The sequence below is a fragment of the Castanea sativa genome, chromosome 7 (assembly GCF_040712315.1).
Source record: "Castanea sativa cultivar Marrone di Chiusa Pesio chromosome 7, ASM4071231v1".
Lineage (NCBI taxonomy): Eukaryota > Viridiplantae > Streptophyta > Magnoliopsida > Fagales > Fagaceae > Castanea > Castanea sativa.
Genome location: NC_134019.1, coordinates 15,415,711 through 15,559,889, shown reverse-complemented (window position 1 = coordinate 15,559,889; position 144,179 = coordinate 15,415,711). Strand labels below are relative to the sequence as shown.

The 144,179-nt window shown below is 34.4% G+C and overlaps 6 protein-coding genes and 2 pseudogenes across 15 annotated transcripts; 6 read left to right on the top strand and 2 right to left on the bottom strand.

The window, feature by feature from the left end:
- Positions 1-1,719, top strand: part of LOC142642766 (COP9 signalosome complex subunit 8-like) — a 6,857-nt pseudogene extending 5,138 nt beyond the window's left edge.
- Positions 1,720-27,194: 25,475 nt separating this feature from the next.
- Positions 27,195-53,802, top strand: LOC142642050 (putative helicase MAGATAMA 3). Its single transcript, XM_075816404.1, has 19 exons — positions 27,195-27,572; positions 27,858-27,994; positions 28,598-28,807; positions 33,377-33,568; positions 33,781-33,816; positions 35,446-35,531; positions 35,709-35,759; positions 37,783-37,894; positions 37,976-38,081; positions 39,215-39,312; positions 41,844-41,948; positions 42,018-42,110; positions 47,661-47,714; positions 47,881-47,939; positions 48,045-48,129; positions 48,375-48,743; positions 49,628-49,750; positions 49,852-49,938; positions 53,045-53,802. Exons 1-19 carry the CDS (start codon positions 27,314-27,316, stop codon positions 53,237-53,239), a joined length of 2,457 nt encoding a protein of 818 aa, XP_075672519.1. The 5' UTR covers positions 27,195-27,313; the 3' UTR covers positions 53,240-53,802.
- Positions 53,803-55,494: 1,692 nt separating this feature from the next.
- Positions 55,495-56,857, bottom strand: LOC142644672 (fasciclin-like arabinogalactan protein 19). The gene has a single exon (XM_075819246.1). The coding sequence runs from the start codon at positions 56,728-56,730 to the stop codon at positions 55,846-55,848; it is 885 nt and encodes a 294-aa protein (XP_075675361.1). The 5' UTR covers positions 56,731-56,857; the 3' UTR covers positions 55,495-55,845.
- Positions 56,858-82,461: 25,604 nt separating this feature from the next.
- On the top strand, positions 82,462-90,320 carry LOC142642938 (bZIP transcription factor 12-like). The gene is made up of 4 exons (XM_075817390.1): positions 82,462-83,466; positions 84,312-84,383; positions 85,529-85,558; positions 89,780-90,320. The coding sequence occupies exons 1-4, from the start codon at positions 82,756-82,758 to the stop codon at positions 89,858-89,860; spliced, it is 894 nt and encodes a 297-aa protein (XP_075673505.1). The 5' UTR covers positions 82,462-82,755; the 3' UTR covers positions 89,861-90,320.
- A 4,574-nt stretch (positions 90,321-94,894) lies between these two features.
- Positions 94,895-109,325, top strand: LOC142642042 (uncharacterized). 5 transcript variants are annotated; one of them, XM_075816393.1, is made up of 16 exons: positions 94,895-95,448; positions 95,538-95,623; positions 98,958-99,118; positions 99,948-100,012; positions 100,218-100,412; positions 100,525-100,579; positions 102,415-102,666; positions 102,771-102,904; positions 103,232-103,430; positions 103,585-103,644; positions 103,731-103,985; positions 106,322-106,580; positions 106,662-106,867; positions 107,851-107,901; positions 108,618-108,868; positions 109,016-109,325. In XM_075816393.1, the coding sequence occupies exons 1-16, from the start codon at positions 95,249-95,251 to the stop codon at positions 109,017-109,019; spliced, it is 2,433 nt and encodes an 810-aa protein (XP_075672508.1). In that variant the 5' UTR covers positions 94,895-95,248; the 3' UTR covers positions 109,020-109,325. The 5 variants fall into 5 exon arrangements, with proteins under 5 accessions (XP_075672508.1, XP_075672506.1, XP_075672509.1 ...); XM_075816391.1 differs by having other exon boundaries at positions 108,618-109,325; XM_075816392.1 differs by having other exon boundaries at positions 94,907-95,448; positions 95,547-95,623; positions 108,618-109,325.
- Positions 109,326-123,240: 13,915 nt separating this feature from the next.
- LOC142642957 (tubby-like F-box protein 8) lies at positions 123,241-129,274 on the top strand. 4 transcript variants are annotated; one of them, XM_075817424.1, is made up of 6 exons: positions 123,241-123,558; positions 123,767-123,830; positions 124,609-125,044; positions 125,246-125,333; positions 126,578-126,710; positions 128,266-129,274. In XM_075817424.1, the coding sequence occupies exons 3-6, from the start codon at positions 124,697-124,699 to the stop codon at positions 128,972-128,974; spliced, it is 1,278 nt and encodes a 425-aa protein (XP_075673539.1). In that variant the 5' UTR covers positions 123,241-123,558; positions 123,767-123,830; positions 124,609-124,696; the 3' UTR covers positions 128,975-129,274. The 4 variants fall into 4 exon arrangements, with proteins under 4 accessions (XP_075673539.1, XP_075673541.1, XP_075673540.1 ...); XM_075817425.1 differs by having other exon boundaries at positions 123,324-123,342; XM_075817426.1 differs by lacking the exon at positions 124,609-125,044 and having other exon boundaries at positions 123,274-123,558.
- A 2,882-nt stretch (positions 129,275-132,156) lies between these two features.
- On the top strand, positions 132,157-134,447 carry LOC142643547 (protein BYPASS1-LIKE-like). 3 transcript variants are annotated; one of them, XM_075818215.1, is made up of 2 exons: positions 132,157-132,317; positions 132,913-134,447. In XM_075818215.1, the coding sequence occupies exon 2, from the start codon at positions 132,986-132,988 to the stop codon at positions 134,159-134,161; it is 1,176 nt and encodes a 391-aa protein (XP_075674330.1). In that variant the 5' UTR covers positions 132,157-132,317; positions 132,913-132,985; the 3' UTR covers positions 134,162-134,447. The 3 variants fall into 3 exon arrangements, with proteins under 3 accessions (XP_075674330.1, XP_075674331.1, XP_075674332.1); XM_075818216.1 differs by having other exon boundaries at positions 132,193-132,458; XM_075818217.1 differs by lacking the exon at positions 132,157-132,317 and adding an exon at positions 132,342-132,450.
- Positions 134,448-139,685: 5,238 nt separating this feature from the next.
- Positions 139,686-144,179, bottom strand: part of LOC142644035 (WAT1-related protein At1g25270-like) — a 9,211-nt pseudogene continuing 4,717 nt past the window's right edge.

Below are 144,179 nucleotides of genomic sequence, written 5' to 3'. Positions count from 1 at the left end.
TATTTTTTTGCACAATTATTTTCATTTCTTGGTATAAAAAACTTGGGGTCTTAAACCCATGACCTCACCCCCACCTGACTGACTGTTACAAGGGGAATATACAATTTTAGATACAACTCTTTGGCCTGTACAATTATTTCTACAGTTGAATAACCAATAGGCATGAAGATGGGCATGGATTATATAATAAGAGGCATTCTTGAAGAATTCACTGTTTGCTTTGTTTGTTATATGTATTAAATTTTCTTGAGGGTACTTGTCATTTCTTATTGATGAATAGTTATATTCCATGTTTTTTGACCATTACCTTCTTCGAGTTGATTGGCACCATGACACTCAGCTCACCAACTTATTAGTAACTTTCTTCTGAACCTTTTGCAGAGCTTTACACAAAGAGGATGTTTCAACTGCTGCTTTCTGCTTATTTGACAATAAGCATCCAAGACACTGCTCTCTTTCTGGGAATGAATGAGGATGATGCCACTAATTGTAAATATCTTATTTTCCATGTTTGACTTAAACAGATGTAGCTGCCTTCTTAAATCAATGTATAAATGTCTTTCTTATTATAATCCTTTCTGATTTAAGCATGTCTATCTTCCAGATAGTAATCTTGTTGTGCTGCGCAATTAGAAAATACAAAGATAAGTAACTATCCAAAGGGGACGTATTCAACCAGAACCTCAAATATATAGATGACTTCATACACTCGTAATGGACGGTCCCCCTCTATTTTAAATTTTGTTAGGTTCATGTGTTGCATAATTCCACACGAAATCTTTATAAAGCCTTTTGTGAAAGGTCTCACATTGTGTTTCTGAGCCTCATTGCATGTTGGCTGATAATGTGTATGTTTTGTTGATTGTAGTTTAGGTCCCATCTTTGTTGTTGCTCAGTGGAAAAAAAAACTGTGAGCAATGCCTGATTAGCCAATTCTAATTCCTGAGAACTTATGCTGGATCATTCAGGTAGAGGAACTAAGGAAGCCCTTATAGAAAAATAAAGTTCCATGATTGTTCAAAGATACTAATAGTTGATGTATAAATCCCATCATGGTTCTGCAGAAGAAAAATTTTTAATTTAAAATCTTGTATTAGAAAAATAGTTAGTGACCTAGATGTAGTGCCATCGATTGTGCAATGCTTAATTTCAGTTGTTCCTTTGCAACCATTGTTAAATTGTTGTCGGCTACAACTGCTGATGCAGGCACATTGCTTGCAGTTCCGTAGGCTTGTTGACAAGATAGAATTGGCTGTCATCTAGAAGTAATGCATGTTAGATATATTGTCAGATCCTTGATTTTCCCATTGCTAAAGGGCCCTTGGTTGGCATATGCAGATGTCCTACAGCAAGGTTGGGTTGTGGGCCCTGCTTCTCGAATGCTTACTGTGAAGAAGCAGACTATTGTGACAGAGCAAAAACTGGATGCAACTAAATTGCAGCGGTTGACAGAATATGTCTTCCACCTTGAGCATTAATCAAGTTTTGGAGAAAGTATGAGCTATGAATGCCTTTGGCTGAAACTTGATGCTTTTTGGTTCAGAATTGTCTCGTATATACTATATACTATCACATACCTGAAAGCTGTAACTGTTCTAGTAATATATATCTCAGTGAAATTATTGGAGGTACAGGCATGTTTCATTGGATTTAATGTCGTTACTTGAGTATGATGAATATTGACAAATTTTTTTATGACCTATAAAATTTACTTTTCCAGTTTTGTTGCCAAAGAAATGCAAGAATTGTTCAGATTTCAAGTGTCAACCATTTAATTCTTTACTAGTGTGGGGAGAAAACTGTTTTAGAAAATAATATGTAAATTTTCTCTTCAAAATTTTTCTTTTCATTGCGCAGAATTGAAAAAATCTCTACCAAAGACAGAGAGCACAGCTTATTCATGTTTGATGCATGAAAGTTAAATAGAAAAGAGGAACAATTTTTACTTTGAACTTTCTTTATTTTTGGGTCAGATGATACAAACATCAACACCAACACCAACGCATGAATCAAAACAAGAAACAATAACAACAGAACCCTAGTCCCAAATTTTTTGAGGTCGGCTTTATATTGGCAACAAGATTATGGATCCTCAACAAGATTATGATAAAGCTAACCTATTATCTATCACTACGATAATTAAAATAGACATTTCGAGTTCTTGAACGATGGGTTGAAACCTAGCTAATATCGTGATTGGAAGTAAACTTTGTCAACTCGTTGCAGCAATCAGGTGGTAAGTAGATTTATAAATAAGCCAAAGAACTAGAATTGTTAAGTTTGAATTAAACTAATTAACATAATACAGTTTTACTTAATAAATCAAATATTTTCCTTTCTTGGTGAATATAATGACCAAATTCTACACTTATGAATTTACTGCTTAATTCATTTACTTTATAATATTATTTTTGTTAAACAAGAAATATTAATGCCTTTTTGAACTAGAGTTTGGTTGTTTTAGTTGATGAAATGAGCTCAATTATTATCTTAACGATTAAGGCTTGAGTTGCTCACAACTCTCCCAAGCAGCTTGGTTCATTTTATCATCCTAACATTATGCAAGAACGTCATGGTTTCCTTGCTTGATTCCATTGAAGGCCATCAAGAACTATCAACTAGCTTATAGGTCACGAATTGAAATTGACCCATAAAAGATTGGAATACATACATACAAATATATATATATATATATATATATATATATATATATATATATATATATATATATATATATATATATATATATATAATACTCTATTCTAACAAATTTGTTAAAATTGAAATAATTTTGCCAAAAAACAATCTTATTTAAATAAAAATGAGCTATTCTCCATAGCCACGAGAGTGCAATGTTCAATTTTCTGGTAGAGCTGTCTGTATGCATAATCCAAAAGTAACATATTTGTGCTACTTCCATTGATTATATTCTCTTTTCCATTTTCTTGCAACACTTTTAGCATGTTAAACTGAAAAGGCTAATAATAAATCATCGCTTTGTCCGACAAATTTTACAATTTCTTATATTGAACATGATCTCGCTGTCAAGCTTAAAAATATATTGATATAAAATACCATTTTACAATTTTAAACTTTTAAAATTTCTGACCAAAAAAAAAAAAAACTTTTAAAATTAAGTAATTCAGAAATTTATATTCTTTTTTCTTTTTTCAACATTATTACTGCTACTGCTGGTGTCCTATTGGAGCAAATCGATTGGAATAAAACACAGCTGAAAACCCTGAAATCAATAAAACACTGCTAAAATTGTCAAATACTCTTTGTTTTTTTGGAAAATTAATTATCAAATGTTCTAGAATGGTTATCCTCTAGTTTTGTGTAAGCCATTACGAAGATTAAGATCATTTAAATCTGGGTTTGTCAATATTGTTTGGGACACTGGAAGAAGGGGGAACAAGAATAATAAGTCTTTTCAATTGTGTAGAATACAATTAGTGGGAATTTAATCTTTTATAAAGCTGAACAACACAAACTGATGCATTCAACTTCTAGTTCAAAGCTGCCATTAAAGAGAAACATACTACGTATAAAAACCAGCACCAAATAAATAAATAAAATACACAGTTTTACATTGATGCATAAATAAATAACACAAATCCAGGTTAATTTACAATTAGGCTTAGAAGAAGTTAAAAAAAAAAAAGGAAAAAAGAAAAAAAGATTGATCTTACTTTACAATATAAGGTGTAACCTTCCTCCTCTTGGCTTTAACAAGAGTGATAGGGTTGGTGGAGTTGTACAAATCATATATACATCGAAACCTCCTTTGCCTTTGCCATAAAATCATCTGATCATCTTCTTCTTCCTTCAAGCTAGTATTGTTGGGAAAGAATAATTCTCCAATATTGGTAGAAGATACATCGACTGCATCGTATTTGTGGCCTTGTTCTGCTGCTTTCACATCTTCTTTATTTTCTTCTTCCACGCTATTGTTGCTGTTGGTATGGTCTTGGTCACCGCTTGAGTCTCCGCTCAATTGTATTAGCTGCTCAGCCACGTCCATCTCCGACTCTGAAAATTCCATGCCATCCTGATTCTGATTCTGCTTCTGGGTTCTTCTCTTTTTGCACGTTGATGTCGATTTCGCCATCTCTTTCCCGTTGGTAAATAAAGACTTTTGAGAGACAATATTGATGCTTATTGCTGCTATATATATAGAAAGATAAACTAGGTCGGTTGCCTTATTTTATTAATAAAATCTTCTTTTTCTTTTTTCTTTTTCTTTTTCATAAATATTATTTTGGGTTGGCCAGTGAAAATTCCCTTTTTCCCTTGTTCGGTAAGTTAACCAAATTTTGAGCTGTACAAGTTTTCCATGTATTATTGTTATTATTTCTGTTTTGTTTGTACATAAATGGAAAATCATAGATGATTGATTATAGCATAGACATTGACTTGTGGTCAACGACAACAAGAAGAAGATATTCTTTTGGGCCCCAGTTAATCAAGGCCCATATTATTTCTACTACGTTTTTGTTATGAACAGGTAGTTAGTAATGTCTTATTTGTTGGTGTGAATATTTAGGATAAAATTTGGTTATAAATTTAATTGTAATTAACTGTTACAATTTTACTTAATATTTTTTTATTATATATAAATTTTAATAAATTATATTACATTTTTTTTTCATAAATTTTTTATGTTTGCAAAATTAGATATTATTGGATGTGAATTTTAACAAATCCATCATTAGATTATATTTTCTTCTTGTATTCTGCCGCCTTAAAAAATTTCTAAAAGGTTAAAGATTAATAGTCGTGTTATCAATTAAATATTTAAATGTCAAATAATATAAGTTTTAGCTTTTTAAAAATAGACTAATTTTTAACTTTTTATCTCATATTATACAAATAAGTTAAAATAAGCAGTCTATCTTCGTTATAATGATCAAATATATATACTTTACATCCAAAAGGTTTTCACAAGTTCTTGTAATATGATATGATCATATGATATAATCTAATAAAACAGTGAATTAAATTTTTTTTTTTTTTAAACTGTTTATATATAGGCAATAGTTGTCGACGTGCTATCAATAGCAACAGGCAGTAGTAAGTAATGATATGGGCCGCGGTTAAAAAACTTTGTTTAAAAAAAACCCACAGGATGTGGAAAAACTTAGACCGAAAAGAATATCTTTTTTTTTTTTTTGGGGAGAAAGGACCGAAAAGAATATCTTGTTGTTGTCAACCAGGTCATAAATATCTATAATATAATATATCTAATGTCACAGTATCACCTACTGAGTTGTAGAGCCCAAATTTGGGTTAACTTGCCAAACAAGAAAAGGGTATGTATATTGAATATGCTTAATAATTAAATAAGAGCGAATTTTCATTGGTCAATAATAATATTTATGAAAAAGAAAGAAGAAGATTTTAATAATAATAATAAAATAATGCAACCGGCCAAGTTTATCTTTTCTCTACATCTATATATAACGCGTGATTGTGTCCCTCAAGTCTCTATTTTTCAACTGGCAAGTAGATGGCGAAATCAGCATCAACATTAAAAAAGAGAAGAACCCTGAACCCAGAAGCAGAATCAGAATGAGAATGGCATGGATTTTTCAGAGTCGGAGATGGACGTGGCTGAGCAGCTAATATTATTGAGCGGAGACTCAAGCGATGACCAAGACGCAGAGTCGGAGATGGACGTGGCTGTGCAGCTAATACAATTGAGCGGAGACTCAAGCGGTGACCAAGACGATACCAACAACAATAGCGTGGATGAAGAAGAAGAAGAAGAAGAAGAAGAAGGGAAAGCAGCAGAACAAGGCAACAAATGCGATACAGTTGATGTATCTTGTACCAATGGAGAATTAGTCTTTCTCAACGATAAAAGCGTGGCAGACGAAGAAGAAGATGATCAGATTTTATGGCAAAGGCAAAGGAGGTTTCGATGTATATATGATTTGTACAACTCCACCAACCCTATCACTCTTGGCGAGGAAGTTTACACGTTATAATGAAAAGTAATAATATCTTCTTCTTTTTCTTTTTCTTTTTTTCTTTTTTTGACTCCTCCCAACTCCTAGTGCTCACTCTTGGATTACTTGTAAATTAACCAGGATTTGTGTTATTTATGCATCAATGTAAAACTATATAGTTTTATATATACCTACTGGTCACTGTTTCTCTTTGTTTTTAATAGCTTTGAACTAGAAGTTGAATGAATTTAGTTTGTTTTGTTCTACTTTTCAAAAAGATTAAATTCCCACTAATTGTAATTGTATTCGACACAAATAAAAGAGTTATTATTCTTGTCCCTCTTCTTCCAGTGTAATGACAAACCCAGATTTAAATTAATATAAGTTCCAAGTTATTCTTCTTAACAACATTGGCCTACACAAATACTGGAGGATACCACTCCTCAGCATTGATAAATTTAGCAATGTTTATTCCAATCGCTTGGCTCCAATACGACCTAACAATAATAATGTTGTTAAAAGGAAAAATGAAAGTCTTGAGTTAATTTTTAAAGGGTATTTTTTATAAAAATATTGTTAATCTTGGAAGTCAGAGTATAATATTAGAAACCTAAAAATTTTAGAACAAAATGATGATTTATTAGTCTTTCAGTTTAACATAGCATGACGAGAAAATTCTGGTGGAAGTCTTTAAAGGATTCAAACATACTACACTCCTTTAGCTTGGTATCTCACTTCATTTGCAAGCCTACAAACCTTGGGGCCCTTGGTTTTAGGCACTTTTCTAATTTTAATATGGCTCCCCTCTCTAAACTCTAAAGTAGCCTAGTAGATTTTGATGATGCATACAATCAGTAGACTGAAATACTTCGGGCTATGACAATGGCTGTAAGTCCTGAAAAGAAAGAAGGAAGCGTCAAAGGTGACTGGTATGACTCAGCCAAGGACCCTCCAACGGTTATGTCAATTTTCTCTCTAGGACACAAGGAAAGAAAAATAGTAGATGGTTAGAACTTAATTACCTTTGGTAGATGAGACTTGCTCCTTTTATAAAGAGTTTGACGTGGGTCTACTTGTTTGGAATCCATCACCATCGTGGGTGATGTTGGTGGTTAATGAAGAAAATGGGGTATGTGGAACGAAGTGTGTGGAATTCCTTCCACGTACCAAGCAACGTTCCATATTTTGCTTATGTAGAACCTTTGGAGAATCTCTTGTAGAATTTACTAAGTACAATTTGATCGTCCATGGGTATGGTCGTCTATAAAATGGTCATTTATGGACGAGTTCTTTTTGGTGGATCACATTATTCTTAATGAAGGGTCTTGTTCATGCATTTTGTCATTCTATTGTGGTTTTCCTTGGATATGCTCAAGTCGTGGATGACAACCAAGAACAGGTTATACTTAGTTGATCCCCATCAAATTTTAAGTAAGCCTCATAGGCCTACTATGCATGCCCTAATTGCTATATATAAGGTTGGTAGAAATTGGCTCAAGGAGATCCTTAAAAAAGAGCCTCTTGGTCTTAAAAAAGTATATATGGAATCTTCAAAGTATATTCTTTTGGCTGGAGCTTGCAAACAAGTTAGCAACGGTGAGAGCATTCTCACGTGGGAAGATCCTTGACGATGATGCCAAAAATCGTCAATTGGGTCACTCGTCCAAATCTAGAGCATGAGACGATTTTGTAGGACTTGCGAATAAAAATAGTTGATCGAAGAGACCACCGGGTTATACCTGGAGGGGGAGCCTCCGATGCTTAAGTTAGTATCAACCCATATCTTTTGTATATAGACAGTATTTTGTAGTCTTTTGTAGTAGTTCTTGACATACCTTAGTAAATGGACAGATTGTCCCTTTTATAGGTAGCTGCTGTGCTCATAAATGTCTTCATGTACATAATTGCAGGTAATTATTTCCCTGTACGTAATGGTCTCTACCTTAATGGGAGTTTAAGGTTGTTAAGTAACGGTTGTCATTAACTAGGCTTTATTGCTCTTGTAACATATCAGATGATTGGGTTTATCATCTTTAATGATCAGCGGTTATAGAACCTGTTGAAGTGTTCTTTCATCACATTAGTGTTAATGCTCATTTACTGTTGTTTGGACAATACATTATCTGGTTCATCAGTTGCCCCCTTATTCCGAAATTATTCGTCTAGAGCAGGACAATTTTTTAGGAATAAACTGTGTTTGTCCATGTCGCTTTGGATTCCGTTCTTATCGCGTTTATGGGACACGACTTTTTTGGTCAATTTTTGCCATGTGTCATGTTATGATTGGTTGTTCGTGCATTAGGACTCTACGATCTTCCCACATTCTGATTTTTCATCTACCCCTTCTTTAAACTTCTATATGTTTCTCTTTCCTTTTTCATTTTGTTTGATCTTTAACTCCAAGCACTCTACTCCTTGATTTCCAGGTGAGTTTCTTCTTCTCAATTCTTAATGGTTGATTACTCTCTTGTTTGGCTTGATTCTCCTTCAATTTCCTTTTTCTTTACTCGATTGTGTTTCTTTCTTCAAACCTCTGATAGAGAAAGTCCTCAAGTAGGTGTGTGTGTTACTAGAGAAACTCCTTTGGGGGAGGTTCTATTGTTGTTGTCCCCCTTAGTTCATTTTTAAGTGGGTTTTGCTCAATCGTTGGAAAGAAGAGTGATGTCTGGGGATAGAGTGAGATCTAGTGATTTAGAAACTAGTTTACCCTCTAGTGAGAAAACTGTTGCTCAAGAAATGGACACTACTTCATCTCATCTCTTAACATTTCAGGCTTGGAAAGAGAAGTGTGGCTATCCAAAAAAGGATTATGAAAAAACGAGAGATAGGATTGTCAACAAGTATCAGTTTCCTCCTTCGGTTCTACGTAGGTTTCTAGGGCTAGACGAAAGGGCTTGTACCTTTCTTCCTGAGGAGGTATGCTTTTACGAAGCATACTTCCAGTGTGGGTTGCGTTTTCCCGTCCATCCATTATGTAGGGAGGTTCTTTCTCGTTTAAAAATTGCTCCAAGAAAACTCGTTCCAAATGCTTGGAGGACAATGATGCGTTGTATGGTGATTTGGTCTATGGTGAATGACAGGGATTTCATTAAGGTGGATGAATTTTTTTCATTTGTATCGTTTGATGGAGTCGAAGCTCAAGGGTTATTTGGAGTTTAGATTTTGGGATAGGAAGCTAAAAAAAAAATTGGATTCTCCTTCCTCCCATCGTGATTGGAAACAATGTTTTTTCTTCGTCTCCGATGAAGGTTGGGAATTTCTTCCAAACGAAAAATTGGACGAGGCTCCTACGTTTCTTTGTTAGTGGGGGACTCGAGTGTCTTATGTGTTTTTTTTATGCTTCCTTCCTTTGTTTCTTTCGTATTGTGCTTGTAACAAATTGGTTATATGCTTTCTTTTAGTAAAAGCTCACCCTCACTTGAAAAGCCGCTATAAAGATCGTTTAAAGAGGGTTTTGACGATTTAATTAGTCCCAATGGTTTATCTCTTCACTTCCTTAGTTTAGAACCTACTGGTGCTGTTTTGCAGCATCTCAAGACGAACAAAAGGAGTTAGTCCATTTCCTTCTTTTTATTCTGCCTTTTGTCTTTGAGTACATATGTGATGTTTGTTTTTTGCTATCTTTTGTCATGTAGGGATGACTACAAAATTTAACAAAGCTAGGTATGCGAAGCTTAAGCAAAAAGAAGGTGAGGAAGCCCAATCTGGAGGTGTCCTTAAGATGCGTCGTTTGAAGAAGGGTGGTGACCTAGAGAAATCTTTGGCTTCCCCCGTTGTTCCAAAGGTCTCTGAAACTCTTTCGCCTTCCCTAACTATTTCTATTGAAGAACCCACTCCTCCCCCTCATCCTTCTAAGGACAAGGATAAAGGGAAGTTTGTTTCTGATTTTTGGGACGATCCAGGGATGACAATGGCTAAGGCTTATGATGTAATTTTGATGGATGAAGTGAAGCATCTGTCGTCTATAGATCTCATGACTTAGTCACCCAGCATCTCCACAAAAGTGTCCAGGTGTGTTAGAGATGATTTTCCTCCTTGTTTGTGTCGTCCTAATCTTTTCTTCTTCTTTTTTGAAGAATTTCCTTCTTCTAGCTTTTGGCGGAGTCTATGTATATGACGGCTAAATATCTGTACATAGAGGAAAGATTGGCTTCGGCACAAGCTCGAGTTAAGAACCTTACTACTGAGAATACTTCTTTGAAACAGAGCATGAAAAAGGTGACTGTAGAAGGTGTCGAAATGAGGAAGCAGTTGAAGACGATTCAAGCTTACCTGGTAATAGTGAAAACTACGAGCGCCCAGAAGGACAATCAACTAGAGTAGAAGAAGAAAGAAGTTGAAGAAACTGTAAAGAATTTTAAGACGTCTGAAGAATACTCAGACAAGCTGATGGTTGAGTAGGTCGATGGTTTCAAGCTTCTTCAGAAGTATCTTGTCAAACATCACCCCAATTTTAGGCATAAGATAATATTGCTATTCTGAACTCCTTTATGACTTTATTTTGTCATTGGTAGCTTTCCTTTGAACTATTGTGTATGAGAGAGAACAATTTCTTACTTGAACTTCTGTGAGTTTGTCGTGATGACAGTCAATGTGTTGATTTCGTCTATGCTTGCTGCATGTCGCTAAGCAATGATTATTGCACATCGCTAGACGATTAATATGTCTATTTTGTTTTGTGATTGTTGCGTGTTGCTGGACGATTGATGCACCCCCCCCCCTTTATTTTATGACATGATCATTGCGTGTCGCAGGATGATCAAAACATCTTTTTTGTTTTGCAATTGCTGTGTATAGCAGGGAAATTCGTTTTTAGATGGCATGATCGTTGCGCGTCATTGGATGATCTATACATCTTTTGAGAGAGGAATCATAGGATCACTTCATTTTTTGAAAGAGAAATCTCATGATCTTGTATTCAGGATCTTTTACCCGAGGGAGACCTTTATTCTGTAATAAAATACAAAAAAGGATGATAAGAAACATAAAAGTGGGAAGAACAGGAAAACACTTACGGGTAGTATTTTCTTAAATGCTCAACATTCCATGAATGAGGTAAATTCATCCAATCCATGGTTGTTAGGTGAAAACTTCCTTTTCGTGTGTAGCTTTTGACTTTGTAGCATTAAGGACTCCTTAATGTCTTATTGTATTGGACCTTCCTGAGGCCATGTTTCTATCTTGAGGCCCAAGAATGGGGTTGCATCATTGCTATATTTTGTTTCTGCTATTTGAAGATGTAAATATATCCAGAGTGTTTTCCCCCATTCGATCATGAAAGTTACATTTGTCGTTGGACGATGACCAAAAGAATGGCCTGTCATTGGTTATACCTGTTGTGCTTTGCTCTTTCTTTCTACGTTGAGTATTAACTTCTTTGTAGTCCACATATTTTTTACCATATGGAACGATGTGTGTTTTGGACCTTTACAAGAGCTTCTTGTTAATTGTCCCTAAAAGATGAACTTAATGTGAATACCGTCTGAGGGGCATTAACAGGATCCACAATTTTTTATGATGTCTGAAATCTTCAGTTTGTTATTTGTCCAACAAAGCCAACACCTTCTTCCAATGCTTAAAATAAAGAAGAGAGAGATTTGTGTTGAGAAAACACCAGTGGGGTGTTTTCTTTCCTTGATTGGTGCAATTCCCTTTTATAAGGGTTGGATCACATGAGAGACTGTCATTATGTCATTAATTAGGCTTTTATTGCCTTTTGTAACGTATCAGCCATTTGGATTGAGTATCTTTAATAATCAATATTTATATGATTTGTGTAACGTTCTTCCGTTTCTAATGTATGTACATCTGCTTTAATGCTCTTTCATCAATTTTCATTATGAAACTAAATAATAGAAAAATACATTTATTTTCTTCGTTGAAGAGCTTTTCCAAGGCAATAAAGTTTGACTTCATTCTTTCCTATCTTAGCAAGAAGCTTTTGGGAAAGAAAATTAGTGATATAAAAAGCCATAACGCATGAATATTAATCAAACCATATATAATATGTTCCTTGAATAGTTGAAATCCTCATATAGACGAGCGCATCTCTCGTACAGACAAACGCATCTCTCATACATGAGATAGTGCATTCTTTATTTTTCTAACTAGATATATGCCTGACTATTTTAGTTTCTGAGTAGCTTCAAATTTTAGCTTAGCAAAGCAATGTTGTTTAAGTGAATGAATGAGGGGCATGAATTACTTTCCAATACTTTTGTCTCAATGTGCTTCGGTCACAGGCTTACTCTTTGGTTGCCAAATTTGTTAAATTTTATTTTTTAAATGAACTCGTGATCAAGAATGCCATGGGTTCCTTGATTGATATCACTGCAAGCTTTAAGAGTGCGGACACCCTCTTCATCATTCCCTTACTATTATATGCCCACTTGGAGATTTTTTATCATGGCATTTTCATTGATACTCAGCTCCATGGGTCTACTTGATGTGTGGTTATGTTTTTTCTTACTTGGGATGGGCGTAGCACTTCAGTATCCATAGTTTTGGATTGAACTAACCCTTTGTCACAGGAAGAGGTTAATGGCTACTCTTTTCCCCACATACGGTGCCAAACTGATGATGCCAAAAATCTTAAGTTGGGTCACTCGTCCAAATCTAGAGCATTAGACGATCCTATAGGACTTGTAAGATAAAAATAGTTGATTGAAGAGACCATCGGGTTGTACCTGGTGGGGGAGTCTCCAATGCTTAAGTTAGTATCAACTCATATCTTTTGTATATAAACAGTGTTTTGTAGTAGTTTTTGATGTACCTTAGTAAATGGACAAAGTTTTCCCTTTTATAGGTAGCTTAGGTAGTTGTTGTGCTCATAAATGTCTTCATGTACATAATTGCAGGTAATTATTTCCTTGTGCATAACGGTCTATGCCTTAATGGGAGTTTAAGGTCGTTAAATAATGGTCGTCATTAACTAGGCTTTATTGCCCTTGTAACGTATCAGATGATTGGGTTCATCATCTTTCATGATTAGCGGTGTAAGGACATGGGGTCAGTGACGGGTATTGGCCCGCTCCCATTGGGATAAGCCTAGCCTAGTATCCACAATATACAGACATAGGATCAATATTTGGGGATGGCTTGGTGTTATTGGACTGGGTTTGGCCCAATGTCAACAAATAGGTCGGGGACAACCAAAGACACAACAATCAATATTCAGATCGATCCTCGAACGCTGTTAGTGCCTTGGGCGAATTCGCTATCTAACATTGTTTGGCTTCTAGTGCAAGTTTCAGGAGAATCCTCAAAATGGACTAATTTACAAGGGATTCTAGACAAAAGTAGGGGACACATGGGAAAAGATGGAGACTACAAAAAGGAAAGGAGGAAGAGTGGAAAGGAGGTTAGCAAACATAGAGGGGTGTGAGATAACAAGAGAGAAAGAGGGAGAGAGGAGGAATTAGGGATGGGTAAGGACTAGGCTTGTGAGGAAAAAGGATTAAAGGGTTGGGCTGTCAAAGCAGCGTTTGAAGCTATACTTAGTAGGAGTACAATGAAACCCACCAATAAATAAATGGGGAGCCCCAATTCCCCCTCCCTAGAGGAAGTACCACTGGGATTGGGTACCACAAGCGGTTACAGAACCTGTTGAAGTGTTCTTCTGTCACATTAGTATTAATGCTCATTTACTGTTTTGGACAGTACATTTTATGGTTCATCGCTTGAGTCCCAAACCTTCCCAACTTTAAAATGGTGCCTTTGTCACCTGAAAAACAATCCATTTGTCTAGTTGTATCACAGTTGCTAACTCCAGATAAAATGAGGTGGGACGATCAAAAACTCAGTGAACTATTTACAGAGGTCACTGCTAAAGCAATCAAGAGAATTCTAGTCAAATTAGACAACAAAGGGACAAATGGTTTTGGGTTAATGGGAAGCACTCAGTGAAGTTAACTTACAGGGTGAGTCTAGCTTTATCTGAACAAATAACAGTTAACACTGGATCAAGTGAAATCTAAAATCTAGAAGTCAAAGATCCATAATAGGAATAAGATGTCCTTAAGGAGAATTGCTTCAAACATTTTTCCTATTAAGGACAAAGTGATAAGATCCTTCCCATCCTTGGTTCCAAGCTGCCACTTTGTGGTTCATCTCTTGAATCTTCCTTACATATTTTTGTTTTCTACCAAGTGACCATATCTCTTTGGACATGAAGTCCTTGTGGGTTTTGACCAGATGGAATGCACTTTATTAGCTCAAACCAGTTCATAGCTTTCTTTTATCCCCACTAGCAAATATTTGGGGTTCCATTGTCAAGGAAGAGCTCCTTTTATTTGGGGCATTGGTTATGGAGCAGCTCTGGTTTGGCTGAAACCAAGTTATACATGATGGGAAAGAATTCTGCCCAATCAAATCTCTCTAGTTGATTAAGAATAAATTTCAAGAATATCTTTTTGCATTTTCCTTTGTGTCCTCAGTAAATCCCAAGAGAGTTGATGTTATTTGGGTTAGGCCAGATCATGGATCCAACAAGATAAACTGTGACACAGTTGTGGGGTTAGACCATTCTTTCATTTTTTGAGTAGTGAGGGATTGGAGAATGGATTTGGTTTACAAAACTAGTAGAAACCAACTTCCCTCTCCAAATAGAGGTTGAGACAATTAATTGGGAGGCTCAAGTGGTGGCTAGCCATGGTTGCGATGATTATTATAGAAAGTGATGTCAAAGCTTGTATAGAAGCTCTTCTATTCCCTGCTAATGAAGTGCTTTGGAGAATTTCAATTGTATTTGCTGATAATCTCAGTTGGGCTTCACATAGTCTATTCCATGGTTTTAGATGGATCCCTAGAAAAGGAAACAAAGCAGTTCACATTTTAGCCTCCTATTGTTTTAGGAATAATTTTTCTATTTATTTTGTTGTATGCTCTACTCCAAGCCCTTTTATGGATATTATCTTATTGGAGCAAATTCATTTTTTTTCTTCTTAATTGTATCTGATTTATGTTTTAGTTTTCAATAAAAGCTTCAGTTGGTCATCAGAAAAAAAGTTTTTCAATTTAGAGTAATGCTACAATCACAAACTATTTTACAACAATTTTACAAACTATTGATGTAGCCAACTTTTTATTGGTTTTCATCTAGCCCCCCATTAAAATCACTTTTTCATTTACTAATAATCACTTACCACATCAACATTTTGCAAAAATTTTTGTAAAAAAGTTTGTATCTCTAACATTACTCTTCAATTTAACATGCTAGTTAAAAAGAGCTTCAAGAAAATGGAAAAGTGAATAATTAATGGAAATAATACCAAAATTTCACTCTTGTATTCTTCCTTATCAACACTATTATATCTTAGATGGCAACAATACTATTACCAGAAAATAAGATTGGGCATTGTACTCGTGGCTATGGGGAATAGTTCATTTCTTTTCAAATTTTCTTGGCAAAATATTTCAAGTTTTAAGAATTTATTAAAATAAAGCATTACATATTCCGAACTTATGGTGTGGGAGTCAATTTCAACTCTTGACCAATACACAAAACCAAAATATGAATTGATGAGGTTGTTCATGAGGTTTTTTAGTAAGTTGAAGGAGTGACGAGAATTTTTTATACAAGACTTGATGTGAGGTTTTATAGCTGGTTTGGGATGTCCTTATGGTTTTTTTTTTTTTTTTAGGATAAGGATGTCCTTATGGTTTGATTTGAATAATGGTTGAGGCTATTGACTACCATGTCAAACAAAGGGTAAACTTTAGTTTTGTTTTGACTTAGGTAAAGAAACTAAGAAAGTATTCTAGTTTAGTCATGGTTAAGGAAATTTATTGACTAAACTGTATTGGCTGCATTTTTTGAGTTAAAACAGCACCTAGGGAAGCTGCTAGATGTGATAAACCTCTTTAGAAGTCAATAAATGAAGAATCAAGCTTTTTATGGGCTAAGGCCTAAGAGAGTTCAATCGTGCATTACTTCTTTTTTTTTTTTTTGGTAAACTGTAATAACAATAAACTAAACAAAAGGATCAACCGAGGCTATACAAAACCTTGGGTGATAAGTTCCCAACATATCAAACTCCAAAAGAGAAAAAAGCATGGGAAGGGGGGTTACAAAGGAGATCTCCACATTATAATTAGTAGAACCCATACGAGCAAGGGCATCGGCACAATAATTAGCCTCCCTGAAGCAGTGCAAGATCTGAACCTGAGGCAGTTGTAGCAGCAGATCCCTACAATCATCCATAAGAATAGAGAAGTCTCCATTAGTGCTAGCATTGTTTGAAATCAAAGACACTACTGCAATGACATCAAGCTCTACTACCATGGCTTGGGCTTGCATCTCATTATAGAGAAATAAATCTTCCCTCAAGGCCCATAGTTCTGCTGCCAAGCTTGAAAGTGACTGCATAAGCTTTCGCAAAACCACCAATGCACTGACACCTTGAGTCTCAGATAATCCCCCCACCTCCAGCCAACCCAGAAGAGGCTAAGAAAAAAACCATTAGTATTGAGCTTCCACCAGCCATTAGGGGGTTTAAGCCATTTAACCAATCTTGGGATTTTTGTCTTCCCTTTCCTCAGGTCAGCAATACAATAAAGGAATTCCCTGGTTTGCATCTCCACCAATTGCACCATATTAGAATTTGTGCAATGCTGTCCAAAAATCTTCCTATTTCTCTGCAACCATAAGTTCCATATACCAAACAAGAAGAAAATACACCACGGGTAGTCCTTGTCACTGGCCATTAACTTGCTATTAGAGTTTGTGTGTATCCATGCGAGGTAGTCACCTAAGAAAGACTACCACAAAGGAAAGGGGCAGTTTGCTTGTCTCCAAAAGCATTGGGCCTTAGGATAGTCTCTCAAAACATGAGCAATGGTTTCATTAGGGTCCAAGCAGCTTCTACAACCCCCAAGGCCTTCAATCCCTCTATGTTCAAGTATTGCATTAATTGGCAGACTATGGTGATAGCATTTCCAAAGAAAGAATTTGATCTTAGGCAATGTACAAAGTTTCCAAAGCCACTTACCTGTAAAATTCTGAATGCTTAAATCTTCATTGATGGCTAATAGATAAGCACTCTTAGTTTCAAACTCCCCATTGGCACTTAAAACCCAGCAACGTTGATCATCTCTCTTGGCTGTTCTACGGATTGGAGTGACCTTTATGGCCTTCAGCACATCAACAGGCAACTCAAAGGAGATGTTGTCAATAGACCAGGTGCCATTGTGCATCATATCAGTCACTTTAACCTCTTCTTCCCCTCTATTCAGGGGACCCTCAACCAATGATTGGATTGTCCCCTCATTAAGCCTTCTATCATGCCAAAAACTAAGCATGATGTTATTCCCAATGAGCCATTTGGATCCCTTATCAAACAGAGGTTTACCCTTTTTTATGGCTAACCAAACACACAAATGTTTCCCTTTCTGTTGTGAGTCCTTAATCTGTACTTCTTCTTCAGTACCCCAGCCCACCTTGCATTCTCAGATGTCTCCATTCTCCAACACAGATTCGCAGCCAATGTAAGGTTCCTCCCCTTGGCACTTTGAATGCCTAATCCCCCTCTATTCTTGGGTTTAGTAAATTTCTCCCAACTGATCATATGCATTTTCTTCTTCTCCTCTGATGATCCCTTGATAGAGTTTCAATTCAATCTATCAAGGCAGTTTAGTACTCTTGAAGGCAAAAAATAACCTTGCATCAAGTACGAAGAGATGACTGAAGTTACTAATTGGGTAAGAATTACCCTCCCAGCCATGGAAAGAAGACTTGCTTTCCATCCCTAAAGCTTAGTATGGACTCTCTCAATAACAAAGTCAAAGTCATGAGACGTTAACCCAGGGTACTTAAGGGGAAACCCAAATATTTGCCTAGATTGGGAGTAGATCTCATACCTAGCACATCACACATCTCTTCATGCTGCTCATGCCTAATATTCAGGGGGAAATAAACCTTTGACTTAGCCAAGCTTACCTTCTACCCAGAGAGCTTGCAGAAGGTGTCAAGATTTTCCCTCACATTGCAACAATTTTTCATATCAACCTTAGCAAAAAGAACCAGATCCTCGGCAAAAAATAAGTGGGAGAAGGCCGAGCCATTTCTGAAGGCTTTGACAGGATCCCAAAGATTTTCTTCACACTTCAAATCAATCAAGAACCCCAGCATCTCCAGGCATATGATAAATAAATACGGGGACAATGGGTCACCCTATCTGATACCCCAAGAAGGCAAAAAGGATTCCAACTTTCCACCCTTAAGCAAAACAGAGATAGAAGAGGTGGATACACAGCTAAGAATCATCTTGGTGAGGAATTCAAAAAACTTGTAAAGATGAAGCATGTCTCTTACAAAGTGCCACTCTAATCTATCATAAGCTTTCTCAAGGTCTATTTTGATAGCCATCTAACCCGTTTGCCCTCTCTTCCCACTAATGGTGTGAATGATTTCTTGGGCAATAATCATGTTATCCAATCCCAATCTGCCAAGCACAAAAGTCATTTTGAAAGGAGAAATAATGTTGGGTAGCAAGGTTCACATCCTCTTCACTATGATCTTTGTCACAATTTTATACAGTGTTACAGAGACTGGTGGGCATAAAGGCTGCCAAGCAATCAGCCCCAGGTCTCTTGGGAATTAAGGAGATCAAAGTTTCATTAAGGTGGCATGGCATGACAGAGCTAGCAAAAATTTCTTTAACTTCCTTAATAACAGTATTCCCCACTACATTCCAGTAGGCTTGGAAAAAGCCAGCATGCAATCCGTTAGGCCCTGGGGCTTTTAGGGGCCTTAAACTCCATAACCCTTCCTTAATTTCTCTGCTGGTAGGTTCGGCTACCACCTCAGTTGCTTCTTACTAGTTAAGGGCTTTCGGCCAACGGGAGGATTTCCCAAGACTTCCAAGGAACACTAACACTATCTGAAGAGAAAAGATTAACAAAACCAGACCTAACAAGCTCGGCAATCTCCTGTTCATCACGGACCCAATTACCTTGGTTATCTTAAAAGGAGAAATTCTATTCCTCTTCCTTCTGATCAGAGTAAAGATGTGAAAGAACCTAGTGTTTCTATCCCCTTGGATTAGCCAATTGTATCTGGATTTCACCAACCAAAATTCTTCCTCTTGTTTAAGGATATCCAAATACTCTTTTTGCAACTGATTCTCAAGTCTAAACAAAGCCTTACTAGGTTTATCTACAATGCTGACCTAAACCCCATGAAGCCTGGCTTCTACCCTGTTCTTCTTATGAAAGATATTGCCAAAAACATCTTTATTCCAGGATGTAACATCCCTAATAAACTTCTCTACATTGGATTTGAGGCTCAATTCCTCAACCCAAGTTGCTGAGACAAATTCAGGAATGGCTGGGTGTGATAACCACATGGGCTAAAAACGAAAAGGTCTAATTAATCTTGTACCATTGAGGGCTTCCAAACTGAGCAAAATAGGGTAGTGATCAGAATGGGTTCGGGCCAGATGATTAACTAAGGCTTCAGGGTACAACCCCTCCCATCACAGTTTGCAAAAGCCTATCCAACCTTTCTTGAATGAACTGGCCCGTCTCTCTTTTATTGACCCACGTAAACTTAGGCCCATGGAAGCCCAAATTCACCATCCCACAGGCATCTAAGCAATTTTTAAAAAGCTGAACTTTCCTAGGATTCAACAGATTTCCCCCTTGTTTATCATTACAAGATAGGAGCTCATTAAAATCCCCAACCATGAGCTAGGGAAGTTGGTGTAGACTAGCAATAGAGGTTAAATTATTCCACAACAATTTACGTTTAGCTAATTTAGGGCTTGCATAAATGGAAGATAAAACCTAGGTAAGGTTAAAGTCAAGTACCTTAATTGTGACATGTATCTCCTGTTCTGTCTTAGCAAGCTGCATAATTTCCACAACATCTGAATTCCACAACAACCAGATGCCTCTAGAGTAGCCAATGGTATCAGCATGAATCGCTCCATCGAAAGGGAGCCTATCCGTGATGGCTTTTGCCCTTTCTCCACCTACTTTTGTTTCCGTAACAATCACAATTGCAGGGGAATGTCTATTCAGTAAATACAATAAAACACTATGAAAATGGGGATTCAAGGCCCCCTTACAATTCTAGAAGACGATATTCTTTGGGAAATTTGAAAGTACCGCGGATTCTGCCTCATGTTGATTCAGGGCCTCCGACCTGATTAGACACTTTCATACCATCTCCCTCAACTGTTTCCTGGGCAATTTCACCCCTTTCACCACAACCATCATGTGCTCTAGAATCCCCATTGGTTGCTCCTGAGAGCTGACCAGTAGATTGAAGAAGTGAGGAAAAACCCTGACCACTGCCTTGGAAATCTCGTTTCCCTAGCACCTCACTACCCCTGCCTCTGCAATCTAAGTTTTCCTTTCCTTTATATCTTCCACCTGACTTGATTCATTCAAGCTTCACTCCAGAGATAGCAGTGATAGAGCTCTCCAACCGAAAATCCTTGCCTCTACTTTCATTGGTTTGTCTAATGGGAATATCCATCAGGGGTGGTCCCACTCTATCCACGCCGGATCTGTCAAGGGAAGGGAGCCCTCTTGAAGGCTTACTGGTGTCACCGAAAAGATATACTTCCAAGCCTCCATCTCGTCCTTATCGTTCCAACCCCATATCATAGTCGAACTAACTTTTATTTGCGCTAGCATCTTTGGCGACAAAACCATCACTTTCCCTTGCCAGAGAATCCCCCACTAGCACTTTTGCCTTGATTCCATGATGACTGCCACTGAGCTTAGCCTCTGCCGAAGCAAAAATTCTACTTTTAGCCTTAGTTCCTTTCCCCACTAAACACACTTTCCCATCCGATTTTGTTCTTCGTGGAGAGCCTCCACTACCTAACTCAAAGGAAGGCCACGGGGAGTCATTGACAACACAGTTTGACTAGTGGGATTGCTGAGAAGACCAAGCGAACCTGCTAGTCGATGGGACAACTCCCTGCCTGTTGCCTACAATACCATCATCGCCCCTTCCTTTTCTCCTCAAGCTACCCATTGCTCCTTGAGCCACACTATGCTCTAACCTATTGGGCGAAGCCTTTGAGGAGTGTGCATAGGCCCCTGATGTTATAATTGGGCTTGTTGTTGGGCTTAGGCCCGAGGAATGGTCACCAACACGACCTCCCTTACTATTGGGCCCAACTTTGCGTCTTCTAACAAGCATCCAAGGCCCAAAATCACTCTTTCCCTCCTCTTCAACCTTTCCTGCCTCTTGCGAACCTTGGTTGCCTTCGCATGTGTTCCCATTCTCCCTATTCATGGACTTCGCCGCCCCATAGGCCTCCAATGTCTGTGCTTTAATCGTGTAAGGACACCCTTCCCTGCGATGTCCTACTCTTCCACACAAGAAACACAAAGAATGAAATCCTTCATATTGGATTTCCTGAACCAAACCCTCCAAAAGAATCTAGTTTATCAACAGCTTGCTTAGGTTAATCTGGACATAAATTCTAGCGTACTGACCTCTCGCCTTAGACGTTGTGTTTAAGTCAATCCTTAAAACTGGATCGATGGCATTTCCAATCTCCTTAAGGACTTCAAGCTCATAATGCTCAAAGGGAAGCTCGAGGAGTCTGATCTAGACAGCCACTAAACTATACGATGCATTAGTCGGTTTAAAGTTCGGTTCCCATCTTTGTATAGATAGGAAGTGCTCCCCGATAAACCAGGGTCCACCATTTAGAACATTGTTGTAATCTTCCACAAGTCCAGACCTCATAAGGAAGTAGTCCTCGCCCAGGTCTACACAATCTAGCCTACCCACTGGTTTCCAAAGGCTCATAACTCTATTACGAAGGAAATGAAAGCCCACAGCTCGTCCAATGACTTTGACTATGAGGGCATGTGCCCACTTCAATCTGATCTGCTTCCTCATTTCAGGGGAAAGCCTCACTGCTAATAACCCATTATTTAGATCCTCGACATCCATCCTTGGCTCCTTAAAATATGCCTCCTTAGAGCAGAGGTTAAAGGTCTGAGCAAAAGCTTTAAGCATCTCCCCTACAAGTTTATCCTTGTAGGAGACGTTTGCCCCAAACACAGGGGCCACGGTCGCCTCCTTAACTTTCTTTGTGTTGCGTTGAAGCTCAGCATCCTCCTCTAAAGACCTTTCGTGTGCAGAGAACTCACACTCCATCTATTTTGGATTTACTAACTACAAAAGGATTAAATGGTTCATCACCATAGAGTAGAGCATAAATAGTTCCATTTATATGAAAGTGGCCAACATGTGACTTCCTTAATGGATCCTCAAATTTTGTAAGTGGATCCAACCTACTTAGCAAAATCCTTTTTTTTTTTTTTTTTTTTTGAGGAACTGCAAAATCCATACTTTGGGTTTATGGAAATGCCCAAATAGGTCAATCTCACCCTTCAAACCACATTCTCTTAAATCCCCCATTAAAGTTGCATGAGTTTTAGCCATACATAAAAGAATAAAATATTACGAAATATGTGTGATGGGACCAACAAAATTGGGCTTTGCTTGCATTGGCTTGTAGATTTTTTTCTCCCTTCAAAATATGGCCAAAAAATACACTATTAAAGTTTCAAATGATGCACTAATTATTTAGATAATTTTGCTAATATTTGTAAAACATTTTTTTCTTTAACATAAATTTTTAATTAATCTATGCCTGACACTAGTATAAACTCTATTACCTAAGTTTATCTTATTACCAAAAATTCAAGAAAATATAAAATAAGATTTAATATTTATTCTCTCTACCAAAAGTGGATAGTGGATACACTCTCATTTATTATTAAAATAGTTTATATCTTATTAATTGTCAATATAAATTACTTTAGGTAAAACCAAATACCTAAGTTTTAGGTAAAACCAAATACCTAAGTTTCAAAAAATAAGAATAAAAAAAAGTGTTAGGAACCCACATTTGGGTATAGGATGCATTTAGTTAGTTAGTTGGTTGGTTACAATCTCAAGCATGTTAATAATATTTAAAACATGTTGGAATTATTAATGCATATGGGGAATAATATGACCATTAGGATAAGACCATGTGGTCAATAAAATATTTTTATGGTTCTATAAATACGACTAAACCAATTGTTTAGTGCATTAGTGCATCTTTCTCTCTTAATTTCTTTCTTTCTCTATGGAAGGTAACTATTTCGAAGTAAGTCAATTTCCCTACAAATCATATTCATCTCCATTAGGAACCATCGGGTTCCTAACAAAAAGTTAAATTTAATTATACTCCAACTAAATTTTATTACCAAAAATCAAGAAATCTAAAATAAAATTTAATTTTGATTTTGATTATCCATCATAATTTGTATTACAATATAGTTAAAAAAAAAAACTTCATATTGTTCTTTTCCTATATATAAAAAATAAAAATAAAAACTTCATACCATTCTTTGCAATTTGGTTCAATATATGTATATATTAATTTGGTTTAGATAAAGCTCTATTAAAGTTTCAAGCGACTCACTAATTATTTAAATTATTTTAATAATATTTAAATTTTTAGTTAATTCATGCAGTCAAAATACTAACGAGCTAGTTGTGAGGCATGTGAAGTAAAATAGAGTTTATAATTCATAGTATAAAATTAAGAAGTTGTTAGGATATGTACCCTTAAATCCTATGGAAAGATGCTATGTATGACTTAATGTTGTGATTAATAAAGCTGTTTTATTATTATCTAAAAATAATGGTAACATGAATATTGAGACATTATCATATAGTCCATGAGATGCATAGTATGTGATCTATGTGATTTAGTCACAGAAGGTATAGATCACAAGTTCTTTGTAAACTCATAATTTTAGTTTGTAGTCGGTGATGAAATTGGGTATTTCATCTACGAAGATTATAACATATCAACTAAGATGATTTGTCTTGATCATGGAAATGGAGATTTCTAGTTGATATGTTAAAATATTTTAAGAGTTAAGACATATTGAATTGGACCGCTGTGAAATTTATTATGCTCTTAATAACTGTCAAATGAATAATAAATCTCACGACTTATATTTACATGAACTCTTAATCCTAAGAGAATAATGGACCTGATCATGAGGTGTAGGTTACTTTGATATATCAGAAGTGAGATATAAATTTAATGATCAAAACCTCAGTATGTTGGGCAGTCACATTTAGTGTTGATGAAACATATATTCTTAAGATGAAATTCATAATCTCTTAACGGAAATATAAAATATTCCCTTGAGATAAGTTTAATGGGTTTGGTTATTCAGAAAGTTAGGTCTAACCACTTTAGTAAGGAGTTACTAAAGTGTATATTTATGAAATTGAATTTTCATAAATATATGATGAAAAATATTAAAGGATTAAATCGGGTATTCAAGGAATTAAGATGTAGTAATCTACAAAGTAACAGTCTATATTCATGACTTTGTATTACTATGAATATTTTATGAAGGGGTTGCATGTACAATAAAGTATTGGGATGTAATTTATAAATAAGGCCTAGAGTGTAACTATATTTATATAGTGGTATTAAATATAGTTAATGGTAACTTTGGACTTGTCAAGAGTTGACAGAAAAGTCCAAGGCCCATTGGAGTTAGTGTCTTATTGGTCCCTTTTGGTCTCACTCCAAGCCACACACTTAAGCCCAATTGGGAAGGCCGAAAAGGCTAACTCAATTAGATAATCAGTTAGATATTAAGGGAGAAACATACATAATTTTAAATAATATGAGACATCATTGTGTAATGTATGTATATGTGAGAGAAAGTCACTCTCTAGTACTCCCTTGGAAACTAATTGAGAGACCACACTTCTTGGGCGTTAGTGGAATTAGAGTGACAATTAAAAGTGTTTTCAAGTTCTTCTAATATTTGTTTTGAAATTCACAGCTTCAAGGTACGCTCTCTTGTTCTTAAATTCTAAAATTTACGTGGTGCATGTTATCAATTGCGAATGAAGTAGATCCGTTAATTTTCCGCTGCATATGTTTTGTATGAGATACAAACATGTATTTTTCCAACAGAAGTGCCCTTGAAATTTAAACACTTAGATGATATAATTATTGATATCAAATAATCTTGAAAAATTGTAAGTATAAAATCTATAAGAGGAAAATGTAATCGAATAGTAAATTTGTTAAAATTTACATCCGACAAAAAAATATTGAATCCTGTAACTTGAATTATTATGTGTATCATGAATGTTATATATATAAAAGGCATGATTAGGTATAGTACTTTAGGTGCAGTATATTATGCTCCTCTGCATTTAATTTTATTATCTTTAAGGAAGACAACAATATTTGTACTTTATTTGTCAATGCAACCTAATGTTGTACATTTGTTACTTAAATTAAGTCTTGGTTCTCTTATTATTGAATAAGATATTTGAATTTCGAACCCTACCTACACCAAAAATTAATTGGTGTATCATGAATGTTATATATATAAAGACATGATTTATGTATAGTACTTTAAGTGTAGTTGTACGTGCACAATTTATACCCGGTCCAATCACTAGATAGACCCAAGGTCCAAAGAGTCTTATACAATAAAATTTGTAGAGTATGAGTTTGAAATCTAGGTTAGGGATATTGGAGATTTGATAAACAGGCTAGAATGCCGCAATCTATGCAAATAATAGATGAATATGACAAAAAACTTTCCTCGGACGTAAGCCGAGGACCACGTGTATTGCTTTTCTCTCTTTAAGCAAAAGATTACAATTCGTCTTCAAGTTTTTCGTCCCCCCTCCCCTCTTCATGCCTCTCCTGTTCTCTTATATCCATCTTCTTCTTTTCTTTCTCTCTCACGTGTAGCATAGATTTTCCTCATAGATACTTGTCTCATCCACCACCTTCTTGAAGTCTTCAAATAATAGCTGGAAGGCTGAATATTACTGTTCAAATGTCATCTCTCCATTAATGCGGTCAGGGAGGTAGATGCATGGCCTTTAATGCGGTGGTAGCAGCTTTTTTCCTCAGATATTTCTCGCACGTTCCTCCTTCTAATGAGTGCTTGGATCACGCCTTTACCCAACAGATCTTCCAGAATTCTGTCTCTAAATCCTTTAGCACGTCCCATGGCCTTTACTAGACCCGTCGGAGGAGATACTCCTCATCGGACAACTCCTCTGCCCCTTGTAGCGCGAACTGGCCTATGGGCCTCGAAGACTCTGATTGAACAGACTTATACCAACAAACCAGGCCCAAGGCCTAAATGTGCATTTAAGCAATTTTGCCTCCCACAGCAGTATATTATGTTCCTCTGCATTTAATTTTATTATCCTTAAAGAAGACAACAATATTTGTATTTTATTTGTCAATGCAACCTAATGTTGTACATTTGTTACTTAAATTAAGTCTTGGTTCTCTTATTATTGAATAAGAGATCTGAATTTCGAACCCTACCCACATCAAAAATTAATTGGTGTTTTAGTCTAATAATAAAGAGCAATCATTATAGAGCAGAATCCATAGATTATCTTAATTAAGTACACAATATGTTCCTTAATGTGCCAACCAAACTAGTTTGGAGCTATTTCTTCCAATCTATTACATGATAATTTATAAAACTATCCATATATATTATTTAAACAAGTCACATAATTTACTAAAAGATATTTCATTTTGTTTTAAGCATACAATGGTAAGTAGTAGTGGGTTTTAATTTTCACATTTTATTTAGTTAGTAGGTGATGTAACATTTTTTTTTAGTAAGATGTGACAGTTTCTCATTAAAATAAAATAAGATTCCAATTAAAAAAAATACTAGAGGTAAGTCACACTCTATTAAAAAAATGCATATAATTAAAACTACATATGAATGATTTCTTTAATTACCAAATAATGGGCTGGAAGAAGATAGTTTTAAAAGTGTTTGGAGCCAAATTTTTTCCAATGGAATAAATATTCCTCCAAACTAGTTTGGATGAATATTCCTCCAACTCATTTCATAATAATTTATAAGACTACTCATGTGTATTATTTAAACAAGTTATATGACATATTATAATTAAAAAAATTATGTGAGTAAAAAGCATATGTGAATGGTCTCTTCAAGGGCTATATATTGGGTTGGAGGAAAATTACTCCGGACTAATTTGGAGATAAATTTTTTTCTTTTTTCAATTATTAATACTAGGTCAAGATTTTTTTTTTTTTTTGAAAAGGTCAAGAAAGTTTATAATATAACTTAATTAATGTAATATGATATTTTTCTCAAAAAAATATTTTATGATATTTACAACCTCACCACAATTACATTTTTTTTTAAAAAACTTTCCAATCAGAGAGAGAGAGTACATTGGCCTTCAAAGTTCAAACCCGGCCGTCTAAACTCTTCAACCACATAAACCCTTTGTTTTTGGCAGAACAAAACCCGCGCTTTTGTTTTTCTCTCAATTGAAGGCAGCCATGGCTGTGGACAGAGACAAGCTTGAAGATGAATCACCAATGCTCCGTTTCTACAGGATTGTTCTGGGCTGGGACTACTTCCGCCTCCTAAAGGAATCCTGCAAGAAAAAAGACAAGGAAAAGGCAGCGGATGGAGCTATTGGGCTCAAGGAAGTTAAGGACACTTACAAGGACATGGACGATTATATCTCTACTTTTGAGCCACTTATTTTCGAGGAAATCAAAGCTCAGATTACTCAGAGGACAAATGAAGATGAGGGTATTTTTCTATCTTCTTGTTTCCTTTGAATTTATCAATCAAATGGGTATCTGTCAAATTTTTCTCTCTTTTTTTGGTTGGTTGGTTTTGAATATGACCCAGAAAGCTCTTAACTTTTCCTTTTTCTTAAATTTTAGTATCCCTCAGTTTTCTCTACAGAATGGTCAATAAAAATTGTTGCTTTTGCTTTTTTTGATAAATTTTTGAAGTATGGAATGTGACACTGATAGCAATTCATACACACACAAATGCACACTCTTAAACTTTGTATTTTGGGCATTGCAGTGTCAGAATGGGAGAGGAGGCTGGTGGTGGAATGCAATGAGGTTGATGGGTTTCACTTACCGGCAGTTACTTATGCAGCTGACAATGCTAAAGAGTCCATATCACATAATGATCTTTTGCTTCTTTCAAAAGAAAAGGTAAAATGAAATCTGATCGTTTTTGCTTTCAACTTCTATATCTCCATGCATTTTAACATACAGTTCTTGAGCATTTTCTTTTTGTCTGGTGGTTTTGCATTGTGCTTGTCTCATTGTGTTAGTGCCCGTTTGCTATGGCTTATTTTACAGCTTTTTGAAAATGGGGTTGTTTGAAAAAGTTGTAAGTGTTTTTTTTTTTAAACTGTACTTGCTTTTCGATTTTGGATTTCTTTTTTTTTGTGGGGGGAGGGGGGGGGGGGGGGGGGGGCGCACAGTTGGGAAACAATGTATTTGGGTGTATATTATGCCATGTTTTTTTTCTTAGAAAATTTTTGAAAAGGAAAATTAATCTTGGGGCACTGCAAGGTTGATTTTCTGCAAAAAAATCAACTAGTTAGCTTTGGTTGATTCCAAGACAGTTAGCTTTGGTTGATTGCAAGATATAATTCAAGATAATCAGATAAACTGAAATATTGGTTCGAATTTAGTGTTTTTCCTCTTCTCCTCTTGAACTCTGGTAACCAAAAGGTAGCCTTATATATGGTAACTGAAATTAATTTATAATGCTTGGGCTCTCATTGATTGGAGTGTTGCTTATTGCAGTTTCAAGATGGTACAAGACTCCCAACAACATATGCATTTGCATTGGTGGAGAACTGCCAGAATGATCGTTTTAGACTTAGAATGTATCTGGCTGGAGAAATACAGCATTATAATACAGATGTAGTTAAATCTTGTCAAAGGCTGTTAAATATGCGGTCTTTGATTACTTCTCCTACTAGCGAAGTGGAGAAACTCTTTTACAGTCTAAAGGTAATTTTTTTCTCATTAAGTTAGAGAATATTTTAAGATCAGCCACTAATATGCAGTCCTTTATTCTGAAGAGATTCTTTTTTATTTATATATTATTGCTTTAAATTTTGAATCCAGATAATTCTAAGGAAATTTCTGTTTATTTTTCCTGTCTTTACACAATTGTTATCAAAAGTCCAGAAAAAAATGACAAAAGATAACAAGTAAAAAATTTGACAAAAGATTTTTTTTAATAGAAAAATATTAGCTCAAGTTGGTTATAAATTTTTATATGAAAATGATTGTGATTGTTCTCTCTTTGAAATTGTAATCTTCATCATCTTGTCCATTTGATTGACATGCCCTCACAAAGAGATGTTCGAGAGTTGTTGACAAGCATTTGAAATTAAATTTTTTATTTTTATTTTTATTTTAATCACCGTGTTTTCACTGAAAGGTGTCAAATTTGCAAGTGGATATGAAACCTTTGTAATTGTGGATGGTGTTTGTGTGCCCTAACCTTAGAAGTAAAACCTTAAAGCAAAGAAGGGTGAGGAGGGCAAGTGCCATGGAATATATATACGGATTAAAATTGATGCTGGACAAAAGCTTGAATGAACTCTGATACCAATTTTGATGTAGGATCTCTAGGGATTCAGCACTAAATTAGAATTTGTGATCAGATCTTGAAGTCCTGAATAGGGTTTCATGTTATGTAGGTTTAGGTAATTAAAAAGATTGGCTCTTTTTTGAATATGTTTGATGGCTGTTTGGTATTAAAGCAGTGAATTGAACAGGAAGAGGCAGATTAATACTAGGCAATCACATCTAGGTTTTGCTAAGGCAATCACACCCTCAAAGGCTTAAAAGAAGCGCCTGGAGTCTTATTAAAATCAGTCTCACTGTCTTTCCTTTATTGAATATACAAGACTCTTTTATAGGTTGTTGTCAATACTACTCCTAGGATTCCTAATAACAAAGAAAACCAATATAAAAGGAGAGGAATGCAAGGACTTTTAAAGGCTTGGAACAATCTGTGATGTATGTGAAACTCCAATTTTTTTATACTTTGTTCAGTTGGATGGGTTCATTTATGCGGACATTCAGTTTCTAATATTTTGGATTTCACTATTCTCGCACCTTCTCTTGAACCTTATTGTGGCTACAGTAAATATCCCATATGCTGTCTGGTGCATTTTTTTATAAGTAATTTTTATTTGAATAAAAATTACTTATATATATATATATATTAAAAAAAACTAATTAAGAACTTCTAAACCAAACAGAAAAAGGACTCAAAAAATAAAATAAGACTCATTGGCCTTTAGTACCGCCTTATTCCCTGAAACTTATTAAACTGAACCAGCAACTATTGAACCTAAAGAAACTTTATACCAAGACTAAATAATAAATAAAGTAGCCTATGAAAGGTGCCAAGAAGGCCCCACATTGAAACTCGACCACAATTCTTGAATATTTTGGTATTTAATCTTGTTTTTCCTCAAAACTCTTTCTTGCCTGCATAAAAATGAGGCTGCACTGCATGGTAAGGTATTAATATTTGATGTTCTTTGTGTTGTAAACACGTGATTCTTATTTCAACAAATTCTGTCATTTGGTTGGTAAGTCATATAGACTCTATTATCTCCAGTCAATTTCTATGTTATGAACGTACTACAAGGTCAGTACAACATTCACATGCCAACCTTTTCACAGAGATTTGATAGCAATTTGTGATATTATAAGCCTTTTGAGAAGGACTAGGAAGGAAAAATATGTTGCGGTCCTCATTTTGAAGATTTTGTGATTTACTTAGGTGTAAGTATTTTGAATTGGTATACTCAGCACGGAATTAAGTAGGTATGAAGGATAAGGTGCATTGGTTGCTGCTACTGCAGCAGGGCAGTTTTCGGGCTTCACAGTGGGGAATGCAGCTGGTTCCTTGATGACGGTGTCTCATCTTTTGTTTGCGGATGATACACTTGTTTTCTGTGATGCTGATTGCAATCATATAACAGCTTTGCGTGGGATTCTCTCTAGATTTGAGGAGATGTCAAGGCTAAACATTAACTTAGGAAAGTCTAAATTGGTTCCAGTTGGGGATGTGCCTAATCTTCATGAGCTAGTGGAGATTTTGGGCTGTAGGGAGTCTACTCTTTCGCTGAAATATTTAGGTCTTCCGTTGGGTGCTTCTTTTAAAGATAAGATGATTTGGAATCCTACTTTTGAGAAGATGGAGCAAAGGCTAGTTGGTTGGAAGATGTTGTATTTATCCAAGGGGGGTAAGGTTACTCTCATCAAGAGTACTCTCTTTAGCTTACCTACGTATTTCCTTTCTCTCTTCCCTATTCCAGTCAAGGTGGCTAAGAGGATGGAGAAATTACAAAGGGATTTCCTTTGGACTGGTATTAGGGACGATCATAAAATTCATTTGGTTAATTGGTTCAAGATATGTAGGCCAGTGAAGAAGGGAGGGATAGGCATTAGGTGTTTGAGAAGGTTTAATTCTGCCTTATTAGCCAAATGGTTGTGGCGCTATGGTGTGGAGAATGATGCCCTTTGGAGAAGGGTCATTGGGGCAAAGTATGGGAATGAGTGGGGTGGTTGGTGCACAAAATCTGTGTCTGGGCCATATGGTGTCTGTTTATGGAAGTTCCTTCGGAGCAGCTGGTGGAATTTTTCCAAGTTCATTCGGTTTGAAGTGGGTGATGGATCTCGTGTGAAGTTTTGGGATGATGTGTGGTGTTGGGATCGTCCTCTTAAGGAGGCGTTTTCAGATCTATATAATATTAGTAGGAGAAGGGATGCTTCAGTCTCTGAGTTTATGCGTTTTGCAAATGGGAGAGTTACTTGGGACATTCAGTTTCATCATTTAGCGAATGATCAAGAGTCTCAATCTTTGGATTCGTTTATGGCTTTGATCTATTCCACAAAGGTGCGGGGTGTTGGTTCTGACGTTCTTTGTTGGAAGCCAGCCAGCAACCGAGGCTTTAAGGTGAGTGGGTATTATCATTCTATGTCCCCTTCTTTTGGCATTTCCTTCCCTTGGAAAATGGTGTGGCAATCGAAGGTTCCTACTCGGGTAGCTTTTTTCTCTTGGACTGCGGCTATAGGCCAGATTCTTACTATAGATAACCTTCGGAAGAGGCATTTTGTTATCCTTGAGTGGTGTTTTATGTGCAAAAGGTGTGGGGAATTTGTAAATCATCTCCTCCTTCACTGTCCTATAGGTTATGAAATATGGAATATGATCTTTTGCCTGTTTGGTATTTGTTGGGTGATGCCTTAAAGGGAGTGGATTTGTTGGATTGTTGGACATGCAATTTTAGACGTCATTGTAATATAGTTATTCGGAGGTTTGTGCCGCACTGCTTGATGTCATGTATCTGGCAAGAGCGGAATTCTAGAAGTTTTGACGGTTGTGAACGGTCCATCATTGAAATTAAGTCTTTATTCTTTTTTACTCTTCTCGAATGGTGTCTTGTTTTACCATCTTTTTCTTGTATTTCCCTTCTTGCGTTGCTAGATCATTGTAATTTGGTTTTTTGATGTTTTTGCCTCTTTGTACATTTCCTATGTACTGTGCTATGTGTTTTTAATAAAATCTTTATGTTACTTATCAAAAAAAAAAAAAGGTGCATTGGAGACTTAATAAGTGTTTCAATGTTAGATATTTTATGTGGTGTTGCTTACTCTGATTTTCCTTTGAAGGCAGTCTGGAAAGTAAGAATTCCTATGAAGGTAGCTTTCTTTGTATGCATCACGGCCCAGGGAAAATTCTAACTATGGATAATCTTATCAAAAGTGGTATGGTGATGGGAAACAGGTGTATTTTGTGTAAAAGAAGTGGTGAAAATGTGGACCATTTGCTATTGCATTGTGCAGTAGCTATTTGTAGCTTTTGTAGTGAAGTGAGCGATGCTGAAGAAGATAAAAAGATTGTTTTATTGTTGACGAAGAAGCTCCAAGACTTCAGGAATAAAGCTAGGAATGTTGCCCCTTCTGGTTTATATATGGCATGTGAGGAGGGAAAGGGATAGGAGGACGTTTGTTTGACAGGAACTATCTATAGAGAGATTCAAAGCTCAGTTCCTTGGGTCTCTTTTTTACTTGTTGTTCTTGAACGAGAACCTCCAACATATAAGATTTTATGAATTAATTGTCTTTGTAATTTAACTTTGCAAACCGTTCCTCAACCAAAGAATAAAATCTACAGATTTAATAGTGAATGGGAACTGTAGTAATTAAACCCAAACATAATTGTTGCTTTGTTAATTTTATATGGAATTTGATTGATAAGGTTGACCATTAGTGGTGTTTTGCTTTACTGATTTTTAGTTTAGACTAATATAATGCTTGTAGTGATCTTTCTATTTGTTGTTGATACAGCTCAGCTTCTTGCTTACAGTACCCTAAGATTTTAAGCAGTTTTGTTTGATCTTGTCCATCAGGCTGGCAAGATCTTTTTTCTCCTTGTACATTGCCAATCAAAATATTCATTAAACCATACTTTATCCTATATGAAGTTTGTTATCATCCTTGCTGGTGAACTGGTCGTTTATCAAGTAATGAATGGAATACATCTTGCAGATCTGCAGTTTATCAACTATTGCTCGTGAATATTTGGCTATGTGGTCAATTGGCTCTCTCCCTTTTAAGGATCTAATATTATCAGCTACTGAAAAAAGTCTTGGTTCTGACAACCAGGGTTGGAAAATTTCTAAGTTCCTAGAGGAATATATAAAAGACAATCATAATGAAACCCAACAAGAAGCCATACAGGTAACACACTACTCAAATGATTAAATATGATTATCAATTGCTTGCATTTTTAATATGATTGCTACTACCCTAACTTGGTGTTGCTTACATGTTGCAACAACCCATGACAGTTTTTAAACTCTCTTTCTGTCCCCATCTTTTTTCATTATCTTTTTATTTAATATTTAAGGATTATGCTAATCTGTTGCTTTGAGTGTTATTGTCTGTTGCAGGCTGGTCTAGCACGTAAAGCTTTTGTTCTGATTCAGGTTCGTATTATGTTTTCTTGAGTTTCTTCTAGATTTATTTATGACATGCTTTTCCTTTTTTTATCTTCTACTCGGTCTTTCGTGTTCAAGTGGTACATGAGTGGGGTTTAGAACGTTGTGAGACAGTTCGGTTCTTATCTACTGTTGGTGTTACAGGGAGAACTGTGAGGAGCCACACAGACAACCACACTGATAGCCATAGTTGTTAATCCAAACTTCTAATTATAGATTGGTGATGTCAGATTGCTACTAGCACTTTCTAGTTAGTGCATGTTACCAAAGCTATCAATGTAGCCATGGGAACAGGATCTAGAATCTGTTTTCTATGTTTTTTTATGCTTCAGTATTTGAGGTTTTTTAATGTGTTAGACCCACTTCAGACATTGATTGAGAAGATTCCTGCATGGTTTTCGAGGTCCCTGGTCACCTCACAAAGCACCGAGGGTTATGTTGGTTTCAAGTTTATAAGTTGGTTTATGAGTCATGGATCTGTTTACCTGTAGTGGTTGATTGTAATATTATTGGAAAACCTGTGAAGATTTTTATTTTTGATATTTTTATGGATATTTTTGTGATTTATCTGAATTTAAATAACTCTAGTTCCTAGAGTTTTAACGAAGTATATGATGTGCATATTAGGAATTCCATGTGGTTGACTGTTTTAATCCTATTAGAAGCAGGGAAAGTTTTTGAGTCTATGAAGATGACTTGTTGTACCCAAACATAGTTTGATTTATGGAAGTGATTTGATTTTGTTGAAGACATGGATGCTAGCGTCTATCTCTCCCCTCTCTTCCCTTATCTTTGTTTTCATCATTTTCTTCCTCAGCAGCCCCTTACAGCTTTATATTGTATCAGATTTTCACTTATGTCCAGCCATCCCACTATCTTTGTAATTTGTTCACTGAAACCCCTAAGCGGGAAATTCTTATGGCTGTCCCATGTCACCTCTCTCTGTGCATGTTCCATTATCAACGACTTTTAGAAAGAAAAAAAAAAAAATCGCCTATTTTTTTTTTTTTTTTGGGTGTGTAAAATTGCCTAATCTTTTAGTTATTCAAACCATAATGGAGGCACTAAAGAAATATTTTGTAGTTATAATTGTAAATTGAATTAAAAAATTGTTTCCCAAAAGCACCAGGAAGTGTTCAGAGTGGCTACTTAAATTAGTTACGAATTAGCATTTAATGTCTCAAGATCAATTTTCAATTTAATATCCTTAAAATAAATGCAAAAGGTGGCCACTCGGTTACATACATAAGTAGGAAAGATTGTTTTTCTAGTCTTTTCTGTCTATCTCCATCTCATATTATTAATGTTGTAACTGTTGTAAGTGCTAGCCAATGAGATCTAAGCTCAAACAGCACCCCCTCTCCTTGTAAGATCAAGGTCGAAGGTGAGGTCATGGATTTACGACCCAACAGATACTTGAGTAATTTACCAATAATAAAAATTATGAACATTGAGATTACAAATTATTAAGAAAGAGCATCCTGTCATTCTTTACTCAGAAAATAGTGTTTTGTTTTATGTAACAAGAACTATTTTTTACTTTGCACATTCTGGTTTGGTTAAATTATGTATTTAGGTACTGTAAAACGTGGATACTGACCATAAGCTTCCTTTTAGGGCCCCCCAGGAACAGGAAAAACAAAGACTATCCTTGGACTTCTAAGTGCCATTTTGCATGCGACTCCAGCAAGAGTGCTCTCCAAGTAAAAATATCCCCCCCTCCCCTCTCTTTCCCTCCATTAGTATTTGGCATAAGCATTATATCATTCCTGGGTTATGGTGTCTGTTGTAATTATGAGGAGTGCAGAATGGGATATATCATACAGTTCATTCTATGGCTCATTTATTCATATATGTTTCCTGCTTTCTTTTTCATGTAGGGGTGAATTCCTTGAAATGAAGCGTGGGCCACAATTACCTATTCAGGAGAAGTATGTGTTGTTACTAACTCTTTTCTTCTTTTTGAAGACATTCATATTTTTTTCATATTTGACTTGAATATTATACATGTCTATCTATCTATATGTTTTTACATGTTGACCATTCCAATTATTGCTTTATATTATCTGGAGAAGTATGATCATTCTCATTTGGGATTGTTCTTTTTTTTTTAATAAGTAAAATTTCATAATTAACTGAAAAGAGTGCCAACCATGTACACAACAACTGGTACACAAAAATTAAACATGGAAAGTATAATGATCAAGCAAATCAGGCAAAGAAGCAAAAGAAAAATAAACTTGAAGCATTTACCCACTCAAACAAATTCTTGAGAAATAAAAGCTTTATGTCATGAACTGTTTTTTCACACCCCTCAAAAGTCCAAGCATTCCTCTCCTACCAAATACCTACATGAGGCAATGAGGAATCATGCTCCATGTCACATATCACAGCATTACTGCACAAAGTAAACTTGCCCAACTAACTAGCTAAGAGCTCTGCAACACCTCGGCATAACCCAATCAACACCAAACAGTAAAAAATCCATATTCCACAACTCCCTAGCAAGAGTGCGAAGTAAATGATCAGGAATTTTTCCATCCCATTGACGCATCAATCCATCACAACTAATTGCCACCTTCACAGGTTATTAGCAGTTAAGATTTCCCCCAATGCTAATGTCCAATGGAAAAAACTGGCCTTTATTAGCACCTTAGGTTTCCATAGGCTCGTCCAAGGAAAAGATGATTAAGCAAAAATTACCTAAGTGATACTTAGAACCTTTCTAAACTACAAAATTTTCTTAAGCGAATCTTGGATAATATTTTTGAACCAAAAATGTTTACAAAATGACTTAAAAAACCCTGCCAAATAAACAATTGAAGATACCATCATTTTGTGAGTTTTTTGCACTAAAATACTGTTTAGTGTTTACGTGACAGGTTTTTTACTGTCCAGATAAGTTTCAAGTGCAGTTTTAAAATAAACATATGATTCAAAAAGTTTAGAGGCTGTATGGTTGCCTGTTTTAAAAGAAAAAGGTAGTGTCCACACTAAAAAATTCTTGTTTAGCCAACTAATTTCAAAAACACAATTAAAGATTTTGTTCTCAAAACCATTGTGCAAACACCAAAATTTGAAACTTCTTTTAGGCATCTGCTAGCCTGTAGTGCTGAACCACTCAAAAGTGTTCAAATGGGTTCGACCAAGTGCATATATTAATGATTTTCCAACTGATTACAAAAATAGCTCCAGCTTTAACAATGAGGATTTGGTTACATATAAAAGCTAATAAGTTAATCAGCCTCCCCATGATCTCAGTACAAACCCTATGACTCATCCAACACCATCAAACATTTTGCCAGCATGTAAAGAAAATAATTTCGATGCTATTTTTCTACTGGGGATGGATGAGTTTAGTGTCAACCTTATTCATTAGCGATTAGAGTCAAACCATACCTGGATCACTTGAGAAGTGTGGCAGCAACTAGGCCCTGATCTGTTTAAGTACTACCCAAACCTACTTATAAAAATAAAAGTACTACCCAAAGCTATTCTTGACGAGCTTGAGTCCCTCCCACCCTGGGAAAAGTGGTGCAAATTATAAGATGCACCAGGATTAGTGCTCAAAATTAGTGCTATTATTTATTTATTAATTTATTTATCCTAACTGAAGATTATGTGGGATTATGTTTTGTTTTAGAATGATTTTCCTTATTGATGTAGTCCTTGAAAACCCACTTAAAAAAGGCTCTAATAAACAAAAAAAGAAAAAAGAGATTATTGTGAATGAAGTTTTTTTTTTTTTTTTTGATAAGTTATGTGAATGAAGTTTTATATTGTAATTTTTGTGACTCTAAGTGTTGATCTCTAGTAACTTTGGTGTTGATTCCAACTAAAACCTAAGTGCTGATTTTTGGGGCATATCATTTCCTTTACATTTAATGTTTTCTTAAATTCCTATATTATCTTACCTTCTTATTCCTTTTTGATCTCTCCTGCATCGTTTTGCAGATACAATCACTGGGTGAGTGCATCTCCATGGTTAATTGGTGGTAATCCTAGGGATAGCATAATGCCCATTGATGGTGATGATGGTTTTTTCCCTACCTCAGGAAATGATTTGGTAAGTTTTGATCCATAACTATTACCATTGTGAATTTGTGATCTTGAAGAATAATGTTTGCTAACTTTGAATATATTGCAGAAACCAGAATTAGTCAATTCTTGTCGTAAATATCGTGTTCGTGTGTTAGTATGTGCCCCATCAAACTCCGCACTTGATGAGATTGTCTTGCGTGTTTTAAACACTGGTACAAGTTTTTTCTTTCTAAATTTTCAAAATGAAATTCTGTGTGATTTCATTCCAGTAGAATACCAAAATTAATTTTTTTTGATAAAAGAATACCAAAATTATTATTGCCAGATTCATGTTTTATATTGACACACCTATTCCATGAAATCATTTAATCCATGATATGCATCAGTACATGTAATGGTGTTTGTATGACATGGGAATTGAGTATTAGAACTGGGAATTTTTAATATGTGCTATGAATTGGGTTGCCCATACGCCCAGTGGGTACTTACCTTCCAGTCTTCCACCTATTCTTATTGTAGAAGTAAGTGTCATTTGAGCTATACAATGTCGTAGAAAAGGCTTTATGTGGTCTACTTATGTGGTCTAGTGTATCATGTTATTCACTGAGTAATCTATCAAATTAAGGGCAGTCATTATATAGGAGAGTTCATTAAACCTACCAACCTGATGAAACCAACCCAATCCAACCCAATGCCCTGGGTTGGTGGGTTGGGTTTATTTTGAGCCTTAGGTCGGGTTGGCTTGATAGTTAACCCATCTAACCCAACCCAAACCACCATGTATATAAGTTTATTTATTACACTTAAAATTTTCTAGATTGATTGATTGATTATGGTATTTTGAGAATTAGTTTTGATGAATTTGAAAATTTTGAATATAATATAAGCATATTATATGAATTGTAATAATTTTTATTGGAATTTTTTAATATAATTGATAAAAGCCCAATTTTATAGAAGGCATAAATACATGATGTATGCACAACCAACCGACCCAACCCAACCCAACCCACAACCCTACATATGTGGGTTGGGTAGGGTTAGTTTCTGCACATGATGGATTAGGAATTTCTCAACCCCACAAGGTCGGGTTGGGTTGAAAAAAACCCCCTAACCTGAACCAACCGAAGACCCATGCACTCTCCTAGTTAGAGCACATTCTTTGGCAGAACCCATTTTTTCATTTTTTTTATTTGGTCCCATAGTTACAGAGTTTGCCTAAGTACTTGAAGGTAGTTTATGAGCTCTTATTGTTTTATATTTACTTTTCTTTAGTGGACATTTAGTGCCACATGGCCATTCCTTGATGTAATATTTTCTTCAAATGTATTCGAGTTATTTTCAGGTGTTCGTGATGAAAATGACCATGCATATAATCCTAAAATTGTGCGTATTGGTCTTAAGGAGCATCATTCTGTTCGGGCAGTCTCCATGGATTACCTTGTATGTATTCAGCAATCGTAAAACAATATTGAACTTCACTTTATTAATTTTGTCTTCTTCTTTTTGTCCAAACTGTTAATTTTACTAATTTTAAAATCAGTCTCTGTTTATGGTAAATCAAAAGAATATGAATAATGATAAAGTTCTATAAACTGCTGACCAGAAGAACACAAAGCTTTTGAAATCTACAAAGGCAGATCTAAAATGTCTAAACCATGTAATAAATACAAGAAGAGGCATACAATGAAGCAATTATTTTTTCGATAAGTAATAAATACAATGAAGCAAATTTGATCACTAATGAACTTAGCTTTGATTTGGCAAACAAGACCTTACGAATGGGTTGCTCCTCCACTTTCACTCTTTTTGCTGGAGAATTTGCCTAAAGTTTGTCAATTTCAGGACACAAACTTCAAATTTGGTATCAGGGCAGTGACATTTCCAAACACATTGAAATACTTCTATATTCTAATTCTCAGGTACTGGCAATTTCTTTAATGGAAAAAAGATCCATAACCTTTGAAGGATCAATCAAATTCTCGTTGAGTAACTTCCTTCGAATCTCATCAAGACTCCCTTAGGCCTCGTTTGGGAGGAGGGAATGGAATGGAATGGAAATGAATTAAAAGAATAATTTTAGAATATTCTTTCCTTTCTCTTGTTTGGGAGTTTTAATGGAAGGAATGGAAAACCCATTCCCTTGATTGGGAGTTTAAGTGGGAGGAAATGAAATGGGTAGGAGAGAACACTCATTCCTCTCTATTCCCTTAAAACCTTAAATTTTCATTCCCCTCAAAATTGAGATTGGGAGGAATGAGAGTGAATGAAATTAGATTTAATGATTTTTTAACTAAAACTCCCAAAATACCCTTATATATTTAACTCTTTATTTTAAAATAGGGGTCTAATAGTAATATTGTTATAAAATGATTCCATTTCATTCCCTCCATGTTGCTCCCAAACAAGATTACTTATATTCCATTCATTTTCATTCCTTTTCATTCTTTTATTTTAAAACATCCAATTAAGGTTACTTAATTTCATTCTATTCCGTTCTTTTCCCTTACTTAAATACATTCAGCTCCGTTTGGGAGTTCATAAGAGAAGGGAATGGAATGGAATGATCATAAGAGAATGGAAAGGAATGGAATGTATTTAAGTAAGGAAAATGAACGGAAAAGAATGGAATGGAATGAAATTAAGTAACCTTGATTGGATGTTTTAAAATAAAGGAATGAAAATGAATGGAATGTAAGTAATCTTGTTTGGGAATAACATGGAGGGAATGGAATGGAATTATTTTATGACAATATTACTATTAGACCTCTTTTATAATAAAGGGTTGAATATATAGGGGTATTTTGGGAGTTTTAGTAAAAAATTCATTAAATCTAATTCCATTCCCTCTCATTCCTCCCAATTTCGAGGGGAATGGAAATTTGAGGTTTTAAGGAAATAGAGAGGAATGAGTATTCCCTCCTACCCATTCCATTCCATTCTCTCCCACTTAAACTCCCAAACAAGGGAATGAACTTTACATTCCCTCCATTAAAACTCCCAAACAAGGGAAGTGAAAAATATTCTAAAATTATTCTTTTTCATTCCATTCCCTCCTCCCAAACGAGACCTTAGAGTGCAAATTAATTCTTTTAAATATACCTTCAATGGTGCTGATATACTATCTACATAAATCTTATGCCTACAGAATTGGAGGTGCAAAAAAGAACTGCTTTTATTTAAAAAAGGAGGATGGTTGGCCAAAGAACCCTAGCTCAAATGACACTTCCTCGGTCCATAAAAACAGGGTAGAGGGTGAGTTGATAGGCACATAGTTCACTCAATGCTTGTGTTAGTACTTTTTTTCTTTTTGGGGGGGGGGGGGGGGGGGTGGGTGTGAGAGAGGAGGGTTTCTGATTTCATAGAAGATGAAGAGTTGCTTAGCCTGCATTTGTTTTGGTGCAAAATTGATGTTTGGTTGTTTTCCTGAAAATGCACTAGAAAACATTTTTTGGTGTTTCGCTCTTACAAAAATAAAAAGTATTCCTATATTTTTATATAGATATTAAATAAAGACATTAATTCACCACTTTCAAATATTACTTATCAAAAAAAAAAAACCACTTTTAAGTTTTCAAATAATAATAGAACAATTAATATCAACCTGAATGGCACAATCAAATTATAATTATGAAAAATTATACCATAAGCACAATCAACATAACAGTGAAAAGCACCCAAAAAAAAAACACTAACAGTTCCTTAAAAATATCTAACAAAAAGGCAAGGCTGAGCTTTTAAGTCGATAAGAACCAAAGGTGTAACCCAATACATCAACTGCCCAAATAGAAAATTATTAGGTTCAGCCAATGGTGACTGATTTTACAGTATTAAAATAATAAAATAAAAGACGATGGTTGCTTATTTTGTATATGATGGATCTTGAATGTCTTTCTGGTACCAAATTATATCTTCCGATACATATATAGTGGTAAGGTGAGTCAAAATTTTGACATGAACAATTTCCTTTGCAGGTGAAACAAAAGCAGGAAAGCATGAGTGCTGATAAAGATAAACATGGAGCTCCGCAAAGGGATAAGGATAGTATACGTGCTGCAATTTTGGATGAGGCTGTAATTGTATGTAACTTTTTCCTTGTGTTAAGTGAAATTATGTAGTTTCCTTTCTGATTTCTGTATAACTGGCAGGTCTTCTGCACCCTTAGCTTCAGTGGTTCAACTCTTTTCAGTAAATGGAATCGTGGCTTTGATGTTGTTATAATAGATGAAGCAGCACAAGCTGTAAGTTCGCATTATTTTATGTGTATTGCTTTTCCTCATGTCTTTTGATGATTCTAGCTATATTATGGCTGGAGGTAGTGAAGCTTAACATACAACTGCTTTTTGCTTTACATTAAATAATCATATGGGATAGTTACAAGGAGAGAAACCTTTCTACAATTGGAAAATTAAAAATAGGAAGCCTTTGCTTATGAATTTTCCCTGTACTATCCTGTTCCTTTTTGTTTTCTGCAATAAATTTGGCTTGATATAAGCCTCCATATTTTATATTTAGTTGTAGATAAACAGCTGATCTGGGTTTTTTAAAAAAGGGCTATACGACAGCTGAGCAGCCTTTCCTCTTCTTATTTAGTTGTAGAGGTTGGACCTTGGTTCAATGGCAAGTGTTTTGTACTAAAAGTGATATGTCACTGGTTTGAGCCTGGGAATTACCCTCTTCAACACAAATTGGGGGTAAGGTTGCTTACCGTGACCTCTCTCGGACCCCTCAAGAAGTGGGAGTTTTGTACACTAGGCACAACATTTTATTTACAAGTAATAACTTTTTTTTGGGGGGAGGGGAGGCTCATGCAGACATGGTGTGTACGTAAGATCACCTAAAGAATTACAATAGTATAGGATTTACAATCACAAAAAGAGAGAATCAAAGTCCAAGATAGAGTGGTAATTGCTAGGACCCAAAATATAGTGCCATTCAAGCAAAGCAATGTCCTAATGAAAGTGACGCAGGACAACCAAAGATATTGTGACTGGAAAAATAAATAACAGGAAAACAAGGATAAAATCCTAGGAGTCAGCATCAAGCGAGATTGGAGTTGGCACACTGTAAAAACAAAACGCATTTTTTTCTTAATCTCAAAACTGTCTTACAAAATAGAAAATTTTGCTCAAATAATAAACAACAAAATGCATAAAGAAACCTTATTATTAAATGGCCGGGCTTGGTAGGTCTTTAGGCCCAATTTTTAGTAGGCTCCATCCATAAGGCTACAAGTTGAAGACCTTCCAAGGAAAGTATACGTCATCAAAGCCTCGCAATAAACGAACATCAAATCTACCATTGCCCTTCAACCTCCACCTCAATTATGTAAGACCCTCTCTACTTGTGATGTTGGAGTACATGACAACTATCAAAGAATCCACTGCCTCCACTAGGACCACTTCATTCAAATTCACTTTTTGACCAATTATAACATTAAAACAAGTCAATATACTTATAAAAAAAAACATTAAAACAAGTCAATATCATTTTAACATAAAAAAGTGCTCCACATTAGTATCAAAAAACAAAACAGAATCAATTTTTTTTTTTTATAGGTAATAAGACTTTTATTGAAAAATTGAACATCATGTTCACGATGGTGAATACTTTGAACAAGAAATAGATACAATATAATCAAGAACTAAAGGAAATAGAGACTAAAAAATCAGATAAAGAAATACAATTCGTACACCCCCAAATACAAGCCCAAAGAAACAGAGTACCAAAGAGGAGAGATTTTAGATGATCTAACGTTCTCTCCTTGTCTTCAAAAGTGCGAGTATTGCGTTCCTAACAAACTAACCACATTAAACATGCCAGGACCATATTCCAAATGGTTAAACAATGCTTTCCAAACCAGTTTCTCCACATAAAGAAAAAAAAAGCTGACTGACCTTGGCATTACTTATTAGATCCCAAACACTGCAAAAGCTTCACATCATAAGGCGTGAGAAAACTTACAGTGAAGAAGAAGGTGATCTACTGATTCCCCATCACAGTAGCATAAACAACACTTATTAACCAAAAACTGACCTCTCTTGACAAGATTGTCAATGGTGAGCATCCCATCATTAGCTGCTCTCCATAAGAAGAAAGACACCCGTTTAGGCACCTTTGCACACCAAATGCACTCCCAAGGAAATTTATCGATGTTAGGACTAGATAACAGCTTATAAAAAGTGAGATCGTTCCTGTTAGGGAGGTGAATAATAGAGATGCTTTGGCTAATATTCTTCATTGTAGAGTGGGCAGATTGCCTATGAAATATTTGGAGATGCTCTTGGGATCTTCTTTTAAGGCAGCTGTGATTTAGAATCCTATTTTGGAGAAAATGGAGAAGAAGCTATCTAGGTGGAAGCGTCTGTATTTATGTAAGGGTGGTAGACTCATGCTACTAAAGAGTACTCTCTCAAGTCTCCCTACGTACTTTTTATCCCTTTTTACTATTCCTAAAGCTGTGGCAGTTTGATTGGAAAGTATTCAGAGAAATTTCCTGTGGGGGTCTTCTGAGGGGAGTTTCAAGTACCCATTAGTGGCCTGGGATAAAGTGTGTTCACCCATTGTGAGGGGCGGTTTAGGGATAAGAAGTGTGGTGTCATTTAATCAAGCTCCATTAGGAAAATAGCTATGGAGATTTGGTCATGAAGTTACCCATCTCTGGCGGAGAGTTATATCCACAAAATATGGTGAGGAGCAAGGGGGGTGGTGCACTAAAGTCCGCAAGAGATCTCATGGGTGTGGTCTCTGGAGAAGTATTAATGAAGGGTGGGAGAGCTTTTCTAAGCATCTGTCCTTTGTAATGAGTGAAGGAACCCGTATCCGCTTTTGGCATGATAGGTGGATCGGTGAGAATACTCTAAAAGATCGCTATCCTGAGCTCTGTGTGTTCAGCGAACAAGGATGCTTGCATCTCGGAGGTTTTGTGGGCTCCAGAAGGGGGTTCTGTTAGAGTATGAAATTTAAGGTTTTATAGAGCGTTTGAAGATTGGGAGTTGGCTGCATCTTATTCTCTTCTTCAGCTTATCCAGCCTCGTATTCCTCGGGGTGATAGGAGAGATACACTTTGTTGGCGGCTAAAAGGGGATGGCAAGTTTGACATCCAGTCTTACTACCATGCGATTCAGGGTACCTCGAATTCTTTATTTCCTTGGAAGGGTGTTTGGAAACCAAAAATTCCTAAGCGGGTGGCATTCTTTCTATGGACTGCTGCACATGGTCAGATCCTCACTTTGGATAATCTAATGCTTAAGGGTCGCCATTTGGCTAATTGGTGTTGTATGTGTTGCTGTGATGGGGAGTCGGTAGACTACCTTCTTCTTCATTGTCCTGTGGCTCATTCCCTGTGGGCTCTCATGCTTCAGGTTTTTGGCATTCTTTGGGTTATGCCGGGTTTGTTATCTAGTTAGCATCAGTGGCCTGAGAAGCATAATTCGGATATTTGGAATTTGGCTCTAGGGTGCTTAATGTGGATTGTGTGGCTGGAACAGAATCGTCGATCTTTTGAAGATAAAGAGAAGTCGTTGGAGGAGTTAAAGATTTTATGTCAATGCAGTCTTTTGGAGTGGTCTCGTTGTTGGGGTTTTACTGAATGTTCTTCTTTCTCTGAGTTTATGTCTTCCCTTAGCTTAGTTTCCTGACTCCTCCTTTGTTGTTGTGTTGTGTGTTCTTTTTTCTCTTGTTGTTCATCATTATGAACATTTTGTACTTCACATTTAACTTTTTCCCTCTTTAATATAAGTTTTTGATTACCTATCAAAAAAAAGAGCGCACATCAAATACCCCAGACGTAGTCAATCTCCAAACCAGGTGATCATCCCCCTCACCCCTTGGCATAGAGGAATAAATAAGCTCAAAAAAGGAATAAACAGTGTTTGCCTCCCAATCCTAAGGACCATGATGGAAAAGTAAATTCCAGCTCCTTCTACCTCCTTCAGAAGTAGATACTACCAAATCAGAGACCCATGCTTCTTTAGATAAAGAGCAAGCAAAGAGTAGATGAGCAACCATTATATTATTTTTGCTAATTTGATAGGTTTTTTTTTTTTTTGGGTGGGGATGATTTTAACCCTAGAGGCCTCCACAAGAAGTGCCAACTAGTTGAACTACAAGGCTCTTGGCAAGTAACCATCATATTATTATCTGCTCCATCCCCATCTTTAAAGGCAGATATGAATCATCCTTCCTCAGTTCTTAACATTTTACTCAACCTCTGTAACCATAATATAAATAATGGTGAGAAATGATCATCTTGCCTTAGCCCCCCTGAACTATTGAAAATGCCTAATGGGGAACCATTCACCAACAGCAAGATGCATATCCTAGATATGGAAGAGTGAATATAACATCACAACCTATCCCTAACCCTAAATCCCATTTTCCCCACACAGATAGATTAAAGTATCATAGTTGGCATGGTCTTAGGCTCTTTCAATATGCAGCTTACAAACGACTCCTAATTCCCTTTATCCTGATTAAATCAAGATCATGTCCAATGTTCACCATTATTTGGGATTGGTTCTTTGCTGTAGATTGCAAACAATTAGGTAAGCTAGGTGGTAAATTGATGTAGCTATAAAGAGGAATTTCTAGCTGCAACATTTGAATGGTGATAATACATCTATCAAAAGCCAAAGCAGGCTGATAAGGGGGAGTTTTACAGGTCAACTTCCAGGATGGGTGGGTTTTGTTGCCCCCACGCACCCTAGGGAGTGGGGATCTCTAGCCCACCCACCTTGCATAGCCTCTGATCCCTGGTTGATAGAAATAAATATATTCATAGGCCTAAGTAGAATGAGGAAATGACTTTGAACATAAAAGGTTTTGTAATAGAAAAGTCAAAACGTGCCTCTTTCTCTCCATATTTTCAATAAGACCTCCAAAGACTTGACAGTGTTACTAAGCTACACACTGAAAACATAAAGATAACAACTCCCTCCTAGGATTTCTAAAAATCAAAAAAATGTGAGAGATGCTCTGCATATCATTTGTATTTCTAGAGAGAAGTGTTACCTACTTACCTCAAGAAGTTGATTAGCCATGTATGTGCTGAACTTTGGCATAGCTTAATATGTCTTCGTTATAGCTAGATACACATTAGATGTGTGCTATATGTCTAAAAGAATAGAACAACAACAACTAGGCCGTAATTCCAAGGCTCAATGATTGATGTCTTAGAAAGTGGCTGAGGCATAATTTAGTTTGGAAGGCATAGAAGCAGTTTTGTTGAAAGGAATTTTTGTTACATATAGCACACATCTAATTTGTATCAGTGGAAGGCGTAGAAGTAGTTTTCCCTTATGTAGACAATATGGTGAGAGGAATATTTGCATCTTTAATGGAATTTGGTTGTCTACTCCAGAGCTGAAGTCTTTATTTTTGCAGCCAAGTATTAGTGGTCTACTTGTTTTGGCAATGTTCATAACTTCATTTCCCTCCTTTAGAGACTTTATTAATGAGCTCGTACCCAATTCCCAAAGCTCCTAATTCCGTGGGGTCTAGGAGAGGTGATTGGAAGGCAATCTTACCCCCATTTTTTTTTTTTTTTTGGAGGGGCTGATTTCCTGACTCAAACTTGCAGCATGCCACTTTGGGTGGAATGTACTTGCCATTGCGCAGAGGCCTGGCCTTTCCTTTGGAGACTTTGTTGATTATTTGAATTTTAGCTTTTTGATTCTTTAGAAGACCTCTGTGTATAGTGATGGTGCATATAGATTTCCTCAAAATTATTATTGCTAATTGCACTATAATTAACATTGAAAAATTTATCAGTATCTCCTTCACATCTACAGGTAGAACCAGCAACACTTATTCCTTTGGCTAATGGATGCAAACAAGTATTTCTGGTATATATCTGGTGCTTTTTGTAATGCTATGGAAGTCCCACATCATATGTTTATATCATGGCTCCTTTTATCGTAATGGCCTATGTGCAAACTGTTGACCTATTTGCGTAGGGGCTGGCACTTCGGAAATGTTTATGTTTTAGCTCATGTTTAGTTCTGTTTTTAGGTTGGTGATCCAGTTCAACTGCCAGCAACTGTAATTTCTCCTATTGCAGAGAAATTTGGGTATGACATTTTAGTTTATGAATGTTGTGTCGTTTAATTGATTTGTACCTAAAAATTCTGTGCATATAATTTTGCTCTCTCTATTTCTCTCTCTCAAAATTGAAGATATGGGACAAGTTTGTTCAAGAGATTGCAAAGGGCTGGTTATCCTGTGACAATGCTGAAGACTCAATACCGAATGCATCCAGAGGTTAGATCAGATTTATCTAATGGGTTTTTTTATTAGAGAAATTGTTAATTGATGATACTTGGGAGCACATCACAATATACATAAACCAACATGGTGAATCCTAATAAATTTGGATATGGTATGGCATGTTTTTGGGAGTAAAACAGAATAAATGAAATTATGTAACTGAGAAAGTAAGTTTCAGAATTTTTATTTATTTATTATTATTAAAAATAATAGTTCTCAAAACCATTCTTTTCAACCAGATTAGAAGCTTTCCTTCAAGGGAGTTTTATGCTGAGTCATTGGAGGATGGGCCTAATATAGAAGTGCATACCAGTCGTGACTGGCATTCATACCGTTGCTTTGGACCATTTTGCTTCTTTGATTTACATGAAGGGAACGAATCCAAGCTCGCAGGAAGTGAATCTTGGGTAAATGTTGATGAGGTTGAATTTGTTCTCCTCTTGTACTGTAAGTTGGTGAGTATGTACCCAGAGCTCAAGTCAAGTTCTCAGTTCGCAATTATATCCCCCTATAGCCAACAAGTAAAACTGCTTAAAGACCACTTTAAGACTACTTTTGGAGTGGATTCAGATACAGTAGTGGATATTACTACTGTTGATGGTTGCCAGGTAAAGTACACTACATTCCCTCATATAATTTTACTTTCATTAGAATTGCTTTCTGATAGTATCTTGAACTTAGTGTTTTAGGACATATGAAGAGTTGGCTTTGTTTTTGTTTTTTTTGTTTTTTTATTTTATTTTATTTTTGATGACATGGAACCTCACCAAGGCAGGGCCCTTTAGACCCACCCCTGGTGAGTAAACCACACTAACATATGAAGAGTTGGCTTTTTGGTAGTTTCCAAAATTGAGTTGTCAGTTGGAATGTATAATGCATAGAATTGTGCAAGCTTGATTTCCCATGCAATGGTCATATCGAATGGATTATATTATCAAAGGAAGAGATTGAGTGAGAGAGAGAAATGATATATAAAAATATTTTACCCATTTTCGTTCTTTTTCTATAATGTTGTTACATTTCTTTATTTGAGATAATAGGATGAGTTGATCTAAACCATACTCAAACCAGTTATTGTCCTATTTGATAACTTGGTTACAAGTCAACAGGTTTGACTAGCATTTGCTTTGATTGACCCAGAGCAGGTAGAGTAATATGAACATTTTTTTATCTTTTAAAAGAAATAAAAGGTAGCTTGTTACTTGAAATTTGGTTTCTGCCGTAGGATTTAAAGTTTCAATTAAACCCATTGCAGTTCCTCATATGTTAGATGACTAAGATCATTAGGTTCTTGGTGGGCTCAAATGGCACTTTATCCTCACATAAGAATGAGTAGAGGGTGGGTATGTGGTTTCAAAATCCATTGGTTGTATGTAACTTACCAATTAAAAAAAATTGAGTTCCTTGTGGACTTTTTTTCCTCTTGTTTGGCTCTAGTTCTGGAAAATAAGATGTTGAAGGATAAAGGCAAATCTTTTCATCTTCTTTACAGGGACGTGAAAAGGATGTTGCCATATTTTCATGTGTTAGGGCAAGCAAAGATAAAAGCATTGGATTTCTGGCTGATTATCGGCGAATGAATGTTGGGATCACCAGAGCAAAGTCTTCTGTCCTGGTATGATATTATTTTGCATTTGGATGTTTTCAACAGGACTTTTGTTGTCTCACGCACTTCACCTTTGCTCATGGAAGCTAAAGCTTTAGCTATTTCTTTAGGTGGTAGGGTCTTCCTCAACGTTGAGGAGAGATGAGCACTGGAATAACTTAGTGGAAAGTGCTGAGAACAGAAAGTGTTTTATTCAGGTGAATATTTCTTCATTGAGTTTTTTAAGAATTTTATTTCAGCAATGCATTCAAAAGTTTATTTGATTTGCTAAGACATAAATTTTACCTAAGCCTTTCATTGAACTTATTAAAAAAAAAAGCCTTTCATTAAGCATCACAAATCAATTTCATTGTGTTTAAAAAAAAAATCAAACTATTCTTTATTGTCCCAAAATTCTGGAATGTAGCTTATATTTAATGAAAGCCAAGTGTCATTACCTATCAAAAATAATAAATAAAAAATGAAAGCCAAGAAAAATTTTACAATGTTAAGTCGCTCAATAACTTTTTATTCTATATGTGACCTCCTTCCATTTACTCATTATTTTTATCTATATAAAAAATATTTAAAAAAAAAAAGTAATTTGACAGATGCACTTATCAAAAATATGGATATTGTTACAAATCCATTTTTAAATCATATTATCTCCTTATACCCTTTATGCTTACAAAATATAAAGATAATGAGAGATCAATAATTATTTCATCTATAAAACGGTGGAAGTTTAGTAAATAAATGAGTTTATGAATTATATAGTAAATAATATCCAATTAATATGAGATTTGGTATGTGTGTTAAGCTTGAAAAATATCAATGATGAGTTGATTAAAATATTAGTATAATTAGATTTATATTAACAAGTATTATATTAAGTGTAACTTGAACCTTCTGAGTGGTGAATAATCTGCTGAGGGATGGATGGGATGGACAGGTAGATGGTGCGTAGTTTGTAGAGTTGTTCTTATGTGGACTGGGTAGCTCTTGATGCCTCCAATACGTGCAAGTGGGGCACTGATTATGTGGGATAGAAGGGTGCTTGAGAGTTTAGAGTTTGTTGTTGGCATGCACTCAGTGTCTTATAGGTGGGGGCAAGTGGAACATGGGTTTGAGTGGGCTTGTTCCTGGCTTTATGGCCCTACTGACAACAGAGGAATTAGCTTAGATTCGGCAAAGATGGGAGGGTACCTTGGTGTTGTATAGGAGATTTTAATGTCATTCGCTTTTCTAGTGAGAGGTTGGGATGCCTAGGCTTAGCCCAGCGATGATGGAATACTCTGATTTTGAGGGCCTTAATCTGATTTTCTTGCCACTGGAGAGAAGGGTATTTACCTGGACAAGTGGTACAGATCTGCCTCCAATATCTAAGATTGACAAGGTGGTGTTCTCTTCAGATTGGGAAGAGCATTTCTCAAATGTGATCTGACAGATTTCACCACACCCAATCTTGGATCATTGTCCAAATTTGTTGGAGGCAGGGGGATGGTGAGTGAGGAAAGCCCTTTCTGGTTTGAGAAAATGTGGTTAAAGGAGGGGTTTGTTGAGTGAGTCAAGTTGTTATGGGATTGTTACTCCTTCAGTGGGACCCCTAGATTTGTGCTAGCCAAAAAGTTGAAGGCAGTGAGGGAAGATCTTAAATGGTGGAATAAGAGAGAGTCTAGGAACTTAGGAATCAATAAGAAGAAATAATTGGGGGAGTTGGCAAGGTTGGATGCGAAGGAAGGAGTCCATGGGCTCATTGATGAGGAGGAGTGTAAGGGATGAAGTGAAAGCTAAGTTGTATCTCATCTCTATGGAAGAGACTTCTTGTAGACAAGTCGAGAGTCATGTGGCTTAAGGAGGGTGATAATAACTAAGTTCTTCCATAAGATGGCAAACTCTCTTAAATGAAATAACCATTTGGGTATTTTGGAGGTGGATGTGATGTATGAGAAGGAGTAGGAGATGACGAATCAGGTGGTCCAATTCTATCCGTCTTTGTATCAGGAAACGAAAGACTGGAAACCTTCATTCAAGTGGTTGTAATTTGGTCGTATTGGGGTGGTGGAGAGTGGTTACTTGAGCAGAGATTTGAGGAGAAGATACTACAAGTTGTTGGGGATTTTAAGGGGGATAAAGCTGTAGGACCAGATGAGTTTACCATGGCTTTCTTCCATCACTGTTGAAGGGTAGTGGAGAGAGATGTGTTGATATTCTGAGGAGTTTTACCAGTATGGGAAGTTTGACAAATTCTTCAATGATTCCTTTATAGCTTTAATTCCCAAAAAGAACAATGCTTCCCATATTAGATATTTCCGGCCTATTAGTTCAAAGTGGCTTTCCCAATTCTGTAAGCGAACTCCAACAATCAGAAGGATTCAATAGTCTTCATTGGTGAGGGAGGTTGAGGGGGAGGCGGAGTTGGGATGTTATGTTTCATTGAGATTTTAATGATTGGGAGTTGGATTTGTGGGCTGCCTTTCTTCATCTTCTAGAGTCTCATATTCCTTTTATTGAGAGTGGAAACTGGGTGAGGTGGAGGTTGAGGAAAAATGGGAAGTTTGACATTCGTTGTTATTATAATCTTTTGAGGGATCTTCTTTTGTCACTTTCCCTTGAAAAGGTATTTGGGGTGGTGAAGGCCCATCGGCAAGTTTCTTTTTTTGTTTGGACAGCGACGTGGGGGTAAATATTCACTGGCGATAATCTTAGGAGAAGAGGCTATACTACAGTGGATTGGTGTTGCATGTGCCAGTGTAGTGGGGGAGTTGGTGGATCTTCTTTTCATTCATTTATTTTTGGGGGGGGGGGGGGGGGGGGCATCAGTTGTGGAACTTTGTTTTTTAGATCATTTTGGGTCTCTTGGGTCTTATCAGAGAGTGGTTGACCTTTTGTTCTGGTGGAGGAACTAGTTAGGGAAGCATTAGTCGAATATTTGGAATTTGGCTTGTTATATTTGATATGGATCATTTAGTGAGAGTGTAACAGTCACACATTTGAGGATTGGTCTTCAGCTCGGGGATTTACATCTAGACAGTCCGTCCCAATGTTTATAGAATCTCTTTCTTGTTGTACATAATTCTTTTGGCTAGTTTCTGGCTTTTTTTGGCATAAAGTAGTTTGTTTTTAGCCCCAAAACGTATCATCTGATTTTATGCTATTCATTAAAACCTATACATTCTATGCTTTTCCTTTTAGCACCGATACATATCATCTGATTTTATACTTATTCCCACATTTTCAAAACATATTTCAATAATTTTCTGAATTTTGAAATATTTCCTGGGATCACATAATTCCTACATGACAGTTAATTTCCTCTTGCAGGTTTCCAAGCCCTATAACTCATTTTTCACTGATGAAAATCTAGGTTCCATGAAATTGGAAACTGGAGAACATGATGAGGTAGATAATAATGCAAACCTTCATAGTAATCTTGGGGATGTTGACCACGAGCAGGTGGCAGATGACCTTGACTATGGGGATGAAGACGGTGACATGGAAGGCTTTGGAGATGATTAAGTCCACCTATTACTATGAATATTATCTGGCTGGGAACCACAAAGTTTTGGAAATCACTTTGCAACTACAGGTGTGGGTTTGTAAGTTGAAACCCACCAACAATTTTGTGTACTTTCATTGAAACGATCCTTTTGGAGGAATTTCTACGTCAGAATGGCAACTGTTTTATACAAGGTAAACTCTTCATTGATGTTAAAGGATTATGCTCCTTTGCTGGCTATTGGGATTGGGAGTATTATGTATAGAGGCTTCACAAGATCGAGGTACTTGATTGATCCCCTTGAACTTATCACGCATTTGCACTACATCAAAGGAGATAGAAGTCATGTTGCTCCTTTGATGCATGATAATTCACATTTTGTAAGATCCTTTTATAATATCAAAAAAGTAGGCTAGTAGGGTATTCTTAGCAATGCCCCCTTAGAATGGTTAGTGTATTTTCTAGGTCTCAAATGTATCAGTCCACTCTTTCTACAATAACATTGATTTTCTTGATTTCTTTTACCAATTAAACAAAGACAAAAGGCGGAAGATAGGGGAATGAAAAGAAATTTTCATTTATAGCCGTAGTTGTGTTAATCACACGAAAAGCCATTGTGCATTTCTCTACTGTCACTGTGCTTTCGGATAAAGAATTGCTTGCAATTCATGAAGTGTCAAATTTTTTTCAGGAAAAAGCAAGTGGGATGCTTCTTGTAATCTTGTTCAACTTGGTGAGTTTTTGCACCTATATTTAAAGCAGCACCACTTATTTAACTTGAACAAGCGAACTTAATCATATACTAGTTCTCTCCATGCTAAACCATTATCAAAACTTGACAATCTTGTGTTCATGTTAGAATTAACCCTGAACTGTCTCACCACTGGTGGATATACCTGCCCAAAGTATATGTGCCTCCGAAAGTGTTTTATTTCATGCATCGATCTAATGGTAAATTTTGCGTGTGCGATAAAAGTGGTTCATTGTGATTTTGCATGTACTCACTCTAGTCATTGATTTTTGCTTGTTTTGACTCCATTGGGTTATGCTTTAAGCTTATAAGCTTATGGGTGCAATTACACTATGCTATGCATCACGAGAACTATTGGAAAGAGTGCAACCAATGTACACTTGAAGAGATTGAACGTTTGCCACTCTAAATGGTCACTCCTTTTCTAATTTGGAGGAATTTCCGATGATATTTATAGCAACTCTATTACACATGCTGTAATTTGATAATAATTTCAATGAAAGGGATTTAATCCCTAGTCATTCACCCAAACAACCCTCATAAATTAAAAAGAAAAAAAGAAAGCAAGAAAGAAAGCTTGTTTTATCTAAACTACCAAAATTTGTTTATCTATGGTCAAAGAAAACGAAACACTAAAGTATCGGTTAATATTAGTGTATTGCTTTGAAAATCGTTTTGCAACTTCAAGTGTCGAGTTTGTAAGTTGTAATATTTTGTGCAATTTGATTGAGGTAGCTTAAAATAAATCCACACTTGAGCTTATTTTTACGCATTTACACAGACATCAAAGTATATAAGAAGTCCTCTTGCTCCTTTGATGCGTATGTTAATTCTCATTTTGTTTCACTTAGTTATGCTCTCTCCTCTTAAGTAGAGGCTTTGGTAGGAGTAGAATAATTATTAAGATTGATCACATTCTGTTTATTGCAATGAATGAAAAATAATTTACATACGCTGTGTATTTAAACGCTAGTAAGGCAAGACATTCATAACTGCCTCTAACTAAGCTCCAAACTATACCCAAGTTTCCCTCCTAAATTAGGTACAACCTTTAGCCAATAAGAAACTGACAGATGGCAAACAGATACAACTAAACTCTAAGATGTGCTACTTGTAGTTTTAGTTTTTTTTTTTTTTTTTAGTTAAAACTACTGCCCGTTTTCATCTTTTCTTATTTACAACTTCAGTGTCTTGCTCCCTTTTATCCTTACTTTCTTTTATCTTTACTTCCCTTTTTTTTTCCTTTTGCATTTCTCATTATGCTTTTGGATTATACATTGGCTGTGATCCAAAATCAAACAAGGTCAAATAAAGTTTTCCTCCAAATTTGGTTTGGAAAAAAAAAAAAGCTTCAACCCACTACATGATAATCTATAAAATTGTCTATACATATTATTTATTTAAACAAGCTACGCAACTTAGTAAAAAGTATTGTGGCTAAAAATGCAAATACACGTAAATGATTTTATACCTCGTCATAGATAATGAGTTGAAGTAACTTTCAAATAACTAGGACTTTTCTTTTAGCCAATTACTTCACTAGTATTTTCTTTTTGGGTTGACTTCACTAAATTGTTATGGTATGTGGCTGCAAATGAAATAGGCATAGTAGTAGAACTGTAGAAGAAGCTAACAATTAGTAAATCATAGGTGAAAATTATAGGGGATCAGATCGGATACGTACATGAAACAAAACATGTATCCATTTGAATTCATTTCTAAAATCTGAAATTGCGAAATCCAAATATACAAAACCAAAGGAAGAAAAGAATGCTTGTGTTATCCACGTAGGACGTAGGACGTAGGACCCACATTATGTGAGTGGCCCAAAGAATAACAACTGCGACCCGTTGACGTGGCTGGGCGCCAAAAATCTCACCATCTGATGGACCATAATTGCCCGAGTTGATCTTGATCATCATGACCACCATTGCCGATCGACGGAGAAGGCGACGCCGTGTTCCCACTCTCCGGTGACTGGATCGTCGGAGCAAGACCTGGCGAAATGCCAAGATACGAAGGCGAATTCGCCGGAGAATAACCGTGTAAGGCTTGCGGTGGTTGTTGTGGCGGCGGAGGCGGCGCAGTTCGGTTACGGTTGGAGCAAACGTTGGTTCGCTGAGGGAGAACCGAACGGACCGGAGACGAGGAGATGTACTGAGGAGGTCCACGGAGAGTGAGAATTCCGTTGAGTCCGTGAACGGCGACGTATCGGTCGTAATACACGCCGGGGAAAACGACTTCGACTTCGTCGACGGAGACGACAACGACACGGCGGCGACGATTATGATGATGCTGAGGATGAGTAGGAGGAGGAAGATGCCTGGTGGTGACGTGGAGATCACGCGAGGGGAGAAGAGTACGGAGGTGAGCGGAAGAAAGCCGCTGGAGCTGAGAGAAGGAGAGCCGCTTAGGTACGACGTGGAGGCGGAGCGTGTCGGTGAAAAACGGCGCCGTTTGAGTCATGTCGAGAGCGAAGAGGGCGGAGTCGGTGGGAGCGAAAATGGTGAAGAAGTAGTCGTCGTTAGAAGCGTTGACGTTGGCGTTGGTGTTGGGTTGGGTGCAGAGAAGGTCGAACTGGAGGTCGGAGGTGGCGATGGCGTTGGAGAAGAGGTTGTAGCCGCGGGCTCTCAAGGCGGAAAGCATCGACTCCATGTCGCCGCTAGAGATGCAGTGGACGGGTTTGACGCCGCCGGGGAGTGACAGTAGCAGAATCAACACGCCCAGAGTCAGAGTCAGAGTCACGATCTTGGTCGCCATTTTTGCACTTCTTGAGAGTAGTGTACTATTTTGATTTTGTGAGTTTCGCGGGTGTGGATTCTGTTTTATAGTTAGTTATGGTTAGTTATGGTTATTGGCTTTTTTTTTTTTTTTTTGCTGGCTTATTACGAAACTGCCACTGGCTTAAACCATGTGTTATATATATACTCGTTTGCTAAATTGGGCTCCACTTAATTGTTCTTTGCGATTTTTTTTTTTTTGAGAAAGAGAAAAGGGGACTCGCGTGTAGCACTCATTGTCCCACGTCCCATGATATATTTGGGTAAGCTCATGGGTACCACCAGCTCGATTGCAATTACAGTCCTCGAGAGAACTCGAATCTGAGATGTGGTGAAGTCACAGCAATCACCTACCAGTTGAACTACACCCACTGGTGGTTGTTCTTTGCGATTTTTAACAGTTTAAATTCACGGCCCAATGTTCATATCCTAAATTTTATAAATTTTGATTAAGTTTAATAGAAAATCCAATAATTTGATAGGAGCAAAAAAAAATTTATCTTATAATGATAGTAAATTTCCCTTTGATTTGACTAATTATGAAAAAAACTTAGATTTAAATCAAATGAAAAATCAAATATATATATATATATATATATATGAAATTGTTCAATTTTCAAATTAACATGCATTATTTTTATTAGGAAGTGTGTCATACGTTCAATTTGTTTTGCTATAAAAAATTTTTTGAAAACATTTTCATTTTACAGTATTTAGTTGTTTATATGAAAATGATAAAAAGTCATTTTTGCCAACGGAGGCTTGGCTCAGTTGGTAAGGCTCGGGTTCTTTGTCTAACCCACCTAGGTTTAAGTCTCGCTGCTAGCAGGAGTCTGTTGGTGGGTATCCACACGAGTTGGCCTAAGGGCTTTTCACTCTAGTGCCCTGCCCGGGGCTAGCGTAACCTAGCGAACCCCTATTTTTTTTTATCCAAAAAAAAAAAAAGATAAAAAGTCATTTTCAAGTGTTTGTTTTATGGTAAAAAATTTAAAAAAAAAAAAAAAAATCCTAATCTCACAACTGAACAAATCCAAGTAACCACCTCTATAGAAGTCATTTTATAGTTATAGATAATAGATGCATCAGATGATAAACTTCTAGTGAGAATATTTATGTTCGTGGGCAAACCAAACGTGACCCTTACACTAGTAGGTAACAACTTTATTTATTCATACAAATCGAAGTCCTTCAAAATGGCATCTCCTGTAAACCTCGATCCCTTTATGCTTTGATTTAAGTTTCTCAATGGTAGAAGTGAGAATCATCAAAATTAGGGTTCTGCAGTTGAGCCATCAATTGAACTTCATCCATGTCATCTTGGCTAATTCCATATATATAAAACTGGAATAGTAGAAGTTGCAGTAGGTACGTATGATTCGGTATGAACTTGCTGGACTTGTGGCTGAGCTTGGTGACGCGAGGGATTGTCACTCACCTGGGCTTGGACAGGGATGCCGAATGTAGCTTCGCCACATGTTGCCCTGTTGAGGTTGAAGCCACCAGTGTGGTCCTCGTGATTGTTCTTGTGTGGGCTATTACTGAAATTTGCCACATTATTCATGTTGAAAGAACCTATTGTGTTCCTAGTCGTTATCATTACACATTGGACATGCTTTGCTTTGACTATCCTTGGATTGTATATGATAACTAAGCTCCGTTTGGATTGGCGTCTGCGTCTCCGCGTTTTTGCCTTCTTTTTTTTTTTTTACCAGCGCCTCTTGCACTGTTTATGGGACATGAACATTGCATTAAGGTAAGTGAACAGTGTTTTCTTATATAAACAATAACCCATAAATTATTTTTTTATTGTTTTCAGCAATAAATTTTCAGTTTTTAGCAAAATAAGCGATATTCAAATATATACATAGTAGCAAAATAAATATGTAAGGGCCTTTTTTGTGCTTTCCATGGACTTGGGCTAAGGTTGCTTAGGTTTGAGGGAGTTTGATCTAGTTCTCTCCGCAGAATGGGCCATGTGAACCAGTTTGTGCATAAAATAACGCACTCCAAAACATCATAGAACAATACATAAATAACCCAATAACTGTTAGCACAAGTACTGTTAGCCCAAATATTTAAAGGAAGCAAATAAGTACTTGTAGGTATATAAATACATGTAATATATACTAGACTCGTCACTCATGCGAAGACTTTTCTTCTTTTTCTTTTTCTTTTTCTTTTTTTAGGTTAAGTGTTATAATTTTTTTATTCATAACCAAATTTTCTATAACACCTTTCACAATATATAACCAAATTTTAGGTTACCATTTCACAATATATATAGTCGGTTCACAATATATAGTTGGTAAAGACAATACACAATACTAGCCTCATCACATGCGCTCCGCACGCGCAATAAGACTTTTTTTTTTAGTTTAATATAATTTTTCAATTTGAATTTATCTATTGTTGGTGAAGTTACATATGATAAGATTTTTATAAGATTAAAATTTAGGAATTGAAATGAAGTAAACTACTAGATCTAGTATACTATTTTTTAGGAAAAAAAATGTACTAAACATAAGTGTGCTAGTTTTTAGATAAAAAGTGATAATTTTTAAGAAAAAAGTTTCTCTAGTAGTTTTTTTTTTTTTTTGAATTACAATTTTAACCCTATTTTTTTATTTTTTAAGAATAAGGATTATCTAATTAGATTAGGAGTAATTTCGACATTTTTGAAATTATAACTAACTTTTTGAATCCTCTTAATATAAAGTGATAATTCAATTGAGAATTTAGTATATAAATTTTGTTCAAAAGCTTACCAATCTTGAAAGAAAAACTTCTTACCATTGAGAAGAATTCAGTATATGAAATAGTAAGTGCAGAAGAAGATAGTATCGGTTGGAAATAGGATGAAAGAATGAAGAAGAAATTGAAAGAGTATTGTGGGTTTGGAGTTTTTGGATCCAATGTTATTAGAGTTTTTTCTTATGCATATTCCACAACGTAGGAAAGGGGAAGAGAAGAATAAATGAAAAGAGATTTTTTTTTTTTTTTTTATAGGAAGTTGTAATTGGTTTTTGTGTTGATTTGTTTGTCTATACTATTATTTAAAGGACTTTACTTGTTTGGATTCCTCATTTTTTAGTTCAAAAATACCCCTACATCCCTATGTTTAAGTAGAGACAAAACTAAAAGGCACTCTGATAAAAATGCAACTTTAACTCCCACTAAAATATTGCCTAAAAAATAGGACCACCCTCCTATTAATTTTCAAATTGCTTTATACACTTATAAATTATATTTTCAAAATAAAAATTATATATATAAAATAAATAAATAAACACAGTTTTTTTTTCTACAAAATAAGACCACTAAAAAAAAGCCTCATTGCACGCGCGAAGCGCGTGGGATGAGGCTAGTTTTTTTTTAATGTGACTTGGATAGTTTCTCTTTTTGTTAGGAAGGATTTTTTTTTTTTTTTTTTGATATAATGTGGGAATGGGTAAATTTTAACTCTCACTAAAATATTGCCTAAAAAATAGGACCACTCTCCTATTAATTTTCAAATTTTTCAAATTGCTTTATACACTTGTAAATTAGATTTTCAAAATAAAAATTATATATATAAAATAAATAAATAAACACAGTTTTTTTTCTACAAAATAAGACCACTAAAAAAAAGCCTCATTGCACTCGTAAAGCGCGTGGGATGAGGCTAGTTTTTTTTTAATGTGACTTGGATAGTTTCTCTTTTTGTTAGGAAGTTTTTTTTTTTTTTTTTTTTTTGATATAATGTGGGAATGGGTAGTTTTTGTTTTTTTTTTAATAGGAGATGTGAGTAGTTTTTGTTAGGTTTTATTTATTTTAATCTATAAGAACGTGGGGTGGTGGTGGGAAGTGGGAATTGGGAAGGAATAAATAACCATTTTAATAGGAACATTTTTTCTTTATATAGGAGTAAGGGATGCGGGGTAGGTTTTTTATTATTATTGAGAAGTACTAAATTCACGATATTTTTGTAACATTTTTACAACAAATCATAGGTAATTAGTTGTTATTGGTTCAAATTTGAATATAACACTATGATTACTTTTTTGTCCCAACAAAAACAACCAGTAACAACCTGTCACTTAAGATTTATTGTAAAAATATTGTGAAAATATTGTGGACATATCATTTATCTTCTTTTTTTTTTTTTTTGGTTCTATAGGTATATTTTTAATTTTTTGTTGGTTTACAATTTTAACCTTATTTCTTATATTTTGGGAATAAGGATAAGTTAATCAAATTAGGGGTATTTTTCAAAATAGAAAAGGTAATAACTAACTTTCTGAATTATCTTAATATATAGAGAAGAGATATATACACACACACACACATACACAAACACTAGCATTTGAGCGCGTGAGGCTTTTTTTTTTTTTTGTTGTAATAGTTAATAGTTTTTATTTATCATAATTTTGGGGTTGATGCATTTTTTAATCACAAAAATACTTAGGTGTGTGATGAGATTTATGTGTTTCCAAATGTGTTTATATTTTGTGCTACATCTCATCATATTCTGAGAGATTTTTGTGATAAAAAATGCATCAACTCGGAATTATGATAAATAAAAACTATTAAACTTTACAAAATATAAATGAATAAAAATAAAAGAGCCTTCAAGCACACACGTGAACTTGTGCTTAGGGGTTAGTATATCTTAAAAGATTAAACTAATGTATACTTGCAAACTTCTTGCTAATGATTTCGCGTTGCCTTCTCTTTAATTGTATTGCCCAACAATTAAAGGCTAGCCATAAGCATAATTAGATTTGAAATAGGAATGAGAGTAATATTTTTAGTAGTGTGTGTTCTTTTTTCTAAACCTTTTTATTTTTATTTTTATGTAGACATTTTTTTTCATTGGACTTTATGAAATATCAATGGATATAGCTCAATCATCAAAGGATTATATAGGAAAAAAAATAAATCACAATTTTATCTGTTTAATGTGTAGGTGATTAGAGCTAAGTTTAGTTAATTTTTTTTAAATGCCTTTGATTATATTCGAAGCATGATTGAGGTCAGTTATTTCTCTATCACGAACATTTATGCTTCCAATTAACTATCTTCAAAGGCTACAACTTACAACAACTAAATAATGAAGACCCATTTTAATAATTTCCATAGAAAGTCTCAACATGGGCAACATCCATTTTGATGTAGGACAAAATCTCCAAATTAATTTATGTTATCTGTTATTTTTGGTATTTTTATGTAATTTATTTTATTTTAGGTTCAAGGCGTTTAGGTGCCTTTAATGCTTTTTAGTTCAAATTTGGTTTCTATTATGATTAGGTATTAATTAGGACTTGTTTTAGAATATATTTTCTTGTCTGTTAACTTTTACGGAGCCCTTAAAGAGACCCTTAAGTCTGTAAACAGTTTTTTCAAAGGTTATTATCAATTAAATTGCAAAGTTTTTCTCAAATTTTTCTCTAGTGGATTCTAGTTTATCACTTTGTGAATTCAAAGTTTACTACCAGAAGCTAATAGTTTAGTTTCTTTTCCATATAGAGAGCATCGTGTGTGCTTTCTTTAAACTTCTGTAACATCACATTTAGTGAAAATGTCATACAGGGTGTGCGCATTAGCAAGTATAATACTTAAGTTTTATCCCAAAAAAATTTAAAAAAAAAATCTTTTAAAAAAATCCTAGAGGAAAAACAAAAGGCCTGAAACTCTATCCAAATCCATAGATTGGCTTGTGAGAAATGTTGAGAAGAATCAATGTTTTACCAGCCATAGTTTTTTAATCCTTTCAACCTCTACTATTTGGCCCATGAAAGAGAGAGAAGTAATAACTTTACCTACGTTTTCTTTTCCTTTTTTAAATACAAATGAACGAATAAGAGCTAAAGATATACAGAGAAAAAGACAAATAAAATGAATTAGCATGTGGTTAAAAATAGGAAGATGCGTGCACGACTGCACGAGACATTAAAAAATGGAAGGTTGCTTAGGTTTGAGGGAGCTGGATCTAGTTCTCTCCGCAGGATGGGCATGTGAACCAGTTTGTGCACAGAATAACATACTCCAAAACATCATCGAACAATACATAAATAACCCAATAATTGTTAACACAAGTACTGTTAGCCCAAATATTTAAAGGAAGTAAATAAGTACTTGTAGGTATATAAATATTTGTAATATATATATATATATATATATATCACACACACATACACAAACACTAAGCATTTGAATTGAGCACACCGTGAGGCTCTTCATTATTTTTTTCTTTTTTTGTAAAAATTAATAGTTTTTATTTATCATAATTTGGGGTTGATGCATTTATTAATCACAAAAATACCAAAATGTGTGATGAGGTTTATGTGTTTCCAAATCTGTTTATATTTTGTGCTACATCTCATCACGCTCTTAGAGATTTTGATGATCAAAAATGCATCAACCCCAAATTATGATGAATGAAAACTATTAACCTTTACAAAAAAAAAAAAGTAAATAAAAATAGAAGAACCCTTAAGTACGCACATGAGCATATGCTCATGGGTTAGTATATCTTAAAGATTAAAATAATTTATACTTGCAAACTTTTTGCTAATGATTTGGCGTTGCCTTCTCTTTAATTGTATTGCCCAACAATTAAAGGCTAGTTGTAAGCATAATTAGATTTGAAATAGGAATGAGAGTAATATTTTTAGTAGTGTGTGTTCTTTTTTCTTTTTTTTTTTTTTTTTAATTTTTACTATGTAGACATTTTTTTTCATCGGTATTTCATGAAATATCAATGGATATAGCTCAATCATCAAAGGATTGTATAGGAAAAAAAATTAAATCACAATTTTGTTTGTTTAATGTGTAGGTGATTAAAGCTAAGTTTAGTTTTTTTTTTTTAAATGCCCTTGATTATATTTGGAGCATAAGATTGAGGTCAATTATTTCTCTATCATGATCATTTATGCTTCCAATTAACTATCTTCAAAGGTTACGACTTACAACAACTAAATAATGAAGACCATCTTAGTAAGTTCCATATAGAGTCTCAACATGGGCAACACCCATTTCGATGTAGGACAAAATCTCTAAATTAATTTATATAATTTTTTATTTTTGGTATTATTATGTAATTTTTGTTATTTTAGGTTTAGGATATTTATTTCCTTGTTTTTAGGTGCTTTTAATGATTTTTAAGTCAAATTTGGTTCTTGTTATGATTAGGTATTAATTAGGACTTGTTTTAGTATATATTTTCTTAATTGTCAACTTTTATGGAGCCCTTAAATAAGGCCTTAAGTCTGTGAACGTTTTTTTGAAAATTATTATTAATAAAATTGCCGAGGTTTTCTCAAACTTTTTTTTGGTAGATTCCAGTTTATTAGCTTGTGGATTTAAAGAACCCTCGTAGATTCAAGATTTACTACCAGAAACTAATAGTTTAGTTTACGTTTCATCAAGAGAGTATCATGTGTGCTTTCTTCAAACTTCCGCGGTATCACATTTAGTGAAAATGTCACACAAGTGTGCACAATAGCAAATACAATACTTAGTTTTATCCCAAAAAAATTCTTTTAAAAAAATCCTAGAGGAAAAACAAAAGGCTTGAAACTCGATCCAAATCCATAGATTGGCTTGTGAGAAATGTTGAGAAGAATCAATGTTTTTCCGGCCATAGTTTTTTAATACTTTCAACCTCTACTATTTGGCCCATGAAAGAGAGACAGAAGTAATAACTTTACCTACGTTTTCTTTTTCTTTTTTAAATACAAATGAACGAATAAGAGCTAAAGATATACAGAGATAAAGACAAATAAAATGAATTAGCATCTGATTAAAAATAGAAATATGCACACACGAGACATTAAAAAATGAAAGGTGCTTTTCAAAACAAAAAAAAAGTTGCGCGCGTGAGACATAAAAAAAGAAGAAGTAAAGTTTCACACGTAAAATGCCCGTGTTCTGCCGCTTTTAAATTGGACATGCATTCCCATAAGCCTCTTCACACTATAGTCAAACTTGATCACTTTATTTGTCTTTAGTAGGCGGGTTATTGGCTTAGCAGGCCTATTCGCATGACAAGCAGCTTTGCTTCTGAGCTGTGGGAATTAAGGGAGGGACTCCTTCCATGCATAAACCTAAACATTACTTATCTTGAAATTGAGCTTGATACCAAGTTTATTATAGATGCCTTAAGAAATTCTTCATATGTAAATAACATCATTTTACCTTTATTGGATGATTACAGGCTCTTGATCTCTCGCATACCGCAAATTTGCATTAAGCATTGTTTCCGTCAATCGAACAGATATGCGGATAGTCTTGCTAAGATGAGCTATTGTTTAAATGCTGATTTTTCTACCTTTGATAGTCTGTTTATGGACTTAGTTGATGTTTTTGAGGATGACCTCAATGGGATGTATATGAACAGAATTTGTAATAAGACTGTTGCTTCTTCTGAGTTTTTAATGAAGCTTCTTTTCACCCCAAAAAAAAAAAAAACAAAACAAAACTTGATCACTTTTGTTACTTAGTTTATTTGTAATGTAAATAGAGTTATTTATACTAGCCTCAATATTTTATATTTATTTTATTTAAATATTATTTTTTCTTTGTTTTGATTTTTTTTCCTTTCCTCTTTTCTCAAATCAATTCACAAGCTCTGCCATGAACCTTTATCTTTTGGTGAAAAAAGAAAAAGAAAAAACATATCACAACCATGAGCTTTGCCACGCAACCCGTAACCCAAACAACCCACGACCTCCTCCACCAAGGGCAGAGCCTTGTAATAAGTTGGTCCCTAAATTTTTTTAAAGATATTTTAATAATAGGTAAAAATAGAACCCCACTCAATTTTCTAGAGTGCTGGCCCTTCAAGAACAAAGCTTTGGCCCCCCACCTCCAAAACGTCAGTCAAATTTGGCTCTAAAAATCTCAACTTTGCACTTATTTTGTCATTTTTCATTCCTCAACATCCCACATCTTTGTTTCCAAAAAACAAGTCATTTTTGTAATAAAAAAAAAAAAAAGTGTAATGGCATTTATAAACAAATCTACCTTCCACGTGAATGTTGCCCCTTTGTAACTCCACTTTATATGTTTTTTATTTTTTATTTTCTTAATAATACTAGTACACATATTTTAACACATATTTTGTCACAATTGTCTTACGTTGTAGACTGTGAATGGTAAATGAAAACATGGTGACCCATTTGATAGTGGCAAACAACCATTTACAGTTTATCACATAAGACAATTATAGAAATAAACAACCAATCATAGCATGCCACATAGGACAAATATGAAAAAGTGTAATCAATATTTGTTTTTTTTTTTCTGAAAAATATTATTTTTCCTTTTCTCAACTCTTAGTACAATTTCTTCTCTTATCTGTCATTACTTCTCTTTTTATACTTCTTCTTTTTCTCTTTTTTTCTCTTTCACAGTGCACTTTCTGTAACTTTCGCATCTCATCTTTCTCATCTTTTTATATTTTTATTTTACCACCCCTCTCTAACCTTTTCATTTTGCTTCTTCTTCTTCTTCTTCTTCTTCTTCTTTATTTATTTATTTACACTCGTCATTTTCTAACACTCTCAATCCCTCTCCTTTGTTAATCCACCGCTTTTCTATAGCACTCGTCATCAACAAAACTAACTTTTCATTTGGCTCGGAATCAATATGATAGTTTTACCTTGGCCCCAAACACAAATTCCTGACCCTGCCCCTGTCCTCCACCATCGCAACCCATAAGTTTCGCCACTGTAACCCAAACAACTAGCTATATCCACCACTGTAACCTAAACAACCAGTGAGCTCTAGCATTGCAAGTAGCTCAAATTAACCTGTGTCAACCTAAATCTGCAAATGTCAGCTCCAATCTGTCATCTATAATTTCAATTTCGAGCTCTTCCATCGCAAGCAACCTAAATCCTCGCGTATCAATCCGAATCTACAAAGATTAGTTTTAACCTATCATCTCCAACCCCAATCCATGAGCTCCGTATTGAGACTGTGAGAGAAAACCATTGTAATTTCAATTGATAGCACCACTTAAGAGAGAGAGAGAGAGAGAGAGAGAGAGAGAGCTACTTTGTTTTGGTGGATTGATGAACAGTATTGAAGTACTGTTTATTTGTTAGTTTTGCACACTATAATATTAAGCTTGATGCATAGCTATTTGAGTGAGTTTAGCTAAATATTTACAAAGAGACACGAAATTCTTTTCAAATAAAGCCCTTAATTTTATTAGCTAAACATCCGTTAATTTTTCCCATTTATATTAAATCAAATATTGTTGTGCTGGTCGGTCACGATGTATCTGAAATCAGTGTCAACTAAATTACTATCTCCAAGGAATTACAGCTTTTTCCACCAAAATGTTTGCCTTGTCTCTTGTGAAGATGAATGTCTTTCCTAAGGTGGACAAAGGGAATCTATTGGACCTAGTTAAGTGGGGGGTTTGGGAAGCAGTGAAGTCTCTCGCACTATTTATTTTAGAAGAGTATGCTAACCATTTTCCTCGTCTAACAAGAAATACGCTGCGTGAGAAAGTATAGGAGGGAAAAAGTGACTGAAGTTAATAAATAAAAGAAATGCTTGAGAATGTCTTTAAAGTAATGGATAACAATTTATTTAAATAAAATTTTTATAGGAAAATAAAAAAAATAATAGTTTAATAATTTTTTTTATTTCTCATAAAAGTAGTATAAAAAATTTTCTAAAATAGATTGTTAATTATTGTTCTAAGAAAATATGTTAACATGGAGAAATTATAAAGTCCTCGTGGTGGACCACGTCATTTGTCCATCATTCTAGTAAAAACTCCTATCTATTTAAAATTGCTGAGTCAGTATTCAGTTTTTATTTAAAATTCCACAATTTTAAATAAGTAGGAGTCTTTTACTGGAATGGTGGACCACATCACTTGTCCACCATGTGGACCTTATAATTTCTCGTTAACATAACCCAATAAATAAAAGTTTACTATGCTTTTAGGGTAATTGTTAATAAACCATAATAGTAAAGTTTTGACATAATTTTTATGGGAAATATAAAAAGTTTTAACAAAATTAATTACTTTATCATTTTTCTATAAAAATGTTTTGAAAAATAATTCATAAACCAATGCCATTAGGTTAACATTTCCCATAAATAATTAGTAATATCATACCATTTACTCATGAAATACCTCATAAATTTCATGAACTAATAGAATGATAAATACAACTTTAAGGCTTTCAAATTGATTGACACATCTTTTAAATTTATTGAACTCATCAACAACGTATTTTTCTCCAATTAGTCATTGATATCATCATTTATGGTCTAATTAATGAGCGCTTGAAAGTAGTAATTAAGGTTGAATTTTTAGTTATAATCTTTTTTTTTTTTTTTGCTAAGTCATACATCAATCAATTAAAATAATATTTATTTATTTTTATTCTTCTCCAATGCAGTATAGCTCATTAACCAAAGTTAACGAATGCGTCAAACGCATCCATTAACCAAAGTTTTTGTTTATTCTTTTTAATATCTTTGGGCCATTTTTAACAAATTCATCTCTCTAATAATTTGGTACATGAGTAATGGAAAAACAGTATATATATATATATATATATATATATATATATATAAATAATTAAATAATGGAAGGACCAGATACCCTCATTTATAAATAATAATACAAATTAATAGTTATTTTTAATAAACCTAATTATTGGTTACATAAAAAGAAAGAGTGTCGTATTGGGAGTTGGGAGTCGGCAAAAAGAAGCTGAAAACCGAGTCAAACCAATAACTGCAAGATCCAGACCTCTAAGCAGCAGCCTGACTTGTTGCCATTTCTGGTAGCTGAACAAATTATTAAAGTGACAATTTCGATCACGTACTCGCCATTATAGCGCGTGTTTTCACTCTCTTCGTACTCTTTCCCACTGAGAGTGGGGTGACGTGCCAAAGGAATACTCTTTTTTCTAGTTTCCACTAGTCGGAGGTCTGGTTTTTTTTTGGCCCCTCCTATTATTTTCTTTAATTATTAAAACCACTGCTATCCTTTCTGTTGGTTATCATGTGGAAGTGTTTGGTTCCCTAATTTTTAAGGCCTGCTAAATTTTTTTTTTTTTTAAATCAAGGTTTGTGTTGTCAAAAATGTTTAGCTTTTTTGTTTTGCGTAAAAATAAAATAAACAAAACTAACTTTTTTGATAAACAAGGATATTTGGATCTCTTAAAGTATCCGGCATTTTTATGGATGCATGCAGTCCCCCCGTCCTATACACACCAGGTTATTATATGGATGAATTCTATAAGGGTGGCTCCAAGATGTTGGCAAGATCTCATGAATATTATAAGTAATTAGGAACTACTAAGCCAACCTCTTGAGGTTATTTTTGAAAATAAACTAGTTTGTAAGTTTTTGTCACACATTTAACATAAATGCTACCAAAGTTTATATTTTTTTAATGACTATTATACAAATAAGTTACCAGAAACTACAAAATACCCAAATGAACATGTAGGAAAATTAAAAAATCAAAATTATAGCTTTCTTATAAAGGAACAATTCTAAAAATGATTTTACACCCATTCAATTTAGGTCAATTGTCATTTTAGTCCTTTAAATTTAAATTTTGTAAATTTCATCTTTTAACTTCTCACTTGTTGTCAATTTGACCCTTACATTCGTTTTTGTTAAGAAATCTATTGTTAGTAACATTAATAAGTGTTTCTTTGGGAACAAATTATTTAGTTTTTTGAGTTTTGTGTTTTGCATAAATTATTGTAAAAAAAAAAAAAAAGCAAATGAGACATAAATTAAACTCATTGTTTTTTTTTTTTTTTTTGTGTGGCTAAAGTACTGTAGAAAAATGCTACATGTGCAATTATAATTTAATGCTTGGATATGAAAAATGGCTTACAAATATAAAAATTAAATGTTGAATAATAATAATAATTGTACGACATATGGCCACGAGCCCAATGGGCCTTGAGCCTTGGTCCTAACACACTCCCAAGATACTCTCAAGCCCAAATCCAATGGTAAGCCCATTCAATTGAACGCAAGTTATACAGGCCTGTGCCGAGCATGTATGGTTGGTGGGGGGATGTACTTACTCGGAATAGCCCGTGACCTCGAAAGCTCGGTATTGCCTTGTGGAATATCACTGTTGAGCAACCTTTTGGAGGCTGAAACCAGTTCTAACGCCATTAGCACTACTTCCAAAAAAGCATATTCCTTGTCAAGAATAATCTAATCGGGCCTCATCCACACGAGTGAGACTGAAAGGTAATCATGAGCACCCCACCAACCTCGAGCTATAAATATGAGAAGAGAATAGAGAGAAGGGGTTGGTCATTTTGAGCAAAAATACAGAGAGAGAGAGAGAGAGAGAGAGAGAGAGAGAGAGAGAGAATACTATAAGAGGAGAGGAGGAAATTCCACAGAGGGGAGACGTATAATAGGGAGGAGCTTGGTAGGGACTGCCCGTGGTAAGAAACCCATTTACCCACTATACAAATAAGTTTTGAGCCCAATCCTAGCCCAGTCCATTAAGGGAATTTTGGGCACGCACAATAATAATAATAACAATAACATAAGATGTTAAAAATGTGGAGTGATATTGTTTTAAGGGAGTTGATGGAAGTTTAAGATGCCTCAACTTGAAACATTTGATGGGACAGAGACTAATTAGATTATATGGGAACTTCAAAACTTTGATGGATTTTAAAGTAGTAATCAATCAGATAATGTGGTGAGCATTTTCTACCACACTAAAAGGGTCCATAAGAACATAATTTAACAAATTGAAGCCTAATTTGGTAGGATATTTTGTTGAGTTAGAGAATATTATTTGTTAGAAATTTCATTGTTACCTAGTGGCATGGATGACCAGCTACCTATCTACACAACATAAAATAAAACCTAGTTGAATCTTTGTGTGAATATGGCAATGTCTAACAACGGATTCTAAGTGAGTTTTCAATATAGGAAAACCAAAAAAATATATATATTTATTGCTTAACATTTTTTTTTTTTGATAACTGATAAACATATTAAATTGATGGAGAAAAACAAACTAGGCTAAGCCTTACTTAGAGTTCATACACATATTGTAAACATGCACAGGGAACCTAGTAGTCCTATTCACAAGTTCTAACACATGAGAGATAATAACTTTAGGAACAAAAACCAAATGAACAGACAATCCTTGTTGCATTAGCTACCTAGTATCAGAAACAAAGGTGTGCTCCTGCCAAGTTGGCACTCTAGCATTGTTGTATAGTTGTACTGTTCTTTTGCAATTGTTCAGAATGATGATCCTACTCAAGTTGGCTTCCTTTGCTTTGATCATTGCTTCCTAGTTTGCTAGATATATAAATTTCCTCCCACTGCTAGAAGCTCCTATGAACAGTTTAGTTCATTCCAAATTAATGGCTTCAAAAGCATATCCACATCTCCTTGATCTCCTGTTCCTATAGGCTGCCACTTTGATAATAGCTTGCCAATTGTGTTGGGTTATGGTTCAAGGCTGCTTCAATTTGATACCTACTTCTGGCTTATGCATAGATTCTTTAAAATCTTCCTTGTACCTGCAAATGAGAGACGTAGATGTGAGAACCACTTCAATAGGATTTGGAATTTTGCCCTGGTACACCACCAGATTCCTGTGAGTCCAAAGAAGCCATAAGATGGTGAACAAGGCGTGAAGAAACTACATTCCATCTTGTCCCAAAACTTTGCTGGTAGATATACTTTCTTTGATCCATTTTTTTGTGGTCATTTGAGTGAAATTAGATGTTCTAATATCAAGAATGGACCCATACCAGACAGCTCTAGCAAAATGGCACTGTTGGAATAAGTGTGTTATGGTTTCCTCACCCTCATTACACATAAGACAAATACTAGTGTTTGTGATACCTCTTCCTTTAAGCATTGCCAGGATTAGGGGTGTCCATACAACCCAGGGACCCATTCAACCCGTCGGAGCCACCCAAAACCAATCGGCCACCACCTGAACCAATCAATCCGACAGTCGCCACGCATAAAACCCTATCTCTTCAGGTTGGCTGGCGGGTTTCCTCCCCAAAAACCTAAGCCACCCAACCCGACCATAAAATCAACAAAATCTGGCGAGATCCAAAGGTTTTCCGACAAAGAGCTTCTTGAAATCCACTACAATCCACCAGATCCAGGGATATTTTTGATTTTCCGACAAAAAGCAACATGAAATCCACCTGATCCAACGAGATCTAGTCTAGATTCGATGGATCCGGCCAAATATTGGCCAAATCTTAACCTATCCAGCAAAATATCGGCACCGGCTTCAAGACCCGAAACCGACCCACAACCTACCCGAAACCGACGGACCTGAACCAGATGATCCAACCATTAAAATGGGTCGGTTTCAATTTTGATTTTCACCCACCCGAAAAGTTCAGGTCGGGTCCAGGTCGGGCACAAACCCAACCTGTGGACGCCCCTAGCTAGGACAGAATGCTGTCATGTAGAACTTTCCAAATGAAAGTGAGGATCTTCATAGGAAGCTTGATGTTCCAGAACAGCTTCCATAAAGATTGGTGAGCAACAGATGAGTTTGGACATAGTCCCTTGGATTGATTGTAATTAAGATGTAAGTTTTTATAGGCCTTATCAACCCTTTATTCCCCTGATGCAAAATGTTTTTTAAAGTAGCTTATCCATACTTCCATCTAATATTGCAATTGGAATCTACACTATTTCCTTGGATACGGATGGTTGGTATAGCTTTCCAAGCAAGTTCAATTTCCAAGTTTTTGTCCTATTGTCAATTAGATCAGCCACAGTACCATTAAGCAAATTGTGTTCTTGTAGGACTTGGTTTAGACAACTGAACCAATCTTGGTGGGTGAGAGGGATTTGGCTACCATTTCCTATAATCCATCTACCTTTATGCAGCTTTGTGTTTTGAGGGACATAGATATTCTTCCAAATCCAAGAATGATGAGGTTTTGGCTTGTAATCTTGTAAAGTAGATGTAGGAAAGTACTTAGGTTTAAAGGTCCTAGAAATCAAAGAATTTGGATTGTGCAGGATCCTCCAATACTGCTTTGAGATCATTGCCTGATTAAAAAGACTAGCCTTGTTAAATCTGATACCTCCCATGTTTCTTGGCTGACAAACCTTATCCCAATTAATCAAGTGAGGTTTTCTGGTATCAAAATCATGCCCCCACCAAAAATCCCTCATGATTGCATCTAGTTTGCCACAAACACTGTCAGGAAACCTAAAACAGGACATAGCACAAAGAGGGGTAGGCTGCAAAACTGATGAGATCGGAATTGTGCTTCCAGCCTGAGAAAGCAACCTTGCTTTCTAGCCTTGGAGCTTTGCCTGCACTTTGTCAATTAGATCCTGGAAATCAATTACCCTTCTCCCCCTAAGCTTAAAGGTAAGACCCAAATACTTACTAGGACACTGAATAAGATTAACATGAAGACTACTAGCAAGGGTTTCTTGAAAGTTTAGGGGGATATTTGGGGATCAGTAAAGATCAAACTTACTAAAATTTATGGCTTGACCAGATAAGGAACAATACCATTGAATTGTATTTTCCAAATTTGACAATGAGCACTTATCATTTTGGAAGAAGAAATAAGAGTCATCAGCAAAGAAAAGATGTGTAAAGGAAACTCCATTCCTGCCAATGTTGATGCCTCTTAATTTCTTTTGGCTTTCAGCTTGGGTTTGTGCAATGGACAGTATGTTTGCACAAAGTAGAATCAGGTAAGGAGATATGAGGTCTCCTTGTCTGATTCCTCTAGAAGGGTAGCAAGGTTGTGTTGGGCTACCATTAAGGAGTAGGGTGAATTGCACAGTAGTGACACACTCCATTACCCAGTTGGTCCAAGTGTTACTAAAGTTCATAGAGATTAGTACTTCCTTGAGAAAATTCCAGTTAATCCTATCATAAGCCTTGCACATATCTATTTTTAGGGCTCCATAACCTTTTTCCTTCCTTTTTTCTTTCTAAATGAGTCAAAGATGTCATGAGCTAAAACGATATTGTTAGTGATGCTCCTACCCTGGATGAAGGCATTCTACAATGGTGAAACAAGTTTATCCATGAGGGGTTTTAATTTGTTCACCAAAATCTTGGAAATGATCTTGTATGTGATATTGCACAGGCTTATGGGTCTAAAGTGTGAAACCTCTTCAGGGAAGCTAATCTTAGGTATTAGGGTGATGTAGGTTTGGTTCAATGATTTAAGAAGTGACCCTTAATGAAAAAATGCATGAACAGAATTGAGAATGTCATGTTTCACAATGTCCCAAAATTCCTAGTAAAAAAAAGCTGGTATTCCATCTGGACCTGGGGCTTTTTGAGGGCCAAGCTGGTGAATAGCTAGCTCAATATCTGCATCAAATAAAGGCCTATCAAGTTGGGATTGTTGTTGAGTGTCAATTTGAGGTATAGGCAATGTCCCTAGCTCATTCATAATACCCTGAAATGACCTTGTGTCTGCCTCCTCATATTGCTTTCTAAAGTGATCCACCAAAGTATTTTCAATAACAGCTAAATCCTTAATGGTGCTTCCATTTGCTAACTTAAGATGTAGAATCCTGTCTCTAGCTCTTCTTTGCCTTACTATAGTTTAAAAATACTTGGTGTTTCTATCCCCTTGCACAATCCAATCAGCTCTAGCTTTTTTGGCCCGCATGATTTCCTCCCTAATCATCAGATTTTCTAACTCCTCCCTAATTTCCTTCTCTCCTCACATTTGCTATGGTATTGATGGAGTTTTGTATGTCCTGCAATGTTTGTTTTCTAGATTTAATTTCTCTTTCCACTTTCCCAAAGACCTTCTTGTTCCAGACAATGAATTGTCTCTTTACAGAAGCAAGCTTATGTTGTAGCTTACAGGCTTTAGAACCTTGAGTGTGAGATGTCCAGGCATTTTGAACTATGCCCTTACAGTCAGCATGTGTAATCCACATTTTCTCAAACCTAAAAGGTCTCTTTCTAAAGGGTTGCACAACTTCAAGGTCCAAGATGATCTGATCTTAGTATGGCTTGGTTTTGAAGAGCATAATGTGGGTAAGTGTTTATCCAATCTATTGAAGCAAAAGCTCTATCAAGTTTCTCCATAACAAAGGCTTCATCCTCTCTGCTATTCATCCAAGTGAATTTTTGACCCTTAGCTTCTAGCTCACAAAGATGAAGATCATTTAGAGTTTGTTGAAAAACCTCAACTCCTATAATTCCATTATTATTAAAGGACATTTTGTCTTCACTGGACAAAATTTGGTTAAAGTCACCAATACACAACCATATAAGTTTGCTTTGGTATGGAGATACCTCAATTCTACCCACACTACATTTCTTTTAGAGTGATTAAGTTGACCGTATACAAAAGTAATTGAAAGAGGGGTACCTTTATGATCAAAGAGATCATCATGTGACAGGTTCTTGGAGCTATACTGGATGTTGAGAATTTGGTCTTGATGCCTTCCAAGCAGCAATCCACCACTGAGGCCTTCACGAGAGACTTCCCAACCCTTCCGAAATCCACACTTTCTCAAAATGTCAAGACCTTTATCTTTGGCAAGTTTAGTCTCCACCAAAAACAAAATATCAGGTTTATCCTCCTAGGCTTCTTTCTTGCATTGTAGAACTGCAGAACGAGTGCCTAGCCCCTTGCAATTCCAACTGAGAATCCCTATGGCTCTGGGAAGCATGGCTCTTGGGGAAGCTATTGTTGGCCAGCTTCCCAAATCCCTGCATCAGATTGATCATTAAAAGAAGATGTACTTGCTTCTTTATCAAACATAGCACAGAGAGGTCTTTGTTTGATATTTCTTCCAAAATTTTCAATTTCTTTCCTGATTCTCTTTCTTGAACTTTCCCTAGCTACTTCCTCATCTACTGGATCAAAGTCTTCACTACAACTTAGAGCAATATTTAAGGCAGGGGAAGGTGCAGCCGTGACAGAGAAGGGTAGTCCTAGGCCCAAAGTCAATAGCTCAAAAAGGCTTAGGTCTTTCATATTGGGGTTAAGGTTAGTGGGCTGTGGGGGCACATGTGGGCTTGCATGTTGGTCAGAGTAGGTAAATATGTTGGATGAGCCCAATCCATATGTTGTTAGGGATGTTTGTGGGTTAACACTATGTTGGGTTGCCACTGCATGTGAAGCTACTAGCCTTGGCCCACTACTTGAATCCCCAAGTTCAAATCTAAATATCCCGCAATCAACCCTCTACACTAAGGACTCAATAAAGGAGTCAGGAGACTCTGGGATACACCCTTTCATCCAAGCTTGGTTTTGCATAATTTCTAGTCTTTCTTCATTCAGGCTATCCAGGTTGAACATCACTGCTGTTGTGTCACTATTAGTTTCAAAGTTTGAGGCTTCAAATTGGGGATGACTATTTTGAACATTAGCAATAAATGGATCATTTCCCTCAATCCATGCCCATTTAAGGTTAGACTCATTAGGATGGTGGTTTGGAGGAATGACAGGGTGCACCACTAATTGTTGGGTCTTTGGAGGGGGAAGGGATGGTTGCATGGACAGAATTCATAGTACGGTTGTTTATTGGGTTCACAGTGTCAACATGCAAGTGATTGGAGTTGACTGAGTTTAAGGAATTAGCTGGTGTGGGGGGAACAGCTTGATTTTCACCTAAGGATGGGATGCTTGGAAGATTTAGGGTAAGAAGGTTGATGGCAGAATGTAGGTTAGTGTCATTAGGTTGGTTGAGGAGATTGGTATGTGTCTGTTGTGTGGAGGAGAAATTGGGGTCATTATTGATCGAATGGTTGGTGGATTTAGGATTTGTTGCATGGTGTACATGGGAAGAGTTTGGGGTACTTGGATCAGGGTGGTCAGGGCTTGAGGGTTGAGGGTTTGCATGTCCATCCATCTATGTGAAAAGCTCAAATCTAACTTGGGTAGTCCATCTTCTTCTACGAAAGGCTCGAAGATCATTTGAAAATTGAGGTTGCATAGCATCATATCTATATTGAACTTGATGAAGGTCCTGAATTCTTAATCTTTGCCTATAAAGCATCAATTCAATGTCATCCATGCATTGAGTACATTGTCTATGAGTGTGACCTATTAAACCACATTTAACACACAACTTATGGACTCTCTCATACTTGCATTGAACCCACACCCTAGATCCATCATTTAGCCTCAGCATAAAACCAGCTATAGCAAGAAGCTATGGGTCAATTCTAACCTTAATATGCATGAACCTAATGTTCCTAGGGATTCTATCTTCCCAGTCCACTCTCTCCAGTACACCCATCATTTGGCCCATATGCTCAGCTAGTTCAGGATACTGATATTCCAGGGGTAAACCGTGAAGTTGAACCTACATTGAGACATAATTCAGCTAGAGATGGCTTAGAACCAGATTAGGCCTCCATCTCTCTAAGACTAACTGTAGATACTAGAATTTAACATATTTTTATAACAAAAAAATAAAATATTATTTTGGTTTTTAAACTTTACAAAAAATTAGTTTTTTGTCTCTTAACTTAAAATTTGTTTTTTATTCTTCAACTTTGTAAACAATTTTAATAGTTTAGACATTAGAAACAAAAGTGGGGAATAAAAAATAACTTTTTAAATAGTTTGAAGACGAAAAATAAACTTTTGGTAAAATTTAAGAATAAAAAATAAAATATTTTCAATAATTTAGAAATGAAAAATAATTTTTTTAAATTTTTATAAAATGAAAAAGAAACTTTCGGTAAAAGTATAGAATAAAAAAAATACTTAAAAATAATTTTGGTAGTATAACAAAAAAATAATTGCTTAACATCGAATTGGATCTGTTCTATCAACATCCAACTTAAACTCATCCTGCTTGCCAGACATGTTAATGAGACCCAAAGAAAAGCGTGAGGTTCCTAATGTGTAGACATATAGTCACATGAGTAATAAGCTAATAAATCCAACGTGGGGATACACTTAGGGGTGTCCATGGGTTGGTCTAGGTCGGGCTTGTGCCCAATTCGCAACTGACCCGATGATATTGGGTTTCCAACTGAAAGAGTCATCACCGACTGCACCAAAACCACGGGTGAAGTTGGATCAGACTCAGTTGGATGACGGTCGAGTCAGTTGAAGTCAAAGAAGATGCTTGCAAAGGTTTTGTTTGGCAGCGATCTGTATTTTTTGCTGGATATGAGATAAAAACACTGGATATTCATTGAATTTGAGTAAGAACCACCAAATTTGAGGTCAAATTTGAGCAAAAACCATTGGATCGTAGCCAGATTTGAGCAAAGCAACGAGATATGAACGAAATTTGACCAAAAACTACCATGTTGTCGCTCGGATTTGGGTAGATCCGACCTCTTTCAAGAGTTTGCCCAATTGGATTGGGTGGCTTGGGTTTTAAAGAGGGAGACTCGTTGGCATGCGTTGTTAAAATTTGAGACCTACCGGCTGCCGCCTCTCTACTAGGATAGAGTTGTTTTGATTAAGGTAGCTTCAAGTTAGACAATTTTGTTGGGTCTCGGTCGGGGATGGACAACCCTACATATGCTAGTAACGTACAAATCTCAATCGCACACTAGTAGTTACACATCATTAATATCCCCTAATCCACATGTAAAGGATTGATTTTATACTTGAGTTTTCTTTGATTTTTATATTGTTGTGTTTGATATGTTGCATTGCCAAATATTGTGTTGGTTGCAATGTTTGTAGGTTTTGACCATGGATGGTGTGGTGGGCCTTTTTGTATTTCTGGGCTGGACTGCTTCCTGCCGTACTATGGCCCAACAATTTTGGGGTAGGAGAGTTTGGATTGGCTCAATTGAAACTCACTTCAAGCCAACTTGTGCGCAAGCTAGGATCCCTTCACCAAGATCTTGGTCACGTGCTTACGGCAGAGGTTACTACTACAAAAATGTTATGGCAAGAGGCACATAATATGATGGAACAATAAAGATGTGCTTACTACCAATGAAAGATTATATTTAAACTACTTTCTCAATAGGAAGAAACACATTTATGTGAATATAACAAGAGTTAGTTAGCGACAATAAGAAAATAAACAAGATTAATGTTTAATCAATTGCAATAAAAGAAGGAAGGGGGGTTAGTCTGCGATACTTTGTTCCTTGGTAGATTTAAGTCCAAGAAGGGAACCAATCTTTAATGTGAGCAATCTCACAGGGGAATCTTGCTATAGAAATTGCTTACTTTGAAAGAATAGACCTAAATGACTTAATCTCAAATCCTTTAACTTGTTAGAGAGTAGGTTATTGAGAGGGAGATAAGGGAATAACCTATTTGTGCATGCCTTATCACACTTTTGTTTCCTCACTTTTTATTTTTATCCTATTTGTTCTTCCGTTATTTTCTTTATCCTTCTTACCTCTTACCCCTCGTTTTTTCTCCCTTTTCACCGTGCACAACTAAGGCCTTTTTATACTACCATCTTGATGGTTTTACTGTTTTGCCTATTAACTACTTTTGACCTGGTGTGGGTGTCCTTCCTGGGCAACTCACTGGCTTGCCAGCCGCTCAACCAGCACCACTACCCTATGCTGGCTGCACCACGATCCATTTCCAGACAAAAGGAGCTTTTGTTTTATTTTCTTGCCTTCCGTGGCATTTCCCTCTGGATAAGGATTGAGTATTCTCTCTTACTAATTTCTATGACATGCATCTAGTGATTCCAACTCATCTTTTTCTCTTTTGGGTGGTATGTCATCCCAGCAAGACATTTTCCCCTAAAAGAGATTTGAGTAAGAATCTCATAATAAGGTTTTCCCCTCTCTCCACCGCTAGACCATACTCTCTCTTACTTCAAACTCATGGCCCATTGTGCCTGTAGCGGTTGGGTACAAGTGGGTGCTGCTTGAGCCTTGTGCGTGCTCCACTCCTATGTGAGTCAATGGCTTGTCTACCGTTCATGCGTTTGCCGTTGCCTGTGGATTTTTCTTGTTCTTCTGCGCATCCCATTGCTTGTTTTTAACCCTTTGTGGCGTGGATGAGTCACTGGGTCTTCATTCTCTGCATTTTGTTTCTTCCTTGGGCTGGACTTTGCTCGAGTATGGGCCATTCCTCCTTCAATCTAGCCCCTGCCTTCTTAGTGGGTCGGCTGACACTTCTGCCATGCCGCTCCATTACTTCTGCCATGTTATCATTTAACTTGTGCTTGTTGGGCCTCCTTTGGGCCTGTCATATACTTTTCCTTTACTCAGCTCGCGTTGCCCAGTACTTCTGTTGGGCTAATTCTCATGCAATCTTGGGCTTCCTTGGCTCGTTTTATTCCTTCAGGCATCCCCAACCTGCTTCATTCCTTTGGGCATCCTTGGCCCATTCCATTCCTACATTCCCATGGGCTTTTACTAAATCTTTTGGGCTTCCTTGGCCCAATTACCATACCTTTTACTTCCGGGGCTTGTTGACCTTTGCACTAGCCCCATTCACTAATTCCTTTCTTTGTGCTCCTCCGGCCAATTTTTGCTTACTTTCCATTTCTCATGATTCCGATGGGCTGACTACTTCCTTTCTCTGGACTCCATTGGGCCCGTTTGCTTTCTTTATGGCATTTTTACCACTTTATAGGCATATAGACCATTATTCCTACAATTCAGGCTTAATGGTTTTTCTTACCTTACTAACTCTTCTTCCTTCACCCTTTTTATATTGTTGGGCTTCTTCTTTATTGGGTCTTTTTTTGCCAGAGTGGGCATCAACAGATGGTTTGGTGCTTTTTTTAGGTTGATTTTGATGAAAGTTTTCTTTTTACTTTTTTATTTTAGATTTTATTAGAAATAAATGTTAATAGCTTTTTGATACCAAAATATTTTTTAATGAGTAACCAAACTTTATGGACGAAAGGTTCAATGTTGATAACAAGTGTCAACGTAAGGGATGTAAGTGGCCAAATCTAAACTCAAAACGGTGAAATTCGCAATTGACTCAAACTTAAATTGTGTAATTTGTATTTTAACGTGCCTTTTTTTTTTTTTTTTAAAGGTCAATGGTTTTATGATTTTGGATCTAATGATATTTTCACTTGTAATTAGAATTGCAAGATAGTGACTAATGATTTTTAAGTCAAATAGCACCATTGGATATTTCCATCAGAAATATCGATGATTTGAATTTCCCTTTCCACTTAGAAAATTATAAAAAAAGGGAAAAAAAAAAAAGTGCATGGTAGTGGATGGAATTGCACTTTAATAGTACAATAATAAAAGGGGAATATTATTGATATGTCTAGAAAAAATTTAGTAGAATATACACACACGTTTCTCCTAAGTAAAATTCATTTATACACACCTTTCTTCTTATTAACACCAAAACAAAACTATCGGATAAAATTTTAAATTAAAACCAATTATATATATATACACACACTAGCCTCTAAGAGGTTTTTCTATTTTTTTGGGTAAATGTTAATAATTTGCATCTTTTATAATTTAGATTTTTTTTTAAATTTTTTTTCAAACAAATAAAAATGATAAATTGTAGAGATAAGCAGTAACTTAATTTTCTAAAAATCCTAAATTTTAAGAATTCTCTTTTTGAATTCAAAATGAAATTTATTATTTGACATTTATAACCCTATTTCTAAATGAAGTTACCATTCATTAATTAGAATATTTTTGAACCACATAAAAGTTCATTGTTTATTTTGAGTAAGCAATAATAGTGTAATACTTATTAGAACATACACGAAAATAGTAATATTAGTGTTTTAAACCGAGTTTATAATACATATCATAACCTTTGTAGTTGTAGACTGGGGTTATAAACAACAGACAGTTAAAAAAATAATTACAAATGCTATCATATACAATAGCATCATTATCCATTTATGCTTCTCTTTGGTTTTTTAGGAGGTGTTTGGTAGAGTAGTTTAAGTTATGTTATTTGGATATTTCTGATATACGTGTAGATGAAAAAATGTATAATGTTATTTAAAATGTGTGAAAATGTGTTTAAACATGCTTGTCAAACATCTCTTAATTATCAACGGTCGGTTTCGGGCAAGCATTAGTAAAAAATGAAGGAAAATGTTAACCAGCACCATGCGGTGATAGATAACGTTTCATTTTTTGTGTTTCACTTAAAAAGTAGAAAAAAAGTTGTCAAAAAAAATACTAAAAAAGATTTTAAAAAATTACCAAAATAAAAAATTGTCAAAAATTAAAAAAATTACACAAAATGTGTTATTAACGGAGCCTGTTAACACAATCCAAAGATGAAAGCCCATATAAAAAAAAAAAAGTGTGAAAAATGAAAGCAGCAACTGCGGAAAGCAGCTTTTGAATATCTCGAAGTTTATCTGATTTGATTTCCATACAGGAGTATAAAAATGAAACAACCCCAAAAAAGAAAACAAAAACAAAAAGTGCAGATCATAAATGACACACGCATTAATACAATAATAATAATAATAATGCTATAATCATAAATAATTTTATAATATTTTTATCAATTGTTATTACGACCAACTTCTTACTTATTTTTATATAAATTTACTAATAATATATTTTTTTTATTAATAATTACTCATTATATTAGCAATTTATAAAAAAAAATATGTATCTTTAGTATTTTTTTTTTAATAAACAAACGTCATAGTGCCTCAATTTCCTTACCGACTGTCCGGCAAAATTATAAGTTACGTTAAAAGACTAAAATGCCCTTAAATTTGCACAAATGTCGTTGGAATCTAGCGAGTTCAGATCTGTATAAAAAACCCAGCGAGTAGACATCCTTAATTATATATAAAATCCATATTTCTTTCAGCTATAAAGTAGGCTTTAGTTTCATGCTCCCTCTCTCTCTCTGTCTTCGATTTTTATTGAGTTCTTCAAACTGTTCCGCGAGACTCACGCTCTCTTTAGCTTTTAGCTTTTTAGTTCACTACTCCAAATAACCAAACACGAAAAAACAATTCAAAAATAAAAATAAATAGTCACACACGGTTTCTTCGTCCTGATCCTAAGAAAACAGAGAGAGAGAGAGAGAGAGAGTGTGAAAATCTTAAATCTCAAGAGAGAAGAATCTGGGGAGCCCTAGAAATCCGGGGGGGCATGGCGTCGTCGAAGGTAGTTGTAACGACGAATCCGGATCTGCCACGACAGTCATCTATTTGTTCACTCTCTACTATGCTTGCTGATCTCCAACAACAGCAGCAGCAAAATCAGTCTATGAACATGGACGATCTCTTGAAGAATCTCTACTCCACCTCGTCTGACCAATTCACCGAAGGAGCCACCTCAGCCGCCGGAGTCGGAGCAGGAGGAGACAAGACTGTCGATGAGGTCTGGAAAGAGATCGTCGCCGGCACCGCGACCGGCACAAACGCCGACAATCACAGCAAGGTGGAGGAGATTAGCGGCGACAATGGTAATAACACGGCGGAGGAGATGACTTTGGAGGATTTCTTGACTAAGGCTGGAGCGGTGAGGGAGGAGGATGTGAGACTCGGTGGTGGTGGTGGTGGTGGTGGTGGTGGAGCGTTGGTTCCGGTGGGTTATGGGGTGAATGGTGGTGGCGGTGGGCAGTTTGGGATGGAGGTTGGGTTTGATGGGAGAATGGTGGTTGGTGGAGGAGTGAGTGCAGTGCCAGTACCACTACCCGTACCAGTGCCGGTATCAGTAGTCGGAGGTGGAGGTGGAGGAGGAGGAAGAGGAAAGAGAAGAGCAATAGAGGAACCTTTGCTTGATAAAGCCACTCAGCAAAAACAGAGACGCATGATCAAGAATCGTGAATCTGCTGCCAGGTCCAGGGAACGCAAGCAGGTCATTCTTCTTTCTCTATTTTTTATTTTAAATTCTTTAGCGTCTGCTTTTCATTATAAGCTTCTATTCCATAATTAAACGAATATATGGTGTAGGTTAGTTTGAACCCCAGATCTATACTTTATTAGTTGAATTAACTGGAATCCGTCTCATCCAATTGGGAGATTTTGCCAGAAAAATGGGCTAGGAATCTAAAATTAGGATTATTATTATTTTATTATTGGATGCCAAATAATGGATGTTTCAATTCTTTTTATGAGGGTGTTTTTATTAATCTGATTTTTTAATTTCTCATTGCTTGATTGCTAAAAATAAATTTTTTTTTTTAAAAAAATTGGCGGAAAAGAAATAAAAATGAAACGTTGCATTTTTGTGTGTTAAAAAATGAGAATTTAATTTAAGTGGTGGCATTGGCTATCTTAGGAGTGGAAAATTAGAAATTTTTTTTTTCTTTCTTGATTTAATTTCTCATTCTTTTTTAGTTCTCCTTTCTAAATTGACGTTTTGAGGCTATGATCAGTAGAGGGTTTTGCTCTTCTTTTATGTACCAAATAACCGGAAAATACTAGATTAAATTTAGTTCCTCTGGCTAAATTCCTCTTGGAATTTACTATTTGACTATTTCCCTCTATTTGGTTCCTGAGAAATTTTTGAATCCTTTGTTTTTTTATGCTCACCTGCTGTTTAGATCCTGAAAGTGAAACCTGAGGTCTCAAATTATTGCATCTCAGGTTCAGAATTTTAATGTCTTTTCCAACTGAAATTGTGTCTTTCAGTAGTCTATTGGTAATTCTCTTTTTCTTTTCTATCTGATGATTCTAAAACTAGTTCCTTTTCACTTTTAGGCATACACTGTTGAGCTTGAATCTCTGGTGACCAATCTAGAGGAGGAGAATGCAAAGCTGTTAAAGGAAGAGGTATGGTCCTGAATATCTTGGCCTCCAAGTTGTAATAATTAGTAAATGCATGATTCCTGTAAGATGATCGGTTTTTATTAATTTATTTATTTGTTATATAATATGCTAAAATGCAAAACACCCACTCAATATTTTACCAAAATTCATTTAAGTCCTCTAAGTTTCAAGTTTATTCAATTAAGGGTTCTCTATCAAATTCGGTTAAATATTGCAATTAATTGTCCAAATTTTTAATTTTTTTTCTTCAAAATTTTATAATTAATACATAAATGATTGAAAAATATTTTCTATATATTTTTTTAAATTTTTAATGGAAGTTAACTGAGAGTCCTTAATTGAATAAACTTAAAAGTTAGAGGACTGAAATGAACGAAAGCAAAGTTAGAGGGCTGAAATGAATTCTAGTGAAACTTGGGTGTGTTTTGCATTTAGCCTATATAATTTGATGTCTATGGTGACTATTCTTTTTATACAAACTCACCCATTCTATTGTTTTTTCAAGATTCAAAATCTTGATATTCCACTCCAAATTCAGTATTTAACCATTTTTTGTAATTATATGTGCTGTCCTATATGATTACACTGTAATAGAGAGTGTTTGATGATCCATACCCAACCCCAAAAAATTTAAGACTGAGGCTTTGTTGTTGTCCTATATGATTACACTCAAAGTAGGACAACAGGAATTCCTAATAATTTCTTCATTTCTATCTTCTTGCTCCCCTCCCCCCTCTTAAAAAAAAGAGATTTAACAAAAAAATAGCAATAGGATAGACTTCCCTAACCATCCCCTTCCACCAGTTGAACCAAGTTCTCCATTTTCAGGGGAGATCAGCCACTAGTCTATTAATGCTGGTTGTTCTCTCTCTCTCTCTCTCTCTCTCTCTCTCTCTCTCTGTGTTCCTTTCCCCTTTGCTTTTCCTTTTCATGTTCTGATGCCGTAGTTAATGCTAGAAACTTTGTTATATTTTAATCCTTAATTGCTCAAGAATTGGGTATCTTATTTGTTCGTATTTGTACTATTGATAATCACTCATTGCCTACCTACACCTGCTTTCATTTAAGATTTTGCCATTAAGATTTGTGTCTTTTAACTAGTTGTCATTTGTTCAGAAGTTTATGACAAATTAAAATTCTGAATGCAGGCTGACCATCAGAAGGAGAGATTCGAGCAGGTATGCATTTTATAGTTTCATGTCTGCTTTTCCAAGCTATGCATTTTAAAATGATATTGATATATATGAAACAAAGACTGAAAAAAATTGCCTAAAATCATTTTTGTCTTGACATGCTTTCGTGAGAGAGAGTTTATACATATATCTTCCCAAGTCTGTTATTTTCTTTTATTATTTTTTATGCATATGTTGATTTTGCAGATTCTGGGTTTTTGTATGTGCGATGTCCACATGTGCATCACTCAATTCCTATATGGTTTTGAAGTTTGTCTTGTTAGGACTCTAGAGTTTGTTGTCATTTATTAGATTTAGTAGTCTTTAAACGTTTTGGTAAGAACTGAGTCTGGATGGTCCACCAGGATTTTGCTCTCAAAATGAATACCATGTCTGTCCTATGTCAGTTTTTAGAGCTGGCTCAATGTAGTTTGAGGTCTAAGGCTATAAAATGAAGTTGGACCTTTTATATTTAAATATCAATTGAATAATTTCTTTTAATTCTAACCAAACAAAGCTAAAAGCTGATGCCAAATGGACAGTCCAGCATCACTATCAGAAAAAGCTGTACATAAACAAAATAAGTTAAAAGTTAAATGATAAAAATAATGGCAATGGACACTAGCTCTACATCAGAAATTACAGGCTTTACATCGCTTATGTATGGTATGAGACAATACCATGCCATAATATAGTTGGTGGCATACTGACATTGAAAGATGAACTAATCATCATTTCAAAAACCAAAACACTTGTATGAATTAGATTTGAAATCAGTCAACGACGAAACTCCCTCACAAGATGTTGACCATGTGCCAGTAATGAAGTCTATATTTATGTGGACCATCTAGAGAGAGAGAAACAGCTTTGAAGGTGAAGAGAAATCAAAGCAGGTTGTTAAGAATAGTTTTCTGAGATCTTTGTTTGAATATTGTACTATGACTGAGGGGGTGTCATTTAGCTCTATAGTTGATTTTTTGGACCATATGAATGTCCATTTATAATTCTTTAAGGAAGCTTGACATTTTGAGCTTTCCTATCTTCTTAAGAATATCTTACATGGGTTTATCAAAATAATATGTATGGTAAATTACACTAACCTCCCTTAAGGTTTGGGGAAATGTCATGTCAGAAACCCCCTCCTGTTTTTGAAAATGACACTTACCTCCTCATGGTAAATATTTATATTTTATTAAAAAAAAAAAATCCTTATCATAGAACCAATTTGATTAGTAAGCATTATTTTGAGGTTATTCTGAATGAGTATATAGTTTAAAAATTATGTATTTTGACTTATTTTTTAATGGACAGAAATGTTCATAAGGGATTTTTTGCTATATAATCAAAACGTCGAGGGGTGTAATTTTATTTTTAAAAAGAAGAGGAGGTTTATGACATTTCCTCAAACCTTGAGGGAATTTGGTGTAATTTACCCCAAAAAATATCTGACTTGTCAAAAAAAAAAAAAAAAAATTATGTAAGCAACCACATAGAACCTTGCTGCCTTCTGGTCATGAATTTGTAGTCTAGATTGTCTGAAGTAGTGAGGAGAAATACCAACTCAACTTGCATTCTTGACATGATTTACAGGTGGATAGAACCGAATTATTTCAGAGTGGCAAATTTAACATATGTATTAAATTAGATATTGTTGAGTCAATGGCTAAAGTAAAGACTGAGTTGTGTCTATTTCCTTTCGAAGAACCCTTGAATTCAATAGAAAGCAATATATTATCAATGGAACTCACATTTTGTGTCATTATTAATTTTTTTTTGTAATATATTTATGGAACTTTCTCAGTTAAACGGATTGAAATACAAGTTGATACTTTATCATGATCCTGCTATTGTGATATTGAATGGACAACAGATAATGTCTAAACTTTGTATTTGGGGCCATGCATTTGTACGATGTTAATTGATTGCTAAACACATTTAATTGGTTTCAGAAATAAAGAAAGTTGGTGGGTAAATAGTGTTAATTCAATTTTGTTAACTATTCGCTTACTAACATTTCTAGCTATATTTTACCATATTGTTAAAGATGTTACTTGTCAAAAAAAATTTGGTCAAAGATCTCATCTCCATAAATAAATATTGGAAAGCTTAAGATATTTTTTTTGCTAAGTAGAAAGCTTAAGATATTTTGGGGCCACAATAGCTTAAAAACTTCATTTGTTCTTATAGATGAAATATTTTGTAAAGAGTAAACTTGATATTAGTGAAATATTTTGTTAGCAGCGATCTTGATTCATAAATATAAAGCAAATGACTTTTTACTCACAAAACTGTTTAATGTTTCTATGTGCCTACCATAAATTTCATAATGGGGATATAGAACTTTCTCAATTATGGGAGGGAAGTCTTGGAAGTTGACAATGATAAGAGTGATGGTCTGACATGAAATTGTTAGATATATGTTTGATTTAAATACATTAAACAATGATTTTTAAAGATGTCATCTCGAATCTGTTTTTGTGTACAATGGTGCTCTTTATTGGCTGTTTAATTTTGATTTATTATTAATTGTGCAATCATGTTTCTGGTCATTTGAAGAGTTTTCATTTTACTTTTTTCGCCCACCATTTCCCCTTGAACAGGGCAAGAAATTGGTACCATATTTAAAAATTGAAATTAAACAATATATTAGTGTTAAGACTCTTTTGTTTATTTATTTTTGGTTTGTCACTTGCACGGGATTGAGTTTCATATAACCAAATCCGAGGTTTTTTTTTTTTGGGGGGTCCACTAGAGGCTTTAAACTCAGCTATCTAATTTAATATTGACAAATGTAATAATTTATATGATTTGTTGAGAAGTGCAAGCCATATTGCCGGAGATTTTTTTTTTTTTTTTTAATACGTGCATGTGGTTGTTTTGTGCTCGTTGCCTTCTCATTTAAAGCATGTTTGACCAGAATTAAGATGGGTTGGCCACAATTTATGGTACTGTCCTACACAAAACATCATGAATCCTGAAACGATTATTATTTGGTTGAGTTATTGAAACAATTACTATGTGCTGCAAAAAGAAAATCAACATTAAATCATAAAATTGCCTCTCTGTGCAATTTACATGTTCCTTGGAGAACATACTTGTCAACTGTTGTCGTCAGTGACTCAAACTTTTTTAGTTTACAGTAGCCAAACATGGTTCACGTAGAATATGGTTAATAAGCCTTTTTATTATTATTATTATTATTATTGAGGATATACAAAATAAAACTATTGTAATTTCTCTTCTAATATATCCAGCTTCTTTGGGTGAATTGCCTTCCTTTTAAGATGTTGGGAAGTTTTTCCTAGATTCAAGAACTTTAAAATTGAAGTATTGCCACAAACACCTAAAAAATGCACGTATATTTCACACCCACTTTCAAGTATGCACCTCACCTGGGCAACACCACAATACAAAAGGCATTGGGTGTGAAATATTTGGTGCGTTTTTTGGTGTCTCATCAATGTCAAGCTGACTGCCTGATTGTATTCCTATATTTTAGATGAGTGATGACATATAGTCTGTCCAATATAAAGTGAAGTGATTATTCTTCACAATGGTGTTTATTTGTGAGTCTGTTCTTTCCTTGTTAAGCAATTGGCCCAGTGATGATTAATCTAATTTATGTTATTTGTTTCTAGCAGACATACTCTCACACATGCACATACACATGTATATACTTGGGATCTAGATTCGAGTGTGCTGCTTTAGTTAAAATTTTTCTGCTACATTTTATATTTGGAGAGAGTATAATAGGAAAAAGGGTTCCATATTATTTGTTAGGCTATCTTGTCTCACAAAGATGGGAAACTAGGCTCTATTAGTAGTCTATGCATTTGGGGAGAGCTGTGATTATTATATTAGTGTTATGAAGAATTTGCATGTTGTGATATTACCTTCTGGTTTTGTTGATACCATAGAGCTGCTTTTAATGTTTGTTGATTTAGGTTCTTGTTTTCTTGTACTATTGGCAGAACTGTGTCACTATTTCCAGAATTCACTCCTCTGGAATGCTGATAGGCTTGGTTTACAGAATGTTAAATAGTTATAATAAACTGAAAAAGTGGTTTAGCGAATTACTTAAAAATATAATGTACTGCAATCACTTACCCAAAATATAAAAATGCAATGCAATTATAAAGTTGAATTTATTGATTTCATCCCTAGAAAGTGTTTCTTGATGTGTTATTTCATCCAACTCCCTTTTGCTGTTTTCCAATGCACATGCAGCTCATGCAGAATCTCATTCCAGTTGTGGAGAAGCGAAAACCACGCCGGGCTCTTCGGAGAGTTAATTCTGTGTGCTGGTAGATATGTTTTTTTAATTTGTGGTTTCTGTGGCCTGTTATCGAAGCTGCAAAAAGGGAGTGAATGAAGTAGGGAGGCAACTTTATAGCGATAAAATAGAGAAAATAAATTGAAAATGAAGTATCGGGTTATTCATTTAAAGGAAAAAAAAAAATCTCAGGTTACTTTACCTTACTGGTTATCTCGTAGGAGTAGTTGGAGTTGATTTGTAAAGACTAAAGAGGAACTGTGTGCAGCCAAAAGCGTGAAGTGAATCTGAAGATGATTGTCCTTAAAAACCACATCTTGTGGGATATCCAAGACAGTTACCTGGTGGATTTGCTAAGTTAGATTGTAAAAAGAAACTTTTAAAAAAATTCCATTTAGTTTCCCTCACCCTGATGGAAGAGGGGACCTGATAAACCTGGACTAATCTGTACTAATTTTGCATTAGAGGTTTATATACATATGAAATTGATGTGCATAGCCATGGTTCCCCATCGTCTGTCACTCAATAATGCCTTGCATTTATATATTTATTTTATACAAGATATAAATTTTACTTTATCTTAATGCATATATGTGTGTAAAGTTCTTACTTGAAAACTTGTATTTTGGCTCTAGCTCCTTATTCCACAAGAATTTTGTACTTACGGAGTGACTACTGTACCAAGAATGGGCGGTGGTTTTTTGTTCTTCTTGATAAGTCATTGCCAAGCATTACTCATCACCTGACAACCAATAAAAAAAAAAGTCTGACTCAGGTGTTTCTTTTTTGGTATTTTCGATTTTTTAAAGATTTTTACTCATCGCAGATGAGTGACGTTCGAAATTTCAGAAGAGAGTATAGGTAAAAGAGAGAAAATGGCATATAGGAAGGATAATGTTTATTAGAGATGTAATTAGATGGTCTAAATGGCGAAAAAGGAGTCATGGGACTGATCCTACTTCTTATGGTTGATTTCAACAAATTGGTTTGTTGTTGTGCTGCGGAACAGTTCTTCTCAGGTTTGAAGTCAAACTGTCCTCTCGAGATTTTAGCTACGACTTCCCACATAATTTCTTATCAAGTCTTGCTCTTGCGCAAATCAAGCCTGTGAGTTTCTTATAACGAGTCGAATTTGTGCAAAACTGTGAGCCTGAGCTTATTTTTCAGTTTGTAATATTAGGAACCTAGTATAATCATGTTTACATTTCATATTAATTTGCGTTAGATATAATTTCATTAGAATTTTGTTGATATTAAATCTGGTTTATCAAATTTTTTTAAATGAAAAAAGTCTTATAAAAAGAGAAGATTCAAGTTGTAATTCAGCCCCCGTCAACTTTCTTAATTAGAGCATTGCTTACATGAAGTGAGGCCGCTACAACTTCAAACTCCCCGGAAGATTCAGGTTGTCATTCAGCCTTGGAGGAATTTTTATTTTTCCTCTAATTACTGTTTAGTAGTCGTTTAGTTGGTTAGTTCAAGGGAATTTAGATTTCTATTTTGGGAGTTTGTCGAGGTTTCCTTCTAAAAGTGATCAATATTCACATTGTTATGGCTTGGGAAAGTTATTATTATTATTATTAAAGTAACATTTGTACAATCAATTTAGCACTTTTTTTAGAATCTTAATTTAATTTAATACCACTCGACTAACTAAAATTATTATTTTTAGATATATTTGATATCCACGTGAATATACATGGCTTTTAATTTTTAAAGTGACAATTATACCATCGATTTAATACAATTTGACTAACTAAATTTAACAAGGGAAAATGCTAACGGATACTTTTAGGATAATGATTAACAATTCATTTAAAAAAAGTTTTTATGGAAAAAAAATTAATATTTTGATAAATTTTTTCATTTCCTATAAAAGTAGTGTCAAAACTTTCTTAAAATGGATTGTTAACCATTGCCCTAAGGGTTAGCACGACTCATTTAACAATTTTGGTCAAGAATCTTGTAGTTCAACTAATTGGCATTTTTTGTGTTTCTAACAGAGATATTCAAGATTTAAATCCTCTCTTCCCATTGTAACTATCAAATTATTAAAAAAAATAAAAATCATTTCTAATATAGTGCTTATTCATCTTTTAAGTGTGTGTTTGTATATATATTTGAGAAAGTTGGGGTACAACAAAATCATATTATTATATACTAATATAATAAAAGTTGAGTTTAGAAGTCGTGGTTGCGCCAAGTAACAATTCTCACTATTTAGTAAATTAATTATATATTTTTTGTTAGGATATATTTCCTCAATTAAGGGATAATATTTAACAACTGTTAAATTTAGGTAAAATTTTATTATTTAAATTTCAACAAATTTAAATTATATATTTTTTAAAATCAATTTAAATCTTATTCAAAGCAAAAGTCTATTATAGAAAATTTATAAATTTAAATCCCACACAACATTCTACGTTTTCTTTCTTTTAAATAAAAAAAAAAAAAACCCCCATGTTTTGACTAAGTGATAAGATTTATTAGTAAATTAATAACATATTTTTTGTTAGGATATATTTCCTTAATTAAGGGATAATATTTAACAACTCTTTAATTTAGGTAAAATTTTATCACTTAAATTTCAACAAATTTAAATTCTATTCAAACTATAAGTCTATTATAAAAAAAAAAATTTAAACTTAAATCCCACACAACAACCTACATTTTCTTTCTATTAAAAAACAAAACTCATGTTTTGACTAAGGGATAAGATTTAACAATAATTTAAAAACAAAATTTAAATTTTATTTGAACTAAAAGTCTATTATCAAAATTTTCTGAACTTAAATTCTACACAACCCAGGTTTTTGTTTTTTTTTTTTTCTCAAGTTGGGTGATCTAACAAGAATTTAAAACAAATTTAAATTAATAGTATATTATAAAAAATTTCTAAACTTAAATCTCACACAACCCTTTTTTTTTTGTTGCTTTTGTTTTTTTCCTCAAGTTGCATCTTATTAAATTAATATTAATATTAATACAATCCCTCATAACCAATAAGTCATTCCTATAATTAAATTCTACACAATACACCCCATGTTATTGTATTTTTTTTCTTTCAAAATGCAACTTTAGCTTATGTTTTAAGCTAATAAACTCATCTTACTTATTGTTCTTTACTTTTGAATTTGCGTGCAGATTATTATACCAAAGGAAGTTTACTACAAATGAACAAAACAATGGGTTAAGTTCTTGGTTCTTTTATGTAAGTTTTTATTTATTTTTTATATTCTCAAATATTTAGCTCTTTTGTATATGTTTTGATTTTCTGTTTTGGTTATTGTATTTAATTTGTGGGTGTGTTGATTTTTTCAATTAGACTATAACTAGGAAAAAATTGGTATTGAGGAACTATTTTGTTTATTATTGTTTGTGCTATTTAGGGCATAGATTAAACATAACTCAATCAAACTGATTTCCATATCTCATATTAAGAAATTAACACAAAGCACAAAGAGAATTTTAAAATATAAAAATAGATAAACATTGATAAAGTCTAAATTCTAGACAATCAGAACTTAAAGTAATTTTTTTATTAAAATTATTTACTTATTTTATAATTTATTATTACTATTTATTTAATAATTTAGTTTTAATTATTTAAAAATTTTTGAACTTACATTTGAATCATCAAGACATGCATTGCACAGGAATAATACTAGTCTCATAACATTTTCATAACATCTTTGTTTTGAGTTGCGGTGGGTCCAATAATTAAAAAAAAAAAATTTATTTTGACTTATGGTGGATTATCTTATTGTAAAAATGGTTGTGAGCATTTGTTTTATCGGTAAAAGAATTATTTATTTTTATCTCCTATTTCAATTTTTTTTGAGGGACTATTTAGAATTATTTTAATCTCCTACAGAAATTTTAAAAATTTTGATTGACAAGGCATAATGTTATGATTATCCAATGAAAATTTACATAGTTATTTGTCATTATTTTGTTGATCTTAAACTATTATTTTAAGAGATTTGACTTAATTCATTGTTTATATATGCTATGATTAACCAATGAAAATTTACATAGTTATTTGTCATTATTTTGTTGATCTTAAACTATTATTTGAAGAGATTTGACTTAATTCATTGTTTATATATATAATATATATATATATATATATATATATATATATATATATATATATATATATATATATATATATATATATATATATAACCAAACATGAGTATCTCACATTAGCAAAAAATTTCTAATCAAACCAAATTTGAACATACTTAAATACATAGAACATATATATGTACATATACTCCTGATGATAATTCTTTATTATTAAACTAAAATACCAATCGATTTTTGGTTTTTGGTGTAGGCGAAGATTAAACTCCAGATTTCTTATTCAACTATCAAAGATTTTATCAATTGAGTTAACTGGAGCCTACAAATCCATAGAACATATAAAATTCCCTAAATCAAACACTATATAAGAGTAAACACTAATTGCCATCGACACAGCCTGTGCATCAGTCCAAACTAGCTTAGTTAACTAAATAGGCCACACAAGTTATCAAGATGGAAGAAATTCACAAACCCCTTTAAGACTTGTTAGGTTGGTGGCTTAGAATAATGACTTGATAAGACTTAGGGTACGACATTTTTCACAAATATTAATATTGCCGATTTGTGTTGATGCATAAAAATAGTGTTAGTGGTAGACCTAAGTAAAAACAACATTGTTTTTTTTTTTTTTTTTAAACAATGTTGTTCTAAAAACAAAAAGTCAGAGTTTGCAATTATGGAAAATGTTGTACTTAGCATTAGGCTTAGAAAGTTATAGCACTCTAGTTTATTTAGACAGAACCATAAGATTGACTTATTCTAATCTTATAAATTAAGAGTCTACTTAATAAGTGTTTCTAGAATATTTGCTAATTCCATCTTTATAGGAAATATAAAAAACTTAAAAACTTTAGTCAATTTTTTTAGGAAAAGTTTTTAAAAATATTCCCTAAACCAATTAAAAGAAAGTCTTTTTATTATTTTTTTTAAGGCCAATTAAAAGAAAGTCAATAAGTTATTAAATTGATAAAAAAAACAAAGAAGGAGAGAGAGAGAGAGAGAGAGTTTCATTAATAGCTCCCCCCATACGCACCTGAAAGTTGGTTGGAGCATTTCATTTCAGCCGTACAAGGTGGCCGCTTTCTCCAATTACAAACTAATATTAATAACTTATCCTTAATTTCCTCGACCCTTTAGTTGAAACCTGCATCACATACAATAACAACAATTTGCATTCTAATAGCATTTAAGAATCAGAGTTTTTATTTTTCATTTTGTGGGTTTGGTTTGTGCTGGAGAAATATTGATGGGTTTTAGAGAATTTTGATAGAAAGAGAAGAAGGGATGAGAGATTTGAGGATTTGGGTTCGGAATTGGAAATAGTAGTACATATGTTTCGGAAACTTAGGTGGTTGATTGGTCTGAATTATGGAAATTGGTCAGCTAAGAGGTTGCTGCCAACACCACCACCACCACCACCACCACCACAACAACAACAACAACAGCAGCAGCAACTGCCTACTATTGATGCGACTCATGAAATCGCCATTTACATCCATAGGTTTCACAATCTCGACCTTTACCAAAAAGGGTAAATTATAATTCTTTACATGTCGTTATCAATTTGCGTTTGTTTGTTTGGGTAATTTCTACTTGGTAATGTGAATCTTTTTCATGTAGATGGTATAGGATTAAGGTAACAGTTAGATGGGAGGGCAATGAGAACACTTATCCGGGGACTCCAGCACGGGTTGTTCAATATGAAGGTAATGCATGCTTTCTTGAAGTTGTAATAGTTTATTTGTAATTTTCTTTTAATACACTTGCATATGGGTTTTAATGTTTTTTTTTTTTTTGAAAAATGTGTTTGTACTAGGAGTACTTTGGGTTGTAGTTAGCTTAGTTAGCACAATTGGTAAAGTTTATCGTTGTCGAATAAGGGGTCGGGCGAATCCCAGACACACCAAAAACGATTAATGTCTTGCCTTGATGATAAAAACCAATCATCATGGAGCATACATGATAGGTTCAAAACTCATCATATCCACACACACCCAAAAGCAAACAAACAAACCTTGGCATAATTGTTACTCCTGTTATAGTACAAAGTATTTACCCATGTTACATGTGATACTGGGAGAGGAGTTTGCTTTCTTTTTTTTTCCTTTTTCTTTTGCATAATGAACTACACACTTGCTTGCTTTCTTTTGAGAGCCTGTGGCAGGCAACACAATCCTTTACGCCATGTAACAATCTATCATTAGGCTACACTGAAAATGACCATTTAGGAATGGATTCAACATTGAAAAGGATTTCAATATTACCCTTGTCCTCATTTCCTCTTTACAAATCTAGTAATTTTTTTATCCTTACTCATAAGAGACCAAAGAGTTCGAAAGAGATGAAATTCCCTTATTTCCTTTGCAAATTTCATTGGCACAAGTAATATGAGTTCCATTGTAGATTTTCTTGATTCCCATTCTTTTCAAATGTAATTGATCAGAGTGTGTATTTTTTAGGATTTTTCTGTCTAAACTTCCAATGTACATGAAATATTCTCCTTTTTATTAATAAAGTTATCATTACTCATCAATTAAAAGGAATTTGCATTATTACAGGGGTCTCCTTAGATTAGGGCTACTGATATTTAGTAGGAATCATAGATTGTAGCCCTCATATACCAAGCTATAGGACATTAACATTCAAATAGAATGAGGTCAAAATATGATTTTATTATCTAAACTATGAGTCAGATTTCAATTTTCAATTTTCAATTTCATCATTGAATTATCTATTGTTCCAATTTAATGCGTCAAGTTCTAAAGTGCCTCAATGCTATCCTTAGTTCCTTACCCTGCACTATCGTCACTATGCAAACTGCAATTGCTAATGTGATTGACCGTTTTGTACACATTTCTTTATAACGTTGTCATGAAACATTAGCCCCTAGGGGTTGGCTCAAGTGGTCAAGGCCTTGGTCTTGGTGGTATGCTCCCTCCAAGTCTAAGGTTCGAATCCCCTTGGGTGCAAACAACTCTAGGGGCTACGTTCCATTGGCAAAGCCAATGACTTACCTGATCTATTTGATGTGGGTGGGTCACATGGTTACATGGTTCCGGTGTTTAACCGAGTAGAAAGATATGATGCTTTGCACGGTCTCCGAGATTCCTTGTCATTAAAAAGAAAAAACGTTGTCATCACACATTCGGGCACATTCTAGTCTCACAAACTCATGATTAAGCACAACTATTTTTTATTTATTTGATTTTCAAATATTAAATTCACGTCTCTTGATATATATATATATATATATATAATTATTAAAAAAATATACATTCTAATTTTGAGAGATCGACCAGCATGTGGCATAGTGTGTCACTTACAAATTATAAGGACAATGTGTACAAGAATCCTTTGTCACATTACCCATTTTTGTTTGAATAATGACAGTAAGATAGGGTAAGGGAATATTGAGGTATTCAAACGATCAATAGTTCAAGGACAAAATTGAAATCGATACATAATTTAGGGACCAAAATCATAAATTGACCATAGAGTAAAGTTGCTCATAGGCATAGCTTAGACATTACTTGAATCTAGTTAGGAACCACTAAGGAAAATGAATTGAGGGATAGTCCAGGTCCCTAGGTTTGATATTCATAGTCCATTCCCATCCTGGATTTGGCACATTTCCTGGAATGAGTGATTTACTAGTAATTCTTTTTAAAGATAAAGTTTGTGAGGGAAAGTCCCATTTAGAAAGGATAAGTATACTAAAATAATTGATGTAATATGAACCCTTGCTTATTCTTCTTTTTTCTTTCTTGTTTATTTGTTTATAAAGTTCTTACTCAAAGATAAAATTAAATAACTGTCATTAACAATTCATAATAAGGGCCTGTAGTTTCGACCATGAAGTTGCAGATTTTATTTTTATTTATTTATTTTTGCAAACACACAGCTTTTTTTGTCCCCAAAACCAGAGAGCTTGTTATATGATGATGATAAAATACTGTGGTTAGAACCAATTTCCAGATCTTAATTGGGCAGAGATTAGCAAATGGAAAGGAGTCCATGCCACCTGATGACCACAATGGAATCCTAAGGGATAGCGCAATCATCTGGAGACCACGTGTCATGAAGTGGAGGACTCTAGTTTGAATCTCCCCTTCACCCTCATCTTGGGGCCAACACTCTGCTTATCAAAAAAAAAAAAAAAACCAAAATGAGCAAGTGATAACTTCAGAGGGACACTGGATTTTGATGGTTGATTGGTATTTTATGTGTAAGGGTAACAGGGAGACTGTTGATTACTTACTTCTTCATTGTCACACGGCAACTCCTGTATGGTCCTTTGTTTTCATGTTGCTAGGACTAACTTGGATGCCTAAATATGTATGTGAGATGTTGGAGAGTTGAGAATGACGATTTCAGAGCTGCAAAGCCGCTATTGTGAGGCAAACCTTGCCCCTATGTGCTATGTGGACTCTGGTACAAAAGAAATAGGCAGGTCTTTAATGGAGTTGAGTGACCTGCTCATTTGATCAAAGAGAAAATTTGTGTCTTTTGTTGATTTTATTGACACTTTCTTTGTGAGTTGTATTCTTTGAAAAGGTTTTGTGCCCGTTCTCCTTTCCCTTTCTACTAGAATTTTTTACACCATCAAAAAAGAAAACTGAGATAAGCTGTAGGTAGGTCGTAGACAAAGGCAAATCACCATGCCATATGTAATGCAACTGCAAGGAATCTTCTTTTGCCCCCACCAGTAGGTTGATTAATTTTTTATATGATTAATCTATTTTTATGTTTTTTATTCTATAAATCATTTTTTTGGATGCTAAATATTTGTGGTTATTGAACTTTTTTGTTTCCTAGGCCTTTATTAATCCTTTCGGATCTTTTTAGCCTCTTAGGCATCTTCTATTCCTGTTTTTATTTTTTTAATAACTTTTTCTGTGTTGCTCAGCATTTTTTAGGTTCAGAGGTAAAAAATAAATATTCTCTCAAATAAAAATACTCTAATCTTTTAGTGAGCTTGTTGTGCTTGATTGGTATTCCTTTTAGATCAACTAAGGGCTAAGTGAGTGTTATTTCTTCCAGTTGCAGCTCCTGAACTGAGTTCTGATAATTTCCATGGAGGTTGGGGGATTGATGATATAGACAATAGCTTTTCAACACAGCCTTTTCTGATCATAGATGCAAGACAGGATGTTTTTCTATCTGTCTTGATCTCATTCAACCTAGCCCTTGGTAAAAATGAGGTAATGATCTTTCTCTTTTTCTTTTCTCTTTGGTGCTTGGGGGGGGGGGGGGAGGTGGTGAGTATGTTGAGGAGGTCTTGATGAAGGCCTTTTAAGGATGAGACACAAGCGCACCTTGGAGGAATACTTTGACTCCCAGGTAGCTTGAGCACATATAAGCCACCAATATCCAACTCGCTCCCTAGTGATGTGGAACATTGCCCATAGAGGCGCCCTTAGGAGGGTTTTTCTTTTTTACTGTCAGCCTATATTACTTGAAAGAAGTGAAGGATATCTCCTCCTAGTGCAAGCAATCTCAATATAACCAAGAAAAAAAAGAGATGAAGAACTGGACAAAAATAATTGAAATATCAAACTCAGAGACACATAGGATCTCCAAGGTTGGTAAGTTTAGGATTTGAGTTAATGGAATCTGTGTATCCAAAGAAAGAAGCACTCCTCATTTGTCAAAGTGGACCAAACCCAAGCCCTTCGCCATCCCACATGATGGCATTACCATTTTTGCCTTTTACATATGATGTTTAAGATTCAAGACATTGTGTTCCTTCTTATGCTTTAGTCAAAGGCGAGAACCTCTGTTTTCTTTGAGAATGTCTTTTCGTGGGGCCAAAGCATTAGTAATTTTGTAATTCTATTAGTAGCTCAGGTAGGTTTTAAAGGGAAAACATTTCAAATATTTCCAAAAGGCTGAATTTGTCTCTACTTCTTCTAGGCATGTTCCTATTGGCCATTAGTTTTTGTTTTTGTTTTTTTTTTTCCGGGTCTAATTATTTAGATTTTGATAGAGCTCATAAGTATTCTGGAAATTGATTTGGAATTTTATTTTCAGGGTCCATCCACGTCTGCTGTTATTTTGAAATTTGAGCTAATGTATGCCCCCATATTGAACATCAGGTTAGTTATCAGAACTTCTTTAATATCCAAGCCAAATGAAATTAAACTGCAAGCTATGTTTCTTTCCCTGTATGCTTTGTTTTTCTGTTAAGTAAATTGTCAATTTATTCTTTCACTGTTTGCTTGATATCACACAAACTTGAATTGAATACCCTTTTAACTCTTATCTGAACCCAGAACACTTGTTGTGCCACACTATTTGCAGGCCTGAGTTGCAGGCTTCTCTAGAACCATGCTCTGTTGCTGTTCATGAATTCCGCATTCCTCCTAATGCTCTTCTGGGAATGCATGCTTATTGTCCTGTTCATTTTGATGCTTCCCATGCTGTCCTTGTTGATATAAGTGTACATGTCAGTTTACTGAGAACTGGTTCTTACGTCCCCCCACTGAAGGTACCCAGGTTTGTCATGATTCCACTTTCTGACATATTCAGAATTGTATCCCTTAATCTGGAATTACCTGCTTTTATATGTCAACTTTTATCAGCATTGATTACCAACTATATATTACAGTGCAACTTGGGCTGTTGAAGATGATAATGGTCAAGATTTTGATGGGTCAAACAAGGTGTGTAATGTCACAATGATTTTTTTGAAGCTGAAACCTTTATCTTTCTTGATTAGCATGCCCATGTAATTAAAAAAAAAAAAAACTTTTATTTGAAAAGAAAATGGGAAGATCACACGCGAGAGATGTGAATCTATCCCTTTCAAAAGAATACAATCCAAAGACAAGAAAATCTATAAATTCAACAAATGACATTGAGGGGATGTGATGGATATGGGAATTAGTTTGTTACTACGCAAATTCGTTTATTCAAGACTTCTTCATTTGGATAGCGGCTTGGGAGTAGGATCTTTACTTGTAGAGTCTCATCAATAGGGGGTTCTCTTTAGTTAGCTGGTGTTGCATGTGTAGGTGTAATGGGGAAATAGTTGACTATCTATTGCTTTATTGCACAGTTGCTTTTAGTTTGAGGAGTGTCATCTTTAAGATGTTTGGGATTCATTGGGTTTGCCTTCGACAGTAGCAACCTTATTGCTTGGTTGGAGGAATTGTTTTGGGAAACACTTGTCAAACATTTGGAACCTTGTTCCATCATATTTGATATAAATTGTGTTTAAGGAACATAATAGACACAGCTTTTAGGATATTGAGTGGTCTAAGGAGCACCTACAATTAGTGCTAATATGTACTTTGTTTAATTGGTCTTTAGTGTGGGGTTTTACTCATCTTTTTCTTATGATGTAATTTTTAAGACACTTTGTGTTCATCATCGTGAGCATGAAGTGATCTTCTTTCTTAATAAACCTTTATTACTTATAAAAAAAAGTTTCCTATGGTAAAAAAGAAAAAAAGAAAAATTAATTTGAGTTTTTATTTATCTAGTTATGATCAATTTTGTATTCAAGGGAAACATTGTAATTTCTGCAATCCTTACAAATTAAGGGTACTTTGGTAATTTAATTGAGTTTGGAATTTTATATGAGATTTTAAGTATCTTAGGTTTTATTTTCTTTGAGTCCAAATGAGCCTTTTATTAGGTTTTTAGTTAACTAGTCATACTAGAAGTCTTAATACAACTAACCCAAGAAAGAATCCTTAAATATATGCTCAATCAAAGAATAGAGGAGTTGATCATTGGAACATATTGGCCTTCATGTGTTATTTACTCTTTCCTTCTTATTTTTCTTTTGCTACAATTCATGAGTACTACTTATACAGCCCCTAAACACCATAAATTTCTCTCTTTTTCCTTCCTTACAACCCCAAGTCAAGCCCTTTCTCTTACTTACTGAAACCCTAAAACCTCACATACTTTCTCTATCAAATAATAATAATAACTCCTCATAAACCTATTATTTTTAAATCTTAACCCTTTCTTCTTCAACTCTAAACATTAGATCTAAAAATCCTCCTAAGTCCTAAACCAACCATAAGCACTTGTAGTCAAATTCTCCAATTTGTCTAATGTGAGGATGCTCCCCAAGGCAGTCATCAAATCATGCAAAGCCTACCATAACCCTCCTGCCTTTCCCATGCTTGGGATTGGCTATGAACAAATATATGATACTAAACACAATGTATGATGCCACGCACAGACACAAGGAATAAAATAGTAATAACTTAGCTAGTAAAATCCAATGACCCAATAGAAAAATACAATCACTTCTAAAATTGAATAAAAAACTATATTAAAATAAAAGTCTTTTCTTTCCCTGAATCAGATTCTGTCTCTTAACTTCCTCATTACAAGATATTGCAACATCTACACTGTTTTGAGTTGCTTTACATGAATTCTTAGAAGATTTTTTGTAGTATGCTTCTGTTGTTACCAAGAAAAGATTAGCATTACTGAACTTTTTTGTTTATTCATAAAGAAAAATTTGGTGACTGATCAGGCATTAGGTCAAAAAGCATCAGGAGATTTTAAAGAGATCATGCTTGTAAAAGCGTTGGTGGCTGCTCGTGATATACTTTTTGAAGATCTACAAAAGATTAGCAAAGCTATCGAACAAGAAATTGATTTGACCGATCTTATTTTCAATCTTGATAATAAAAATCTGTGTAGTTCTCTTCTGCAAGCAGATCTGGATATGGAAATTGGTGAAGTTTCACGGAAACTCTCTGGCAAGCCACAAAATAGTATTGAGGTTCTCACCTTATTTCTTGTGGTGGATAAGTGCTGATTTTTTTTCTTTGATATTGATGGTCTTAATATTTTTATTTGCTGAATAATAATTCTTTTATTGAGCAGAAAGCAGGTGGTAGTATTAACTTTCAAAGTGAGAAATTGCTCCAGTCCTTGCCTCAGGATTATCTGTTTAGCTTTTATTATATGCTGGGAAATCAAGTTTTGTTCTTATGGAACGCTTTTTTGAAGTTCCACAGGTATTTTTTTTACTCAAAATGATGTTTGAATCCAGAAATGCCTCAGTTTACTAGAAATGAAAATAGCATGTATGCTTCTATTCAGGAAAAAACGTATTTTCTCTCCCAGAAGATCAACATGGTTTTATGATTTATGTGAATTAGATATTGCTGAAAAATGTTAAAAATGTTTCTACACACTAATTATATATTAGACACAGATTTAATTTTAAGTTCTTTATTTCTGGACTGTTTCTTGTATAATTTTTTTCAGTAGTCAGCTTACTCTCTTCTTCATTGACTTCTTTCTTGTGCTTATTTCTGTGCTGATGCATAAATTCTTTTCAGAGTTAACAAAACAAAGATACTTGAATTACTACGTGATGCATGGGCTAATGATCGGAGAGCAGAATGGTCAATATGGATGGTTTACTCTAAGGTTGAGATGCCACATGGCCCTATTCAATACATGAGTCACAAGTCATCGTCTTACCACAGTGTCAATGGAAAATCTCTGAGTTTGCGGAAGTTAACTGATGCAGTAAATGTAATTATATTTCTTTTCATATATGACCTACATGTTTCATTGTCAATAAGAACAATATAATGGGTTTTCCGCTAAGCTTTAGTTGAAAATAAGAAATTTTCTGAATGAGTGCCATTTAAGCATCCACTCCGTGGTCTTTGAATGTCCTGTACAGCCTGCCAACGCTGCAGCTATGCGTGCTGAGCTTCATCGGCAAAGCATTGCACATATGGGGGTGAGTTATACTCTCATTATGGAATGCTTAAATGTCCTTATTCTCTTGTATATTGAAGTTCATAAAAAGTTATGGTTTTCATGCAGATCAACAATCAATCACTTCAAGACATGCGTTTATATGGAGATCCTTTGCATATGCCTATTGTAATTGTTGAACATATCATCAATGCACCATTGCGTACTACCAGTTTAAATTCATACTTCAACCATTTGGGCCAAAAAGATACTCATTCTGTGCTCACTGGACCTAGCTTTAAGGCTATGAGCAGGTCATTTAGGGCTAGCCCTCAACAAGATGGTCCTGTTTTGAAAATTGTTGTCTTCGTGCATGGGTTTCAGGCATGTTCTACTTCTCCACATGCACCTTGTCTTTACTATATAATTTTTTTAGCCTTTTTTTTTTTTTTTTTTTTGAAGAAATTCGCCTTTACAATGAACAAGAATAATTTAGTGAGCAAGCGATGAAGTCTTAACATCCAATCTAGCCACAAACTTAAAATATGGCACGATAAAATAAGGTAATATAATCATAATTAACCAAACTGCTTTCAAGCCAGTTTACATTGAACCCAAGATGTCCTCATAGCTGCCCTTCAATTGGCCTAACAATTGACCTTCCTTTTGCCCTATATATGCACTTGACCAAAAGTAACTCATAGAGCAACAATAATTTACTGAATATTAGATAAAGTTCTAACATCTAATTTAGCATATAGGTCATAAATTGTAAGAAAATTTAAGCAAAAGACAATCTGCACTGTCATGAAATTATAAGATTAGGAATGACAGATGAGAGAGTCAATCACACAGAGTGACTTCTCTCAATGTACCACCATTACTTAACTACTCCCTCCAGCTCTCACTAACTAATCTAATTTAGCAATTATTTAAAGATTTCAAAAGTCGTGCCACTTCGAATATAATGTAAAGGAGATATTAGTAAAATCAACATCGTCTTCACCTTTCCATTAATAATCTTGCCATTTCTAATGCTGCATATAACAAGAGATGGAGGGAGTACAAAATTTCCCTCAACAATAAAAAACCCTCTTAACACTCCCCCTCAAGCTGAATCATCATCATGCCCAGCTTATTATAAGGGTTTGGAAATTGATTCTTGCTTAATGCCTTCAGGAAATATCTCTTAACTGATCAGACAATTTAACATAAGATTATGTACTTTGCCGCTTCATAAATATCTCTCTTAGATAATCCACCTTAATGTGTTTGGTTTGCTTATGTAATACTAGATTACCAGCTAACATAGATTGCTGCCTGATGATCACTGAATATTTCCATCAGTTATTTACTAGAAAACCCTCCACCATAACATCTCACACACTGTATAGACCCTAGCCCTATGCTCTACCTATTTACTTGCTACTAATGTAGGAGGCTCAAAGAAATATCTATTCTTAATTTAGTTTTAATTTATTTTTTGAAATTGTGTTTTTGTTGGTCAATTGTATTTTATTTTAAACCCTAGTATTTGAGTAGATTTATTAGTATTTTTATTTTAAGTCAAGTGTATTTTTGTAATGAGTCAATTAGGGTTTCCCATGTCAGTTAGATTTGTCGTTAGTAGTATAAGCAAAGTCTTGTACTCCTATTAGGGGGGGGGGGGGGTGGTTGGGGCGGAGGAGATTATTTTGATGAATAAAATTTTATTGAAATTGTCCCAATGGTCTGTCGACTTCAGCCAACCCTAGGTGCTGACTCCTAGAGGTTTTCTCATGCTTGGAGCTGACCCCAAGTAAGCTTAGGTGCTTACTCCTAGGTTCTCTATCCTTTATTTTTCTGGTTCTTAATTACGTTGTTGAATTTTTCTGGTTTGTCCTGCGCCAATCACCAGATTTTTTGCTTCTTGATTCCCCAAGTGACAAGATTGTCACCTGCACTGATGTAAAGAGCATACATGAGCCTATCAAGATGATCACCGGTACTATTTGCACATGAAAAGAGATATTATAAAGACTGCTGGCGGGTTTGAACACACCTTGTGAGGAGCGTTTAGGTGCTTCAACTTATGACATAAACATGCATTGCTGTTGCCTTGGAGCCTGCATAAACTGACTAACTACTACAATAACAAAGGTGATGTCAGGTCGAATCACAGTCAACTAAATCAACTCACCCTCTTGTTTATTAAATAAACTGTGTTAGGATCCATTGGGCTGTCACCTGGCTGGCACCGAGCTGTAGCCACCCCCCTAACTGATACGTACCGTATGAACAAAATGACTGAGGCTTAGGCTAAGGGAGACCGTTTCTATTTTATCAAGTTGCCCACTCTTCCCCCCACAAAAAAATAAATAAATTATTGCTGTCATGGTTAGAAGTCAATGTCCATTGCCACCATGAGATGGTTAATAAATAAATAAAAAGGAAGTACTGGTGCTGATCTTCATCAAGCTTATAAATTTGACAGTGTGTATTGTTCTTATTTCAGTGAACATATTACTGATATTTTTATATCTGAAGTAAGTTTTCTTCATTAAAGGAGTCAAATACTTGAAATATTGTATCTGGTATTGCATTGTACTTCCTTATTGTGTTTTATGCTGCAAACTTTTGTTTCTGTACTAGGTTCATATGTCTGTATACCTTCTGTTTCTGTGAACAGTGATTAGTGCATTTTGCATTGTATTTAAACATACGAATTACAACATGAATAGGGACATCACCTGGATTTACGGCTTGTCAGGAATCAATGGCTTCAGATAGATCCCGAAATAGAGTTTCTGATGTCAGAGGCAAATGAAGACAAAACATTTGGAGAATTGGGAGAGATGGGTTTTAGGCTGGCTCAGGAAGTGATTTCTTTCCTGAAAAAGAAAATGGATAAAGCCTCAAGATGTGGTAGTTCAAGAAGCATCAGGCTTAGCTTTGTTGGTCATTCCATTGGAAACCTCATCATAAGAACTGCATTAGCTGGTATGCATGTATCTTTGAAGGCCTTGTTTTCATTTAATTTGCATTTACTGCTAGATGTGTGCCTTTTTTTTTTTTTTGCAGAGAGCGTCATGGAGCCATATCTAAGAAACTTGTATACGTATCTTTCTATATCTGGTCCACACTTGGGGTATCTGTACAGTTCAAACTCTTTATTTAACTCCGGGCTGTGGCTCTTGAAGAAGCTCAAGGGTGCACAATGCATCCATCAACTTACTCTCACAGATAATCCAGATCTCCACAACACTTTCTTATACAAACTCTGCAAGGTATTGAAACAAATTATTCTTCCCTAAGCCTTTCTCAGAGTGGTTCTAGCATTTTATTTATTTATTATTTATAACTTTTTTTTTTCTCTTTTTTCATTTCTTTTCTTTTCTTTCTAAAGATGTGTTTAAAGGTTTAAGAGGGGCCTGGTAGCATATATAAAACAATTACTCACTCCTGATGTGGGAAGCGCAAAGAGATATCTATTTTAATTAATTTTGGAGTCAATTGTATTTTAATTTAGTTATTAGTAGTTAATTAGGTTTATTAGTGTTTTTATTGAAAGTCCCAGAGTCAAGGTTATCTTTTTAATTCCATAAATGGCATTTTCCAAGTCATTTAGAAATAGTTCTTATAAGTCAATTAGAATTAAGGTTTTCCTATGTCAGTTAGAATTAGAGTTTAGTAGTCTATCTAAGCACAATAATGTACTCTTGTAGAGACGGGGTTATTTTTTATGATGAATAAAATTTCTCTTGAAATTGTCTCAATGGTCTGGTGCTAGCTCCATCCAAACTTAGGTGTTTACTCCTAGCGGTTTTTTTTTTTTTTTTTTACTTAGTGTTGACTCTTAGCAAACCTAGGTGCTAACTCCTAGGCTCTCTCTAATTTATTTTCCTTTTCTTTAATTTTACTCGGGAATCAGCATCTCAAAAAAAATTGGGGGAAAGGCTGCCTACCATGACCTCTCCCAAAACTTGCAAAAGTGAGAGCTTGGGTACAACTTTCTTTCTTCTTTAATTTTACTGTTGCATTGTTTTGGTTTTTTCCTACATCGCTTCCACTGTTCAACCATGAACTTGTGGCCTTAGCTAGAGTCTTGTTTGCCTTCTCTCCAAAATGAAAACTATCCTGAAGTACATATTCTAGGGAAATGAAAGTAACCATATGAATGATTAAACATAGTTTTGTACATATAAGAAGTATGCATATCTTTTTAATCTGTCTGTCAGACTAAAACAAGTTTTATTCACCCCATTCACAGAAGAGGACACTGCAGAACTTCAGAAATGTAATTCTGTTATCTTCACCACAGGTACTCCTCTTTTCAGGCTTATTTTGTTGACAAGGACAGCTTGTAAAATTGTACAACTTTTTTTCATGATATTATGCTTGCATACATATAAACTTTTCCTTTCCAAGAACTATTAGAAAGCTACAAATGTTTTAGATGGGCAGTTCCCAACTGATCTATTGTAAGTTCTATGGTCTTTAGTATATTTAGAGAATCATGCTGGGATTGAAAAACCTTCTTCTTCTAGTGAGGAGCCCCTGTTCTAATTGGGAACATCTATATGTTTATTTACCGGAAAGTTTGGTACCAAATAAGCTGTTTCTATTTTTAGAGTCTTAATTTTGTACCTGGTAAAGAAAGAAACAGAATAGCATCTCATTTCTGAAAAATACTTTAATACCAGACTTATTTTGGTGAGTTCTTGATAATAGATGCCAATGCAATCTCTTAATGGTTCAGAGTATCTTGTTATGTTCCATCTCATTCAAAGGAAGAAGCCAAATTATAAGAAAAACATGTAGGAACTATAGTTTAGCATTTCTTTTGGTTTCTAAAATTCCACCAGTACACTCACTTGATGATTATACATGAATTTTTATATACTTCCAGCAATTTTCCCTTGTCATTTAAAGACTATCAATATTTTGTTGATTTCCTACCAAAAAAGAAAATAATAATAACAATAAAAGCAAAGGAGATAGATAGAAATGTAATGCTAGTTATTGATTACATGTCAGGATGGATATGTTCCATATCATTCAGCTAGAATTGAAATGTGCCCAGCAGCTTCATTGGATTCCAAAAAAAGTAGTGTCTTCATGGAGATGCTGAATAATTGCTTGGACCAGATACGGAGTCCTTCATCTGAGCATCGAGTGTTCATGCGCTGTGATGTCAACTTTGATACCTCTTTGCATGGCAGGAACTTAAACTCCTTTATTGGACGTGCTGCTCATATTGAGTTCCTAGAGTCTGACATTTTTGCAAGGTTCATAATGTGGTCTTTCGCTGATCTATTTCATTGATTGTGATAGAACCTGCATTAAGTGCCTTATTTGTTATTCCAATTTCTTCTGTCATTCGTCGCATATTCTCTCTTGTTTTGGAGTGATTGGCCTGAGATTTCCAATGATAGGTGATTCAGCCAAAATGACTCCTGCAGTATCTCAAAAATTGTTGCATATCCTCTAGGGGCTGAGTTCATCTTCAATAGTCACTGGACAAGGGAGCCTAAAGTAGTTGAGTTTTGCAATGGGCATCAGGTTTGAGGTCCGACATGCTTTGCAATGGGCGTCAAGATTGAGGTCCGAGTTCAAGCCTCTGGACTTTCAGGGCAGACAGGTTATTGAAGTGAACTGAAGAAGTTAAGAGGACTTAAATTTCATGAATGTCCAAAAAAACCAAAATAAATGTCAGCATTTCTGTGTTATGCATAGGTGATCCTTGCTTAATAAATATCTCAGAGAGGACATTCTTCTTTTTAAGTAGCTAGAGACATTGTGACGTAGGACAAGGAGGAACAACAAAATCTGAAAAGGCTGGAAGATAATAGGGATTATAGGGTTTTCCAAAAGGGCAAGGATTAGTAGGATTAGACGTTGAAACAAAGGAGAAAAATAAGAATTTGGGCTGCTGTTCCAGTGCAGTGAACAGTAAAATTAAAGAAGATATAACTTTCTAGCCATCCCACCTAGACTTCCTAAGCATCACACCTCTAAGTTGCATTACACAAACCAATAACAAGCTTTATAGCTTTGAAAAATATGAAAACTTTAATCTTCATTATTCAAGAGAAAGCATTATAGCCCTTTAAATAGAAGCCTAATACATATTCCAAATTGAAATAGGATTTCTAAAAACCGTAATAAGACTTGGAATTGGACTCTTAGGCTTTTACTACTAAAAGTCCGTTTGGATACAGCTGAAAATCGAAAGTTGAAAACACTGTATCAAAATAATTTTTAAATGTGTGAATAGTACCATGAGACCCATTTTTAATGAAAAAGTTTTTGAAAAATAATGTTTGCGAGTCCCGTGAACAGTGCACACGTGCACTGTTCATGGGAAAAGTCAATATTCACAGCTTAAAAAAAAAAAGAAAAAGAAATATGCAGACATTGGAAACGCGTTATCCAAACTCTGCTTAAATCTAACTAAATAACCAAACTTAAATAAAACTAAAATGAGACCCAATGGACTATTAGCACAACCCATATTAAAAAATTATGCTCCTAAAAATTAAAAATAAATAAAGTAAAATAAGGTTGAGTTTGGATAGGGATTATTGCTTCTGCGTTTCACGTTTCAACTTCTTTTTTTTTTTTTTTGGCTGCGTTTCAGACTGAGGGGACAAATGCTACCGTTCATGCTACTGTTCATGAACAGTAGCCGCATTTTGTTGACTTTTAGCTCTTTTCAACACATCTGTGGGTTCCATGTACTGTTCATAGGACCCACAAACTTCACTTTTCAGAATTTTTTTTATTAAAAATGGGTCTCACGGTACTATTCACACATTTAAAAATTATTTTGCTACAGTGTTTTCAATTTTTAGTTTTCAACAATAAACTCTAATCAAACGGACCCTAAATCTGTCTCATTACTTCAAATAGGATTATTAGGGAAGGGTTTGGGTTAGGGACAATCCTGATTAGGGAAGGGTTTGGTTAGAGGTAATCCTGCATACAATTGTGCAGTAATAAAACCTAGTTCCATGTTTTACTTATGCTACTTGCTATATGCTCTCAGCCCCTTTCCCCTTAATTCCTTTCATATGATTGGCTCTTGAGACATTTTTATCTCCTAGTGATGGCTCTTGAGACCTGGCAAACAGGTTGGGTCAATCATGTCAACGTAAAAACCATCCTAAACAATTGTAAGTGGGTTAGGTCGATCTGGTTATGGGTCATATCCATATATTTTCACATCTAGAAAAATAAAAATGAATGAATGAAAAAAAAAATACTAAATGTCAAAAATAACAAAATATATGTTGATACCGTGTTTTTTTTTGCCTCGATTAGCGTGTCAAGATTATCAATTTAAGCCCTAAAATTAGGGGTGACAATTCGTGTTCGCGTGTCGGGTTCATGTCGTGTCAAGTCATGAGTATTCGACTACATAGGTCAACACTAACCCGACATGTTTATTAAACGGGTCAAGATTCCTCAACCCTAACACGACCCATTTATTAAACGGGTCAGTCGTGTCGATCTGTTTATCAGATTTTATCAAAATGAAAAATAAAAATTAATGAAAAAACAAACAAATAAATATTTTTAATATAAAATTCAGAACTAACGAGTAACTGCATCACAAATAATCAATCAAAATTAAAGCATATCTCAATATCACAAATAATCAATCACAATATGTCAAAGAATATAAATCACAACAACTAATAAGTTCATATACCTAGAGTTTGAAGGGTATATTGGTAAAATATCATTTAATTAAACGGGTCAGACGTGTCAAACGGGTTCTATGTGTTCAACACTAACCCAACCCATTTATTAAACAGGTTAGCCGTGTCAACCCAAATATGACACGAACCCGTTAAGCCTCAACCCATAACCTGCTAATTTCGTGTCGTGTCGGGTTGGGTTCGCGGGTCGTGTCAAATTTTGCCACCCCTACCTAAAATGATGAAAATCATGCTTTAAAAAAAGGAATTACAACAGGGCATCTTTTAAACCATCAATCAATGTCATTCTCAAAACCCTTTTTCAAAACCCTCTTCTACAAAGTATAAGGTTTGAATTTCTCTTCTTCTTCTTCTTCTTCTTTTTTTTTTTTTTTTTTTTTTTTTTTTTTTTTTTTTTTTTTTTAAAGATGAACAAAAACCATAGATTTTCACTTCCAAAACACTTTTTTAATAAAATCATGGAAACCATTTTCTCAAATAGTTTTGATTTTAATCTTTAATATGGTTTTCTAATGTGTATAAAAATCCATTTTTCTTAACATTGCTCTATCTTCATGTTCTCCCCTCAAAACTACTTTTCATAAAAATTTAAGAGATAACACTTTTTAAGCATATCTCCCAAAGGTTTGGCATTTCTCTTTAAAATAAAGTCTTTTCCAAAAAGTCATATGAAGTTTCTTTCTAAAAAAGAATACTCTTCTTTTCAAGTGTAAATAAATGGCATTTTTCTATCTTTTGTTTTCAATCAATTTCCTTTTAATAGAATAATTTTTAATGAGGTTTGTTACATATCCATGATTCACCTCAATTGAATTGATGGATTACATTCAAGCTAACACATGCCCTCACCCTACACTAACCATTTTAGTTTGTTGTGTTTATGCAAGAAAATGAAACTTGGAGAATAAATTTGAGCATAAATATTTGCTTTTAAACACATAAGGTGACACCTTCCTCACCCATAAGGCCGTAACTGAACTTTCGAGCCAAAGAATTTTCGGTTCAAGACTATGATTTACCTTTATTAATTTAAGAGCCCTTGAATTGGTTTTTAGTTAGTTAGGTAACTAAAACAAATTAGATAAATATGTGACCAATCACACTTAAAACAAAACTAATGGTTAGTGGTGACTCCTTAAAATAAAATAAGAAAAGAGATTCACACACATTTCACCCTAGTAACACATACACACGCTTAACAGGTCGCTAAGCATCCAATGTGGAAAAATTCAAGGGAAACCCAATTCTTGGCGGTCCACTCGAGAGCGTTCACAATACTCAAAAATAAAAGTTATATAATATATATATTCTTAAGTTTATACAATTCAAAGTTCACTAATGATATTATTACTATAAAAGAACAAAAATAAAATAAATGTTATGGACCATATCAAGTTATCAACTTTTTCAAGTGCATATGTTCTTGTTGCATGTAAAATAATAATAATAAAGCTGTATTCTTATCCTTAAAAGAAAAGTTATATTACTTAAAAAGATAATTAAAAAAAAAAAAAAAAACTTTAAGAGAATTATTATTTGCTATATAAAATTTCCCAGACTTTTTACACTTAGCCCTACATATCCCATAAAATAATAATAATCAAAATTTGGGTCATGAGTCATTTGAACTTGAGAAAAAAGAAAAACGAGTTGGGTAATCAATCAACCTGTATTTACTATTGGTTAAAAATTTTGGGTTAGAATTGCGTATTTTTCTTTGAATAGCCGGGTTATGTCCAATTTTGACGAGTCTGACTCTTGTGAACCTTGGATTTTATCTAAAACCAACTTAGAAAAATGCATTGATTAATGATGAGACCATGGTAGGTGAATGGGCATAGCCATAATTTCCCCCACCTGATCTGACCGGTGACCACCAACAAGGGTCGTTGGGGTGGCACAAGTCAACACCTCAGCCTTAGTCTGGGTCTCAGTCCCCAAACCCAAACAACAAAAAGAGACGGTTAAAGAAAGAGGACCCCACCACCACCCAAAAAGTCGTCAATAAATTAATTTGGACCTTATGATTTGGATAACAAATCACGTTGGTTGTTGATTAAATAATAAGCGTTAAGAAAGCGTGGAAAGTATCACTCCTTCACTCCTCAGCCTCACTCTATCTACGTGTCTTTTTCTAATTTATAGAAAGTCAAGTTGTATATATGTGTCAAATTGTCAATAAGGTAAATAGTAAAATTGTTGGTGGGTTCCTGTTAGCTCAATTGGTAAAGTCTCTGATGGTTGTATAAGAGATATGAGGTTCAATCCCCGCCTACACCAAAAACTGATTGGTGTCTTAGTCTGATGATAAAGAGCTATCATCGGGAGCGGACGCCATACGTTGAAACTTTCTAAAAAAAATTGTGTTTAAAAAAAAATAATGCTACAACGACAAACTATTTAATAATAAAGAATTCTAATTAGTTTAACTGGTAAAAAATTTCTGATGATTGTATAAGAGATCTAGGATTCAATTTCCGCTTACACCAAAAACTGATAGGTTGAAACTCCTTTTATAAGTTCATGTTGTGGCAAATTTTTAGTGATTTTTTTTTCCACTATTGATATCACATATTCATTTACCAATAATTACTAAACACATCAAGAGTGGACATCATAGGTTGAAACTCCCTAAAAAAACCATTTGACAATATTTTTATAAATTCATGTTGTAGCAAATTTTAATGATTTTTTTCCACTATTGATATCACATTTTCACTAACTAATAATCACTGAACACATCAACAGTTTATTAAAAATTTTGTAAAAAAATTTATAGCTCTTTAACATTTTTTAGAAATAAAAAACTGTGAAGTAAAATAATTAATACTATCAGCTGTGAAGTCCCACTTTATTAAATGGTAAATTAGATTTAGGAGATTTGAATATTTATTTTAGTTTTAAGAAAGCGATGTTTATATTTTATATATTAAATTTATAGGATAATATAATCACAAAAAGAGATGTGTATCAGCTAGGTCATCCCTCTTGTCCAAAGAAAAAATGCACAAGGGATGAAGGGATTCAAAGAAGACATTATAAGATTTGGATGACTCAATCCCCATTTGGTAATGTGGGATCTTTGATGCAACCGAGCAATATGTGTGCATAATGAGTACATCATTCCTAACCATAGTTAGGAAACTTAAGATATTCACCCATAAATATGGGGAAATGACGAGAATCATGAGATCTTAGTTTTCAAAACGTGAATTGTATCATGAATCAATTTTTTATTTTTCTGTATTGTATATTATATTGTATTGTGTATCGTAAGATATACAAACATTTAATAAAATTATTAAAAAATTATAAATATACATATATAAAAGAAACATTCATTATAAATCCAGAAAATATTCAACTAATTACCAATTTAATTATTACTTATGTAATAATATTTAATAAATCTAACTAAATAAATCAAATTAACATATGTTTATAACATACACATTCAAATTGATTAAACTCATAAGTCATAAGTGATAACACATGATATATGAACCAAAATAATAATTTCTTTTCATCATCTCACCTAATCAACTCCATCTAAGTCTTTCCCCTAAAAAAAAAAAATCATCTTAGTCAATGTTTTCATTGACATTTTCTTCTTCATCATCATCAATATTTACTATCTCTTTTTGTTTGTTTTTTTTATTCTAATAAATTTTTATTTACATTTTTTCTTGGTATTCTTGCTTCTTACACTTATAACAATAATAAAAAATAAAAATAATTATATTTTCATTTTAATACATTATTCATAGCATAGAAAAGAAATTTACAAATATGAAAGCGACATTTTAGCTTCTTAGACTCATAACAATAATAAAAAAATAAAAAAATAATATTATTTTCATTTATACATTTTCCATAGCATAGAAAAAAAATTGCAAATATGAAAGTGCATTGCCAATTATATAGTCCAAATTGTGTAGGAGAAAGAGAAGAGGGTGGACAAAACTCATGGACATGTTATTTTATTGGACTCAATTAAGTATCCCAATAATTTTGTGTTATAAAAAAAGTCTAACAACTTGTTTAAATCAAATAAAACCGCAAATTTTAAACAAAAAAAACTCATATATACTATTTTCTACATTAAAGTGAAGGTATATATGTGAAAAACCATAACATATATACTAGTTTCTACATTAAAGTACTAACCTGAGCATCAGATAAGGATTGATCGGCGACATCACACTGGTATCACTCCAAGCTATGCATGTATGATTTATCTTTGCAAGTCTTCCAAAACTTGTAACCCACCAATTCTTTAGAGCATCCGCAGTGAAGGTTGGATATGCTATATCTAAGCCCTTTTACAATTGAAGTATAAAAGAAGCTCAAAAAAGCCACTCCAACGAAACTGGTAAAATGAGAGTATTGCAAAAAAATTTGCAATTGAGCTACAGTGTGATTCTAAATGTAGAATCACACTGTAGCTCAATTGTAAAAACTATATTAATATTTTATTTGTAAAATATTATTTCTTCTTCCACTGTATCTCGTCTCTCGTCTCTCTCCATCGCTGAAACAACTCAAACCACGCCAAGCCTCTCTCTTCTCTCTCACCATGTCTACCGATTCACCTACCCATCTCCAAATCCCTTTAATCTCAGGCCTTTCTCTCTCAGTTGGTCTCATTTCTGGGTTTTTTTTTGTGGTTTCTGGCGGTGGAGATCGGCTAGCGATATGGGTTTCTAGCGGTGGAGATCGGTGAGTTATGTGGGTTCCTAGCGGTGGTGGGTTAGGTGGTGCAGCAGCGGCAGCGGCGACATGGGTCGGTGGCGGGTTTGTGGTTTTGATTTTGGGTTTTGGATTTTTATTTTGATTTTGGGTCGGCGGTGGCAAGTGATTTGTTATGGATTTTGATTTTTGATTTTGATTTGGATTGGACATCGGCGAGGAATTTGCTAGAGGTTGCGTACCTGGTGCTTGTTTGATCAGAGATCGGAGGTCTGGTGCTTGTTTGATCGGAGATCGGAGGTCTGGTGCTTGTTTGATTTGGGTGATTTTTTGTTGTGATTTGCATGTTGTGATTTGCTGGGTATCCGATCGGAGGTCTGGTGCTTGTTTGATTTAGGTGATTTTTTGTTGTGATTTGCTGGGTATGGGTTTGCTAGAGGTTGAGACCGGTGCTGGAGGTTGAGGGAGAAAGAGACCGGTGCTGGAGGTTGAGGGAGAAAGAGACCGGTGCTTGAGGGAGAAAGAGAGGAAAAGAGAAATAGTAAAAAAAAAGGATTAAAAAAGAATATTTAAATAAAATGGGAAAAAATAGAGTTTTAGGATGTTGGGGTTTTGTAAAATGGTATGGTATAATTGATAAAGTTGTTTTTTAGATGGTAAAATAGGATAGAATTAGAAAAAATGAATGCTGATGCTCTTATATCATCACTAGGTAAAATTTTAACTGAGTGCGTGTGCGTGCATACGTGCGTGCGTACGAGAGAGAGAGAGATAGATCTAAGTGTTTGTGTTTGATAAGCCATGATTTAAAATTAAATTATCTATCCAATTTAATAGCATATATATATATATATATATATATATATATATATATATATATATATATATATCATAAGAGTGTTTTATTTTATATGATTGATTTCGTGTCATAAGTATATGCACATGTAATATTACTCTTATGAGTATGTGATTCATTTATTTAAGTTATGTATGCATGTGAGTAATGTATTACATACATACATGTATCATGTAATATTATTTTTTAGTTTTATACACCCATTACCTCGATTTAAAATAAAAAAAAATTTATTTACTCATTCCATTTGTTCTGCTTTTGCTTAAGGGAAAAAAACATTAAAAAATATAGACAAGGGCTTCTTAGGTTCTGGGAAGCTTCGAGGACAAGCAAGGTAAGCAGCTAGCACGTGTGGGCGTCGTCAAAGACAGGCCAAAAGCCAAAAAGGGAGGAGTCCGACTTTAGAATATCCGACTTTAGAATATATATATATATATATATATCACACTCTTTTGCTTTATTTGCACTATTAAAAGTTAATTTTAGTTATTATTTTCTCTCCATGAATAAATAAAAATAATATTTTCTAATTAAATGATTTTTTAATGAATCAATATTAGATGAAGAAGCCATAATGGGTCGAAGTTCAACCTTCAATTTTGACCAAGATGAAAACAGATCCTACACTAGAATCTCCACTTTTTACCATAATCTACAGATCACAATTTTCTAATGAACCATCATATTATTGAATCTATAATTTGGTCAAAATGAAGAGTTCTTTTATATTTTTTATTTTCTTTTCAAGGGTGAGTTTGCAGTCATGCTTAATGAATATACTTTATTCTTTTGCTTCTTCATCAAATTACTTAACAAAAAGAAAAGATTAAATTATTCGTGGCTTTAGTGATCATAAAGCTTATCTAATCATTTTTTAATTCTATTGACCTATCGCTCAAACAATATTTGAGCATCAAAATAATAAGATAAGAGGGTAAGGTATCCACTTCATGATCCAATTAGTGCATACATATTTCTATATATATCTTATCAACTGTAATAAAATGAAAACTAGAAGATGCCATGTATGAATTATTCAATTTTGTTGATAATTACGATTAATGCATTAACAAAAAGCAAACAAGCTGTGGAGAAAACCTGATATTTGCATCTCGCGGATAAATGGCTCCAAGGAAATAATATAATTTACATATTTCTAGCATTCTTATTAGTTGGACCTTACTGTAATCAACTCAACTTTTTATATATTACCAAAAAATAAAAGATAAGCAAACTTGTGTGCAGACTTTTTTTTTTTTTTTTTCAACCATGGAAGAATATAACATGAAGAAGCTCATGAGTCATAACCAAGGTTGTCAAAATCGAAATCTTATATAGGATCATTGAAGGTAGGTGGGATTGTAGAAAACCTGATATTTGCATCTTGCCGATAAAATGGCTCTAAGGGAATAATATAATTTACATATTTCTAGCATTCTTATTAGTTGGACCTTACTGTAATCAACTTTTTATATATTACCAAAAAATAAAAGATAAGCAAACTTGTGTGCACACATTTTTTTTTTCAACCACGGAAGAATACAACATGAAGCAGCTCATGAGTCATGACCAAGGTTGTCAAAATCGGGATCCTACGTAGGATCGTTGAAAGTAGGTGGGATCATAAATCGTAGGATATGATAGGATTGTGAATCGTAAAATCCTACATATTTTCAGATTTAAAGCAAAAAATATATTGATAATGACTTTGTATATTAAATAATCATGTAAATTATAAATTCATTTATAAAAAAAACTTAGATTTGCATCATATGAAAAATATTTTATCAAAACACATGGAAAATATTTTCCAAGTTCTAAGTTCCAAGTTCCAAGTTTGAAATTCAAAATAAGTTAGCAAATGGAAACTAGCTAACTACAATATGAAATCCAAAAGCAATATGAATATTAAGGTGAAGTGAACATTTAATTATTCTCATTCTAAGGTTCTTATAACTACCGTCTTAAATTCCTAATCATCATCATCTATGTAGACATTATATATTTGTATACTAGAGTTGCAAAAGACATCAGGATACAAAATCACACTCAACTATTCAAGTTATACCACTCAGCAACAATTAAAGAGCATGCTCAAAAAAATCAATCAATCAATATACAAATACAATCATAACTGATAAAATTATATATAAAAAAATATTTTAGTAATATTAGAAACACAAATTAGCATATTGATCAAACAAATTTAACAACATTATAGCTTAAAAGGCAGCAAAGTCAACATCAAATTCTTTATTTAGAAATGATGAAACATTCCTTCATTTTGATTACAAGTGAACTAGAAACTAAAAAATATTTGCTTAGGTTAACATAATTTTATAAAATAAAAAATAAAAGTCATACCATCACAACATTAAAAAAAAAACCCTTAAAGTTTCATCAAAACAAAAAAATTTATTCCATAAAAAAAAAAACCAAAAATTTATGTTTTTAGTGGATTGGTAGGATCCCATATGAACTTACGATCCTACCATTTTTATAATTCTAGTGCAATCCTACACATTTTGATGTGGTGGGATCGTAAAATCGTGCAATGCTACGATCCAAGTCCACTTTTTTTTTTTTTTTTTTTTTTTTTTTTTTTGTGGGTTCCAATTAGCTCAATTAGAAAAGTTTTTTATGATTAAATTAAAAATTTGGGATTAAATCCCCATTTACACCAAAAACCGATTGGTATCTTAGTTTAATGATAAAGAGCTATCACCAGGAGTAGAAGTTATAAGATAAAACTCTTTTAAAAAAAAAAGTCCACTTCTTTTATATATTATTAATTGTTTAGACACTATTCAAACTTTCGAAGTGTTCCCCTCCGTCTCTATTATTGTAATGACGGAAAACTGTATTGTTTAATAATACTTCCATTTCAATCAATAAAAAAGAAAAAGAAATAAAAGATTGGTAAAAAATATAACTTTTTTTATATCACATTTTAATTTTATACGTCTATCATGCATGCTTGGTTGTGCTTATAAGTTCACAAGTCTCGTTGTTGTCCGTGTTGGGCATGAACACATGTCCAGAGATAAGTTAAAATAATAATGTACATTTAGTGGTGAGATAAAAATGAAAGAAAATAGTTCTTATAGCTAATACAATTATGTGAGTCAAGCAGAAAAAGTTTGATAAAATAGCATGCTTTTAATAATGAACTACTGGTATAGCAATCCACGTCTAGCAGTAAAAGAACAACAATGGAACTCGCATCTAGTGGCAAGTAATAGTGAATTAATTTACATTCAAAAGTTAAAGCAACTTCAAATTCGCAGGTAGAGAAATAATGAGTCTAGCGATAAAAGATGTTCATAGATTCAACAGAAAGATATATCAACAAAAAGATACAAGCCCAGCAGTTAGGATGATCGTAAATTAGTACAAGTTGCATAAAACTTTCGGTTCAGAGGGGGCAAACTTGAGTGCGATTGTAGGGAGAGAATGTGACTAATTGTGCATGAGGATGAGTTGGCCAATCTCCCATGTTGGTCACTAGCTTGGAAGGCTATGAGTCTCCTCAATGAGTGCTTTTTTTTCCCTTGTTTAGAAGGGTTTATAGTGAAGTGAAGTGTGGAGTGAGGTTATAAAAGTGTGGAAATAATTTTCTATGATGTGTTTAAGCTAAGAGCAACAAAATGGGGTGGGTTTTCTATTTAGGGATGATGGCGATGATTTAACTTTCCAACAAATGAATATCAAAAAGCTCAATCTAGTGCTCACTAATACTGCTCTTTCACTCTTTGGAAACTTTAAAGGTAAATTTTGGAGTGATTTAATTTGATAGAACTTCGCTATATGATTCTTTCAATCTCTTGAATGGTTGAAAGTCTGGGTATTTATAGAGGTTTTTAAACTCTAGGGTTTTAGTTAGATGTTTGACTAGCTAGTTGATTAGTTTGATTGTCAAAAATCTCAACAGAATGGAAATTAAGTGAAAGGAGGTTTGCTATCGTAGATTGGTATATGCCAGAGAATTGGTGCACACACCACCAATTCTTGGTGTACGTCGATCTGGCTGTTTTTACCGATTGAGCTAGAAATTAGATTTTGGGCCAAAACTTAGGTTCTTTTTAGGTTACAAATTGAGCTTTTTGGACCATTAATTGGATTTCACACATAATACTGATTATTTTAGTAGTGATTTGATTCTTTGTTATTGGGGCTGGAGTCCTTGGGTATAGGACGGAGTAAATTAGGATGTCTACAACAATAAAATAAATATAGGCTAAGGGACTTGTATACCACAATATCATAAGTCCTCACATTGACATAATGATGCCCATCGCGACCCTATTTTATAACTTTGGCTTTGCGTTGCAATTGCGCAAAGCATCAATGTTTAAAACTTGGAGAGCCAAAAGAATCATAGATGATTTTAGGAGTTGCTTGCACTTGAGAGAGAGAGTATTTTTGCTATTATCATTTTTGTTCGTTAAATGTCAATAATTTCTTTTTCATTATTGACATTTTTTTTTGCTGAACAAATACTTTATTGATAGTCTTAGAGTACAAAAGAAAGGAGGGTTTGGAACCATCTCTCTCTCCACAGCTCAAACAACTAGTAGAGAGACACTAGAGATGGATATTGGCCCTACCCAATTTACAAAAGCAGCCAACATGGCTAAAAAATGGGTTGGAGCATTGCCCTATTTATACATAAAAGAAAAAGAAAACGCATCAAAATACTTAACAAGATCCAAAATATTTGTAACCACCTCTACAATACTCCAATGAGGCTTCATTCTGCATTTCTCAATGGATCTATCACATTCCAAGAATCCCATTTCACAATAATTTTAAAAAATCCTTTATCAATAACTTTCCGGATGGCAAAAAGTGTTGCCTTTGCTTCACCCACCAGAGGACTACTTGATCGAACTTGTTCAACCAAACAAAAATTAATCTCCTTTATCATCTCAGACCACTATAGCTAGAGAAGCTTTATCTTCTCTTACAGTGGCATCAAAATTCAACTTAATAACCCACCCATTTGGGGGAGGCTTCTAGATTGCTTTCCTCATTGTACTATGTAGCTTGTCTTCAAAAAAAAAAAAAAAAAAACCACCAAAGAATCCTAATACTATATAGTATATACTTCTCCTAAATCTCATTTTATAGGTAAAATAATTTCTTTTTCTAACCAACATTTTCAGTTGGGTAAAATACCCGAAAATATAGTAAGTATTTTAAAACATTTTATGTCAAAACAAGAACACAACTTTTTTTTTTTGTTTGTTGAGAAACTAAACAAAAACACAACTTTATCTCTATATATTAAGAGGATTAAAAAAGTTAGATATGTCTTCAAAAAATGTCAAAAATACCCTCAATCTAATTAGATAATTCTTATTCTTAAAAAATAAAAAAATGGGGTTAAAATTGTACAAAAATAAAAAAAATTATTAGAGAAACTTTTTTCCTAAAAATTAGTACTCTCCATTTAAATATATCTCAAGCAAGTTTGATACATTTTTTCCCTAAAAATTAGCATAAACTAAATTCAGTAGTTTATTTCATTTCAGATCCTAAATTTTGACAATAAAAAAAATCCTAAATTTTAGTTTTTTTAAAAAGAGTCCGGTTAATGTGTGCCCTAAGGGCATACATTAAGCTATCAATTTTTGAAAATATGTTCTCGGAAATTGAAAAAGCTGTAAATACTTTTTCAATTTTTGAGAAAATTTTTTTCAAAAATGAAAATTATTGTGTGCCTTTAGGGCATACATTAGCAAAATTTTTTTAAAAATTTATTTCTGTGTAACCTCACTAACAATAAATAAATTCAAATTAAAAAATTACATTAAACTCAAAATGAAAAAGAATCTAATCACATTCGCGAAGTCCGTGTGAGTTAGTTAAAAGAAAAAGAAAAAGAAATAGAAAAAGAAAAAGAAAAGGAAAAGGAAAAGAAAAAGAAAAAGAAAAAGAAGAAGAAAAAGGAAGGAATTTGGGCAGTCTAAAGTGGAAAAGTCTTGAGTATGTATCCAGAATTAGTAGGAGCTAGCGTAGAGGAATAAAACCCAGCACAGTCGAGACTCTATAAAGTTTAAAGTATATTCCACAATCTTACAAGTGAGTGACAACTCATTTTTATGTATCTCTTCTTCCTGAATATCTTACAAGTTACAATTCAACTGTTACGCTGCAACTTCCGTCATTGTATTGTAAGATATGGGAAAAGGTCAAAGCCCTTTTGGTCTAATAAATCTTTTGGTAAGTTTTTAACACGACCTACTCATAAAACAAAACAACACCACCAAAAAAAGAAAAGAAAAAGTTGTAACACACTTGGCACTTTAGGAAAGATAATTAAAATTTCATACCAATACATACATCACTACCTAAACATAAAAATAAACTAAAAAAAAAAATACACTATTAAATTTACTAGTAGCTTTTTCTCTGCTGCTTCCGTGAACTAAATTTAATGTAGACTTGGAGTCCGGATGAGAGAGAGAGAGAGAGAGAGACCTAAAGAGAGGTACAGTGGTCTGAAGAAAAAAGGGTTGTTGTTACAATTCTGACTTTGACAAACTTTTCTCCTTCTGCTTTGGTTGTTGTTGTTGATGTTGTTGTTGTTACCTTCTATTACCTGATAGAACTGTAGAAGTGAAGATAAAAATAAAAAAAAAACACCAAAAAGAGTTTGTGATTTTAGTTTAAGATTTGTGTCTTTGTTGAGGTACATGTCATTGAGGTATAGATCTCTCTTTTTCTTCCACTCACCTTCAAATCTACCTTTTTGTTTTTCTTTGTTTACTTCCATTTCTTCCACTGGGTTTTGTTTTTCAAAAAAATTCCAGAGAAAATCTTGGTTCTTTAACTTCTTCAAGGAGTCTTTTCTTTATGAGAAAATTTCTGGGTATTTTTTTGTTTTTAAATTTACATGTTGTTGTGCTTTGCAGATCTTTGATGGGTTTTGACTAAGTTATTGAGCCCTGCTTTGATCGGTCTTAGCTTCCTTACCAGGTTTGTGTTCTCACACTTTTTTACTTTTGGTATATGTAGATGCACAAGGCAAGTATTTTATTTTGGAATTTGTTGAAGTGAGATGGGGGTACTTTTTATTTTATTTTATTTTTGGAATGGAATTAGTGAATTGTGTTTATCTAGCGGAAACTGGGTTAAATAAAAATAATGAAGAAATTATATAGAAAATAGAAAAGGCTTTGTTATATGATCAGCAGGTATAAATTCTCACTTCGTTATATAGATAAAAATTTTATCTTTCATCTGGGTTTTTTTTTTTTTTGGGTATGGTTTTGTAACATTATTAATTTAAGAAAGTAAAGGAAATTACTTTAGTTTCTTTTTCTAGATTTGGGATTGTCTTGTCCTAATGGTTTTCCATGAACGACTTTCCTGAAACGCAGCCAGCTTTATGTCTCTGTTTAGATTTTCCTTTTCTTTAGAGGGATTGTATGCTTTACTGCAGAAAGTATTTCACTGTATAATTTGTATTATTATATCTTTAGAAAGCAAGTTAAGAGTTTTTGATGAGCTCTTAAGATAGAATGTTACTTGGCTTAGTGAAACTGACTTATAGCTTTTGGGTAAAGCATGAAGTTAAGAACCTATAAAAGTTGTTAACAAATAAGGTTTGGCTATTTGGAATACTTTGTAGTCCATGTGAAGCTGCCTTTTTCTTTTTCTTTTCACTTTTGTTGCCTATTCTATTTTCTTGCTATCTTTTCTTTTGCTGATGAGATTTTTGGCTGGAACTGATGCACTTATTGTTTATGGGCAGCTGTATGTACTTAATAAGTGGAATATAATTTATCAGAAAGTTTCGCGTGAGATATTTGATTTTACTGGTAGTGTGATCCACCTGTAGAATGTCGTTCCGTAGCATAGTTCGTGACATGAGGGATGGTTTTGGGAGCTTATCGAGACGGGGTTTTGAAGTCAGGCTAACTGGTCATCACAGAGGCAAATCTCATGGTTCATTACATGATTTGCAAGAGCAGCCTAGCATAATACAGAACAGTCGATGGGCTAGCCTACCTCCTGAGCTACTATATGATGTAATTAGGAGGCTGGAAGAAAGTGAGAGTGTGTGGCCTGCTCGTAAGCATGTTGTTGCATGTGCAGCTGTTTGCCGTTCTTGGAGGACAATGTGCAAAGATATTGTGAAGAGTCCTGAGTTCTGCGGGAAGCTTACCTTCCCTGTGTCCCTGAAGCAGGTTGGTTCTGTTGTGTCATTTGTCTTATTGCATACTATTATTTGTTTATCAGTAGTTTTCTTTCTTAACTCAAATTGGTAATGGAATTAAAGTTGCGAGGATTTTCCATCTGTTTCATTTATATTGGTAATGCGTCTTCATTAAAACATTTGGACATCCTATAGGGTGCCACTGACTGTTTTTGATTGTTTGAATTTTCAGCCAGGCCCACGTGACGGAGCTATCCAGTGCTTCATAAAAAGAGATAAATCTAATTTAACATACCACCTTTTTCTGTGTCTTAGTCCTGGTAAGCATCCTTTCAAATTGTTAAGTTGCCTTTTAATCTCTTTGACTTTCTTAGTTTGTGGTTCTATTTTATTCATGGATCACTTATGTATCCAGCAACAAAAAGGCATTTAATGTCTTTAAATTACAGTATTTTCATTAATTTGGTATTGTATTTCTTTTTGGAATGCGTGCATGAATCTAAAAGTATTTATACCAATTTTCTGCTTCAAAGAGTTGTAATTATAGTTATTATGATCATAAAAAATGTATTGGTAGTGTATGTGAATGATGCATACTGGGTTTCTTGTGGAAGGTTCACTATTGCACTGGCTGGTGCAATTCAATAATGTTGCTTGTTGTAGTCAAAGAAGAAAAAAAACTAATATGCTTTCTTGAAGGCCAATGCTTTGTAAATTCATGAATTAAAGGGTGCTTGATGTTTAAGAGCAAATAAGTTAGTAACTACAAGTTATGGTGGTTCTTTTGGGATACCTTTCTTATATCTATGTTAATACTCATAGAAGACACATTTTCATTTAGTTTGTGAAAACATTATGCTGACAGTATATGTTTATAATTTATTCCATTTCATGAGCACTCTCAGCCTCCCTATGATTAGAGGGCTTTTTAATTGTAAACAAGCAACTGAAAAGAGCTGGACTTGCCCTACCATTCAGCTACGCTTTATTTGACGTAGTCCAAGCGTTGTCAAATTTATACTTATGTTGGCTATAAAGAGCTTCTTTAGGTCTTCATAGTCCGATTTCCTGGGTTTTGGTGTATTTAGGATGTCGATTCAGCTTGCCTTGGCTATGAAAGAGCTTAATTTTCAAGATATATGGAAATTCTGGAGTTTGATTCAAGTGCAAAATTCCATGTCAATTGCTATTTGGTCAGCAAGGGAGAACTAAATCAGTGAATGGATAAAAATAAGTATAAATGTGCTGTAGCTGTTGAGTGAGGTATAAAAATGGTCCGTAAAATACTTGTGATGGCATTGTGGCCAGCAAGTTTCACGCACCATTTTTGAGAAGAGTGAGTTTGACTTTACCTTTTATCATGCTTCTTTGGTTAGTCTGTAGACCTAAGTCAAGATTAACTAACATTTTTTTTTTCTTTATATTCTTGTTCTATTTATTCTTTATGAAAATCTATTCCATTTTATTTATTTTATGTATTGTCCTGCCTGAATGGTTTAATCCAGTCTGTATATACTGCTTTCCTTGAATAAACTGGACATATGCTTATTCTCTTCTCCTGCAGCTTTGCTGGTTGAAAATGGAAAATTTCTTCTTTCGGCAAAGAGGACTCGAAGAACCACATGCACAGAATATGTTATCTCTATGGATGCCGATAACATTTCTAGATCAAGTAGCACTTATATTGGCAAGCTGAGGTTGGCTCAAAACCTATTTACATTTCTCTTCATAAACATACACAATGTGCACTAAGGGTATGTTTGGATACCGCTTATTTTGTTGAAAATTGAAGACTTAAAACTAAAAACACTGTAGCAAAATAATTTTTGAATGTGTGAATAGTGTCATGGGACCTTTTGTGGGTCTTGTGAACAGTGCATGGCACCTACTAGAAAGTTGAAACACGCTTCTCCAAAAAAAAAAAAGCCAAAAATGCAGACGCGCTGGTTTTCATCGGTATCCAAACATATACTAAGAAACATCCATATGGGTGTTACAAGTCATTAATATGTCGTTTTATAAAATAGAGGATAGATATGGTGAGGATACGTTAATAAGTAGATTTTTTTTTTCTTCTGTTTTTATACTATTTAGTGGTCTAACTCTTTTTTAACTTTATGCCACTCAATAAATTTTAGTAATTTGATTAGTATATTGACGGGTTACATTCACTCCATGCTTAAAACACAAACGAAGTTTTATGTTAACTGGATTCTATTCCTATACTAATAGGTGTATTAAATACTTAATTCTGGACTATCTAAAAAATGTAGGACGTGTTTCATAAATTCAAAATTATGTTCTTGCAAATTTTTGATACATTTGGCTTATTCTATATAGAGTTTGGGCATTGGTGTGATTGCAAGCACCCTTGTCCAGGCAATGTGTCTAGGGTTTGAGTCTAGGAATCAGCTTCTCCATAATTGGGGATGAGGCTGTAGACTGGCAAACCACCTCTTCTAGACCTCACACAAGTGGGGGCCTTGTGCTTTGGGTACAACCTTTTTAATTTATTATGGATAAAGCTCCCTTGGTATCCATACTGGTTACATAGACATACAAACAGCGGAGTCTCACTAACATTGTTCTTTTCCATACTTTTGGGACCAGCGTTTAGCATAATATTCATTCTTGAAGAACCTTCTATTTTACTCTTCAAAGAAGATTTTCTAGTTTAGGATGCTGTTGATGTTCTTCCATTTAGAGGAATGTTAATGGAAAGTAAGTAGTAAAATGCTAAAATACTCTTAGTGGAAAAAAGACTAATTACTTCAGAATGCAAATGTCATCCAGCCTTTTTGGAGAAATGACATGGTTTGCTTAAAAGAGGCATTCAAATTGAATATCTGTAATTCCCTCTTCATGAATCAAAAGAGGATCCACTATAAAGAGCACCAGGGAGTGCCTCTTATACGTGGTAGGAGTCTTTATGACATGCTGGACAGTTGAGCTTACTACCTTGTCATGTTACACAATTAGTGGGATTCAAACCCGCAATTATTATTATATTTTTTCTGGGGACCTTCTCCAATGTGTCTGTTCCTCCTAGTGCCTGTGTGCTTATCCTCATTTGAGGATCCTTACATTATATCTTTAAAATGGTTGCCATTATGTTCTCTTTGTTATTCCAGCTAGGAAAAAAGGGGTTGTATATTTGCTAGAAGTTTTATTGGTTCTTTTCCAGCATTTTTTTTCCCTTTTTCTTTCAAATTTTAATTTACTAAAACACGAGTACTTGGCTTCATGTTCCAGATCAAACTTTCTTGGCACAAAATTTATAATATATGATACGCAGCCTCCATGCACTTCTGCCCACATCCCCCCTCCAGGGCGCTCAAGCCGCAGATTTTATTCCAAAAAAGTTTCCCCAAAAGTTCCAACAGGCAGCTACAACATTGCCCAGGTAACATATGAACTAAATGTGTTAGGCACGCGGGGTCCACGAAGGATGCACTGCATGATGCATTCTATCCCAGCCTCAGCACTTGATGCAGGAGGCAGCGTCCCTGGCCAGCCGGAGCTTCTTACTCGCCCTCTTGAGGACTCATTCCGTAGCATCTCCTTCTCAAAGTCCCTTGATCACTCTGTTGATTTTAGCAGCGCACGATTTTCTGAAATTGGTGGACCCCATGATGATGATGAGGACGGCAAACTTAGACCCTTGGTTCTGAAAAATAAGCCCCCTAGATGGCATGAACAATTACAGTGTTGGTGCTTGAACTTCCGTGGGCGGGTAACAGTAGCATCTGTTAAAAACTTTCAGCTGATTGCTGCTACACAGCCAGCTGCTGGTGCGCCAACACCATCTCAGCCTGCCCCACAAGAGCATGATAAGATAATTCTACAGTTTGGTAAAGTTGGTAAAGATATGTTCACCATGGATTATCGTTATCCTTTATCTGCATTTCAGGCTTTTGCAATTTGCTTGAGCAGCTTTGACACCAAATTGGCTTGTGAATAATAATTTAAAAAAAAAAAAAGGAAGCAAAAAACTGAAGGGTGGTAAGGATAAGAAAGCAGAGAAGTGAAATGACAATCTTTTTTCTCCTATTCTCTTGGTGGTTCTTTGTATCTTTTCCTTTTGCTGTCATTAGGGTAGGAAATTGTTGTTAATGTTATTCTGTTGTTGTAAAAACTCATTTGCAATTATGGTGCTATTCTGGTAACTGGGCTTACAGCATTGTGAACTAAAAATTTTAGTACCTTCTTTTGTTTCATGCTCAATCAATTATGAATTTCAACTGCATTTGATTTTGATTCATCTGGTTACTTTTGGTGCCTACTTGACACTAATTAAATTCTTCCCGAGGAATGTAGCCCCTCGACTTGTATTTTTAAGCTAGTGTTCAAAAGTAGGAACAAAGGTAAAATATTTGCTTTCCTTTTCTCTCCTTTCCTTTCCTCCCTATAATGTAGAGACATGAATGTATAATCGTGTGCCTATGTACCCTAAACAACAGCAGAATTGGTGGTCATAGTGAGGATGGGGTAGTAGATGAAGAGGTAGTGGCATAGACATGCAATGGTGTGATGTTGGTTGATTTCGTGACAATTCAATAATGATGGTTGGTTGATGATAGGAAGACGATGTACTAACATAGTAGCGTAATTAATTTGATGCTTGAAAGGAATCTTGGATATTATTTTCCTTTTTCTTTTTCCTTCTAAATTTATTTTATTGAGATCATACTTCACTATTCCTAATAATCACCTATTTTGCAATATTCCCAATTTCCCATGTGTCAAATATGATGATTAACTCCTAATTTGAAGTAAGTGTTGCAATATACCCCCACATAAGTGTCAATATTCCCAATTTCCCAAATGTGTCAATTATCTTTAAGCAAGAAATGACGTAATTTGCTTTAATTTATTAGGGATCCAAGATTCTAATCGTTCTTTCCTATTGTCATAACTATCCAATTATACCAAAAAAAAAAAAAAAAAGATAAAAGAAAAAAGAAAAAAGAAAAACACTTGAAAACAATAACATGACACATGCCACTTCTATAGGCCCCCTGGTTCTCCCAACCAAACATGAACGAGATTGAGCTCGAGAATCTCATCAACGTTAACGTATAATTAGTTCCACCAAGGTACTCCTAGTTTGATTGCTCCCAATATTGAATGCCTCCATATAATCTTTCTTCTCTTTTGGTTTACTTAGGCTAAGCAGATCCCTTTGTTTAACCCATTTTTCTTATACTTTTTCTTTGAAATTTTATGGATTTAAAATTGATTGGCTTGTGTGGTTGTTTTGGGTATGAGTTTGACCATCGGTAGCATTGTGGTTTTGGGAACTATTGATGAGGCTACAATGGTTTTAGGGCTGTGGATAATTTGATTTGTGGAGGATTTGTAGTATAATGGTAGACATAATATTGGGGTGAACCCATTATTTTATAGTGAAATTGTGAGTTTAATTCATGATTTCACTCCAAAAATGTAATATACTTGTTATCAGTGTAAGTGTGTAAGACACAACAATAAAATACAAGCAAAATTATTGAATACATTTTATTTAAGACAAAACAATCGAAATTTATTGTACTAAAAGAAAACACCACATTCCACCTCAGCCTAAATTTCAGACCATTTTGGTTGGTTCCATCCATTCTAGTCAATTTTGAGAAATTTCATTACGCATTCCAAAACCTTTTTCCTCCCATTTACTTATCTTAAACTCCGCCTTTCTTTTTCCCCTTTTCAAATCCAATCTCTCTCTCTCTCTCTCTCTCTCTCTCTCTCTCTCTCTCTCTCTCTCTCTCTCTCTCTCTCTCTCTCTCTCTCTCTCTCTCTCTCTCTCTCTCTCTCCAACAAAGCCTTGTGAGGAAGACCCACTGTTGCTTGCCCTTGATTGTCATCTTGAGGAAGACCCATTTCGCTATTGTGAGAAGTTCCATATTTGATTCTCTTTATCACGAGTTGGTTTCTTGTGATTTTAGGAGGTAAATTCCATAATCTAGTTTCTACTAAATCTAATAAGATTTGAAGGTTATTTAATGTGCTATTGATTTATGTTTATGTTTAGGTTTGATTTGTTTTTTTTTTTTTTTTTTTTTGGACCTTGAAATGGTTTTGTTAAGGTTTGGTATTTCACTATTTTATCTGTGTGTGTATGGGGTTGGGATATTTGGAGTTTTGGGTTTAAACCTTGAGTTATTGTGTGTCGATTGTTGAGGTTTTTGTGTTGAATTTGCATTTGAGTAATTGAGTTAGAGCTAGAGTTTATACAAAGTTATAAAATAAAAGGTATATTTATTTTGTGTGGCATAATATGCGTGTGTATATTAAACTTAATTATAAATTATAACCTCGAAATGATATGTTGAAATAAATGGGTTCAGAAATATGTCGTTTCAATGCATTGATTGGAATAGCCATTGGAACAAAATTGACAACTTTAGGCTATAGGACCATATATGAACGGTTTAAAAAACCAGACTGGATCAGCTGGTTCAACCGGTTGAATCAAGAATCGTACCATGGTTTTAAAACCGGACCGGGGTAAAACTGGATTTGCCTCAAGTTTCTAGTTTTATTCGTTTTTGACCGATTTTAACTAGTTTTTAGTGTTTTTTTCCAGAATGGACTAGTGGCGGGTTCTTGATTCAACCGTTCAAACCGACTAGTCCGGTTTTTAAAACTATGAATCGTACATAGAACTGATCTGGTGAAAACCCGTAAATAACCGGTGAAAACTGAAAAAACTAGTCAGTAGAAAAAATTGGAAACCGATCCCTATTTCGGTTCTTTGCCCGTTCCGATTTTTTAAAACTATGCATAACCTAAAAAATTAGTTTTTTTAGAAAGACAAGAAGAGAACTACATGTGAGGGACTAACCGACCACGTCATTTCTTTTTGTGACCTCTTTCACTCTTTAGGATACATTGAATTCTTGCAAAATTACGTGCAAATTGTAGAATCAAATATTAAATAAAGAATTTTTAAAATGGGGGGAGGGAGAGTGTTAGGGTGAGGGACCACTAAAAAAAGGTTTTGTTAAATAAAGGCAAGCAGCAAGTTAGGGGTATGAGTGAAATAACACGTGTGATCTACATAAGGAACCAAAAAGAATTCAAAGGAATGTTAGAAATATTGCAAATATCAGCATTTTAGAGGGCAAAAAGTCAATGCACGCGTTTTATTTTATTTTTTATTTCATATTTTGATTTATTTTTGGGTTTTGATTGATTCCAACATTTCTGGTCTTTTGACTCTGGGTTCGACCAAGCCGAGGGGCTCAGGTCCTTCGCTTGGGTTTGGAGATCCAACGTTGGCTGTATAAGTTCAAGTTGCTGCTGTATGTATTTTAGTATTTAGTATTTACACTTTTCTTTTTTCTTTCTCTTCCTTCTAAAAAGCTCTTTATATGCGCTTGATTCTCTGCACATATATGTTTTATTCTGAAACGTAATACTTTGACATGAAGTAAGGTATAAAGGTACTATATTCTTTTGTTCCTTTTGTTAATGCTCTGTTTTTACTGTTGGCTTCCAATCTTTATCTGGGTTTTGAGAATTTTTGTGGATCTGGGTGTTAGGAATTGTGGGTTTTGGATTTGCATATCTGGTTTTGAGATTTTTGGGATTTTAGGATCTGGGTTTGCATATCTGGGTTTTTTTTATTTAATTATTTTGAGATTTATGGATTTGGGTTGTAAAAATTTTCTGCATTTCAGCTATTGAATCTATATAAATTGTTTAGGTGGGTTTTGAAAATTTTGTGGATATTGGGTGTGGATTCGTAAATGAAACTGAATTACAAATGGGGTTCTTTTGATTTTGTGAATTTTTTGTATTTTTTTGAGTTGATGGGTTTAGCTGAATTGCAGATAAGGGTTTTGTTGATTTGGTGAATTTGTTGGTACTGAGTTGTTGGGATTTGCTGAATTGCAGATGAGGTTCTGTTGATTTTGTGTTTGTGTGCTCTTGGGTATCCTGAGGCTGGTATCTTTTGAATATTGTGACTATGCCCTCTACTGATAATCAAGGTTCTTCATCGCCTTCGGCACCATTTGGCCGTTCAATTTGGAGTCTAAGGCGAGAACAGGTTAATTCCATTGATGTTAATCATGAGTCTAGTGCCCTGGAAATTGAGCTTGAATCGTTCCAAAAACAAGTTACAGACCGTTTCCATGGCTTGTCAGCTGTTAGTGCTGATGAGTTGCTCTCAATCGTGTGGATTAGGAAGCTTTTGGATGTGTTTGTTAGCTGCCAGGAGGAATTCAGGGTTATTCTACTGAGCAACAAAGCATCAGTCTCTAAACCACCTTTGGACCGATCGGTTGCTGAATTCTTTGAAAGGAGTGTGAAGGCACTTGATATCTGTAATGCTACTCGTGATGGGATTGAGAAGATTCGACTGTGGCAGAAGCATTTGGAGATTATTTTGTGCTCTTTGGAATCTGGCAAGAGGGCATTGGGTGAAGGCCAGTTTCGTCGAGCAAGAAAGGCTTTGATGGATCTGGCACTTACAATGCTTGATGAGAAAGACTCTGGGTCAGTGTTTTCACACAGGAACAGGTCCTTTGGGCGTCATAACACTAAGCATCATCATCAGTCCTCAGGGGGGCATTCTCGTTCTCATTCATGGAGTGTGTCTCGTACTTGGTCTGCAGCTAAGCAACTGCAGTCAATTGCAAACAACTTGATCCCGCCTCGTGGGAATGAGATTGTGGCTACTAGTGGGCTTGTAGTCCCTGTTTTTACCATGAGCTCTGTTCTTATGTTCGTTTTGTGGGTTCTTGTAGCTGCAATTCCATGTCAAGATCGGAGTCTCAATATTCATTTTTCATTCCCACGGCAATTCTCTTGGGGCACTCCACTGCACTTGCTTTATGAGCGCATCATAGAGGAATCTAAGAAGCGAGAGCGCCGGAACTCTAATGGGTTATTGAAGGAGATTTATCAGGTTGAGAGATGTGCACGCCACATGACTGACTTGGTAGAAGCAGTTCAGTTTCCATTGGCAGAGGAACAGAAAATGGAAGTTGAGCAGGGGGTGCAGGAATTGGCACTAGTTTGTGAAGCTTTTAAAAATGGATTGGATCCGTTGGAGCGCCAAGTGAGGGACGTGTTTCATAGGATTATGAAATGCCGGAATGAGGGTCTCGAATTCTTGGGTAAAACAAACAGTCTGGAGTAACTGAGATTGGTTAATTACCGGTGAGAATCAAATGTAAACATTTACGAGTTTTTCATATATTGCCTGCCGTTTGCGAGGAAGAATGACTTGAGGTGTTCAGCAGCAATAAATGTTTAAACAGGTAGCTATCTTGTATTTATCTCTATACTTTCTGTATAGAACATAGTATTTGTATAAGATCTTTTTGCTATATGGTGGTGCTTTAGAACTTGTTACAGTTTCTTTTTTATCACATCTGTTGGCAACTCACATTCCATTTTGAGAATGCATGTTAAGCTTCTAACCAGTCATTTTTGTAATACTCCTTTTTTTTTTTGGGTTGCAATCTACTTATATTTGAGTATTGTCTGAAATCTGAAATTGCTTCTCACTAACATGACAGAACTTCTCTGGATAATATGCATATGCAATAAAAGGAAAGTGTTTAAGTTGACAATCAGTCCTTTTAATAGTGGTGGCTATGGCAACTTGCCAAAGACAACAACAAACAAAAAAAAAGAAGTTGCCATGGGAGATGGCAAAAAAGAGGTCATGGAACCTCTTTTATGAACAAAATCAGTTTACATTAAGAAACAATGTTGCCGTTTAACAGACTTGGGTTCGTTAATTTGAAATAGGCTTACAGTGAATGAGTTTGGAGGTTATGTTGACTGATGTTACCAAAATTTCTACTTTGAGATAATGTGTTTCATGTGAGAAATTTTTATATGATTTATATTTATATAAATAGTTGGCTGCTAAGGTATGTTACTTTTCCATGATTGGGAAAAAAGGCCAAAACTTTTGGATTTCTCAAACATCTAGGAAGAGGTTTTGCGCAGCCCCTGTTTACTTGTCTCTTTCCCTTTATCATTATTAATACAATTTCTATACTTTGTTAAAAGAAAATAAAAAAAAAGTAGTATGTCTGTTGCTGTATATTTAAATAAAAAGCATAAAATGTCTACCTATTAAAAAAATGTAAGAGGACGGTAGTTGATACTTACAGCAGAGTCTACATTAAAAGAAAAATCTGCATCCTTGTGTAAAAAAACAACAGAAAAATACATCTTTTAGATTTCATGATAGAAATAATGGTGCAGGCTTTATGAATCATGATCATAGAAATGCTCTATTGCTCTGTTAGAGCTAAAATATGCTGGGTATGGACATTCAAAGCATGTTTAGGCTCTGAATTTGGTTCATTTACAATTGCCATTTTAGTTTTGACTTTTGATGCTAATGGGGCTTCTTAATCAATATAGAAGCTATAGAAATTTTATATATTGGAGCTTTTCAATTTGCACACACCTTTGATCTGAAACCGTTCACCTAGGCAATCAGGCATGGTTAATGTGAAAGTGTGGATGGCGTCACCATTTCATTACATTCTATTATTTTGTTTTGGGTGGCGAAGCTTTGCTTATTTAAGGTTCTTGATTGTATACGTCAATATTATATGAGAAATTTTAATGTATACAATATTTTTACAATAATTTTATAACAAATTTCAAGTGACAGATGTTATTGGTTATTACAGGTGGGAAAATAAGGCAATTATGGGTGATGAGATCAAATTAAAAACTCTAAAGATTTGTAGTGAAAATGGTTGTAGACTCAACATTTATCGTATTTTATTTTTATCGGCAGTTCGCTCAACGTGCTTGTCATTACATCTATTGAAAAAAATATTAAATGCATCGAAAATGATTGGCAATGTAATTTTTAATCCTATAATGACGTGATGAGGTATTTTATCCACCTCCAGCGCACTGGATGCTACATGGACTATATATATATATTAAAAGAAAAATTCTAAACCATATAAAATGGCACAACCTGTGCTATAATTGTTCACGTTACAGACTGTGAATGATAGAAAAAAAGTTGTGAATTTATATTAAAAGAAAAAAAGTGACATGCAGTCTGTTATAGTTTTACATGTAAGATAATTGTGACAAAACTTGTGACAATTTATATGGAATGAAAACACTCATTTTAGAAGCCCGAATAAACAGCAACAACTAAAATATCATTTCTCAATATCATTATATATCACACGACACAATAAGAAAATAAAAAATGAAATGAAAAAGTCTAATTTGCCAGAGCAGAGTTGTAATCACGAGATTGGCATCATGTTCATCAGCAGTCCGCATAAAATTGCTTTCATCTCTAGGAATGTTGTAATAATAGGTATAACAAATTCACCTTACCATTATTCCATAAGAAAAGGGCTAGACTGGACTAGATTTCAAGCAGTAGGATGTAGATTACCATATCAACCATTATTTAAAAGATGTACTGGAACTTTTAGAACTTAAAAAGCCTCAAATTCATGCCTTGAAAATTGAAATACACACCAAAGTTCCGAAACATCATTGATACAAATTCCAATATTGAAAGAAAAGCTCCTAAGCCTGTTATGTAATTGTAACTAAAGTTTTGTTGTTGGGTTGCAGATTTACGAATTCCAATCCCCCTTATTCAACCACCTACTATTACTAATCCTTTTAGGCAATTTTTTTTTATATAAAATTTTAAAATCGTTATTAATTTTGTCTTTATATTTTGGTAGCAGTTAATTTGTTATTTTTAAGTTGTAATCAATTTTCATTAGTGAGTTGACTATGAGCTAAATTGATTATAAGTTAAAAATAACAGGGATCAAATTGGCAGTTATAAAAATATATGTCCAAATTAACAGTGATCCTAAAATGTAGGGACTAAAATGATATTTTTTACCTTATTTTTAATACCCAACTTCAATTATACTAAAAGGCAATTGCTTACAATTCCATACATAATATTCTGATAAAGGACTAACTCTAATATACATTTCCAATAAAAGGTACGACATCAAAATCTTTTTGCTTCACAAGTGATTTTTTATTTTATTTTATTTTAATTAACTCCACCATCAAAGTTACTCTCTCTCTCTCTCTCTCTTTCTCTCTCTCTCTCTCTCATATGCGATTTGTTTCTAATCTCATTTTCTGAATTTGTTTAATGTTTTTTTTTTCCTTGAACTGCTTTCTTCATATATAGATTTTATGATTTTGAGGCCAAAGAAAGATTGATTTATTTTATTCGTTAAGAATGGTTGATATTATTCTGAGATTAATGCCAATTTTTATTCTTTTTATCTTTAATTAGTTTTGAATCTGTTAAATTTCGATTACCATGTGATTTCAATTTTGTTATTCCATTTTTGCAGGTGCAAGTATAACTTCTGAAATAATGGTTCCATATTATTTTATATGTTTTTATTGAAACTCACCATATGATTTATGATTTAAGATATATATATATATATATATATATATATATATATATATATATATATATATATGTGTGTGTGTGTGTGTGTGCGCGCGCGCGCGCGTGTGTATTGTTTCATTTTCTTGATTCTTTACATTTCATCTTTCTATTTGATTAATATTTTTACTTAGCACTTTATTTACTTTGTTATTTGTTCTAATAAATAATGATAATACAATAGCTATATTGATACTCTAATCTTCTAAAGTAGAACTTTTTTTTTAAAATTTTTTTTATACAAGATATAATTTCTACTTTAGCCTAATCTAAGTGTATATGTGTGTGAAACTCTCTCTTAGAAACTTGAACCCCGGCCTTTGCCCCTCACACCTTACAAAGCACTTATATTTGTGGAGTGACTATCGCACTAAGGGTATGCGGTCTAAAGTAGAACTTTTGGTATACTTAATATCATTAAAAATTTTGGTTAATAAAGTAGTACTTTTGGTATATTTAATATCGAATGATTGGTTAATGACAATCTATTGTAATGGAAATTATATTTTACTACCACCTACACATTTTATATTGGCTTCAAAGCTATAATTGAGTTGTTAAATTTTTTTTCCCCTTACCCCTTTTCTATGAAATTTATTTGATTAATTAAAATCAATCATTGAATCCTTATTTGTTAAATTTAATATCAACCTAAAATCTTAAAGTGTTATTATATTTAAATAAAATATATATGAAACAATATATCAAAGCAAATATATACATGGGTTCTCAAAAAAAGAAGAAGCAGATATATACATCATCTATCTTAGTGTAGTGGAAATAACTTATTAAAATACGTACTTTTTCTTTATCTCTCTTTTTCCCTTTCAGATTTAACTTTCTCTCTCTCTTCTTGATTTTCTTTTGTTCATATAAACTAATTGGAAAATATATTTTAATCATGGAAAAAACTAATGTTTTGGATTGAACAATTTTGTGGAGGATATCAATGAGGTCAAGAAATTTTATAAGTAAAATGGTTCAACAATTTGCTCATCATATGTAGTAGGTTTGAATATAATAATGTTCATATAATAATGTTTGATGATTTATATAGATATTTCATAAACATAATTTTTTTTAAGTGTTTAAAAGTGCTAACTAACTATTTGGATAAATAACAATGGAAAAAAAAAATTTAATTGAAGGCGTACTTGCTAAAGAAGGAGAACGTTAACTTAATCGCTATCTAATTTAGTTTAAATGTAAACTTATATTAAGCAAAGAAAACCAACCTCTTATGAGATTTATGAAAAGAAATTATACTATAGTTGCCTAAAGACTAATATTTACAAATAAAAAATTCGGTGCAAAGCAATGGTCAGCCACTATTATTAATTTAAGGAAAAACTAACTTGTAGCATATATCTTTCTCCATTTCAATTCTAGACCTCTAAATGACATGGGAGTCATCTTTTGCATTCTGTGTCTTCTACTATTTCATTTCATTTTCTTCAAATCTCATTTATGATAAATCTCCATCAATAGCTATGCTTAATGTTGTTGGCTATTTGGGCTAATATTTATAATTAGGGGTGTGCATAAGCTAGATTGAGGGTTTTTTAATCCAACCCCCCATAGTTGAATTGAAAAAATTCCAACCCAAACACAACTCATCATAGGTCCGGGTTTGACCCAACTCACTTGGATCGGATTGGACCTTTGGGTTGGACAATTTTTTATTTTTTATTTTTTGAATTGAGCATTAGAACAACACCAACATAAATAAGAGCAAATTTATAACCTAATAGATCTAAGCACAGCACCAAACCAATACAAACTATTTTATTAGTGCTTCAAAGATCAAACCAGCACAAATAATCAAATCAAATAATTTTATTTGCTGCTCCTACCATCTGTAGATTCTAAGAGCACCACCAATCCACCATACACAAATTGTCAAACCAAATCACATTTCATTTAGTTAGTAAGATACCAAATGGCTCTATGTTAATTGAGTTGAGAAAAAGTAAATAAATATAAACTAGTTTTATTATTCTATAGTTAGTAGAATGTTATATAGTTCTATCCCAACTTAGTTGATAAACAATAGAGTAAATAAAATATTAAATATATGTGGGTTGGGTCGGGTTAGCAGATTTGTGAATTTATTGACCTGCACCCAACCTGGCCCATCATAAAAATTGTTTTGGCAATCTAACTCAACCCACCAATCCTTAAAAACTGACCCAAGCCAACAAGTTGGGTTGGATTAGGTCAGTTTTGGCTAATCAACGAGTTGGCTGCACATCCCTACTTGTAATGCTCCATTGTTGCCACTGTTGTTATTATTTATTGTAGTTGCGGTAGCAGTCTCACTCAATTGAGATTGAGATTCTTGTGAACTTTTTGATGGCTCTGGTTGATTTATAATCTTCATTTCCTTGCTTTTGCCCCACAACACCATGTACAACCCGCACACGATCAAAGCCGCTCCTAGTATACTGTCAATTGAAAGCATAAAAGTGCAAATATAATAATTTATGATTTTTTCAGTAGAGATTAAGCTTTTACATAATCTACAATAATTTAACAAATTCGACAATCAACATTTATGAAAAGAGACCACTGACCCTTTTAGCCGAAGAGATTTACTCCCCCACTTGGGTTGAAATTTAGTTAATGAAGTATGGGGTCAAATCAATTTTATTGCCTTATATTTAAAATATTTTCATTTTTTACTTTCAAATACTTTATGCTATATTTGGAAGTTTGGAGAGAGAGGGAGAGGAGAGTAGAGAGGAGTAGAGGGGAGGGGAATGGCTACTTGGAAAATTATTGAATACTCCGATGGTACGAAATATACGTGTGGGGGCTTGGGCTCTTGGGCCTAAACGACCTAGAACGGCCCTTGTGATTGAGGCCTATTTCCATTGGGCTAGGACCAATCCACTAGTAGATGCGCCTAGGTCAAGCTATAATGTTTGGGGAATCGTGTTGTGTTCGGGACCATGTTGAGCCCAATGCAAGTGGGTAATCAAGGGGATCCAGCAACAAGACAGGACAAATTTAGGTCGGAAGTTGGCCACAATTAGTGCCTTTGGGGAATCCACTATTGAACATTATTTGGCATCTGGAATAAGTTTCGAAAGAATTTTCAAAAGACATGATTTTTCTGGGGATTTAAAGTAAAAGTGGGATTGCATGGAAACCAGTGAAAGGTAATAATTTAAGTCCCACTAATTGGAGGCTATATAAGGGATGGAAGGCACACAAATAGGACAACTTGTAAGACAGTAAGGAAACCCACCAACAAATAAGTTGGGAGCCCAAGGCCATCGTTTCTGTTAGTAGCGTTTCTATTTTTGGGCCACCACAATATGTACTCCCCCTTCTCACATAAATAGTGGGTCCCACTATAAATTTAATTAGTGGGATCTATAGTTATGTGAGAGAGAGATTACGCATTTATGGTACTCCGAGAGTACTCAATAATTACCCATGGTTACTCTTCATTTTGTCAGGATAATATTATTAACTAAGGTGTAACCAATGATTACTCTTTTTATACTCACAAGAAAATTTAGTGGAATTCCACACAATTCGTGACTTATCTTATTGGATTGATTTATCTTTTTTTTTTCTTTGAGAATCTTCATGGAATGAAATTGAATGTGAAAGAAAATTCAAATTAGTAATTTTAATCTAGATAAACCTTATGCTCTTAATTTTCAGGTTAACCAATTATTAACTAGGGATAACTTGTTTCTAAAAAAAAAAAAAAACTAGGGGTAACTTATACCTCTTTTATACTCATAAGAAATTTAGTGGAAATCCACATATATCTATGAACATAATAGATTGAAATTGAATGCCAAAGACAATTCAAATTAGGAATTACTTGATTAACAATTGTTAATTGTTATGCCATGGATGACCATAATAGTATTAGAGTATGAATCCAAAATTCAAGGGAGAGGGAAAGGGACCGAGGGAGTGCTTGGTTTGGAAGTGGGAGAGGACTAGTATTATCTTTAAGAAGTTGTTGGAAAATATTTACCTTCCAAGGTGCAGCTCTTCCTCCAATACTAAAGATCCTGCAAGTGCTACGATTAAGAGAGAAAGAGGATTGAAGATTGAGACAAACAATGGACCCCTTTCTTGTATACACCAAGCAATTAGAGCCACCACCGAACCAGAAGACACAATCCCCTACAAGTTAAAAGGCAAAACAAAGCACCCATCAAAAGTCATTCAAGACGAAATGATTTACAAAACTGTCAAAGATTCTTCTAAATTTAGGTTTATAGCAATTAAAAAAAAAAAAAAAAAAATCAAATTCCAGATAGAGGCAAACCTGCAAATTATGTTCAGTAAAAGATTTCCAAACTTAAATTTGAAGGTTCATATTTTTTTAGTAGAAAAGGTCAAGCTTATCCTTTGGATGAGTCAAAGTTACCAGTTACCTCTAGAACAAGAGGCCTTTGGTAATTTGGAGATCCTTATATTATTAAGGGAAAATTACATTTTAAATTTGATAATTTAGTATTGTAACAAATTAAATCCTAATATTTTCAAAATGTAAGAGATTAAACTCTACAGTTTCAAAAATAACAAATTAAACCTTCAAATAATATTAAATTCTTAAAAAAAAAGTAGTTTAACCTTTTTTTTTTGTGTGGAGAAAGAAGCCTTGATTACAATTAAATAAGAGCTAAATTAGCTTGAAATACAATATTTAGATGAGGAGGAATATCCTCCATCCACATTGAAAAACCTTCAACATTTCTAGTATGTCTAGCAAGGTTATGAGCAATAGAAATTCGTTGATGATGTACATGTGAAAAACTTATAGAACTAAAGGATTCTACAATCAACTTCCCATTTGAGATCAAGTGACCAAAATAAGCCCAAGTGTGTCCTCAGCACTCTGTTGATGCACAAATCCAATGGCTTTTACGGCTGCCGTGGTGTCAACCTCATTAACCGAATGTGGGAGAGCAACCCCCAATTCTTTATTATCCTGAATGACCATCCTTATTCCTGCATTTCTCTCATCTTTAAAAACTGCGCCATCAAAATTTATTTTAAAGAAATTTTGGGGAAGGGGGGAGGGGGAGGGGGAGGTAAAAGACTTGATGTACATGTAATTCAACTTGAATGGTGAGATTTAATTTGTTACTTTTGAAACAATATAATTTAATTTCTTATAGCCCTAAATGCTAATTATGTAGTTTATCCGAGCAGTCAAAAGGAGTAAAAATTCAGTTTGAAGTACCGAATAAGCTGCTGTGAGGAGCCTAAGATTCCAGCCCAACTTCCACTGACTCCAATCTCTTTCAGTGCATAAGGCAAAAACAATAGACTGCATGAAACTCATGAGTAAAGATAGCTTTCAATCATTTTTGCCTGTATATGAAAATAATAGCAATAGAATTATTAAAACTGATTAAAAAAAATTACTAAAAAGAGGAAAATTAATAATAAAAAATTATTTGACCTGGATTATCAACCACATTGCATAGGATAAACTGCTGGTTAAACACAATAGGGTGCCAATTACTTGATGACTAGAGCTCTGCTGGTATGATGGTGCCAAGTGTTGATGATGATCATGATGTCAAAGGTCAACGTGCGTTGATCACAAGTCAATTTCCACACCTCTGTATAAAGTGAATAGCATTGCCCCACCTATCCCTACCATTGTCCCCGCCATTTTCAGCTTCCCAGCCAATGTTCTTAGCGCAAACTTTTCCAACCTGAGATCAAATTTATTGGGATTCATTATCATAGTCAGAGACTTAAGCCCAAGTGTTGGTTTATAAATAACATAAATCCTATATATATTTGATAGAGAGAAAAAGAAGTGCCTGTGGATTAGTACCTGTATGAAAACAAATATATGTGAGAAAGGTGGATTATTAGTACCTGACAGAAATTGCCATAACGAAGGTAATGGCTGGATTGAGATTACTCATGGCGACAGCAACTGTTGCTGATGTGAAGGCAAAGCTCTCAAAATATAGATTCTGATTTAGTGTACCCTGCAATATTAGTACATGTTATAAACTTGTATTCCTGGTGCCTGCTTTCAAATTTTGGCGTTGCCGTATAAACAAAATACAATTTGTTTCTTTTTATTATGTAATTTATTTACAAGTTAAACATAACATATATATCTATACTAATTTTACATCACCCAATTACCTTTTTATTAATAAGTTTTTTTTTTTTTTGTTTTTTTTTTGAAGTTGGACTTCTTTTTTTAAAAAAGTTTGACTTCTCGGTGAATCACAATGTAATATCCTTTTTATTCCATATAGCATTGTTTCCTTATAATGTTATATTGAGTTATAATGTTTACTTTTTCTTAAAAAAAAAAAGAGTTATAATGTTTACGGTGTTGAAATATTAGTGACTTTGTTGACATATGCTGTAATAACTCGTTTTCTAATTTATGTGAATCTTTATTCACTACAAAACATGCGGGTCTATAGTCGCGTTTTTTAGCCACGTTTTCAAAACCGCGGCTATAGCTAATCTATAGTCACGTTTTTAAGAAACGCGGCTATAGACTTAACCTATAGCTGCGTTTTCTAAACACGGCTATGAGTTAAGTCTATAGCCACGTTTCTAAGTAGTTTTAGCCGCGTTTTTAAAATGCGGCCATAGGTTAATTCTATAACCACGGTCATAGACGTGGCTATAGGTCCAACCATATATATTTAAAGGGGGACCTATAGCCATGTTTAAAAAACGTGGCTATAGGTTAAGTCTATAG

Excerpts from the sequence above, each read along its gene's own strand:
- LOC142642050 (XM_075816404.1), top strand. The coding sequence starts at position 27,314 with ATGGCTGTGGACAGAGACAAGCTTGAAGATGAATCACCAATGCTCCGT. Across the intron at positions 27,573-27,857 it reads GAGGACAAATGAAGATGAGG|TGTCAGAATGGGAGAGGAGG; the intron begins GTATTTTTCTAT and ends TGGGCATTGCAG. Across the intron at positions 38,082-39,214 it reads CTTGCGTGTTTTAAACACTG|GTGTTCGTGATGAAAATGAC; the intron begins GTACAAGTTTTT and ends AGTTATTTTCAG.
- LOC142644672 (XM_075819246.1), bottom strand. The coding sequence starts at position 56,730 with ATGGCGACCAAGATCGTGACTCTGACTCTGACTCTGGGCGTGTTGATT.
- LOC142642938 (XM_075817390.1), top strand. The coding sequence starts at position 82,756 with ATGGCGTCGTCGAAGGTAGTTGTAACGACGAATCCGGATCTGCCACGA. Across the intron at positions 83,467-84,311 it reads GGTCCAGGGAACGCAAGCAG|GCATACACTGTTGAGCTTGA; the intron begins GTCATTCTTCTT and ends TTTCACTTTTAG. Across the intron at positions 85,559-89,779 it reads AGAAGGAGAGATTCGAGCAG|CTCATGCAGAATCTCATTCC; the intron begins GTATGCATTTTA and ends ATGCACATGCAG.
- LOC142642042 (XM_075816391.1), top strand. The coding sequence starts at position 95,249 with ATGTTTCGGAAACTTAGGTGGTTGATTGGTCTGAATTATGGAAATTGG. Across the intron at positions 100,413-100,524 it reads CCCCCACTGAAGGTACCCAG|TGCAACTTGGGCTGTTGAAG; the intron begins GTTTGTCATGAT and ends TATATATTACAG. Across the intron at positions 103,645-103,730 it reads AAAGCATTGCACATATGGGG|ATCAACAATCAATCACTTCA; the intron begins GTGAGTTATACT and ends GTTTTCATGCAG.
- LOC142642957 (XM_075817424.1), top strand. The coding sequence starts at position 124,697 with ATGTCGTTCCGTAGCATAGTTCGTGACATGAGGGATGGTTTTGGGAGC. Across the intron at positions 125,334-126,577 it reads TTTTCTGTGTCTTAGTCCTG|CTTTGCTGGTTGAAAATGGA; the intron begins GTAAGCATCCTT and ends CTTCTCCTGCAG. Across the intron at positions 126,711-128,265 it reads ACTTATATTGGCAAGCTGAG|ATCAAACTTTCTTGGCACAA; the intron begins GTTGGCTCAAAA and ends TTCATGTTCCAG.
- LOC142643547 (XM_075818215.1), top strand. The coding sequence starts at position 132,986 with ATGCCCTCTACTGATAATCAAGGTTCTTCATCGCCTTCGGCACCATTT.